The 121,976-nt window shown below is 46.0% G+C and overlaps 2 protein-coding genes across 2 annotated transcripts; both read right to left on the bottom strand.

The window, feature by feature from the left end:
- Positions 1-7,805: 7,805 nt before the first annotated feature.
- Positions 7,806-52,377, bottom strand: LOC143825137 (serine protease 27-like). The gene is made up of 7 exons (XM_077313161.1): positions 52,330-52,377; positions 51,493-51,541; positions 13,209-13,235; positions 12,392-12,557; positions 12,007-12,278; positions 10,468-10,637; positions 7,806-8,505 (listed from the first exon to the last, which is right to left on the bottom strand). The coding sequence occupies exons 1-7, from the start codon at positions 52,375-52,377 to the stop codon at positions 8,194-8,196; spliced, it is 1,044 nt and encodes a 347-aa protein (XP_077169276.1). The 3' UTR covers positions 7,806-8,193.
- A 6,946-nt stretch (positions 52,378-59,323) lies between these two features.
- LOC143826206 (serine protease 27-like) lies at positions 59,324-113,995 on the bottom strand. The gene is made up of 6 exons (XM_077314878.1): positions 113,752-113,995; positions 65,816-65,845; positions 64,692-64,854; positions 63,005-63,276; positions 61,144-61,313; positions 59,324-60,244 (listed from the first exon to the last, which is right to left on the bottom strand). The coding sequence occupies exons 1-6, from the start codon at positions 113,891-113,893 to the stop codon at positions 59,948-59,950; spliced, it is 1,074 nt and encodes a 357-aa protein (XP_077170993.1). The 5' UTR covers positions 113,894-113,995; the 3' UTR covers positions 59,324-59,947.
- Positions 113,996-121,976: the final 7,981 nt, after the last annotated feature.

The raw sequence follows: 121,976 nt of genomic DNA, 5'->3' as shown, positions 1-121,976 counted from the left end.
ACACAAGCTATTTATGTACATTTAAAAAATTACAATGCCATCAACTATTCTCATCCCATTAGCCCTTCGCCTGCCCCCACAAACATTCTCTCCTGCCATATCCCATCTATCCTTCCCAATTTCCCTAAACAGATTGCCTTCTCTAAGTATAACCCACTTGTCAAGATGTTTTTTTTTAAAGACCCTGTAATTAAATGACACTGAATGTGTTGGTTCTAATTGATGTACTTTGAATGAACTCATTAGCTATAACATTAAGATCAATTGCCCAAGAGATCTGTTGATGCCCTTCAAGAAGAGTCATGTGATTGAGCCTTACGGGTCTCATGCTTGACCTTAGAATGACATTTCTGAGGTACAGGAGGAAACAGGTATGGTCAGGCCTATTCTGACAAGTTTAGCTAATTCTGGTATTAGCTTCCGCAGATACTTTCCTTCCCCGCTGAATAGATCAATCACATCACAAAGAATTCAAGGTTTTAACTTTCTGCTGCCTTGCTGGAGGGGGAGACAATAGAGGTGGGGAAGATGTCGATTTCTGAACTGGAGACTTTGTGCCAGACAGGAGGCTGGCGTTTGAGCCGGGAGCCGGGACAGGTTGCTCTGCCTCTTCCTGGTTCTGCAGGAGAGCATTTGACCCAGTGTACTTTGTCTGCCCCAGATTTTTGCTCTTGCACAGGAGCCAGGGCAGCAAAATTCCCAGTGCGGAAACGGACCTCATTTTCCGCTTATTATCTGCTATTATCTGCTATCTGCTATTATTACTGCAAATTCATGTAACATGATCATGATTGCAAAAACAATTTATGGGGAGGGAGGAGAGGCAGATTATTTGTCAGAGTTGATACATCAACACTTGAGCTGGGAGTGAAAAAGGAAGCCAATTTGAATCCCAAGCTTCCTCATTGGAAAGTCATGAATTCCTTCCCAGGGGAGGGGGGGAATCATGTTTTCCAAGGAATCACGTGAATCTGCTCCTTAGAAGCCAAATTTTTGTGTGAAAGGTTTGTCATTCTGCAGAACATGAAGGAGGCCACTGCAACATTTTTCACAGCTGTGGAAACCCTCTCTGTAATTTGATTCCACAAGCCACTGACCGTAATGAAGCTGCTCTAACAGTCCACCTAGAGGGACAAAATTGTCTCAGATTTATATGCTCTGCTGCGGGAAGTATTTAAATATCAGGGTTCTGGAGGAGGAGGGATGTCCCCTTTGAAACTGTACCACACCATTTTAGGTAACTGCTAAATGAAGAGCATGAAGATGCACATTCCTTGCCCGTGTTCTCTCTGGGCTACACACAGGGCAAAAGGAAATGCTTTAAAAGTCTCTGAACTGCACTCTCCCAACTTGTTCATGCAGATGTGTGTTCTCGTTGCTGTAGAAAGATGGCACCCACGGTTTTCCTTTTAAACGTTTATTTAATTTTGGATTTTTCGTCTGCCCTTCCCCGTAGGCCCAGGGCAGGTAATATCCGAATAAAATCAATACAGGCTTAAAACCTGTTTACCTCGACACCTCAATTAATATCTAACAGAAAGGAGGGTGGGCAGAACAGTCATCTAAGAAATGAAATCCAAATATGTTGCAACATTTAGGGAGGCCAGCTAAATTCAGAGGTCATCTAGGCCTCAGCTATAGGCCTGGCGGAAGAGCTCCATCTTGCAGGCACTGCGGAAACGTTTAAGATCTGCCAGGTTTCTTCAACAGAAGAATGTTTAGTTTTTAAGATGAAATGGAAATTGCTGGAAAGCCCTGCAGCTAGCCCCATATTGAACAGAACTTTCCCGGCCCCAGGGAAGCGCGCCTAGCCTCAACCAGGGCCAGGGCTTTTTCGGTCCTGGCCCCTACCTGGTGGAACGAGCTCCCGGGTGAGCTGCGGGCTCTGCGGGATCTTTCAACATTCTGCAGGCCCTGCAAGACGGACCTCTTCCACCAGGTCTATGGTTGAGGCTGGGGACGGCGAGGTAGACCGACGCCCTCCTTCTCCATCTCACTAGTAGTGGGGGTTTGGGAGCGGGTTTTCCGCCATGTGGGGTTTCTATGTTTTAATGGGTGTTTTAATGGGGATTTTGTAAGATGTTGTAACCTGTCAAGAGCCTGCTAGGAAGTGGCGGGGAATAAATCGAAATAATAATTATTATTATTATTAATGATGATGATGATGATGATAAAAGTTTGGGGCTGGATATTAGTGATTTTTAAGCTTTGATTTTATTGCGCTTCTGTTAGTTTCATACTTAATGGATTTGATAGGCTGTTGTTAGCCACCCTGAGCCTGGCTGAGGTTGAAACAGCTCCCCACCACCATGAAAACAAAATACTGTCCTCAATCAAGACATCCCATAGCAAAAACAACAACAGCAGCAAGCAAGCAAGCAAGCAAAGCTATTTAAACAAGAAAACAGAGACACTGCCCTTCCCCAATGTTCCGTTTCAAAAATGTAGCGTAATGACGACATAACCGAAAAGTAAAATAAAATAGGCTCTCGCTTTCTCCCTAAATCAGCCAGATTCAAATTGGAGCCAAGCAAGTCAGTCGAGCCCAAGAGAGGCCTTACGGTCTCTTGCTACATGGAAAATGGGTGGGGCTATTTCCTGGAGTATGGATTTTGCTGCACAGGGTAAGTCAAGGGTGGCCAAACTTGCTTTGTGTAAGAGCCAGCCACATAGAATGAACTTCAGATGTTTGAGAGCCACAAGACGTGAACAAGTATGCACATGTTTTTTTAATCGCAGTTTGCACATTTTGTTACAGTCCCTGTGTTCCTTCTCGATCACCCAAGATTCCCTTGCTTCAGCCTGGTCAGATGTTTTCTTCTCTCTCCATGGACAAACCAACCAGTGATGCCATGTAGTCCAAAATAGATGCCTTTTCCTGGTTTCCTCTGGGGTGAAGCTATGGCAAACATGGAAGGCTTTATTTCCTGCGGAATGGGTCTTTTGCCTATGGTTACTGCAGGAGGGTAGGGCAGTCCTGTGCCCCATCTATCATTGTAACTGAGTCCCTCTGGTGATTTCGTTAATATAACTTGGCACCGGTTTGTCCAGGGGAGCGGCTGAGCCCTCCTGGCAAAACCAGAGGGGGGGGAGCCCCTCAGCCCCCCAAAACCTTTATGCCCTTGAAGTGGGGTATAAAAACCAACACTTCTTCTTCAGTTTGGCTCCAGAGTTGGAATGGAGAGCAGGGGGGGTTCAGCTTTCCTTCTAGCGCCATTTTCCGCAAGCCGTAATGGCTGTGGGTGGACCTGTTTGCCTTACCATTAGAGTTGCCAGCTCCGTATTGGGAAATATCTGCTGATTTTGGGGGTGGAGCCTGAGGAGGGAGGGGACGGGCCTCAGCAGGCTGTAAGGCCATAGAGGCCACCCTCCAAAGAAGCCACTGTCTCCAGGTGAACGTATATTGGTCATCTAGAGATCAATTGTTTAGGGAGAGACATCAAGGCCCCCTCTTGAGGCTGGCAACTCTACTCACCATTGGCTCCACATTCTGCAGTTGATGTGCAGCTCTGGTGTCAGGAAAGCTTTGAGTCGAGACTTGGGAGAGTAGAATCTGGGAGGAGGAAGATGTTCAGGGGAGATGTGGTGTCAGCGCCTGCCCTAGACAATTGCCATTTCCTCTAGAGGAACCGTGTCTAGATGTCAGTTATAATGCTGCCACAACTCCAGGTCCCACCTTGAAGCTGGTAAGCTTGACACCACTGCCGACTCTCAAGCCCCTCTGCTATATGTCTACTTGGGTCCCATGACCCAGAAATAACCTTGACTCAGATCAGTAAGGACTACGGGAGAGAAATGAACAGAGGGGAAATCTGCACACAGGAGCCCAGGGGGAAACTGCAACCATCAGCATGTTCTGCTGACACCTCACCCCTCCTGTGGATTTATGGCATGTTTTTACTCTGTGAGCTGCCTTGAGCAGATCACAGAGGAGGCAGCACACACATCTTGCCAGACAATAAATCTCCTGCATAAATAATATCATGTCAGTGCTACCTCCATCCACGACACACACCAGTCCTAAAGCCAGGCGTCAAAACTGACCACCAGCTTCAGGATGGGCATGGAAGTTGCCGTGCCAAACATAAGGCAGGCTGTCTCAACCAGGGTTCTGTAAAAAGACGCACATGAGATAGACTCTCAGCACAGAATTAAACAATAGCAAAGAGTGGTGACCCTCGGCACATATCCTAGGAGGTGGGCTCCAAAAAGGATCAAACTTATATATATTGGTTGGAGCCATAATTTGCCGATCCCATTCAACCACTCAGCTACATAATTTAATATAGATATTTTATATAGAGTGTATCATCACAGTTCTGACCACGCGTTTGGTCTGATGTGCTGTTAGTTCTGTATAGTTTTTTATGACGTTTGTATTCTGTTTTTAATTGGGCACTATAATAAATAGTCAACAAGTTTTACATTATTTTATTGTACAGCCTGAATAGCTAACTGCATCATTATTTTTGCTCCAGTGCAGCAAACAATCTGAGTCAAGCTTCCAGACTGAGCAAGGAAACTACCTCTCCTTCTATGTATCTCAAATGAGAAGGGTATAATTCCACTCCGGGACTGGTAGAAGCCCCTCTGGAACGCACTGGTCCTTCTCCCCTTTCGCACTCACTCGATGGCCTTTGCTAAAAGGGAAGTCAATAATGCTAAAGCATTTGAACTGACCTTTTCCTGCATCCAGGTAGCAGGAATGTTTCAATGAGCTTTAATAGATTGATATTAATATTAACTGCATTACTGTTTGATTTTATGTCACTATTATTTTGTTGTTAAGCACCCGGAGCTGGCTTGCCAGGAGGGGCAGCATATAAATCTTCTAATCTAAATGATAGATAAAATCAATAGATTTGTATTGCTTTCAAAAGGACCTGGCCGGATATTGTCAGCTGCAAAGCTTCAATGTTCCTCCATCTGTTACTAAGCTAGTTCTGTCAAGATCACTGATAAGGCCCGGGATCAGAGGTCACAGAAGACCTCCAGCCATTTCTTCTGTGTCTCGGCGACAAGCAAGCCCTTTGGGTATGGAAAGTTCTCCAGCGATTGACGCCACATCATTTTTGCAAGCCCGCTTATCTGGGATTGGAAATTTGCGCTCCAGGCTTTGATCAAGCACACTTCCCTCTTGCAAATGTCTCCTCTTATCTTAATTGGCAATAACTTTGTTTAGGAAATTTCCTTGCCAAAGCGAAGCTGAAATGAAAGCCAAGAAAAGGAGGCGGTAGACAAGGTGCTGAAGAGCTTGGGAGGCTGATCTGCCTTAATACCTGCGGAGAATCATAGGCCTAGGCAGGGGTTTATTCATCTGTGAGTGAATGGAGATCCCTACCCCTTTGAGAGCTGTGTGTGCACCATGGTGGAGCATAGCCCATGAGCACAGCCAGAGGCCAAGTGGTTCTTCTCCTTTTACAAAGAAAATGTGGATGGTTTTTAAGAACAAATCTGACCCTAAAGCAGGGGTGGCCAAACTCAAGCTCTCCAGATGACCATGGACTACAATTCCCATGAGTGCAGAATGGGAACTGTAGCTCATGGACATCTGGAGAGCCACAGTTTGTCCACCCCTGCACTAAAGTGTGGCAAGCTACCATTAAGAGCAGGCTTCTCTGCCTAGTGATCTGCAGAAGGGAAATACAGCCTACCATCTATAGTTGCCTGCTCCAGGTTGGAAAATTCCTGGAGAATTGTGGGTGGAGCATGGAGGAGGTGAGGTTCAAGATGAGGAGGAGCCTCAGCAGAGAACCATGACAGTCCACCTTCCAGAACAGCAGTTTACTGATCTCTACAACCTGAAGATCAGTCAGATTGTTGGAAGAGCCAAGGTCTGCAGTATGCATGATTGAGCAGACTAGGAACAGTGTCCTGCAGGAGGCATCAGAGGAGATGTCCAATTCAGCTACACTAGGGACTTCCTGGTATTTTTCAATATGTGTCCTGATTGGCTCATTTGGAGACTTCCTGCTCCTTTAAGCACTTTTCCTCCCTGCTTGCCTGCAGAACAGAATGAACTACAGAAGAGGGCAGACAGTTAGGAATTTCTCTCTCTCTCTCTTTTGGTACAAAGTTGTTTCTCTGCACCATAAAATCATTTTATTGTCTTCAGCTCCATGGTGCTGCTCCATGGTGCCTTGCAGGTTTGAACTCTGCCCAGAAGAATTCTGTGAGACCTCCCGCCAGTGTGGTGTAGTGGCTCACAGCGATGACTTCTAATCTGGCGAGACAGGTTTGATTCCCCGCTTCTCATCGCATTGGTGGGCTCATCGCAGTTGTGATAGTGCTGTTCTCACAGAGCAGTTTCTGTCAGAGCTCTCTCAGCCCCACCAACATCACAGGGTATCTGTTGTGGGATGAGGAAGGGAAGGTGATTGGAAGCCGCTTGGAGATTTCTTCAGGCAGTGAAAAGCTGGGTATAATAACCAACTCTACTTCTTCTACCTGGGAGTGGGCAATCCTAGTGTATTGCTATTGAGTCCACCCTGCAAAACAGCCATTTTCTCGAAGGAAACTGATCTCTGTACTCTACAGCCCTACAAAACAACAAATGTATGATGTCTCCATCAAGGTTTTTTTTATATATCTCTTTTTCTGTTCAGGGCCTGTTGACTCACATCACCCACTTCCGCAGAGAAATGTGTAGTTTTTTTTGCAAATAAATGTCCTTTTCCCCATCTTCCCAAGCAATCGAAAGATAATGCACATCTCTCAACCAGAACAACAAAACTTTATTTCCTAATCCCCTCCTTAAAACGTGCAAGATATGTTCAGCAAAAACAGAGGTTCAGATCGAAAAGGAAACCTATTTTAAATTCCCAAACAAAGAAGGACTGTGGTTCAGTGGCAAAGCATCTGCTTTGTGTGCCAAAAGTCCCAGGTTCAGTCCCTGGCATCTCCAGTTAAAAGGTTCAAGTAGCAAGTCATGTGAAAAAATCTCAGCCTGAGACCCTGGAAAAGCCTTTCTCAACTTTTTTACCCTTAAGAAACCCCTGAAATATTCTTCAGGCTTTGAGAAGCCCCAAAAGTGGTGCAATCATGCAGAATATGGTAGGGAAGCATAGCTGCGTCCAAGCCCACCAAAGGCCCCTCCCCTTCCCAACCCCCTACAGGCTCATCATTGGCCATTTTGGAAGAGTGGGGCCAGCCATATATGGTCATATCACCTGATAAAAGTTTAACAAATTTTTAAAAAATATAAAAAAATAACACCCACCTATTCAGGAAACCCTTCCAGGTCTGTCATGAAACCCTGGTTGAGAAACCCTGCCCTGGAGAGCAGCCGCTACTCAGAGTAGACAATACTGGCCTTGCTAGGCCAAAGTCTGACTTGGAATTAGGCGTCTGCATGTATTCAAATGGTTAACTGATTCTTCAAGCAGCTGCATTGTGAAAATGTCAGATCATCATAATATGCATTTCTAATATCTTACGTATTATGTTTGTAGTCCCTCTAACCCCCAGGACCGAATAAGGACGCAAGAGTCTTATCTCACTACAATTGCTAAGTTTCTGTCTCTCGGCATTCCTTCACTTCTTTGAACAAATCAATTCCATTTTGCATTGTACATTTGCTTCCTGCCTCACCCCTTCAGACTGGGATACAGGAAACAATGGATGTCCATTCTTACTTGCGTCTGACTAAGGGAGCTTTGGTTTTTGAAAGTTCATCCCACCACAAATGTTGGTCAACAGGTTTCTGCTGGATATGAATTGGTGTTGGTGAGGATTCTGACAACGTTCGAATACCAGCATTCATTTTGCAGTGGGAAGGCTTGCCTGCTAGTTAAGCAGTAGTGTTGTGGGGTTTTTTTTAATTAATACGGAGAAATTTGAAAAAGAACTTGCAAAAATCCTCACCTCTCCCACCATTTCTACCCAATTTAAGATCCTCCTCCGAGGCAGAAGGATATTCATCATTTGAATTAGTTGGCTTGTACTGCGGCTAAGTTCTTGAAATGTCTCCTGAAACAAATAGCAACTATTTTAAAAGGAATTTCCACCAACACATAGAAAGAAAAATCTTTTTTTTTTCTTGTAAAGAGACAACGAAAACCCAGGTTGTTTGCTACTGTTGTGGCTTATGCTTCACTAGGACAAATTCAGTCCAGCAGAGGGTCAACAATGACTTAAACAGCGTTCTATAAGTGGATGGTTATGAAAACAAGGAAACTTTCCCTTGTCTTTTGGTTACATAAGAATCAGTAGACACACCAATAAGATCAAAATGTTGGCAATGAGGGAGGAAGCATGGCCGGTTAAGTGAACTCTGGCACCCTTTTGGCCTCTGGAAATGGCTTGCCAATCCCGTAATTCATGGCCATTCGGGTCTTTGACAAACTTGATGTCCGGGATGTGGCTGTGGATCCAGTTTTGATAGTACGTAAGTCGACTGTACACACCAGGGCGGTTCTTGATAGCACATCCTTCTCCCCAGCTGACAATGCCGGCCAAGACCCAGGAATGACCAACAAAACACACCATGGGACCTCCGGAATCACCCTGGGAACCAAGACAATTAAAATCAGTAAAAACAAAACACTGTTGGAATAGACAATGTCTGGTGTACAGATGAGAAGAGATGAGAAGATGAGAAGAGAAGGAGACCCTGAAGGGGGCAGCAAGAAGGCTGTTAGATAGGTCAGAGAGTTCAGGACCTTTCCTATTAAGTGTGCTTTTTTGTCTGTCCTTAGATTGCTCCTCTTAGGGCAATATCCTGCTTCATCTCAAAAGATTTAGTCTCTCTCTTTTTAGGTAGCTATGTAGAGCAGATGCCTGTCCCTATATCTCCCTGCACTATCACAGTATGTAGTTCCATAAATAAATTTTCTTCTTTATCCTAAAATACAGCGTATGATTTATGATTCTATGATTCTATGATGTATAAAGAGAGGACTCTTAAACCTTCCCCCAGCGTGGCCGAACTGTGGCTCTCCAGATGTCCATGGACTACAGTTCCCATGAGCCCCTGCTAGCATAGTGTTGGCAAGGGCTCGTGGTAATTGTAGTCCATGGACATCTGGAGAGCCACAGTTCAGCCATCCCTGGCCCTACACAGTTTCCCTGAAACCGTCCCAGGTTTCCAAATTAATATGGAGCACATAAGCATATTTCCCCAGCTGAGGAAAAAGTGACCCATAGGTTCTTCTCGCACACTGCGGTTCTGATCCTAATTGGGCCTGCATATGTTTGGGAATTACGTAAGTTCTGAGCATGGAACTCTCAGGTTGGATGACCAATGTTGGAAGCCAGGCTCTCCATGACTAAACTGTTAAATTTTTAAAACAGAGTTATCCTATTGGCCATGAGTCAACAGGTGTGCTAGAAACATTTTGGAGTAACATTCAAGGAATGATTGGGTGTGAAGATGAGAAGGTTGAATCCAGCCAGCTTTTCCATTGGTGAGGAGGGGTCTCCTTTGACCACAAAATTGCCTCTACTGATGTTCGTGAGATCTGTATAGACAAATTGAGTCTATAATAAGGGGAGGAAATGGGTGAGATTGAGTGAAAGAGAACAAGCTGGATGCAAACCTTAACCTAATATATTTCTGTTGTACCTAACTTCTGGGAACTTCTGGGTTGCTAAATTCTGTAAAGATCAAACAATACCAGATGCTAAGATTTGGTGTTCAAATTACAGGATCTGACTGTAATGGAGAAAAAGAACAAGGTATTAGTGGAACGAAGAAAATCCAACAGAAAGAATATGGATAGTTAAATGGGTCTGAAAATGAAGCGAGCTTGACAGCCAAAACCTTTGATCCATTAAAATAACAACTTATCCTTGAAAATGAACGGGCAGCAATTTCCTGTGAGCTATTATATGACTGCAATTTTTCCAAAAACCTATTTGACATGGTGGCTTCTAGACAAAATTTCATCCAATAACAAATGTAAAGAACAAACGCTTAAAACAATGCCATCTATTCATACTTGTTTCATTTAAAATCCACAGATTTCCCCCTTTCCGCAAAGTGGTGACCACACATACCAGTGCATTATGAGCAGAGCACCCTCGTACTATATGTGGCTTCAGGCTTCTAGTGATCACAGATCCAATGTCAGAAAAGATCTTTTCTCTATCACCCATCCTAGCAGAACAGAGGTGGGTTCAGGAGTTCAGGAGAGCCAAACTAAAGTTATTTTTTCACATATGGCACTTTATGGACTTCAGTGCCCTCCTACTGGGGTGGTGGGTAGTGGTCATTGGTTTAGGGGGCTCTAAAAAGAAACACGGTGCTAATAGAGTCATGATAACCAAACTGAACTGATTCAGAAATGGAATCCTGAAAGCTATTGCTTTTGTGCTCTGCTTGTGAGCTTCCAGGAAACAGCCAGCTAGTCACTCGGGGGAAATGGATGCTGGACTAATGTGATTTCAGTTTTAGATCCATCAAGATTCTCCAGTTTTACGCTATACTTTTGCCTGCCCCTTAATTAGCAAAAGCTGTGACCCTCTCACCTTGCAGGCATCTCTCCGGCCCTCAGCAAACCCAGCACAGATCATGTCGTCTTTGATCATCCGTGGGGTCAGGCCATCGCCCATGTTGGTTTGGTAGAGTTTGCTGCACGTCTTGGAGTCAATGATGGGCACCTGCAACTTCTGGAGGGTTCGTGGGGAGGGAAGGTCAACTGCAATGACAACACCACATATCATTGAGCTGGAGAGTCCTGAAGCTCTCCCTGTGGATTGGTGAATCCTAAAGCTCTCCCTGTGAATTAGTGCATTGGTGCTGTTTTTAATAACATTTAATTTAATCTGTAATTGTTTTGATGCATTTTAATCCACGTCTTGAAATGCCCGGAGCCCTAGGGGAGTAGGGCAGTATAAACATCGACTAATAAATAAAAATGAATTGCAGGAGACTGGGCGAACAAGCTGGTTGGATCCTGCCCAGACCTTTGGTCTGTTCCCACAGGGCTCTTCTGATGTACTTACAATATCCCCGTTCTGCCACGTATTTGTCCCCGTCTCTCCGCTTCACTTCCCTTTCCCCATGACTTCAGAGACCCTGGAGAGCCATGGCCTGTCAGAGCAGATGGTTCTAATACTGACAAAATACTTAAGCTATTCCAGATTGCAGAGTGCCCAGTGGCTGGCAGGGAACCCAGCTGATGGCTAAAGCCCTTGATCTCTCTTCCTTCTACTGAGCCATTAAAAAAAAAAGCTACTTATTTTTAACGCAAGTCATAAATCTAGGAGTTTTAATAGGTTGTAGGCCACAGGCATTTCCTTTTACAGGGGAGTGGTTTTATTAGCGGTTTATTCCATTTGGGGACTTCTAATCCTCCCTCAGCCACAGGGAAAGATGGAATAGCGCAGTTTTAGGAAAGAAATTCTGTAAAGAAATGGCTGGCAGGCATCTTTGGGGACAACTACAACACGGGGAGCGGTCTCTTGACAAAGCTCTCCCCTACCTGCGAGCTGAAGGCCGGTGTTATATGAATAGAGTTTAACTTTGAGTTGGATGAATATTGAAATATTGGAAACTCGCTAGGATAATTGTCACAATCATAGGAGGAAACAACCACTGATGAAAATTCAACATTGAAAACGGCAAAAAACTAGAGTCCACCTCGGTGGCTCCATTAATCATTAAAATAGAGACAAGAGACATTTTGATGTTGGATTCAATATCTTATTGATATTGATGAATATTATACTGTATACAGATTTTGATAGCCTGGGACAGGCTCTCTGTCTCTGTCTCTCTCTCTGTCTCTCTCTGTCTCTGTCTCTGTCTCTGTCTCTGTCTCTCTGTCTCTCTCTCTCTCTCTTAGACCTTTCCTAGTTCAGCAGTGGAATAGGCTGCCTAAGGAGGTGGTGAGCTCCCCCTCACTGGCAGTCTTCAAGCAAAGGTTGGATACACACTTTTCTTGGATGCTTGAGGATGCTTTGGGCTGATCCTGTGTTGAGCAGGGGGTTGGACTAGATGGCCTGTATGGCCCCTTCCAACTCTATGATTCTATGATTCTATGATTCTATGATTCTATGTCCTACCTGAATTGCGCAAGTTGCCCCAGCCAGTGACCCAGCACAGTTTGCCTGGCGGGAATATCACAGAGGCATCCGGTAGGCAGATGGGCAAGATCAAATCTGAATAGCGGACCCTCTTTGACAGCTTCACGAGGGCAATGTCGCCGCTGGTCGTCTGGCCGGCATACGTTGGGTTGACGATGACCTGCTTCACCTCCAAGCAACATGCCTGGGGACCAGGATTGGACAGCTGGTTCACTCCCAGGAGGACGCGATACTTGGACAGATCCCTAAACCTAGAAACAGGACGGCAAGCATGGGGCAGGGTTCAGAGACGTTCTTAGGGTGGGAGACGGCAGGGTTGGGAAGGAGGTCCTCCGCCCAGATTTTCCAGCCCCCATCTACTCACTGATAGAAGCAGTGTGCTGCAGTTACAACCCACTGTTCCGAGATGAGGGACCCCCCACACACGTGCCTTTTGTTCAGCTGCAAGCTGATCTGCCAGGGGAACTCGCCCGGCACTGTGTCCTGTCCCTTCACAATCCGGTTGAGACTGATGGGGGGCTGTCCACAGGCTGCAAGGGAGAGAAGAGTCTCATTGGAGGGCTCTGACTTGAGGGTTCTGAGTAGTGCACTGAGTCAGGTCAAACACGTTCAGGCCATCTTTTTGCCTGGAATTTATGCTTCACTCAGACGAAGCCATTATTCACATGCCCATTGTCCTTAGAATGGTAGGATAGAAGGCAACTCCATGGCAAGTATTCATGCAGAGATGGGATGAGCAGCCTCCTCTGAAAGCAGGTCGTTCATCTGGGTTTCTGGACCAGGAGCAAGTGGATGTGCTGATTGCACCTGATGCAAAAATGACCCCCCCACACACTCACACATAGAGAGAGACATGGCCAGAGCAGCAAATCATGCAGAGATGAAAGATAACCACCCAAGGGCTACATTAATTAGAGGAGGTAAGGCTAGAGCAGAGATTTAACCAGAGATGCGGTGGACAGCCTCTTCTGTAAGGGTTTTAGAAGCTTAAATTAATATATTTCTTGCAGCAGATGCTTTGGGAATTGCCAGATGAAGATAACAGGAACAGTATGTCCAAATGGAATGAAATTAATGCAGAAAGGCAGAAGATGTCCTCCTTAGAAACTCAGCCACCAGCCCGCAATCTTAGATAGTTGTAGACAGAATATATGCTAGATTTCCAACAAATATGCACTCACATCTGGATGCCTGATTCTCGTGCACACCTGCAACACAAGAAGACACAAATAAGAGATGATCCAGGAAACCAATAAAAGTTACAGGAACAAAGAGACGCAGATTTATATTCCTAACCATATGGCATTCCCAGTGGGGACCTAGTCATTACAGGCAGGTGCTCTTGTTCCCAGAACTTCATCTAGAGAAAGTCAAAGGTGTCCCTCCCAAAAACTCAGCACTAAAAGCCAACCACATGCCCAAATCGCTGGACCATTGGAAGGCTGTTTTTAACTTCCAAGACTCATCGATAACATATAGGGAGCTGGAAAAATTTCAGTGAAAGCAGTACAAAGGGCTTCATCATTCAAAGGAAAATGTAATTGTTTTTTTCTTCATGAACAAGTGGGCTGTCCATGCATAAAAGGGGAAGTTGAAGCGAAATGGGGAAGAAGTTCAACCATTCTAATAGATGAGCTTCACCAATCTCAGTATGTTTGAAAACTGGGCAGAAGGCAAGAAAAGAAGAGTAGGTAAGTATCCAAACAAGGAGCTTGTCTAGAGGAAATTAATATTTTCTTCTACCTTTTTCCCATGCTTGAATCCTGGGTTGAACCAGAAGCCTTTTGAACTTCTTTTCGGAGTGGCCAGCCCAGACCCATATCTTACTTGGCTTTCCATCAGGGGCCGCAATTATCCAAGATTAAGGAACAGGAAGGCAGGGTGCCTGGCTCTGGGAAAATGCAACCGTGCCTGAGGTGGGGCAGCTAAGCTGGCTCCCAGCCCAACCCGTCGCTTCATCCCAACCCACATAGATCCATGCCTTCCTGTCATCAGTCCCCAGTAGGAGACAATAAACTGGTATGGCCCAGAATTCGCCACCGTCTGGCACATCGATCTCGCCTCATCTCTCTTGATCACATCAGCTCAGTTGGCCTCTCTGCCATGGCATCACACTTTCCGTTCCAGACCAAGGCCCAGAGTTCTGAAGACAGTCTCCCTCTTCAGACCTCATTGAGCGAAGCCGTCATTTACTTTCCCCCACCCACCTGCCAACGCCCTGAAACCCAATTATAACATCATCAGAATCAACTCAAGAAACTATTACGGCGCCTCTTTTATCGACATTAATGACCTTTCCATGCCGGCACTCGTCTGGCACAGGCTCTTCAAGATGATATCGCTACCCTGGTTAGTACAGTGAGAAAAAGAGGAGGTGAAATGGCACAACCCCGGAGCAACACATTTCCCCTGAGGTGCCGTGTTCCACAGCAGTCAGAGGCCCTGTTACCGCTCACAAGCAAGTCGGAGGGAGAGAGGGAGGGAGGATTTGATCTAAGTGGATGGACACAGAACTAGCTTAGTGTGGTGGTTAAAAGCAGTGGTTTCTAATCCGGTGAGCCGGATTTGATTCCCCGCTATTTCACATGCACCCTGATCATATATTTGGTTTATCATGGTTTTCCGCAACAAATCCCAAGGTTTTATGATAGGGCTGAATTCTCAGTCAGAATCCTTAGCCTTTCTGTTTCTGCTAAAAAAAATTACTTCAAAAAAATCCCCAGGATTCCACAAAGACAGGTCATTTTAGTCTGTGATGTAGACTTGGCTTTATGTTCCTTTGAAATGTTGTGTGCTTCTCTGTCCCTTGGCTGTTTTTAAAATGTTGAGTGGGTCACCTACCATAAGGTTACATGGGATGGGGCCTGTCCTGAAGAGATAGGGTGGTGTCTGCCACTTCAGAGTGGATGTTTGGGATGCCATTTTGAATACTTCCCCATGAAATAAACTCCTGGAAACAGTAAGCTGGCCCATCAAGGAGAACGATTCCAGGTCATCCTTGGTTGGCTGTCAAGAAAAGCCAGGGTTTCAAAAAACCCTGGTTGAGAAAGCCTGAGCTAAAATCTTGCATTTAGAAAGGGGCACAAATAAACTCTGGGTTGAATCTGGCTAGATTTTTGGCTGGCAAAAAAGGAAGGAAGGGGACCATAACCATGTGGGATGGGGAGCGGAGGAGGAGGAGAACTGAGTAATATTGACCTAAAATGATGGCTGGATAAATCCCTCTGGTTCAAGAACATAAGCAAAGGATCACCTATTCCTCCAAGTTTCAATGGAAGAGTCTAAGAGCATCTAATAACAATCCGCTGCAATTAGGATCCACAGGAGCATCAAAGCTCCTTCAAGTGCTACTGATTTAAATCACTACAAAACCACAACCACACAGAAATAATCTACTGAGATCAAAGGCAAAGCAGGAAAACGAGAACTTGAAGGCAGTTGGTTAAAAAAAAAAAAAAGCGCACAGAGAGAGGCAGAGTGATTTAATGTCTGGAGGAACGTCTCTGAAAAATGTATCCTGCAGGAGTGTTAGAAACAAGCTAGCAAGAATATTGGCTGAGCCCGACTTCAACGCGGAGGCCAAGAACTTGTAAAATGAATCGACCTTCAAGGAAAAGTTAAAAGGAAGGAAGGTGGGCCGGGAAATATCCTGGCAGAAGCACAATGGAAAGTTATCTGCAGGTGAAGAGAGAGGTCGGCAGGGTTCGTGGGACCGCTCGCGCAGAGAGTCTGCCAGAAAACGGGGAAACTTAGCAAACTCACAAGAACTTGGCCCGACTCTTTGCTGGAGCCGAAAGACAAACATTCTCTGCTGTGATTTCAAAATTGGAACCATCTGGTGGAGATCTGGGAGGATGAGGTAATGAGGGTTTCAAGGCACAGCTGGTTGAAATTTGTCCACCATGTTCGCGGAAACGTTCAGCTGGTGTGGAGAAGGGAGCGCAGACAGGAATTCGTCCCGAGGTTGGCTAAGGTTTGTCGAAAACAATCAACATGTCTCCTCGTGGGTTCCTAGGCTTATTCGAGTCCCCCTGACTCTGATAGGGACCATAGATTGTAAAATAAAACACTAACCATTGAAACAATTCTCTTCTGGAGTCCCAAACTTGAGCAGACAAATTCTGAAGAAATGGATCTAGCTGGTAACTTGACGTCTGGCAGATACTGGTTGTACGTCAGTTTGTTGTTTGTCATCACTTGCTAGCTTTACAGAAATGCCACATATGTTTTGGTGCCCCTGTGTTCTACTTGTAGTCACACTGCATGATGGATTTGGAGTTTTAAGGCTACCTAAAACACTCGATTTATGTCTGTGTGTTCCCCGCACCAAAGGATTAAAGGCATGTAAAAATGTGATGCTTATGGATTCCAGCATAATCCTTAATTATTTAGTAACTGCTATTGAATTAAGTTATTCAATTAAGCAAGTTATGTTTCTTCATTCCAGTGTAATTCTTAATTAATTAAGGACAAAATAATTAGGAATAAATTAAGAATTATGCTGGAATTAATTACAGTATTTGCTGGCGTATAAGACTACTTTCCCCCCCTGAAAAACATGCCTCCAAGTGGGGGGGTCGTCCTATACGCCGGGTGCACTTTAGTTGGGATAGACATAGCTGCCCATAGTGGCCCATAGTATTGTAATGTATATAGATTTTGAGTGGAAATGTTGGGGGGTCGTCTTATACGCCCAGTCGTCTTATACGCAAATACGATAACATAAGTTGTTCTAGTAAATCCTGTGTCACACCATTAATTAATTAATTCAAATAGTTATGCCCTTTCTATTAATAAATTGCAAGTTAACTCTAAAATAACATAGCAAGTCACAAATTTCCCCCCATCCCAGATGTGTACCATTCATAGCCCACCAAAAGGAGATTAATCAACAGCAGGACATATTGCAGAATGTCCACTAAAACTGATAAGGATCTGAAACAAAAGAACCATTATATTTAACCCAACTTCTTTACCCTCCAGCATCTTTACAGATGAATTAGAAATATGCTGGTAACACCCCTCAGTTCTCACACAATGTATCACTGCGTGACTTAAATATCAATAAGGGCTCCACTCCACTTTCTCTATTCTGTAGTCATTTTCTTTACAATATCCTGTTGTCCACCAGGTTAAAACCTTAGGACGGTGTCTGCTTTTTGCAGTAAAGATCAAACTAGAAAAGCATAGATGCGTTCATGAGGTGATCAGTGATGCGTGAAACAACACTGAACAGTACTTTAGTATTCACACGCATGCATTGATGTTAGAGGCAACATTTTTTGTTCTCAGCTCTGAAATCGAACTGGCATTCCCAATGGCACCTTTAAGGCCAACCAAGTTTTATTCAAGGAGTTAGCTTTTGTTTGCATGCATACTTCCTCAGACAGAGGAATTAAACAGAAACCCTCAGAGTACCTATATAAGGAAAGAGTAAATTAACAGTAAATTAGTAGACAGCATCATGAAGATATCCAACAAATACGCAGCATCATGAAGATGTTTAGCACAATCAAGTGCCTTGCTAGAATAATTAACTGAATTGACTAATTTGCTGCTAATTTACTCTCTCCTTATATATGCCCTGTGATGATTTCTATTTCATTGTCTGAGGAACTGTGCATGCAGACATAAGCTCACACCTTGAATAAAACCTCATTGCTCTTAACAATGCCAATGGACTCAAATTTTAGTTCTGCTACTTCAAATCAACATGGCTCCCCACCTGAATCTGGGATTCACACTAGCATTTCGACTGAATCCCTGAAGAATGAGAAGCATACCAACTCACACGAAAGAAGAAACCCAGACATAAAAATCAGGATGCAATTTCACAAAAACAAGGAATCGGAAAATGGGATGCATCCCCAGTCAATTGGGACCCTTGGAACGGATGAAATTCTATTTATTTGTAAATCCTGGCAATATCACCTTAAAAGAAGGCTACTTGCAATTGTTTTCAGACCTAGCGTACGTATCTCCTTCTGGCGGTAATACCGGATTCCCTCCTAGCTTATTTCCATAGCGTGGATGCCACTCCAACAGCCGCCGGCTCCTAATTAGAGGGAAGCAATGTAGCAATCCTACGGAAAAAGATTCCCAGTGATAACAAAGATCCTGCCATTTGATTAGGAACACTGATCCAACTTACTTCTCCCAAGCGGTTCCCACAGATTTTCCCTATCAGCGGCACCAAAGTTCTTATCGCTAGGTATTTGTATAAATAGTGAGCAAGCACAAAGCCTTCATTTAGAATCCCATAACGCAATCTTTCCCGGGAAAATGATCTGACCCAGTTTTTATAGCACGTATTGACGTATAATTTGGCCAGAATGTTAATAGAGTTAGCAAGTCTATAGTTAGTCAAATAGCAAAGTCCCGTACCCTTTTTTTTCAAAAGGTATCACAACACTTGCATTCCACTCCAAGGGTGCTGAGCTTGTAGAATTAATAATGTCAAAGAATGTAGTAGTAACAGGTATTTACCAGTCTAGATGATTCTTAAAAACTTCACCAGGGGTGTCATTATCTCTGGGAGCTTTTTTTTTTTTTTTGAAAGCTTTACAATTAGTCCTTCTCTTTCCACTGGTGCCTACTGGATAGGGCATGTTACATCACTGATAATTAAACAAAGACTCTCTCCCAATGCCCACCCCAAATTACAAATTATTTATGAAAAGCATATGAGAGAGAAGAAGAAATAAAATTCAGTAAATAACACTTGTTCACAGTACTATACGAGTACTTGTATAGTTCTGTTATTATAAATAAGTGTAAATACACAAATCCTTTAAAGAATATAATTCAATGATGAATGTAGAATACAAATTCTTCACCACAAGAATGGCAGAAAGTTTAAGAAAATGCATCCCAAATTTAATACATGATAATCAAACAGGTTTTGAGCCAAAAAGGTACATGAAAGAAAATGTACGATTTATGATAGATGCAATTAAATTCACGAATAATACAAAAAGAAAGCAGCATTTTTCTTTTTGGATGCATAGAAAGCATTTGATAATATAACATGGCATTTTATACTTCAGTCCATACTTCAGAATATGGACTGAGACCCAGAATTCTGGAAGTAGATGCAAAATATATACTTGAACCAGCAAGCCAAGTTAAAGGGGAAGCTAACAGAAGCAATTTGAATTTTAAAAAGGAATATACCAGAGCTGTTCCTTGTCACTTCTATTATTTATCCTAGTGGCAGAGACTTTAACTCCATAGATTAGACAAGACACAAGATTCAAAGCATAACAAAAACTGGATGACAAAATTTAAAATGAAAAATTATGCAGACTACATGGTTTTAACAGTTTTGGATCCATAACAATTGTTACAGTATGTAATAGAGCATACTGAAGAATTTGGATTCCTTTCAGGACATAAAATTAATAGGAAGAAGACATAAATGATAATAAAATTCCTACTGAAACCAGAAAAAGAAAATATTATAAAGAGAACAGAATGCGCAGTAGCCACCAATATCTGGAACTGGACAAAGCTGTTATCTTTTTAAAAACAATGATCAGAAGACCTGGGAACTGATACAAACAGACAAAAGTAATAATATTATGGCTGTGTAGAATTCAAGCAATAAAAATAAATGTAATGCCAAAATTAATTTTCTGTTCCAAATGCTACCTATACATATAGAAGAAAGAATATTGGCAGAGTGGCAAAGAGATTAAAAATGTATCTGGAATGGCAAGAAACCAAGAATAAGTTTTAAAACACTCCAGGTTGAGAAAAAGAGAAGGTTAGCAGTTCCAAATATAAAATTATACGATTAAGCAAATCCAAGAAAAAAATAGTAGAATCAGTAGATCTAGATGGTTTACACAATTATTTATGCATAAACAAATCAACCAAAACAATTATAACACAAAGACTCATTCAATTACAGATGAACTTTTGAGGATATGGTTCACACATCAGAACATATTAAGTCCTCCGAAGTCTCAACTCATGTTCCTAACAGAAGCTTGTCATAAGGATATAAGAAATAAAAGTGTTTTTTAACATATGGTCATATGTTAAATGGTCAGGGAAAACTCAAGTTATAGAAAGATATTACAGAGGAAGGAATCAACATTCAACATCTACTATATTATCAATCAGTTTCAAGATTAAAAAATCATCAACTTGGAAAATGAAGCTTTAAGAGAGTTGACTGAGTTCATACAGCTTTGTTGTCCTCTTATTTTGCATCCATTTTTATCTTGTGTGTGTGTGTGTGTGTATATATATATATATATATATATATACATACACACATACACATACACATACACATATATATGAATATGTTCCAAATCCCAGCACAAAGTTCAAAGTCAGAAGGAAGGAAGGAAGGTTAGCACCAGCATAGCTCTAAAGGAGTAAGGTCCCTCCCTCTACCCCTCCTTTCCCCCAAAAAAATCCGTATATGAAACAAAATGTTGGGAATTTCAACAGAGCAGAGCCAGTGCTGATGGATGTTTATAGATCACTGTGAGACTGCTTGGCTGGAGTCAAACTAATAGAGTCATTAGGAACAGGATGAACAATAAAACTGCCAGTATGATAACGTCTTTATATAAGGTTATGTTGCAACTCTGTTGGAAATGCTGTCTGCAGTTATTATCAACCCCATGGGAAAGGCTGTCAAAGAAAAGGTGCATATCAAGGTCAGGCTAAAGGCCTAACTAGCCACTGCATATCTAGTAAGAGCCGTTCAGAAAAAAACTCCGGGTTTTCTTGACACACAACTACTACGGTATCGTCGAGATATGTCTTGACTGATCCAAAAGTTGGAGCACCTTTCCTTCCTGAAAAAAATATTACTAAGTGGGAGATGTGATAGAGTTTCTGAAATGTTGCGTGGCAGGAGGTCCCTAGCCTTTTTAAGCCTCTGAGCACCTTTGGAATTATGAGACAATCAAGTGGGTGCAGGCACAAAATGGCTCTTGAAGAAGGAGGAGCCAACCACAAAATGGCTGCTGCAGCTCACATGGTGAAGATCTTAGTGCTGTGGAGGCAGCTTCCGCCAAAGCAACATTTTATAAAAATCTACACAGCCCGTCAGAACCCTTGCTGGAGGAAAGTCCCAGCTGGCCTCACTAACTTTCTGAAAACACTTGTTGGGTACCAGGTAAGGTGTCAGTGGGTGCTATGGTGCCCCTATGCACTACATTGCAAAACCCTGTTGTATGGTCTCCCTGTTCCCTAAATTATATCACCCAATGAAATAGACTATATAGTCAGGACAAGCAAAAGCCAGTATTTCTTCATGACACAAATGGGGTTAGATCTAACCAAATTTCTGTTACAGAAAAAGGACAGAATGATCTTTTCTGACTACCAAAAAAAAAACTTTGCTGAGCCTGTACAAAATCTATGTATGTTAGGAGTTATTCTAAGATGGAAATTGTGTCAGATTGATTGAAAAAAATGGACTGGATCCAGCCCATGACATTTTATTGCAATAAGATTCAGAAAGGGCCACCATCTTCCATAGTTTTAAAATCTACATGTGAATTTTAATGGAACTTCCTTGTTCAGAAGCAGTGTACCTCTGAAGAGATGGGAGAGGGCTGACACCTTCATGCCCTGCTTGTTGGGCTTGCTGTAGGCATCTGTGTGAGATGGGATACTGGACTAGATGGACCCTTGGTCTGATTCAGCAGAACTTTTCTTATGGTCTACTAAGCTGAACAATCAGCACATGATGATAGGCCAGGGAGGTGTAGTAAATGAAGAAGGCCAGAGCCCAAAAGATGAAATAGCAGACTACCCCTGGTTGAAGCAGCACCCGCCCATAAGCAGAGAAAAACAGGAGTATAGCCTGTTGGAATATGCAAGATCTGTAGTTTGCATGACTGAAAAACATATGAAGAATACCCTGCAGGAGGCATCAGAGGAAATGTATATTTAGCATAATTATATTATGTATTCGGTATTTTTCAAATAGCCTCCTCCTATGTCCTGATCGGCTCCTAAACAGACACAGCAAACAGAATGAAGAGGAGAACAAGAAGAGTTGGTTTTTATATGCCACTTTTGTCTATCAGGAGTCTCAAAGTGGCTTACAATTGCCTTCCCTTTCCTCTCCCCACAACAGACACTGAGAGAGGTGGGACTGAGAGAACCCAGAACAGCTTTATCAGGGCTGTGGCGAGCCCAAGGTCACCCAGCTGTCTGCATGTGGGGGAGCATGGAATCAAACCCGGCTCGCCAGATGAGAAGTCACCATTTTCAAACACAATCACAGTTTCCATTGCCCATGGAACAAAACGAATAATGATAATCTTATAGGCAGAAAAACCAATGTGGGCATATGGTACTATGGGAAGGAACACCGTTCAATTGGGCTCACTACACACCTGTGAAAACTACTTTGGTGAGAATGCTCGTTGACCTTACAAATGCCTCCAACGGCTCTCTTCCTGCTTAAACCACAAGTTGAAATTAGTTTCTATACATCAAATGAGTGACTTTGCGGCTTGTTCTCTGCACACATCTTCATCCAGCACCTTTCCTGAAGTTGAGCTGGATAATGTCTGGCCACTGGGAGTCTGGCTGGCAGCCTTCCCGGGAACTTGCTCTTCTCCATCTTTTCCATAGTAGAAGAAAGGCAGAAAAGGAATGTACTAATAAATCAGAATAGAGTGCAAGAGAAGATCGGTTGAAGTCTTAATTCCAGCTGTCAAAATGCCTAAATTGAAACCTCCTCCGGGATATTTGGAAGAAAAATCTGGCAACCTTGGAGCTGTATGAAGTGAGTTTTTAAAGACACAAAAGTCACTTGTGATACATCTCAGCTCCATTTTACTTAAAATGAAATGTGAGGGGAAACTGAGGGGAAATCTGAGGGGAAGGCGGTCAGCCCTTCAGGCAGCAGGAGTAAAAAAAATTAAACTGCGAGACTTGCATGTTGCATGGTGACATTTCTGTGGGGGGCGGGATGGAAGTGACATCATGTCACTCAAGGAATCACCAGAAACTCTATGGTTTTACCACGGAATTTTCAGCCTTAATCGACATGACATCACTTCCAGTTTCCCTCTCCTCAAGCACCAATCCCAAATCTCAAGGAATTTCTCAAGCTAGAGTTGGCCTCCGTACTTCAAGTTGCCACCACATTTCTTCTGAAGTGAAATGCAATTCAAATTTGGAGGATAGTCACAGGTGTGCCATATCAAACATTGCATGGATGAGAGAGAGATTTCAGCGTTGGTTGTGGGGGAACCTTCCCAGTAAGGTTCAAAGGCTCATTCTTGAATATATTCGAGATGGGAAATTAGAACAACAAAAGCAGAGGCTGGGATTCAGATAACTTTCTCATTTAACTTCCACCAACTCTTCATCTAAATGCAGCCTGACCCCTCCTGGTTTCTCAGGACACATGATGCCCAAAATATTCTTATAGAGGCACTTCCCCTTTTCAGCAGTGGGGGAAACTACTTAGACCTCACCCAGGGTATTTTATGAACATTTTATGGTGGTTACTTTGTTTTACTTCTTTTTAAAAAAAGATCCTATAGAACAATTGCCCGTAGGCTACAATGCTAGAGATGGGACACTGTCTCCAGAGCACTCCTTTCATGACATCCCTGAAACTTGTTAAAATTAACAAGATTAAGAAATAAGAATGCCACTTCATTTTACTTTCATAAAATTTGAGGGGAAACTGGAAGGTCGCCAGCTTCCCTACGAGCAAAATTTCTCTAGGGGGGAGAGTCTCGCCTCTATTAAAAATAGAATCGAGAAGTATACATTACCTCAGCCTTTCTCATCTTTTGTACCGTTGAGAAGCCCCTGAAGCGTTCTTCAGGCTTCAAGATACCCTACAAGTGGTGCCATCATTCAGAATATGGTTGGGAAACATAGCTGTGTCTACGTCCACCCAGGAACCTTCCCCTTCCCACTCCCTCCAGGCCCATCAATGGCCATTTTGAGGGGAGGCGGGTCGACATAATCATATATGGTCGTATCATCTGTTAAAGGTTGAACAATATTTTAAAATATTTTCAATTAATTAACTCCCACCCATTCGGGAAACTTTTCCAGGGCTGCCAAGAAACCCCAGGGGTTTCAGGTAAGCCTGGTTGAGAAAGCCTGCTTACTCAGAATTAACTCCAAGGAAGTGCTATTTCAAGCCTTGCTGGTTCCCATTAAAGCAACAATGTGGTACTTTCTCATCTTTCCACAGAACCTGAAGGCAGCAAGGACTTAAGAGGAAACACAGCTGAGTCTCCTATGTAGAAACAGACAGAGGTACCCCATTGGAAAACTTAATTCTGCTGCTAGGCCATAGGAAGCTTGTATTATAGGGCTTTTAAAAAATTGTTCTTCTGGGCTTGTTGGATTTTTATTCTTTCATTTGTGAGCCATCTAAAGCAGGTTCTGAAGAGCAGGCATACAGAGTCCCTAAATGAATAAATAACGAAGAAGAAACAACTGCAAAGGAAGGCGATAAAAATATATGTAAAATAAGTGTGCGGCATATTGTCCCTGAGGCAACAAGGTTTTCACGAGGAAAATATAAACCTGAGCACAGGTTTATCACATGCCCTCCAAGCTTTCACAGATGAAAACAGGAATGTGAAGGTTAGGCGTTACTCTATCACTTGTGAAGGTCGTGTTCACTTTCCTTGTCATTTCCCCTGTCATACCTCCTCTGATTTAAAACTTATTGCTCTTTGGAGTTTAAGATCTATCAGAAGCAAAGATAATTGATAGTCTGACAAACTAGGATCACTGTTCAAAAATTACCTCAGCGTCTACAGGTGTGTGCATGAGATGGAGGAAGAGATGGGAAGCCAAATATTGGAACCTTAGTTTCCTGCGCACGTGCATGTACACAAGCAATCATGCCCTTGAGAGAAATCTAACTTATAGAGATAATGTACAAAACAATTCTACACAGGTTGAATTTGTGACCTATGTAGAATTTGACATGTGTAGAGCCACTGAGTTGTGGTTGCTACCTCCAGACTGGGAAATACCTGAAGATATGCAGGTGGATCCTGGTAAGGGCAGGGATTGGAGAGAGAAGGGATCTCAAGGGGGTATAGCGCCATAGAGGCTACCCTCAAAGGCAGCCATTTGCTCCAGAGGAACGGATCTTTGTAGCCTAGGCATCGGTTGTAATTGGAAGAGATCTCCGGATCCTCCCGGAAATTGACAACCCTAACTGAGATCAATGGAATGTGCCCTTAGAGGTCTACAAGGTCTCCCACCACCATTTTTGCTTATTCCTTGACTGGGATTGAATGTGAGAGCTTTCTCTTGGAAAGTAGGTGCTCTGCCACTGAGCCAGGGAATCTCCCAGATTCATTTTTACCATGCCCGGAATGCCTCTCTAGATAGGCTCTTCTACCTTCTTGGAGGAGAAATTTGGAGATCTAAGTTTAGAAAGTAGGGATACCAGCTTCTGGGTAGGACTTGGGGATCCCCTGGGATGACCACTCATCTTCAAACAACAGAAATCAGTTCTCCTAGAAAAAATATCCACTTAGAAGGTAGACCGTATGGTATCATTCCCCAATGAAGTCCCTCCCCTCCCCAAACTCCAACCTCTGCAGGCTTCACCTTCAAAGTGTCCAGATATCTCCTAACCCGGAGCTGGCATCCCTACTAGAAAGTCCACCTTCACATAATTCATAAATAATTAAGGAATCTCAGTACCACTAGAAACAATTATGGCCATTCAGTTATATCACTTCAAATTGCTGGAGGACATAGCCAGCAATGATTATTGATCATGATGGCTCCATGTTCAGAGACAATATATTGCTGTGTATACCAGTTGTCAGGGAATGAACTCAGGGCCTCTGTGGCCCTTTTGTGAGCCTTCCAGGGCATCTGATTGACTACTTTGTGAAGCAGGATGCTTAATAGGTAGATCTTTGATCAGATCCAGCACAGCTCTTATCTACTGAAAAATTTTTCTAAAGTACATCAAGTATGAAAAAGGATTCTTAGGAAGAATGCATGAAGCTAAGGTAGAAATAGCTTTGCAGAATCCTATACCATTGTCTACCCATACTTGTAAATATGATTTGTAGCTTCTGACCATGGCAAATACCCCAACCAGCTTCATAACCCTTCTCTCCCTGATCTAAAACTTGTTTAGTTTGCACTCCGAAAGAATTACCAACCCCAAAAGGACAAAAGGACATAATTCCTTACCCATCAATACCAGCAGAAGCATCAACAGATGGGCTTGTCTGGTGGCCACAAAGCCTTGCTGTTGGACCACTTGCTGCTCCACCATGGTGGGTCTTGCTGACACCAGAAGAAGCCAAATAACCAAAAGAAGCCAGTAGCTTTCCAGAAATAGGATGCAAACGTGATTGGGAGCCGTTGACAGATAACCGGTGACGAGGGAGTCAACTTGCTTATATACCTGCCTGCAGAAGGTGGGATGGGTATTAAACTAGAATGTTGACCAACAAGTTCAGCAGATCTTGGCACACGTCTTCACCTTCCTGTATCACCTATCTGGCAGTGGCCAATTGCCCAGGTTGCCAGGCAGATGTGAACAGAACCGGGAAGCCACACCTGGATCTACTGTGCCCAACCATCTTTCTTAGTGTCTTCTCCACCCTCAACTCCTTACCAGCCTACATCCTTTGTCTAGCATTTTGGGAGTGGTGACACCCCAGGTGACCTAAGCTGAAATCTGATCTCTTGGAGGAGACTCGAGAACCAACACACTGCAATCAGTAATATCCTGGCAATTTTGACACTGTCGTCACATTCCTCATGGAGCTGCATAAGGGCTCTGCTCCAGCAAATTCACAAGGGCGAAAACAGTTGTGACAATACACAAAGGATTCCAGCACTGGACACTACACTTCTGATTGGGCAGTAGAGAAACAAACAAGGCAGTGTGACAGATTCTGGTGTCTCTAGTTTCCTTGTGAAGTTGAGGGGCAGGTTCTGGTTGGGTAGTGGTTAGGAGACATATCCTTGTTATGGCCTTGCTTTGGGTTTTGCTTTGAATGTTGCAAGCTGACTCTAGCCTTTTTGCATTAGGGCTTTCTTCCCCTCATTTCCCAGGCTGAAATTTGTGATATGCTTCCCGCATTTGAGTTTGATGGAGGCAGCCACCCATCATGCTTTGCTCCCTTCCCCTTTTCAAAATATGTTGGATTTTTTTTTTGCAAAATGGTGCCTGCTTGCACCTTTGTTTTCATTGAACACCTTAATTCCACCATTCTGTGCCCTTGATCACCTCCCCCTTCCCCATGTTTTTTTTAAGCCCATGCATTATAGCGTTATAATGCTACTGTGCCAGACAACTTTTTAAACTTGGAAACCGCGTTATAACGCGATCACCACTTTTCTTCAAGAAGGGCAGATTTTTCAGAATTGAGGGAGGAAGGGGGGAGGGAGGACAGTGACAATGAAAGGTTCTTGCCCAAAGTTGCAGTGAAAAACCCAAATGCACGCATTTCCGCACTGAACAGCCCCAAATTAGACCCCATTAGACCCCACTTGAAAAGGTGGGTTTTCTGGGGATTCCTTTGCTGCAGGGCAAGTGAAGGGGCAATTTGGGTCTGCACCTGAAGAAGTGCATTTCAGTGCTGAAACAGATGAAAAGTCGACCCTTTAAAAATGCAAATCCAAACAATATCACTAGTGTGGAAACAGTCACTGTCAAGGGACCAATGCAAGGATGTCTGTAGGAAATGGGGATTTCTGTAGTGAATTACAAGTGTGTGTCTGGCAGCCCTATTGAAAGATAGGTTTCATGCTCAAGAGAACCATAGAGCATATTGATGGCTCCCCTGCAACCAGGGGTTCCATTCCCCCTGTGGTTGTGTGGCGTCTCCACCCCACACCTTTTATCCACCACTGCTCTGAGTGACAGTAGGAAACAAATTAAACCCCCACAAATATTTATAATTATATTTACTTCCTGCCCTATCTGCTGAGACTCACGGCAGATCACATGACATTCAAAGCACATATGAAGATAAAATATAAACAATTGCTAACTTCAATACCATTAAAATCTAAAAGCAGAAATTCAGTCATCAATTGTCTAGTCCTTCTACCTTCTGGAGAGGAAAAGCAGAGGAGGTGGGAGGGTCCTACCAGTCCTAGTTGAGCTATAAACTAAGGACTTTGACAAGGAAGCCAGCATAACTCAGATGTTGTTTTGGGCCTCAGCCGTAGGCCTGGTGGAACAGCTCCATTTTACCTTTCAAGGTCCTGCAGGGCTCTGATCTCATTTGGAAGAGCGTTCCACTGGGCTGGGGCCAGGGCTGCAAATGTCATGGCCCTGATGGAGGCCAAAGTTTACTGTCCCTAAGTGATTGCAGACTGGGTAGGGGGCAAATTTGATTGACAGAAGGCTCCCCCAATTAAAAACAGCCTGTTCATGAAGAGGCTTGCCTTCTCCCTTGAGAAGTTAGTTTTCCATACACCATCATAGAACAGAATCATAGAATCATAGAGTTGGAAGGGACCTCCTAGGTCATCTAGTCCTATGACCCCCTGCACTATGCAGGACACTCACAAAACTGTCACTCATCAACTGTAACCTACAACCCCCCTTGAACCTTCACAGAATCAGCCTCTCCATCAGATGGCTATCCAGTCTCTGTTTTGAAATTTCCAAAGACGGAGAACCCACCACCTCCCGAGGAAGCCTGTTCCACTGAGAAACCGCTCTAACTGTCAGTAACATCTTCCATCATCTGCCTCTGGATCCAAAGGGGTTCAAAGAGCTGTGTAGCATGGTTCTTAAGGCCAAGGATTAAACAGGAGTCTTGTAGCACCCTTGAGATTCACACTATTAACTCCGGCATCAGCTTTTGTGCATCTGATAAAAAGAGCTCTGACTCACAAAAGCTCACACTGGAATGAATCTGGTTTGTCTTGAAGGCGCCAGTGGACTCCGGTTTAATTTTGCTGTGACAGATGAACCCAGTGACTTCTTTAGAATACTGACAGCTGGCCTGTTTGGGGGCCAGGAAAGGATTTCATCCCAGGCCACTGAGGCTTCATGGCTTGGGACTGAGTGTTATTTTGCTCTGTTGCCTCCTGTGGATTCTCTCCGCTGATCAACTCCTTCACAGTCACTTGTCCTGCTCTCATAATCCACTTCCAGAAGCTCTGAGCAGTAGACAGATGGTTCCTTGGGCAGAGCTCTCATCCAGATGCTACTTGGCGCCAGATTGGCTTTGCTTGAGCCAAAGGAACTTCAGATTATCCCCTGGATCCTCCTCCTCTGCTACGGGAAGAGAACGCGGAAGAGCGCGATAAATCAGAGGACGGGACGGGTTGGCTGTGCAAAGCCCAGCTGAAACAAGGAAGAGGGCAATTTACTTTTTTGCAAAGAACTGGAGCGGGCAATTAGGGCTCCCCTCGCCTCCACCCTTTTCGGAATGCCGTAACAGGTACTTAATAGGCAGAAATGTAATGGGTGCAGCTCTTCTGGGTATGGAATTACAGTGATGGGAGAAGGAAGTTTGCATGCCCTCATGCTGTGAAAGACATGAATTCCCTGGCTCAATTCTGTCTTAGGGCTGGACCTCCAGACTACAAAGCTCAGTTTCTCTGGGGGACGTGGCAGCTTTGGAAGGAGGATATGACATCACATCTCCACTGACATCCCTCCTCTCCCCAAACTCTAAATTCTTCAGACATTTCTCCAAAATCTGCAAGAATTTCCTGAACTAAGGTTGGCAACTCCAGCTGCCCCTATTCTCTGGTACCTCTAAATTTCTGGCTCAGTTGTGAAGAGTTTGTTTTTATGCCCTGATTTTCACTACCTGAAGGAGTCTCACAGCAGCTTACCATCACCTTCCCTTCCTCTCCTCACAACAGCTGCCCTGTGAGGTAGGTGGGACTGAGAGAGCTCTGAGAGAACCCCAAGGACTCCCAGCTGGCTGCATGTGGAGGAGGAGCGGAGAATCAACCTCGGCTCTCAAGATTAGAGCTACTCTCTCCAGATTTTAACCACGACATCAAGCTGGCTCTCAAAATGTCTTTTGTCTGTCCTTCTGCTTTTGAGGGACGGCTTGTTAAAATTTGGCCAGGGCATGTTGCTGAAGTAGTCAGTCTCCTGGAGCCAAGAAGAACAGCAGAGTAGATTTAAATAAAATAATAAATTGTACTCTCCTTTGCATCTGGAAGTTACGTGGGTTCCAAATCCTGATTGGCCGGTTTTACGTTTTAATCCCACATTTCCTCCAGGGAGCTCGAAACGGCCTACCACAGATCTCCCCTCATCCGCTCTAACCCCACAAACAACGCTGTGAGGTAAGTGAGGCTGAGAGAAAGTGACTCTTTCAAGGTAACCCAGTGAGTTTCACGGCTGTGTGGGGTTTGGATTCAGATACCCCTGGCCCAATCTTCTCCACTAAGCCACCCGCCACTAACCTACCCCACAATGAGATATGATGGAGGAGGACAGAACCAGGGCTAGTGCCCTGAGCTCCTCCAAGAATCGGCCAGCTAAAACGGCAACAGACTCTTTCTAAAGCACCAGAGAGGGCACAGCCAGACGCTTCCCATGTTGCAGCTGCCGAAGTACATTTCGAGCTCTCGATAACATCTTCCAGACAATTACAGGGTTTGTTTTGTCCAAGTCTGTCTTCAGGCCAAGCGACTAACTCCCTCTTTTGGCTTTTAAAGCAGTGGTGCATGGAAGGGAGAGTAAATCAATGCCACACAGAGCAGACACCGCAGTCTCCGCAGGAAGGTGGGAGAGGGGGACCAGAACTCATCCGGTGATCTTGGGCCGGCATCCGGAGCTGGCAGGAAGAGATGCTTGCCGGGGCCCCCATGGTTACAACACGAAATAAGGACGGTTCAATAGCGTATACCAACAGACAAACCAACCCATCCAAGGCTATGTTGTAAAATCAGTGTTACAAGATTTATTTTTGTACAAAAAGACCAACCAAAACGGTTTCTAGATATTTTGCCGTTTTCAAGTCCCTTTCCTCAGTGGTTGTGTCCTAAATCTTGAGGCCCCCATGGTGGCAGAAGGTCCCCCTCTCCCAAAAAAACTGGAAATGCTAGCTCAGTCTCTTGTTTCTCAACGGGAGAAGAACTTTGAGGCAGTGGCAAAAGCAAATTGCAAAGGAGTCACTCTCGGCTGCCTCTTCTAGGCATCCCTCCCAATCAGCCAGGAGGCCCCTGCAACCTCGAGATGACGCTTTCTGGCTCCTGTTAGTTTTGCTGGCAGGGATGGGGCTGGAAAGATTGCTTTGGGCCCTGCAAGAGAGCTGCAACCAGGGATGGGAAGGAAGGAAGGAAGGAAGGAAGGAAGGAAGGAAGGAAGGAAGGAAGGAAGGAAGGAAGGAAGGAAGGAAGGAAGGAAGGAAGGAAGGAAGGAAGGAAGGAAGGAAGGAAGGGGAGAAGTGGGGAATCATGCCTGGTTCTCCAGATTGGGAAACTTCTGGAGACTTGGGGATGGAGCTTGGGGACGACAGGGACCACAATGTTGGACAATATCATTAAGTCCAGCCTCCAAAGCATCCATTTTCTCCAGGGGAGGTGATCTTTCCAGGGGTAGAGATGAGCTGTAATTCCAGGGGATCCTCGGGTCCCACCTGGAGGCTAGCTTCCCTACACAGAAACCTGCCACTGGACCGTGTGATCCATAGCATAAGAAATAGAATACTACAAGCTTGTCTCCATCTGCAAAATTATCGGATCTGGAAATTTCCCAAGCCATGGAGCATCTTTCCATAAGGGAGGTGTTGGAATATGGGCTTGGACCTCCAGCAACCTGCCCACAGATGTGTATTCACAGAGAGCACATCCTGCTCCAGACTCGAAAAAGATCGGGGAGAGGGTGGTTCCAACACCGCCCGTTCTCTTCCCGCAAATTGGCTTGCACGATCCCGCTGTGAATTGCTTCCAAGGGGAAAGGCCTGCAGGCAGCCTGTGGCCCAGCCACAACCCGCCAAGGATACCTCTCAGCGAGGTGCAATAAAAATGGAGCGTTGCTCATTCATCTACATGAACTTCGTTTTCATGTCAATATGACATCTCTTTGGATAGGGCTGCCAGCTCTTGAAAGGCACAGATCCGGCAAGGGGCAGGGCACACCCAGGGGAGAGGCCCACCCACCATGTTCTTGCTGCATTGCTGAGAAGGTTGGGAGCAGAAGGGAGCAGGAAAGAGGAGAGAGGAATAAAGAAGACCTTTATAAATCCACTCTCCCCCCCCCCTCTCCATTCTTTTCCATCACCAACAGAAGCCACTCAGGGGATTTGGGGTGAGTTTGAAGGAGACCCTTTGACCTCACCCCAAGTAGGGATGCCAGTCCCCAGCTGGGACCTGAGGATCCCCCAGAATTACAGGTCATCTCCAGACTAAAGAGATCTGTTCCCCCCGGGCAAAATGGCTGCTTCCAAGGATGGAATCTGTGGCATTGTATCCTGCTCAGATCCTCCCTTGCTTCGGATCAATATTGAAGCTTTGGGGTTTGGTGGATCCTCTCAGGCTATTTGGGTCCACCTGGCTGGAAGCCAAAGCCAAGTCGGGCATCCTGGTGCACCCCAATGTGTCCTCTCTGTTGCAGAGGGCAGGGATTTTGGAGGCAGGCACCAGGTGCAACAACTGACTCTACAGAGTTGCACTGCTCACTTGGGAGAGGGACAGAGCCCACTGGGGCTTGCTCCAGAAACAGTGCTGGAGTTGGCCCAGCTTGGCTCCAGGGCTTGGTCACTAGGTGGGCTCTCCTGAAGCCTTTTGGGGTGCTCCTCAACCTCCTCTCCTCCAACGGGGCTCGTGGCACCTTTCAGCTTCCTCTTCCAGCACTGGTAGTTATCTTCTCTATTTCCTGTGTCCCTGGACAACCACTCTAACTAAGCATTCTTCCCTGTCTTGTATGAATATCCATGGGGCCAAAGGAGGTCTACGAAAGAAAGCTGAGAAGTCTATGAAATAAAGGTGATGGGACTTGCCTCCAACAGGCCCATGCCAGTGAAATCATGTTATAATGCAATTGTGGTTTGATTGTGGAGGATTTATAAACACTTCAGAACCAAGGCCCCATCATTTTAAAAACTGAAGGGGAAATCAAATTTCACAGGCTTCATCCATTTATGATAGGAGCTTGGTCATTCATAAAACCTCTAAGTTTTCTAGTCTAGGGAAGTCCCCTGCACGATCATGCAGAATATGGTTGGGAAGCAGAGCTGTGTACAGGTCCACCTGAGGCCCCTCCCCTTTCCACCCCCTCCAAGGCCTTCCACCCCCCTTCCACCTCCTTGTCCACCCCTGATTAGCAACCCTAATGGGATTTAGGGTTTCTAGGGGAAGGGAAATCAAGTGGAAACTATTGCACTGAGTTAAGCAGAGATTTTCGTATTTCAAAATTCACCATTGTAAGCTCAGCATTTGGAACTAGATTCTGGAAATCCATTGGAATTTTGGAATGGGCGCCTATGTTCGCCTCTGTTCAGCACACCTTGCCAAGCTGTGTCGGGACAAAGCTGCACCAAACTGGAATAAAACTGCCCCCTTTGCCTCAGCAACAAACTAAGTTGGCTCCAGTCTGTTGTTCTTCTTCCAGCGCTTATTCTGCTGGGGACGGAGCGTTATTGCTGATAAACAGAGATATTAAAAGGAGTTATGAAATCCTTCAGGGAAAGACTTCTCGGTCTTTTTGCCCGTGTACACCATCTGTTCGGTTGTTTATCACTACGTTACTCATCAGAGGAGGTTACCTCACATCAGTCACTTTACCATCAACATCTAACAAGCACCTAAGGCATAAGACTAATGCTTGCTGATGTATGTATCACTCCTTGTTCTCATGTACTGAAATTATCATGGGAGGTAAAAATATGAAGGCACTACAGGGGTCGGTTGGCACAATTATCTGTCACTACCACCAGGCTGGCAAACAGAGCAGGATTTCACCATATCTGAATAGGGTTGCCAGCCTTCAGGTGGGACCTGGAAGAGTTACCACTCATCTCCAGACTACGGAGATCAGTTCCCCTGCAGAAAATGGATGCTTTGGAAGGTAGATTCTATGGCAGCCTTTCTCAGCTTTTTCACCATTGAGTAACCCATGAAACATTCTTCAGGCTTCAAGAAACCCAAGAAGTCTCACGATCATGCAGAATATGGTTGGGAAGCAGAGCTGTGTTCAGGACCACCTGAGGCCCCTCCCCTTTCCACCCCCTCCAAGGCCCATCATTGGCCATTTGGAGGGGGGGGGTTCAACATGACCATATATGGTCCTAACACCTGATAAATGTTTAACTCAGTGTGGCTCATAGTCTCATTCCTCCTCCTTCCCAAATTTGGTTGCCAACTTGAGTTGGGAAATTCCAGGAGATTTGGGAGTGGAGCTTTGGACATGGTGGGGGTTGGTGAGCTCTCAGCAAGGTATAAGGTCCTCTAAAGTAGCCATTTTCTTCAGGAGAACTGCTTTCTGTGGTTTGTAGATCAATGGCAGAATCAGGAGATCTCCAAGGTTGGCAACTCCCAGGGAACCCAAGGGATATCATTTTGAGTAGCAAGGGAGAAAGGCAAGCAGATGAAAATAAACGACTAGCAGTAAACTGGGGTAGGGGGAATTTTGTCAAATGAGGAAAATGGTACCCCACAGTTTAATTTCCATAGTTTACAAGAGATCTAAATTACCTTTTGCAGATCTGAATGAACATTGATGTTTAATTATTTAATTTACATCCTGCTTTAATGCTCATCACACCAATCCACACCAAGCATCAAAATATCCCCTAATCTTTATTGATGTATCTACAGAAGGGTGGCAGCAATCGTAAGCAGAAATTTAAGAATTTGTGGGGGGGGGGGTCTAGGGACGTTCAAACAAACAAGGGCTGGTGTCTTCATTTTGCCAGGGTTGAGGCACTCAGGGTTAAATGAACTCACTTGAGCAACACTAATGACTTCATCGCAATTATACCAATACAGCATTCGGCTCTGTTTGTTCCCTCCATGATTCACTGAGGGCTTGGCTTCTGCTTTAGCTCCATCATGAAGGGGGGAAGCCACTGGAAGTCTTGTTAAATAGTCTGTCCCTCCCAACCTTCTTTGGCCTCCATTGAGCCCTCCTCATCATTCTTGTCAACTCATTGATTTCTTTGTCCAGAATCCAACACAATGGATGCCTTCCTTCCATGTCTGTAGGTGCAACTGTCTAATTCCCCAAAACTGTAAGGCAGATATTAAGATAGTGACTTTTTTTTCCTCCTCACTATCCCATTTTCGCACAAGGATAAACCATTAGTTGTTCCTGAAGAACTGGAAGGGGCCAAAACAAGAATTTCTCAATACAAAACAAGAAGTTTAACTAGATATTTGCTTAGTTAATAGGCAGATAATAGATCTCATTTCTACCAATGGAACCAATACCCCCTCTGTTTGAATCATATTTTAACTTCAAGTTGCAAGCATACAAACCTCCAGTATTCAGGAGGGATTCTTTTTTTCCCCCAAACTCTTGAAATGGCAACTTGGATGGGAAGATGTTCGTAATCATATCACATTCAGAAAAAAATTCAAGTGCCTGAAAAATAGTTCACTTTTTCCAAAGCTCAAAAAGCATTCTAAATTGCATTGTATTCACAATAAATAAATACATGTCTTACCCCCACTCACATCTGCCCAACCCAACTGGCGGAGGAAAATCAACTTGCAAAAATTTTATTTGTTCGTGTCAAACCTGCTACCTTTTTTGCAGGAAGGGGGGAGGACATTGTCTTCTTCCATCCTCCTTGATTCCTAAAACTGAGCATGTTCATGTTTACCCAGTGTTCTAGACTGAATTGCTACTTCATGTATTCTCACCCTGCCACCTAGGAATCCATAGTTTGGTCTAGCTTTCACCATGAACTGGTGAATCCTGCTGACTGATCAATCCTGCTGACAGTGTAGGAGCAAATACAGGACCCACACTCAAAATGTAGCTGCTTTCAAAATCATTTGCGACCCACCTGTGATGATTCTGGAGCATATATCATCTGAGCAATTTGCCACCATGCTGAGTATTGCAGAACACATATGTAACATTACTCAAAACACAGTTCGCGGTGAACGGCGAACATATCCTTAGTGCAAATTGGAAATGCGCAACCAGCATTGGGAAAAGGGAACCCAGAAGAATTCACCCTTCCCTTCCTTGCACAAAATGGAAGGGAAAATTAGGATCTGTCCTTTATTGTTCTAAAATCTGGTATCTGTTGTTCTAAGCAAATAAGCAGTCTGGATAATTATGTACGCAGTGCATGCCTACATGCCTACTTGGTATCCCATTGCTTCACAATTATTTATTGCCTTGCTGTTGACCTGTGTTGATAGCACTGCCGTAATTTTGAGTCCTCAACAGTGCTGATGGGCACCGTGGCATCCTCCAATACTTTTATGGGCACCCACCAATTATTTTGGAAAGTTGATGGTGCCATGTATTGTCTACTCACACTGACAAGGGCTCTCCAGGTTCTTACTCATATGTCACATCACCTCTTACTTGGTCCTTCTGACTAGAGATACTAGGGATTGAACCTGGGACCTTTTGCATTGCCCCGTTCCCATTAGTGGACCATCAGTACTGCCCAAATTAACAAAATGTCAAAAAGCCTCCTTAATTACTAATCTCAGCAGCCCAACCCATCACTTCACATACTGGGACCAGTGAAGTCTACCTTGGTTATCACCATCTCATGTGACCGTTACATTTCTCCAGTATGTCTTTTAAAAGGTTAAATTCCATCTTTGCACTGACTGTTGCCAAACTAACAAATATAGCCCTTAAAGAAGAATATTCATCCATTTGTACTATTTGGGAAGGAGGAATCAGGTGACAATTCTTGTTATGAGGAGCATGTGTGTTCTTTTGTGAAATCTTGTTCTTTTGTGAAATCTTGTAGGGTGTGTATATACCAAATAGGGTTGATAATGGGGTGCAGATTAATAAGTCAAGGTGATATTATCTGATCTATTGGCACATATATGGGTTGCATTCTATGCCCCGATGGGAAAGAAATGCCAGCTTCAGAATTGATGGACACCAAGAGGAGGAAGAGGTGGAAAATCTGTAGCTTGGATATCTCCTTGTTTTGCATGTGGAAGGTCCCCAGTTCAATTCTAAGAAGCTGCAGATCTTAGATATCAGGTTCCTGGAATGACCCCCATCTGATTGGGAGCCTGGAAAGCCAATGGCAGAGCTCAATGGACCAATGGTTTGACCTAGTATAACAACTTAATGTGCTCATAAATATTCTGGGCAAGTCTCCTTAGATCCAGGCCTTGAAAGCAATGGTAATGCAAGTGGACTTATTCATGTTGAAGCACCAGCCCAACCCACGAGGGAACTAGCCTGAGCAGACAAGGTTAGACCTCTTCTGTTCCACAAATCAATATACCCGTTCAAATTGATGTCATAACAGTTGCAATTTATAATTGCAACAAAAATCACAGAAAGCAACATCATGAATCCAAACAACTTTTCTGCTGGTAAGAAAGAGAATGGTGAGCCTTCTTTTGGATAGCTGTGATTCGGAGATTGGGTTAACGATTCGGTGATTTGGCACCATTATAGCCTACGGAGCCATTAAAGTCAATAGGAATTTTTGCTTTTTCATCTATTTTCATCTATTCTGGGGTAGGGTGTGTGTAGAGGCAACAAATTTTCAGAGCACTTGTGGCAGCCTCTCCTCAAAATAGCCCCCAAATTTCAAAAAGATTGGACCAAGGAGTCCAATTCTACAGGCACCCAAAGAGGGTGCCCCATCCAACCTCCACTGTTTCCTATGGTGGGAAAAATGAGATTCTATGTTCTTGTAATTTTTTTTCAACATTTAACATAATGAGAGTTGGATGAAGCACCCTCTCTGGGTACCCATAGAACTGGACCCCTTCTCCAATCTTTTTGAAACATGTGGGTTCTTTTGAAGGCAGGCTCCTGCAGCTATGCTGCAAATTCAATGCCTGTACCTCAAATTCCCACCTCCCCAGACCATATAGAATAGAATAAAAGGCAAAATTTCCCATTGACTTAAATGGTGACATAGGTTATGACGGCACCGAATTAACGAATCGTTATCCGAATATCTGAATTGTTATCTGAATTACCGAATTACAATTCGGAAAAGGCTGGTTTGGACTTTTTAAAGCACAGGGAAGGTGCTATTCAACTCAGATTTGGCCAAAAAGTACCCAAATCAGCATTGGACTACTTTTCAGCTTATCTGAACCAAATCACTCATGCCTAGTAAGCAGTGGGATACATCAGAGCTTGGTATTAGATCTGGTGCTTTTTTAACTTCTTCATTAATGATTTGGTGTTGGGAGTAAGCAGTGAAGTGGCTAAGTCTGCAGATGACATTAAGTTGTTCAGGGCAGTGATAACCAGGGGGAACTGTGAAATACTCTAGAGGGATCTGTCAAAGCCAGGCAAGTATATGTCAACATAAGAAATGAGAGTTGACTCAGATAAGTGCACTATACATAAATATATGTTGATGGGGTCAAAACTGGCAGCAACTGACCATTAGACATAAATAGTAGTCAATTTATTTGCATATGGCCATAGACCTTTATAGAATAGCAACAAGAACGCAAGCATCAGGCATTACACCATCTAAGTACCCACTTTGGTGTGACCATATCTTCACTTAATTTAATTCAAGGAGAGTCTCTTTGCAACTTGAATCAAACAAAGAATTTTGCTGTCATTTGATAGTCCCAGGATTCCTACATGACTGTTCTGTAAGCAGTCACTTCTCTGCACCAAAGGGATATTCCTTTTGAAAATTTCGTTTTAAGTCCGTTATTGATAAAACAGCATAGTAAGCCATTGAAAGATGCAGATAAACCTTCTATAGAATAATCATGATCCTCAGCAGTAATTGACCAAGAGAGAGATCTTGGAATCATGGTAGATGGTAGATCATGGTAGATGGTAGATCACTGAAGATGATGAATCAGTGAGCAACTACAAGAACAAAGACAAATGCCAGGCTGGAGATTATGAGTAAGGGGATCGAAAAACAATCAGCCCTTATCATAATGCCCCTGTACAAATCTGTTGCTTGACCTCATTTGGTATACTGTGTATAGTTCTGGTCACTGCACCTCAAAAAAATATTATAGAATTGGGAAAAGCTCAGAAAAGGATAACAAAAATGATTAAGGGTGTGGAACAATTTCCCTATGAAGAAAAGTTAGAGGTTCCACTTTTTACCTTGGAGAAACAACAAGTGAGGAGTGACATGACAGAGTTGTACAAAATTCGACATGGGATAGAGAAGGTAGAGAAAGACGTGCTTTGCTCCCTTCCTCACAATACAAGAACTCATGGGCACCCCATGAAATGAATGAGCAGTAGGCTTTGAATGGATAAAAGGAAGTACTACTTCATCCAAAGAAGGATTAACATGTAGAAGTGGTCTCGGCTACAATCACAGACAGCTTCAAGAGGGGACTAAATAAACATATGGAGCAGAGGTCCTTCAGTGGCTATTAGCCACAAGATATAGATGGAACAATATTTGAGGGGCGGTGCTTGGGGGTCAATAGGAAGGCTTCTGGAGTTCTAGCCCCACTTGTGGACTTCCTGATGGCACCTGGGATTTAGTCACTGTGGGATACAATGTTGAATTGGATGGACCATTGGCCTGTTCCAACATAATTTCTCTTATGTTCTTAAGGTAAAGCTGCAGCAAGATGGTAGCTACTGAAAGGTTATTCAGACCATAGGGGCAATATATTGCATTCATCTGATGTCAGGGCTAGTTCCTATCTTTCCAAGGAGCTTTCCCTTAATGACATATATAATGTGCATTTACATACATGGGTTCACTAGATGACTTTGCTCCCTACAGAGTTCAGAACAGGACTGCTTAGCTACTGGGCAGGGCAGGGGATCTCCTCCACCCAAGTTTCCAATGCCCATCATTGTGGAATGGCAGCAGGGATAAGTGAAAAGTGAAAGTTTAATTTTAAAAATTCAGCATTATTATGAAGATGCTACTTCAAAGTACAACCTAGAAGTGATAACAGTTTCTCTAGGAATCTTCAAAAACTCCATGGTAAAACCATAGACTTTCCAGTTATTCCTAGAGTAACTTATTGATGCTACTGGGTACAACGTCACTGCACTTTTGCTGCCACTATCTTCCATACTAAATCCCCACTCCCCACCCTCCTGCCAGTTGCCTGGCCAACCTTGTTCATAATTCTTGTATAAAAATGCGGCCATGTTGTTTTCTTTCTCTGTGACAGCAACACATCAGAATCAAAGAAGCATCCCGACGTGAACGAACATGTCATTTAAATTTCAGCCTCACTCAATACAATTTACCTTTCCAGATTAAAATTGGCCCCACAGGTTAAAACACACAACACCCAAAGAACTCCCATCCCTAGAGGCATATCCATTGGGGGGAGGGAGAGAATCCTAAATGCAGCTCTGTTGTCAGGACTGAATGACCTGTCAAGATCCCCTGCCTCAGTAATGAGTTTGGCTGACTGGTGTGGTTGTTGGATCCCCGACATAATCACCCACCCTGCCGCTCAATTGCACATTGGGGTTATAAAGACGGCCAAGATTCAGGCGACGGCAGAGCGAAGGGTGTCCACGAGACGCTTGCATGGAAATTAATGTCTGTTTTGGTGCAGCTATGTCAGCAATCGAGCTGATTGTCACCCACAGGTGAGGTGGATAAAGAGACACAACTGGGAGGATAGCAAACCCTTTCAAAGGGAAAGCAAATTTTGTTTTTCATCTCCCCACCCCCCCCAAAAAAAATGATGTTACAGGGGTGTTACTACTGATGGTAGTCCCATGTGATAACACCTCCTACCTAACCTCTTATTTATTATATTGCATGTCTATAATAAATCCAGGAGATTCTACGATTGCCTGGATGCCAGGAACAAGGCCAACAGAGGTGGTTTGTCCTTGCCCGTACCTCTTCATGAGTCCAACCCTGGTATTCTTTGGTAGTCATCCCTCCAATTGATAGCCAGGGCCAATCCTGCTTAGCGTCCAAGATCTGATGAGATTGGGCTTGCCTGAGCTATCCAAGATGGGTCTACTTAAGGTTTTGCAATGAGATGCCAGTGACTGACCCTGGGAACCTCTGCGTGCAAAGCATGGGCTCTGAGCCATGGCCTCTCCCTTTTTCAAATTTCATATCATAGGACAGACGACGCTGTCTGTTCTACCAGGGTAGACGCCTGGTCTAATCAGCGCCAGACTGGCTCCTTTCTTAGAATCTTTTGATTGCATGGCCTTGAGTTCTGGTTGCCATCATCAAGTTTACTGGGAACCAAACACGAACTCAGCGTTTTCACGCAATGCTTTACGAATCCAGCATCATTTTCGCTGTTTGATTTAAACTGGTATTGTTCAGATGCAAAGGTTTAGTGTGCTCTGTATTAGTGTGTGAGGTTATTGTTTTTGCTGTTATTTATTCAGTTTGTATATCACCCTTCTCTGTCATTATACCAATAAAGTTATCTTAAGTCCTTGAGTCCCCACTCTGTGAACAGACTCAGAGTGGTTCACAATAGTATGGTAAAACAATAAAAAAATTAAAACAGTATAAAATTACTAAAATTAACACTTAACTATCAGCAACTAAAGCCCCCCACCCACCCATCTGTCATCTGGCCTGCAGGGTTGGTAGTACATCCTGGCAGTGGAAGGAAAGAAGGGAAACTGAAAGGAGATGAGTGAGACCCGTATGCTGTTAAATTGCCTTGGCCTCAACCATTAACCTGGTGGAAGAGTGCCATCTTACAAGTGCTACACAACCGCAACAGCTGTGCAAGGTTAAGATTATTGTTAATGTTTTGTTTGTATCCCGAAAGTTCAACAGCAACAGCACCAACGGCAAGCCACCGAGATTTTATTCAGTCAAGTGAAATACTGTAGAGGCTAGTGTTGGTTTACTTGGTTTTAAATGAGAGCTGGATATATTCGACACCATCTTTGTTCAGCTCTCGGGATCTTTTCCATTGCTCCTGTAAAAATATCAGTTGTATACTATGGAGAGTAAAAATAATTTTCATCTAGGGGAGAAATGCTTTACATGATTGCATGGCACATTTGGTGGCAATTTTAGAAATAAATGACTAACATCTTACTATAGTATACGTTTGTTGAGTACTTAATAGGGGAGGGTGCGGTAATCCTTCTCTCCAGTACCTCCATCTTAGGGCTAAATTATTTTTTTAACCCTATTAAGATGAACAGTGCATCCAAAGTGTACAATAACCCAATTGAAGTCACAACAAAATCTCTTGTTTGGGGACTTGTGGATCCCGACTGATGTATGTCAGCTCACTAAGGGTTGTCATTTATGGTCTCATACCTTGAGTTCTAATCCAACCTTTCCCCAGGCATCGCTTACTGGGCTAAAGTTGTCTCAGCAAAGTCCTATTTCCATGCCATTCAGATTCATGGGCCTAGATTCCCATGGGTGTGTAGACTGTTCTCACTGGATCAGAATCCATGGATCTCATCCCACGCGAGCAACCCCCATGTGATTTGTACAAGCCAAACCACAAAGATCTCTGTTATGACTTGCCACAACGAAATGCGCTTTGTAGGCATGCATCATAGCCTCGCGTTACCGTGAGACTGCAACCCCCTCCCTTTCCGCCGCCGGCGATTCCTACCCCATGAATAAGCAAAGTAGGGGCATCATGAAAGATGGCCTTCCTCAATAGCATTGGCGCCAACGTCCCAAGACGACAGATAAACGAGAATATGGGGACAATGATCTTTGCTTGGAAATGACCACATTGGAATTCCCCTCGCTCCATTGTCTGCTGATTAAGCTATTCTCCCAGGACTTGATAAGAAAGACACTCCTTGGTTGATACGCCCACAACGGGAGAGGAAAGATTTAAGAGCGGAACCTGATAACATGTCTCCCACCCAACCGGTACTCCCAGCCCTGGGAGCCTAGAGCGTCAAGGTCTGCTGGTGTCAGCAAGTTATCGCTGGGGCCCCTAATTGACGTGGGTGGACCGCAAGAACCGACAGTGATAGAAGCGAAGACGCAATCGAGATGTCTTCAGACGCATGACAGTGGACGAGGGTGGGTTGGAAGCTTCCGCGTCTTCAGACCGTTTTACGAGGCTTCCGAGAGCCCGCGGGGTGTGTGTGTTTCATCACACCGGGTGATTTGTCACCAACAACATAGGGCATGCCATGACATCCAGGATTCTGTACATTGTGATGTACATGCTTTCGTTGGGAAGGGTTAACCACTGGCGCCAAACAGAGACGGGAAGAGAAGGTTGCCAGCGAGAAGTCTCCCACCATAGTTGGAGACCTCGCCATGCTGCCCTAGATCAGGGGTAGTCAACCTGTGGTCCTCCAGATGTCCATAGACTACAATTCCCATGAGCCCCTGCCAGCAAACGCTGGCAGGGGCTCATGGGAATTGTAGTCCATGAACATCTGGAGGACCACAGGTTGACTACCCCTGCCCTAGATCCAAGCAGATATGAACAAGCATTCAAGGCAAAGTCTAGTTGGATGCCTATCAACCAGAGTGCTTCATGACTTTCTTATATGAATCGGGCAGCCTAAACCCTAATATTTTGTCGGCATAACAGATCAGAATAGTGGTAGAGGATGGAAAGTAGAGATGAACTTGGCATTTCTACTTCTCTCCTAAGACAGAATTATAAAGAGTTGCAGAAAAATCTGAGGTTTTATTACCAGAAAAAAGTGGAAAAGAAACCTCAAGATCTCATCTGAAATGTCTATAAAAGTAAAAGAGTTGGTTTTCATACCTTTGAGGAGTCTCAAAGAGGTTTCCAATTGCCTTCCCTTCCTCTCCCCACAGGTAAAAGAAACAGGTACAGGTGAGCAAACTCTACATGAAAACCTTCCAAAAGCAGATGTGTGGATACTCAATGAAAGCAGGGATATAAATTTATGGGGTTGAATTCTGAGTTGCCATAGTAACCCAAAGAGCCTCTTGTGACACAGAGTGGTAAGGCAGCAGACATGCAGTCTGAAGCTCTGCCCATGAGGTTGGGAGTTCAATCCCAGCAGCCGGCTCAGGGTTGACTCAGCCTTCCATCCTTCCGAGGTCGGTAAAATGAGTACCCAGCTTGCTGGGGGGTAAACGGTAATGACTGGGGAAGGCACTGGCAAACCACCCCGTATTGAGTCTACCATGAAAACTAGAGGGCGTCACCCCAAGGGTCAGACATGACTCGGTGCTTGCACATGGAATACCTTTACCTTTACCTTTAGTAACCCAGAATGGAATCTGAACTCTAGTTATTTTAGCCAGGATCAGGAAGGTGAAGAACACACAGTAGCGGTGAAAGCCAGCGAAGAACAAGCAGTACCAGTGAAAGCCAGCCAGAAAATAAGTCAAGGACAGGGAGGAGACCAACTGGGATGACAGTGAGGGAAGGGAGTAAGCAAAGTCAAGGTGGGAAGAAGATAATTGGCAGTCTCTTTCCCCATGAGTCTCCACAGCACCCCCTCTTATGCAATCTGTTGACATTATTTCAGAAATTTAAAAAGAACTTTTTTCCCATGAAGTGTGAGACCGGAGTTTTGGAATGAGATGGTGTATGCTAGGGCCTATCTTTACAGGTTTGGACCAGCCCAGAGGAACGATGTTTGGGCCCAGAACAGAAGGCAAGAATTTGATAGATGATGTGGCACCTGGGGAGTCCATCATCCAGGACTGGCATGAAAGGGTCACATCTGGGGTGAGAGCTGTCAAAATAATGTCTCGGGTGGAGCAAGAGTTGGCAAGGGAGAGAAATTTCAGGAGGAGGAACATCAAGAAGGAAAAGAGAGGGGGAGATTGACAAAAGGACTATATGTGATATTAGTGGGATATGATTGGTCGTAAGTAAATTGTCTAGCTATTGGGCATTCCAAAAGCACATTGAAACATCTTAAATACAGCAGGGCAAGGAGAAGGGTGAGAACAGTATCTCCTCCTGATTCTAGCTGTGCCAACCTCTAAAATATAGGACCTTGGGGTTCTCTCAGAATTACAACAGGTCTCCAGAACAAAGTTTGTGATGGCACCTTTAAGACCAATAAAGTCTTATTCTGAGTATAAGCTTTTGCATGCATGTAGCGGAAGAAGCGTGCATGCACATGAAACCTTATACCCAGAATAAAAATGTGTTGTACTTAAAGGTGCCACTGTTGTGCAGCTTCAGACCAACACGGCTTCGCCCCTGAACAGAATTCCAGATTACCGAAACCAGCTCCCATGGAGAAAACAGCAGAGGCAGGATTACCAGGCCTCAGATACTGCCATAAATCTGGATTTGTTCCTCCCATAGTCAATGTATCAAACTCTCCTCAGTATGACAGATACAAGCAACAAATTACAGTCCACAAATAAACCTTGCTTGGCCTGCCTTTCGCCTTCTCCTAGGATTTATTCAATTTTTTAAAATTATGTATTCGCAGCACTCAGGCTTGTACTGTGAGTTTTGAGATCTAGCTGTTCACCACTGGCATCATGGAAGTTCTGCCTGAGGGCTGCACACCCAACATGCTGGATTCCATGCAGGGGTGGATGACATTTTGGGCTCTGCAAAGATTTCCTATCTGACTTGCCTGACAAATGTTTTGCTTGGGGAAAGCAGAACCACAGAAATCGGATGCTCAAGGTTCCCTTGAACATCTGGGGATACAACCCATGACTCCCAGCAACCAGCCTCTCCCTAAACTTTGTACCCATTGAATTAACTGCTCCCACATCGGAGGTGAAAAGGTCAGGAAGTCATTTCAGATTATGTTCATGGCAGATTATTTGCGTGACTCGGCGTTGATTATTTCTTTGATTATTGCCTCCTTCCTGTTACGCCCTAGAAAAAAAAACAGCATACGGCTGGGAGCATGACCATCTAATCAAGTTGCTTTGGGTGGAGGAGGGGGAAACCATCAATTGCTTCACTCTCTTGCCATCTTAAAATAAATGCAGCCTTTCTTTCAGTCAGGGACACACATACGGGGGGAAATTGCAGCCACAACCAAATCTGGTTTATTGGACATCTGCATTCACACGTCACTTCGGGCCAAAGGCTGATCAAACCACAATTTAAACAGCATAGCATAACTCCAGGCTTGTGAGAAAGCCATTTAATATTGGGAAGTGGCAGGCATACCAGTGATGAAGTTTACATGGGAGAAGGATGGAACCCAACAGAGCAGTTTACTCCATCGTTCTGTCCTCTCTTCTCCATTTTATCCAACATTTTATCCTCACTCTTTATCCCTGTGAGGAAGCTAAACCGAGAGAAGGAGCCTGGCCCAAGGTCACTCAGCAAACTTCCACGGCAGAGTGGGGATCCCAACCAAGGTCCCCCAACACATCTTCCAGACCCTGCACCTTGAATTTCTAGTGTTGAGTTAAAGCTCCAAACACGGCCGGGAGCATCCTGCATGGGCATGCCTCCAACGTGGGCTTGTCTCTTTGATGGATCTCAAAGAGGTGTTCCGATCATGTCACCCTTAAGAGATATCAAATAACCCTCTTCTCCAAAAACAATAGAACCATTGAAAACCTCCTGACCCAACCCGTTTTTTTTTCCATGTAGGTGGCAATCTTTAACCCCTTTTTGTGTAGGCATGAAATCGGGGGGGAAATTAGTCAGTGTGTAATTTGGTTTGATGTGAGATGATTTACGGGTAGCAGAAGGCGGGGAGCACTGTTGTGAGTCAGCACTGTGGGGTTGTTGTTTAAGAAAAAGGATACAATTCTATCTGGCTTGCCTTGAAGGGTGTAACCAGTAGCAATTTCCCTTCAGGCATGTCCCACGTTTGACTCTGACATGCTAGTCTGGAAGCATGAAACACTCTATGAATTTGTGCGTTTTTATGCTTTCGGAAATGCTGGTGCTTTCTTCAGGCATGACTTGAAAGCCCTTGTTTATTTGATCAGTGTTTCATCTGTGAGACCAAGATTCAACTCATGGACGATGGTTCAAATACCGATTTTTCTGGTTTTGTTGCTTTTAGTCTGGCCAGGCATCCCTGCTGACCGTCTGGAAGAGCCTCCATGCATTAATCCAAACCATAGTTATTTACCGCAGGCTATGACCCACTCAGAAACAAATCCTGGTTTGATGAACCCTGTCCATTGCTACAGTTAGTAGAGCAGCCTGCATTCAGTCATGCTCACCACAGTCCATTTAATGAAACCATGCTTTCTCACAATCTCTGAACTGAACAGTGAAGTCACAAAGCAAAGAACCAAAAAAATCCATTTTCAAATTTAAAGATCCATGAACCTGTAAAGTTTTTGCTTCTTTGCAGATTCTTTCATTTTAGGGAGACCCTGCTTCATCCCTGCCCTGGGTTATTTCTAAATCTGAATTGTTCTTTTTTTGCTAATAGAATGTTCATTTTGTGTTTATTTTTAATGTATTGTTTTTAATCAATCAAGAGGTGTTCCTTTGTGTGAAGTGTTAAAAACACATCTCTTTGTTGAGCTGTGTCGAACTGAATACTTTCCCCGCTTTCTGGCAAATGGGAACGGGCTAATATTATTTCCTGTTATTTAGGTTCCCCTTGTGGCGGCAAGTGATATTTTTTCTTTCTTCTGGTCAGGACGTTTCTATCTATTCTTTGTGCCAATGGATATAATTTCAGTTATGCAAAGCAAATCTGACCTTCCAACCCATTCTGAATGTTGCCATGCCCTTCTTTCTCTTTTACTTTTCTTTATTTTTTTCCTAATAATTAGCTCTTCATCAACCTGGCAATCTGCAGCAACATTTCATGCTTTCTGGCCCACTATTACCCATCAGGCCTACAAGGTTAATAACTGATCAGCAGGACTTGATTAACCAACTTCTAATCAGCAGTTCCCATTGAATTGCCTGTAACCTGCTCTGGGCTTTGTGGATAATCGATGGACAGGAGACATTTCTTTGGTGTAGTGGTTAGGAGTGCGGACTGCTAATCTGGCATGCTGGGTTCAATTCTGCACTCTCCCACATGCAGCCAGCTGGGTGACCTTGGGCTCTCCAGGGCGCTGTTAAAACTGTTCTGACCAAGCAGGAATATCAGGGCTCTCTCAGCCTCACCCACCTGTCTGTTGTGGGGAGAGGAAAGGGAAGGCGACTGTAAGCCACTTACAGCCTCCTTCGGGTAGAGAAAAGCGGCATATAAGAACTAACTCTTCTTTTTCCCCAAGAAACCTGAATTGTAGGACAACATCTCAATCAACAAAGCAGGGTTTTAAAGCAGGGATTCTTTGTGGAATAATAATGTCGTCCCTTGAGAAGTATATAAAATAAATGTCCGTGGTCATTGATCTAAAGCATCAAATGTAATAATTTTTAAAAAGCCTGGCCACATGTCTAAAACTGCATGCTTGTTGTCAATGTGAAACTGATTAGGAAAAATAAAATTATTTGCCTGTAAGCTTGTAGTATGCATTATTCATGACAAAGTACCAAGTGTAATTGTTTTAGAATACTGCTATAGCTCAGTAGCACTTGGTCTCTGGACCTTTCGAGGAAGGAAAACAAAAATAACGTTTTAAACACTTTTGAACTTTTTACAATAAAGTCTCTGCAAAAAACAACAACAAAGGGACAGGAGTGGTTTTAAGGGGGTATTTGTGGGGCCTGTAGCATCAGAGCCAGTTTAAGGATTTGCAAGGCCCTAACAAAGCCTCTTGTGGTGCAGAGTGGTAAGGCAGCAGACATGCAGTCTGAAGCTCTGCCCATGAGGCTGGGAGTTCGATCCCAGCAGCCGGCTCAAGCTTGACTCAGCCTTCCATCCTTCCGAGGTCGGTAAAATGAGTACCCAGCTTGCTGGGGGGTAAAACGGTAATGACTGGGGAAGGCACTGGCAAACCACCCCCTATTGAGTGACATGAAAACGCTAGAGGGCGTCACCCCAAGGGTAAGACATGACCCGGTGCTTACACAGGGGATACCTTTACCTTTACCTTTGAACAGAGTACAATTGTGGTGGGAGCAGCCAGACTGGGGATGGAGAGGACCCCCCACAGTGGAAAGTGGTGTCACGCCAAATGTCATTAAAGAAGGAAAAGGGGAGAAGGGAGAGGCTATAGCCCTAATTCATGGAGGAGAGACACTGAGGCCCTGAAAGTACCTGCTACTTGTACTACATGGCTAAACCAGCCCTGCAGAGGAAAATTTGTTCTTCTCAGTTATAATTAGTCATTACAAACAAAAAGAATTCTACCTATAAGGAGAACTACCCAGCTCACAAAAGAAGCAAACACAGTGAAGGAGTATTAAAAATAACAAGCTCATCTCAATATGAAAGAACAAATGGCCCATTTTAAACATCATTGCTTTCCTGTTAAATGTCAGTCTCTCTCAAACTTGGATTCAAAACCTTTTATTTTGAATGAGTACATTTAAATAAGCCCATTTAACATAATACATTTTTAATCCATGCTATGAACATGAGAAATTCTAATTTTTTATGTAGAGAGGCTTAGGATATTCTCATCTGAATTTTGCCCTGAATTTTGTAGCTCGAAATTGACTGGTCTAGTTTTGGGGGAAGAACCAAATTGTTAGTAATCTTCCATAGTTCCATTTTATTTTTAATTTCCCAGTATTGTATGTAATACTGTGCATGTTCTATGGGCCACTGATTCTTTTTTGCTTCTTCTTGCCCCGCTGATTTCATTGTGCACATAAACACAACCAAAGAGCAATTTTGCTGGAAAGGTTGCAATGAGACTCTTTTTGTTTCACAAGTTTTACAAATGTACATGCGTGGAGCAGTAAAGCACCACACAAAATAATGTTGATGCAATCATACCTGTGATTACACCAAGACTGCTCTTTTGCTGTGTTTTATCAATGTGCACTTAGAATCATAGAATCATAGAATAAAATTTTTGGGACCTCCTGGGTCATCTAGTCCAACCTCCTGCACATGCAGGACACTCACAACCCTCTTGCTCATCCACTGTAACCTGCCACCCCCATGAACCTTCACAGAATCAGCCTCTTCATCAGATGGCTATCCAGCCACTGTTTAAAAATTTCCAAAGATGGAGAACCCACCACCTCCTGAGGAAGCCTGCATTTGTACCATAGAAGGGGGAAGAATATATACACTTATTAAAAGATCTTTTTATCTAAAAAGGAAGATTAAAAGATACAGCAAATGAACCAGGGATGGTTCTCTATACAAAGCTTCTATTATGCCACTGAAAGCACTTCATCAAATGTCAGGAAGACGTGATAATCCCAAAACAAGAATATTAACTGGAGTCAATAGCTCTGGGTGCTCCCCCAAAATTAGTCACAACCCTGCATTTAAACTGCTATAAACTGATTACCTGGGAAATCTTTGAAGGATCTTGTCACCTGTAAACATAATTAGGATTCTAGGCACGTAGAACTTCTTACTATTACATGGTTGGAAGGGAGTGCTAAGGTTATTGAGTTCAGCCACTGTTCTTGGGTTGCATTATCTCCTCTACCCGCGATTAAACCCTACAGTCAAGGTGTGACAGGAAGATGTGTTCCAATTGGTCCTCGCATGACATTAAGGTCATCAAAAGGTCAGATTTATTTATTTAGGACCGGATCTGCATGATCAGACTTCCCCAAGTGACTGATGAGGCTATTTAAAAATAAAACCGTCACTTGGAAAGACCCTTCCTTTCTCAGGGCTGCCATCTGCTCCCTCATAGAATCATAGAGTTGGAAGGTACCTCATGGGTCATCTAGTCCAACCCACTGCAGTATGCAGGACACTCACAATCCTATCACTCATCCACTGTAACCTGCCACCTCCTTGAGCCTTCACAGAATCAGCCTCTCCGTCAGATGGCTATCCAGCCTCTGTTTAAAAATCTCCAGAGAACCTACCACCGCCCAAGGAAGCCTGTTCTACTGAGAAACCGCTCTAACTGTGAGGAACTTCTTCCAGATGTTTAAACGGAATTTTGTTTGCATTAATTTCATCCCATTGGTTCTGATCCGTCCTTCTGGGGCAAGATGCTAATACTGTCCAGGATCCTCATCTAACAGTACAGCTCAGCAAGGAGACATAACTGCTCTGAAGAAAAAATATTACACCTGAAGCCCCCCTGTACATACTAGAGTCCAGATTGACAAAAAATAACATATCCTTGATAGCAGGATCCACATGCATATATTCAGGTTACATTGATTTATTTCCATGTTCTGTTCACCAGGTCTCTTCTTCGCAAAAGTTCAGTAGTCTCTATTTCCTCTTAAACGTTGATCCTTTTTATTGCCAATCTCTGGGGTGGACTAGGAAGTCAAAATGGCCCTGAAATAGGCCGACCTCTGAGGGTTCTGCAGAGACTGATCATCAGGAAAGGTGCACCGACCCACCAGGAGATTTCCCTACCTGTTAAATGGTCAGCCTAAACTACCCCACAGAGGCTAGAGAACCATGTGTGCCATCCAAGATTCTGTAGAGGGTGTGATAAAAATTAAGAGAAATACATTTTGGAAAGAAAAGATATATAATCTTTGACTTACCTCTCTCTTCCTTCAAAATGTTATTTCTGCCCTGCTGGTCCTCAAAGCTCTGTTACTACCTCCATTGCTGGGACAGTTGAAGTGCGATAGCATCTGATTAACGTTGCCTTGCTCAAGAATTCCTTTGTCCCGGAGCGACAGGACATGACAGGACATCTCAGAATCTCGCCCGGCTTTTACCTCTAGGCTGTCTTGAGAGGCAGCTCTGCAGCTTCCTAATCAGAAATGCAACCTCTGAGTGGAAGAGGCAAGGGGAAGGGAAGTAATGTGTCAGTCCCCCTGTGCAGAACCAATCTTATTGCAAGATGGGCTTGAGTGAATGATCCAAATTTCATTTCTTATGTTTTGTTTGTTTCTATTGCTATCAACAATTTCTGTTCTCAACTTTTGACTGTCGGCTTTGTAGATCTGTTTATCCTGGGGATGCCTATTCTACAAAGATGTCTGTTGTGCAGGGACTATATACACACAACTGCATGTCTCTTATACATGCGACACATTTTAAGATGCTACTTGAGTGACCACGGATAACATTGGAGAATGTGTGTGGGGAGTGGGACAGTGAGAACATGGTTGCCCATTGCAGAAGATCAAGGCTGAGCATTGGTCTCCCTTCCTATTCCTGAAGTTACAAGTTGGACCCACAAATGTTTGGGTGTAAACAAAGGAACAAAAATTAAAGGGCTTTTGGATTTTGGCTTGTAGCCTGTGGTTTCCAGCCTACGGATCTGAATGAACCTACCCAGCCTATTTCAGCTTTTTGACTGTGAAGGAGCCCCTGAAATAATTTTGGCTTCATGGAGCCTCGAAAGTGGTCAGCTGGCCACGCCTCCTTGCCATGCCCCCCGGAAATGATGTGTCACCAGAAGTGACATCATCACCCATGTTAACATGGAGGCTCAAGGAGGTCTTTGGGGAAGGGAGAGGCAGGAGGTGGTTTCAGATGGATGAACCATTTGCCAAAGGGTAAGCAGGAGGTCTCCAGGAGAGGAGGAAACCAAACTGATGATGCCCATCAAGGGTCTGGATCCCTACTTACAACCTGTGGGCAGGGTAGAAGCTTAGCCAACGGGTGAGTGAGCATTCCTTCTTCTCCTCACACTGTTTTCATAGTCACAAATCTCCCTAGGTTGCTTGTAGTCTTGGTGGACAAAAAAGACAGGCTGAATACAAGTGCCTGTCTTTGTCTCCCACCCACCCAGGCTAAAAGCCCAGAAGTGCTGTTTTCCATCAGAGAACCAGCAAATGGGGAAGAATTTAATCCCCTTTCTCCAGTGTCAAAGCTTCCTTTCAATATTGAGGCTCCCCCAGCAAAATCCTGAACTGGGTTTGTCTTACATTATTTGTGTTCGGGGGTTCTAAATCTGAATGAGTTCAGTATTTTTTAAACTAAAATAATTCCATACAGTGTCGCTATATTTGCAGAGGAGGGAACTACCCAAAGGACATTGCGGTAGATAACTTGCCTATGATGGTTATATGAGAAAGGGCTGATCAAAGTCGACCCCTCCTTGCTTCTCATCTACCCAAAAACTCATCTACCCAACCCTATGGGAGAGGAACCATTTCATTTGGACTCATTGGTTCAAATTAGGATGAATCTGGTCCCCAAATGACTTAGCAGAGTTCTTTTCCAGGAGGATGGTCCATTATTACAGCATTCAGCATCCAGTGATACTGATTTTGCCGTTATCTTAATCCGGACTGAAAGCTTAGCCTGGACAATGGCAACGGAAAAGCCAGAAAACTGATCATTTCCACCTGCCCAGACCACGGCAGCATTGTTGTGTCTGCATGGTTTTCCTGGAAACAATTGCATTTCTTCTTTTGTACAAGAAAGGAAAACAGTGGGGGGATTAGTTTACAGAAACAAATTTAAGGCATGGCAAGACTTGCTCGTGGGATTAGTTTATTTTGGGAGGTGGAAGTTGTTTACGAAGTCCTGGGAAGACTTCTCTGCCCAGGCAATGTACCGAAAAGGACTGTAAAATGTTCCTATCGCCTGAATAAAAAAGGGGGCGGGGCAGGTTTGCAAGCCGGCAAAGGAATAATGAAATTATCTACCTGAACACAATGTTGCTATGGATTGGAGAAGGGAGAAAGGGCTATGGCTTAGTAGCAGTAAATATGTTTTTCATTCAGAAGGTCCTGAATGCAGTCCCTGGGGTTGGATCCAAGCACACTTTCTACTTGGAAAATATAGAGTAGGAGCCACTTTTGAACTCTGTACAGGCCATTCTGGATCTTATTAGGATCTAAAACAAAAGCCATGTGAGTTGGGCGGGAGGGTTGTAGAGAACAAGGAAGCTGGACAAAATGAAAGTTTGCGGAATATGCCAACCCAACTTACATTCAGCCTCCATGTTTAGATCTTGCCTCAAACCAAAGCAGCGTATCAAATAACAGCAGGCAGTAAGCAGCAATATGTTTTGCAGCATCTGAGCGGTGTGTTCCAACGTGTCTTGGAGAGGATGCTTAGGGATAACTGTAGCTGGTGCAAATAGATGTCTATCAGTATCCTCCATGACATTGCTGCCTTAAGTTACAGAGGAAGTGGGACAACATCTATTATGGGTGTCCCTCTTACAAGCCATAGTGAGACACTAATTAGAAAGAGCTACTTGGGAGGAGCAAACTGGACCAAGTTTACTGAAGGTTGGTTGTACAGACAGTGGGCAAGGTGAAGAAGTAATGTGATGATAGTTGTGTCAATGACCTCACAAAGAACAAGGCACATCAATGTCCATGTGTTCTTTCTCTCTGAACTTTTGGGTTTTTTGAAGGTAGATTCTTTCCAGTGCAGGATAGAGGTCAAGAGCAGTGGACTCTAATCTGGAGAACTGGTTTTGATTCCCCACGCATGAAGCCAGCTGGGTGATCTTGGGTCAGTCGCAGTTCTCGTAGAATTCTCTCAGCCCCAACTCCCACGTTAACATTTCTGCAAAGGTGGCTGAGGTGTGGTTGAAAAGCAGCTGAACTGACTTTCCCCCTCCTGCTTGTTCTCTGTCCAGAGAGAAAATTTAAAAATCAGTGTGAATATTTTGTTCAGTTCAAACCTCCCAATGAACTAAAACGAAAATTCGCATTTCGGTTTAGTTCTGCCTTGTGCAAATTGTATCTGACACGTTCTCGGTTTCCTCACTCTACATTCTGGCTATAAAATGCACACAATTTTCAACATAATTTGATATCAATAGATCATCACTATACATATAAAGGTAAAGGTATCCCCTGTGCAAGCACCGGGTCATTTCTGACCCTTGGGGTGACGCCCTCCAGCGTTTTCATGGCAGACTCAATACGGGGTGGTTTGCCAGTGCCTTCCCCAGTCATCACCGTTTTACCCCCCAGCAAGCTGGGTACTCAATTTACCGACCTCGGAAGGATGGAAGGCTGAGTCAACCTTGAGCCGGCTGCTGGGATTGAACTCCCAACCTCATGGGCAAAGCTTTCAGACAGCTGCCTTACCACTCTGCGCCACAAGATGCTCTTACTATACATATACACTGCATGTATAAATACCCTGTAAAACTGTGCAACATGCATGCATAACAGTTAAATCTACAATCCAAAGCTATTGATGAGTGAATCAATACAGACAAAATAAGGAATATTCACAAGCTGTTTACTATGATGGAGATCTGAGGAGGAAGCAGGAATTCAAAGATGAGTTACAATGATTGTCAACTAGGCAAGCATACACATAGCCAATCAGTAGTTTTTTTAAAAATCCAGAGCTGAAATCAATAGGACAAGAGTACTTAATTCATGAATATTGCAAGCTGATTTCCAGTGAATCAAACTACAGTTCCAGTATCACAGATAGAAATGGGGACCTTTTGTGTACAAGGCAAATGAACGCACATGAACCCATGAAATTGCCTTATACTAATTTAGGCCGCTGACTCATCAAGTATTGGCTATCCGGCAGTGGCTTTCTGAGTTCTCAGGGTAGAGGTCCCTTCAAATCAGTTGTGGCCAGATCCTTTTAACTGGAAATGCCGGGGACTAAACCTTTAACTTTCTGCAGGCAAATCAGATGTCCTGCTATTGTGCCTTGGTCACGCCCCATGGGTCTTTGCGTCTGTCCCTCCCATAGGCAAACCTCTATTCTAATAGTAGATTCAGGTGTGTAGCCGTGTTGGTCTGCAATAGCAGAACAAAATTTGAGTCCAATGGCACCTTGAAGACCAACAAAGTTTTATACTAGGAGTGAGCTAGACCCTCCAGCTTCGGTGGAGACAGATGGGGCTAGCAACAGGTCTCTTTCAATTACTTCTGTTCAATAACCTTAACGTTCTTATGTTTCTGTGAATGGCAATTGAATTTGAAGGACTGATAACTGTTATTCTGGCTAGATATTACGCCACATAGTTGTAGGATATCTACATTATGCTGTTTACTGATTTCCTGCTAATTTACTCTGTTCTTATATCTGCATTATGTTGATCCCTGTTTCGTTGTCTGAGAAACTGTGCATGTACAGGAAAGCTCACACCTTGAATGCAACTTCATTGGTCTTAAAAGATGCCACTGGATTCTATTCTGATTGGCAGCCACTTTCCAAGGACTCAGACTGTGGCCTTTTCCTAACACTACTGCCTAAGCTCTTTTTGTTTTGAACAATCATGGATTGGGACAACCAGCCTGCAGCCCAGGTGTTCAACTAACAGCTCCACTGTGTCCACTGAATTGAAATTCAGCTGCGTTAATGAGAAACACTGTATTAAAATGATATTAAATGTGAGGGACAGAGCAACTATTATAAAAGTAGCAAAGTTTTTACTGGCAATTTTAAATGAAAATCTTTTCCGATTGATTTTACATCTGAAACTGTTTGAAAATTTCATTTTATGCTTTGCAATTTTATGCCAATAAAGGTATTCTGATTCTGACAGCTCCACTGTGTCTAGCCTTGGCTAGGGAAATAAGCAACAACAACAAAATTGAGTTAAGAGCATTTGCTCGAGAATTCCCTCTAGCCCCTCGTATTGCTTTTTTCTTCTTTCCTCAAGTTCGGCTTTCAAAATCAACAAAGCCAGAAGACGTTTCAGGACCGAAGGTGGTCTTTGCCCGAATGCAGCTTCAGCAAATATTTTGAGCTGTCAGTTTTCAGACAGATGATAAAGAGAGCACTTTGCTGAGGCAGACCCATTCGACTTGTCTCCCCGTTTAGCTTTCTTATCTCCTGTGTTGATCGGACACTTAAACTGTCAGTTGCGACCGAGTCTCAAGGCAACATGTCACCCATCTTAGGGGTACCTCTGCCTGAGGGCTGCAAACTTTCCGCAGCTGAATGAGGTTTACGTCAGCTGTTTTGCACCATTGTGGAAAGGTGTGAGGGGTACAGCTCCCTAATATTATGGAAATCATAGTTTAGAAAGACTGGGCCTCCGGCGTCAAAAAGTGCAACGTGTTCTTGTTTTGCCTGGTGATTGTGTTACATAGGAGCTACAGTATGTGTTGTTTTTGGGGGAGGCATTGGAGTAATGAAGGGAATACTGGGATAGATTAAGGCAGTGGTTCTCAACCTTCGTAATGCCGCGACCCTTTAATCCAGTTCCTCATGTTGTGATGACCCCCAACCATAAAATTATGCAAGTATTCTTTCACAGAAATTAAACCGAGACTGAACAATGGTGTGAAGATCCATTGTTCATGATGGTATATAAATTGGTTTCTTTTTGGGATTTCTCAGTTCAGTTCTGCCTCTTGTCCCATCATGCCAATCTCACTCTTTTCCACTGCTCCAGACAGACGAATGCTCTATCTCAATCTACCCCGTAAGCCCGTTGTGTGGATGGCACCCCCAAGCCAAGCTGCTTGCCCTGCCGTGACCCCTGTGAAAGGGTCATCTGACCCCCCAAAGGGGTCCTGACCTCCAGGTTGAGAACCACTGGATTAAGGTATCTCTCAAGTTCTGCTCAGAGGGTGAGAGGGGGCATTGCTCATTGGGGCGAGGCCAAAGACAGAAGAGAAGTTAAAAAGAAATTATCCCAGTTTCACCAGAAGTCCAAAATAGGAACGAAATAGGAAGCATTGTTTTCCAGGGACACTGACAAGAAGACAGGGACCAGCCTTGGTAAATAAGGGTCTGTTTGAGTGTAGACCAACATCATGGAGGGACCTCATGAGGGGAGTATAATGCTCTGGAATCCACCCTCCAATGCAGCCATTTTCCTTAGGGGAGCTCATCTCTGTCATCTGGAGATGAGCTGTAAAACTGGGGGATCCACCTGGCGACTGGCATCCCGTGTTTAACCTTGAGCAAATGAAGCTGCTTTCTACTGAGTCAGACCATCCCAGCGCTGTCTTAAACAGAGTTACCCCTAGGGTTGCCAACCTGTCACTCACAACCCTCAGGAGGAGCTTCTGGGCATAGCCTTAGGTGGGACTTCATCATGAATGCTGAAGAGGTAGAAGTGACATCACAGCATCAGCAATACACTGCCCTGAGCCCGCTCTCTGGGAGGGCCGTATAAAAGTCTGACCAATTAATAAATGCAACAAAATTAGCGTCCAATAGCACCTTCAAATTGCACAAAGATTTATTCAAGGTTTCAGACAGAGGTCTTTCACATGGCCTACAACCAGATCCTTTCACAGGAGAGGCCAGGAATTGAAACCAGGACTTTCTGCATGTCAAGATGTTCTGTCCTCAAGCTAAAGCAGCACCTTCAGTGACAGGACTGTGAAGCATGCAGCTGTTTGCATTTCATATGCTGATGTCACTGAACATGCTGATAAACTCCCCTGTTATTTTGATCTTCTTTCCTTATGGCTTAAAGACTGGAAGCCCAGGAGGGGTGAGGATTTTCAAAGCTGGAGGAGCCTCATTGAATTTTCAAGACCTGGCAGATCAGTCTGCAACCTCTTGCACAAAAGCCATGTGTACAGTTTGCCGAATTACAGGAAAAGGAGAATGTTCTGAAAAGCTGGAACAGGCGAGCCCTGGAGCATGTTTTGAACTTTCGCTTGCTGTGTCTTTCCAGCTCAGTGGAACACAATGTCCAAGCATTTAGCAAAAGGATGCTTTTTTTTTTTTAATGAAAGAAACAAATGAGTACAGATAAGGTCAAAACATAGTAGAAAGGGGGTGAGTTATGAGTTACAAAAGAATACTCAGCCAACACTCCTTCTTCAGGGTATTTTTGAGGACCACTTTTAAGATCAAATTTTTAGATATTAAAATATCAATGGCTGATAGCAATAGTGAAACGATACTAAAACCATTGTACTGATCAATATTAGTAAAGGATAGGTTGACTATTCAGATAATCCTTATCCATTGTTCCTCTTAATATTTGTGAAACAGCCCTGGGGGTGGAGAGTGTCCTGGCTGTCCGAGTTGGAATAGGGCCAATCAGGGTGCCGCCAGCAAAGCTAGCCGCACCCTGATTGGCCCTGCACCTACAGCTCCCGCCTTCCCTCCCTGGACGCTAGCCACTTTGCTCTCAAACGCTGCAGGAGCCAGCATGTATGAGAGAGACACAGAGAGCCATGCCAAGCTGCAACCCAGCCCTGATTACCTGCTATGGTTCCTGCTGAGAGAGAGAGAGAGAGAGAGAGAGAGAGAGAGAGAGAGAGAGAGAGAGAGAGAGAGAGAGAGAGAGAGAGATCTGCGCCCGCCGGTGTCCCCTGGGTCCTAGCACCCATTGCATGCCTGGTTGCAATGGGCTTTCTTGCTAGTTTTGTATAAGTGGTATCTTGCTGGTTTGGGGAGAAGGTTCTTGGCCATTAGTGTCCCATGTGCATTTTTCTCCTTCTGTAATCTTCAAACACTGTGTTTCTTTCAGCCACCATTGTGTGCCATTAAAGATTCACAAACACAAATATGCAAGAGTTTTATTCATATCTGACATTTTGCAAGACGTACATACACCACACACTCAACTGGATGCTAACTGGATCCCATTTTAAATACGCTGGACGGAAGAGTCCTGAGAATAGCAGCCTAGACAGACATAGACTGATGCTTAAAAGGAGAAAAAGTGCTGACCTCACCATGCTATCTAATTGTCTTCTTGCTGCCCCTTGCAGGGTCTTCTCTTCTTTGTACACCAGACATTGCCTTTTTCAACAGTAACAATGTAGGAGAACCTTGGTCTCTAGGCCCTGTTTGTTGGTCCTCTAGGGCAACTTGATGGCCGTGTGTGAAAGGATGCTGGGCTAGATGGAGAACTAGATGAAAGAGGTAGAAAATTAGTAGGCTAGGTGAGAGAAGATGCTGCCTGGGTCACCTGACAAGGAGCAGGGCACCAAATCATCATGGCCAAGACATTCACATCCACTGCATTTGTATCAACTTCTGCAAACATACACTAAGGATGAGTGGAGGCCAGACATGAGAATACTGGGTTGATGAACTAAGGAATGACTGGGAAATAGGAAGGTGGTGAGAAGAGGGACAACCCCACACCATATGTCCACCTGTAGCTTCTTCCTTCCCCAGATCCTATGCCAAGACCTGATTAAGGATCCATGCTAAGACCAGCAACAGAGTAGTGATGAAGAAAGGTAGTCCCATCCCATTGGTTCTGCCAGCACCGAGATTCTTGACCTTGATGTTACCCGGGCTAGGCTGAGTAAATTCCATATCAGGGATATGCCAACGAATCCAGCCCTGGTAGGCAGTCAGGCGGATGTACACACCAGGACGGTTCCTCTCGGCACAGCCTTCTCCCCAACTCACAATACCAGCCAAGAGCCACTCCTTGTTGATCTTGCACATCAGTGGTCCACCAGAGTCACCCTATGGAGACACAAGATCGTGAGATGTCTGGACCCCTTACTGAAGAAAACCAGATCTGTGTGCACTTTAAATTGTCAAGGAAGGAGGATCTTCTGCGTTTTGTTTTGACTCTGGGTAGAGGTTTCTATCACATCTACATGATCCTTGGTGGAGGCGAGGGACGATGATGATGTTAGCCATTCAGTCGTGTCCAACTCTTGGTGATCTATGGGTCAACTGTCACTACGTTTTTCAATCTTCAATCTTTTAGTTGTAGAATGCTCTGGCCAGTGTCCATTGTGATTGTGTCTAACCACCCTGTTCTTTGTTGGCCTGGTTTCCTTTTACCAATGGCCAGTGCTATCAAAAATTGATCTCTCCATTGAGAGAGACCAATACTCATTAGAGAAGCAGTAAATCTAGATGGTTTGGGGAGTGGTGTGAGCACTGACTCAGTTTCTCCTGCCTACAACTGTAGTTCAATTTTTTAAAATTTGATTTCAAATATATTTTAAATGGCCAATCGTCTTTTGAATGTATGGCCATATTTCTGTTAGTAATCTAATTATCATGCAGTTTAACGCCAATGGTCTGAAAAATTAACATGTGTATTTGTTTAAGTGCAATTTAATACCCAGAGAGGGAACTGCTCTCTTCAGAATGCATACATATTTCCTAAATGGCACCCCTAACTCACTATGATATTTTAACAGCTGGAAAGGACCCCGAAGAAAAAATATGTGGAGCTCATAGGCCTCAGTGTAGCCATAGCAACCAGAATACCCAGTTGGTGGCTGTAATTCTAGACCAAGAATCTGAGAGGGCTATGGATAGGATGAGGGAAAGACCTCTTCCATGTGATCTGGGAGGGGAAGGTAGATTACAAGGAAAGATGGGCCTTGAAGATGGCAATCTTCTACCTTGCACGTGTCCTTCATGCCCTCAGCATACCCGGCACACATCATGTCATCCTGGATGTTTTTTGGGGGTAAATTCTGGCCCATGTCAATGCTGTAGAGTCTCCTGCAGGTCTGGGTGTCTATTATGGGCACCAGGAGTTTCTGGAGCTTCTTTGGAGCTGGTAGATCCTCTGCAATGGAGAACACAAAGCAATGGGCAGGGAACATAGGAAGAGGTGTTCAAGAAAGATGCTGGTCTTTCGGCCAGTAAGAGTAGTGGTTGGTGGGAATGTGGGGGGTCTCAAACTGGGGCTCCCAGCACTAACTCCATGCCTTGAAGGTGCCACACAGACTAGCCCTGCCATCTAACACCACCAGGCCAGGTGACCGCCCTGCTTCCTAGGTCCAATAAATGCTTGAGAGACCATTCTTCAGTCTGAGCAAAGCCTCTATGGAGAAGACTTTGCTGCTTTTCCATGTGTTTGTTATTTAATAGCTGACCACATGCCTGCAATCCTCGCTTTCAGATCACCAGCTCATGACTTTCAGCTATCCAGCCAGTGGCATATCTTGGATTATATCACCCTATACTTTGCCTTATTGCTAATTATACAACTTGGCCCATGTCTACCCTGGACAATGCTACTCACCTAAAGTTGCCAGGTCCTCCTTGGCCATTGGAAGTGGATGTGGGAATAGGGTTACCAGATCCAGGTTGGGAAGCACCTGGAGATCTGGGGATGGAGCCTGGGGGAGACAGGGACCTCAGTGGGGTACAATGCCATAGAATCCACCTGCCAAATCATCCATTTTCTCCAGGGGAAATGCCCTATTTAGTCTGGAGATGAGCTATAAATTTAGGGGATCCCCAGGTTCCACCTGGAGGCTGGTACACTATGCAGGGTCCCCTGGACCGTAAGCAGGCCATTCCCAAGATCCCAAACCTGACTGCGTGCAGCCAGGCCCCAGCATGAACCTGACACTCTAAGTTATAGGCACGAGGTGAAAAACAAGAAAGCAGGATTCTAAGTTAGCAGAAGGGAATTCAGGGCTCTATAGTTTGTATCAAGCTCTATAGGGGGTAGGATTTGTCAAGTTCCTAAGCAAATTGCATGTCCTTGCATTCACACCACGGTTGACTGGAATCTTTTCATTTCAGCGTAAGAAAACAGTGTTGTTTTTTTCTTCAATCTTACAACTGTCCAGTAAATGTTATGGAGAAGATGCATTTGATTCATGATAGGAATGCAGCAACATGTTTTGTTTTTTTGCTGTGCATAGGAACATCAGTCGACTGTGCTCCCTTGGGACCCACTGAGTTATACATGTCCTTCTCTTCACAAAAGCTTATCCTGCGAGAAGAGTTTCAAGGTTTTGTACAAGACTCCAGTGGTTTCGCTGCCACAGAATAACATGGCTGTCCTTCCCTAAGAGTTCCATATTTTTAATGGACATGTGACTGCTTACCTGCACCCATGAAACACCAAAATTGGCTCTGTGTCTTGAGAAGCTCAGGGCAAAAGGGACCTTCTCAAGAGCTTCTCAAGACCCAGAGCCAATTTTGGTGTTTCCCAGCTAAGCAACCTTCCCTCTTGCCCCCAGAGAAGCGAACACAGAACTACTCGTTCAGTCTCCTTTAAGCCCCATCCAGAAGGAATAAAAGAAATACAACAAAGCGGCACACTTCCCTCCCTCCAAAGTGGGAGATTGCACCAGTGTTATCTCTGACACTGCAGAGACTCTGCAGCTATCTCACCATCCTCATGTGACAGACATCCATGACTGGCTCTGCCAGGTTGTGAGCTTCAGCCACAGAAAGAGCTGAAACATCTGGGCAGGATGAAAGTTCTCTACCAGCTTTAGTCCATCCCCCCATACTTACGTCCCTCACTGATATCTCCCCAGCCTGTGACCCAGCACTTCATGCCTGGGGGAAAGTGTACGCTGGCTGCAGGCAGACAGATTGGTATGATGTAGTTGGTGAACCCAACTGGTCGAGCCAATCGCACCAAGGCGATGTCTCCGCTCGTGGCTTCTCCTGCATATCGGGGGTTTCGGATGATTTCTCCAACCCCGATAGATAGCTTGTGGGGCCAGGAGTTCTCCAGTGTGTTGGCTCCCAAGAGCACGTTGAATTGAGATGGATGGCTGTTCCTGTGGGTGGGTGGATGAGGAACAGGGCTAAGTTCATATACAGTCTGTTAGGGGGAATTAAGAGGGGGTTGGATGTTATCAGGAGCAAGGACTGAGAGGCAAGCAAGAAGACAGGTCAAATTTGACAACGGAGAGAACAATGTTGTGTTGCAAACCCCTGAAAGCACTGCGAGGGGTAGAGACTGACATCGTTGTCACGTGATGCCACTACATCACTTCAGGCCACATGACCACAAGTGACCTCACAATATCATGGAACACTCTAGGCATTTTCCAGACCGCTACAGAGATTGAGGGGTAGGGTTTGTAGATAATCACCCATGGTCGTGACATTGATAATGTCACAGAATTGACATTGTGGCATCACAGAAGGCCAATTCTTTTCCCCTCCCTTTTGTTCCCACAGCTCTACTGAATAGCAGCAGGAGACCAGAGCTAGGATTACCATTTTCCCATTCCAATTGGGGATCTCCTGCTTTGAGCCCCAAACCGCTGCCAGGTCTGGTAGTGTGGCAAAGGAAAATACGACCAAACGAAATCACTGTCACAGTGGCAGTATGATCGCATTTCCAGAACAAATTCCCAAATCAATGTCATGCCACTCTAGGATTCAGCAGCAACTCTTTGGTAAGGCCATAGAGTTTCCAGTGAATTTTAGAACAGCATGACGTCACTTTCAGGTTTGCCCCAGAAATGACATCATGCCATTGGTGCAAGTGCCACAGCACTGATAAAGCTGTTCTGACCGAGCAGTAAATTCCGGGCTCTCACCTACCTCACAGGGCATCTTTTGTGAGGAAAGGGAAGGGAAGGTAATTGTAGGCTGCTTTGAGACTCCTGTTAGAGAAAAGCGGCATATAAGTACCAACTCTTCTTCTTCTCCTAGTCTTCTAGACTACCCAACGCACTGTGCTCTTGAGATGTGACTGACTTCAATGGCAGGCTAGTGTCTGAAAGGAGCATAATATGTGAAGAAGAATCTATGTGCTACAAAGCTACAAATATCAATAGTGCTGGTATGCAGGATTCTGCCTTATAGCACTGTTGCGGAAAAATCCAGTAATATACAACAGGTTGTAGAACTAAATGAAGAGAGGACATATCATAGAATCATAGAATCATAGAGTTGGAAGGGGCCATACAGGCCATCTAGTCCAACCCCCTGCTCAATGCAGGGTCAGCCCAAAGCATCCTAAAGCACCCAAGAAAAGTGTGTATCCAACCTTTGCTTGAAGACTGCCAGTGAGGGGGAGCTCACCACCTCCTTAGGCAGCCTATTCCACTGCTGAACTACTCTGACTATGAAAAAGTTTTTCCTAATATCGAACCCTTTGGCACCTAGAGCAGGAAATGGGACCTTTGTAAGGCCTTTCAGCTTTTCAGTCCCAGTTCTTTTTTGGTTCCGGCATACTCACGGTTGAAAGCAGTGTGCTGCCGTCACAACCCAGTCGTTGGAGATGAGGGCCCCTCCGCACACGTGCTTGCCCATCTTCCTCAAGCTGACCTGCCATGGCCATTCACCTTCCACAGAGTCTTCTCCCCCCACATTCCTGTTGAGGATCATGGGTCGCCCGCATACTACGGAAAGCAAGAAACCGAGAGGGGGTTACATTACATACACTGTGCTCTCGGAATGTTGGTTTTCGGTGCCCACTTGTCTGTGAGGGACAGGGAATGCTTAAGGCAGGGACACCAAGTTGGGTGAGTTTATGGTGCTCTGGGAATTTTGAGAAAGAATAGTGGGTGCCATCACTCTACCGTGGTGAGGACAATTACAAAACTTCCTTCTGAGGACCAAGCTAACTGTGGAAGCCAACTCGTGACAGTCACACGTTCACCTTAGCATTTTAAATTTATTTTAAGTTGCCACAAGGCAAGGGTCTGATCCTGATTGAGCCCTTGGCGTGGAGTTCTTCTGGCCCACGCACACATATGGCTGTTTGACTCTGGGAAAGATGTGGGGGGTGGAGATAGCTCCGGACCACAGATCCAATCAGGATTGGTCCCTCGTGGCATTTCAAAACTGCTTTGAAATGGTGAAGGGACATTCATGATAAGCACAGGTTTGCTGGCATGTTATGATAGGGGCAGCTATTTCCAAATGGACACTCACTACAGACCCAAAGGTGATACCTCAGTGGGGCAGGGGGTCTTTTGAATCACTCCCACCTCCAATATCCTAGCTGCAAGCCAGGACTGACTCTTTGCTTGTCAGGGGGTACTTTAGCTAAGAAAGTAGTAGGGCACAGGAAACATATTAGTGAGCCCACATTAAAGAGACCAGTCCCTGGGTGGGGGATCCCCCAGTTTTACAGCTTATATTCAGATGACAGAGATCAGGTCCTTGGAGGAAATGGCTGCTTTGGAAGGTGGAATCCATAGCATTTTGTTCCATTGAGGTCCTTCCCCACTCCAAATTCCACCTACTCCTGCCTCCACCTCAAAAGTCTCCAGATATTTTCCAACCCGGAGCTGGCAACCCATGCCCACAATGGAGACAATTGATTTAAGGACCTGTTTGGGTTCCGGAAAAACTCACCTCTCTGGGAACGAATTATTTGGTGATTACCTGTAATGGAAAAGGAATAATCAGCGTGTGACCCACTACAATCCAGGAAAAAGTATGCAATCAGTTGTTATCATGAATTATTATTCATTTGGGCTACACTAGATGTTTATTTTGAAAGAGGCATATGCTCTCCAGAGACCTGTTTGAGGAGTCTTACAACTGAAACCCTTAGAACACAAACACTAAAAGGAACGCCACTAAAAGAAGCGGATAACGTCAAAACAAGTCACTACAAACCAAGCTGACACCATTAAAACAAAGTTGGGGTGACAATGGTGTGAAATACACATCTGAATCTGCACAGAGCTTTTATTCCAATCCCAGGCTTTTTCAATCCCTGCCATCTACACTGAATGCAATTTCCATTTTGATTTTGGGTGTAAAATTTTCCCTCTGCAACAAACAGGATTGATCCAGAGTGAACCTACCGTTCCCCCGCGATGTCCTGGAGTGGATATAGCCCTTAATATTTGAAAAATCTGCATGAATGAGTGAGCAGCTGTCTGCTTCCCCTGAAATAACTTACTGCTGAGCCTCCAATGCTGTAGAAAAGTTCTGATTGGCCAGGGCATCAGGTCAAAGGCTTCCTCATTCCCAGGTTGCAAGGCTTCCAGCCGTAACTTCTCTAGGCAGAAGCTCCAGAAGCCCTAACTTCTCTCAGCAGATATTTGCTCTTGGATTTATTCCCCCTCCTCTGCTGTCTCCAAATCTCTCCTCCCCCCATTCAAGAAAAGAAAGAGGCTCCTGCTGTGCTTGGCTCCCCCTCCCCCTCCTTCTGAGCTTCCCTAATCACATGCAGAACACTTTTCTGTTTCAATGGGGAGGGGTGGGATAGAGGAAGACCTGAGTTCAAAACCATCTGAATTCTTCAGGATTCACAATGGAATAAACAAAGTAAGGGCAGAATCAGTCCTTGCTGAGTCACATGGGCAAGCCCAAGCAAGTACGTTGCATGTAGTTAATAGGATAATGCTGCAACACTGAAGTAGCCAATCTTCTTGGATTATATTCTGACATCATAAGGCATTTTGTAGCTGATTCCTCCCCTTCTATGGCAGCCATTTTGTACCTGACTCCTCCCCTCCCCTAGGCAGCCATTTTGTAGCTGACACCTCCCCTTCCCTAGGCAGCCATTTTGAAGCTGATTCCTCCCCTCCCCTAGGCAGCCATTTTGTAGCTGACTCCTCCCCTTCCAATGCAGCCATTTTGTAGCTGATTCCTCCCTTTCCCTAGGCAGCCATTTGTTAGCTGACTCATCCCCTTCCCTAGGTATTCATTTATGCTGCCTCCTCCCTTCTTATAGCAGCCATTTAGTTGCTGACTCATGGCAGCCATTTAGTAGCTGACACCTCCCCATTCCTAGGCAGCCATTTTGTAGCTGATTCCTCCCCTCCACTAGGCAGCCCTTTTGTAGCAGACCCCTCCCCTTCCCTACGTAGCAATTTATGCTGACTCCTCCCTTCTCATGGCAGCCATTTTGTAGCTGACTCGTACCCCCTTTTCATTGCAGGCATTCTGAAGCTGACACAATCCCTTCCCTAGGTAGCAATTTATGCTGACTCCTCCCCTTCTATGGCAGCCATTCTGTAGCTGACACTTCCCCTTCTATGGCAGCCATTTTGTAGCCGACCCCTCCCCTTCTATGGCAGCCATTTTGTAGCTGACTCCTCCCCTTCTATGGCAGACATTTTGTAGCTGACTCCTCCCCACTCCTAGGCAGTCATTTTGTAGCTGACTCCTACCCTTCTATGGCAGCTATTTTTAGCTGACTCCTCCCCTTCCCTAGCCAGCCATTTTGTAGCTGATTCCTCCCCTTCCCTAGGAAGCCATTTTGTAGCTGACTCCTCCCCTCCCCTGGGCAGCCATTTTGAAGCTGATTCCTCCCCTTCTATGGCAGCCAATTTGTAGCTGACTCCTCCCCTTCTCTTTCCAGCCATTTCAAAGCTGACTCATGGCAGCCATTTTGTAGCTGACTCCTCCCGTTTCCCTAGGCAGCCATTTGGTAGCTGACTCCTCCCTTCCCCTAGGCAGACATTTTGAAGCTGATTCCACCCCTTCTATGGCAGCCATTTGTAGCTGACTCCTCCCCTTCTCTTTCCAGCCATTTCAAAGCTGACTCATGGCAGCCATTTTGTAGCTGACTCCTCCCCTCTCCTAGGCAGCCATTTTGTAGCTGACTCCTCCCCTTCTATGGCAGCCATTTTGTAGCTGACTCCTCCCTTCCCCTAGGCAGCCATTTTGTAGCGGACTCCTCCCTTCCCCTAGGTAGCCATTTTGTAGCTGACTCCTCCCCTCTCCTAGGCAGCCATTTTATAGCTGACTCCTCCCCTTCTATTGCAGCCATTTTGTAGCTGACTCCTCCCCTTCTATGGCAGACATATTGTAGCTAACTCCTACCCTCTCCTAGGCAGCCATTTTGTAGCTGACTCCTCCCCTTATATGGCAGCCATTTTGTAGCTGACTCAACCCTTCCCCTAGGCAGCTATTTTGTACCTGACTCCTCCCCTTCTATGGCAGACATTTTGTAGCTGACTCCTCCCCTCTCCTAGGCAGCCATTTTGGAGCTGACTCCTCCCCTCCCTAGGCAGGCATTTTGTAGCTGACTCCTCCCTTTTCCTAGGCAGCCATTTTGTAGCTTACCCCTCCTCTTCTATGGCAGCTATTTTAGCTGACTCCTCCCCTTCTATGGCAGCCATTTTGCACTTGACTCTTCCCCTTCTCATTGCAGCCATTTTGTAGCTGACTCCTCCCCTTCTATGGCAGCCGTTTTGTAGCTGACTCCTCCCCTTCTATGGCAGACATTTTGTAGCTAACTCCTACCCTCTCCTAGGCAGCCATTTTGTAGCTGACTCCTCCCCTTATATGGCAGCCATTTTGTAGCTAACTCCTACCCTCTCCTAGGCAGCCATTTTGTAGCTGACTCCTCCCTTCTATGGCAGCCATTTTGTAGCTGACTGAACCCTTCCCCTAGGCAGCCATTTTGTAGCTGACTCCTCCCCTTCTATGGCAGACATTTTGTAGCTGACTCCTCCCCTCTCCTAGGCAGCCATTTTGGAGCTGACTCCTCACCTCCCTAGGCAGCCATTTTGTAGCTGACTCGTCCCCTCCCCTAGGCAGCCATTTTGTAGCTCACTACTCCCTTCCCCTAGGCAGCCATTTTGTAGCTTACCCCTCCCCTTCTATGGCAGCTATTTTAGCTGACTCCTCCCCTTCTATGGCAGCCATTTTGTAGCTGACTCCTCCCCTTCTATGGCAGCCATTTTGTAGCTGACTCCTCCCCTTCTATGGCAGACATTTTGTAGCTAACTCCTACCCTCTCCTTGGCAGCCATTTTGTAGCTGACTCCTCCCCTTATATGGCAGCCATTTTGTAGCTAACTCCTACCCTCTCCTAGGCAGCCATTTTGTAGCTGACTCCTCCCTTATATGGCAGCCATTTTGTAGCTGACTGAACCCTTCCCCTAGGCAGCCATTTTGTAGCTGACTCCTCCCCTTCTATGGCAGACATTTTGTAGCTGACTCCTCCCCTCTCCTAGGCAGGCATTTTGGAGCTGACTCCTCACCTCCCTAGGCAGCCATTTTGTAGCTGACTCCTCCCCTCCCCTAGGCAGCCATTTTGTAGCTTACCCCTCCCCTTCTATGGCAACTATTTTAGCTGACTCCTCCCCTTCTATGGCAGCCATTTTGCATTTGACTCATCCCCTTCTCATTGCAGCCATTTTGTAGCTAACTCATGGCAGCCATTTTGTACCTGATTCCTCCCCTTCCCTAGGCAGCCATTTTGAATTTGATTCCTCCCCTACCCTAGGCAGCCATTTTGTAGCTGACTCCTCCCTTCCCCTAGGTAGCCATTTTGTAGCTGACTCCTCCCCTTCTCATTGCAGCCATTTTGTAGCTGACTCCTCCCCTTCTCATTGCAGCCATTTTGAACCTGACTCATGGCAGCCATTTTGTAGCTGACTCCTCCCCTTCCCTAGGCAGCCATTTTGAAGCTGATTACTCCCCTCCCCTAGTCAGCCATTTTGTAGCTGACTCCTCCCTTCCCCTAGGCAGCCATTTTGTAAATGACTCCTGCCCTTCTCATTGCAGCCATTTTGTAGTTGACTCATGGAAGCCATTTTGTAGCTGACTCCTCCCCTTCCTTAGGCAGCCATTTTGTAGCTGACTCCTCCCTTCCCCTAGGCAGCCATTTTGTAGCTGACTCCTCCCCTTCTATGGCAGCCATTTTGTAGCTGACAACTCCCCTTCTATGGCAGACATTTTGTAGCTAACTCCTACCCTCTCCTAGGCAGCCATTTTGTAGCTGACTCCTCCCCTTATATGGCAGCCATTTTGTAGCTAACTCCTACCCTCTCCTAGGCAGCCATTTTCTAGCTGACTCCTCCCCTCCCCTAGGCAGCCATTTTGTAGCTGACTCCTCCCCTTCTATGGCAGCTATTTTTTGCTGACTCCTCCCCTTCCCTAGCCAGCCATTTTGTAGCTGATTACTCCCCTCCCCTAGTCAGCCATTTTGTAGCTGACTCCTCCCTTCCCCTAGGCAGCCATTTTGTAAATGACTCCTGCCCTTCTCATTGCAGCCATTTTGTAGTTTACTCATGGCAGCCTTTTTGTAGCTGACTCCTCCCCTTCCTTAGGCAGCCATTTTGTAGCTGACTTCTCCCTTCCCCTAGGCAGCCATTTTATAGCTGACTCCTCCCTACTCCTAGGCAGCCATTTTGTAGCTGACTCCTCCCTTCCCCAAGGCAGCCATTTTGTAGCTGACTCCTCCCCTTCTATGGCAGCCATTTTGCACTTGACTCCTCCCCTTCTCATTAGAGCCATTTTGTAGCTAACTCATGGCAGCCATTTTGTACCTGATTCCTCCCCTTCCCTAGGCAGCCATTTTGAATCTGATTCCTCCCCTACCCTAGGCAGCCATTTTGTAGCTGACTCCTCCCCTTCTATGGCAGCCATTTTTAGCTGACTCCTCCCCTTCTATGGCAGACATTTTGTAGCTGACTCCTCCCCTTCCCTAGGCAGCCGTTTTGAAGCTGATTACTCCCCTCCCCTAGTCAGCCATTTTGTAGCTGACTCCTCCCCTTCTCATTGCAGCCATTTTGTAGTTGACATGGGAGCCATTTTGTAGCTGACTCCTCCCCTTCTATGGCAGCCATTTTGTAGCTGACTCCTCCCCTTCTATGGCAGACATTTTGTAGCTAACTCCTACCCTTCTATGGCAGCCATTTTGTAGCTGACTCCTCCCCTTCTTTGGCAGCCATTTTGTAGCTGACTCCTCCCCTTCTATGGCAGACATTTTGTAGCTAACTCCTCCCATTCCCTAGGCAGCCATTTTGAATCTGATTCCTCTCCTACCCTAGGCAGCCATTTTGTAGCTGACTCCTCCCTTCCCCTAGGTAGCCATTTTGTAGCTGACTCCTCCCCTTCTTTGGCAGCCATTTTGTAGCTGACTCCTCCCCTTCCCTAGGCAGCCATTTTGAAGCTGATTACTCCCCTCCCCTAGTCAGCCATTTTGTAGCTGACTCCTCCCTTCCCCTAGGTAGCCATTTTGTAGCTGACTCCTCCCCTTCTTTGGCAGCCATTTTGTAGCTGACTCCTCTCCTACCCTAGGCAGCCATTTTGTAGCTGACTCCTCCCTTCCCCTAGGTAGCCATTTTGTAGCAGACTCCTCCCCTTCTCATTGCAGCCATTTTATAGTTGACTCATGGCAGCCATGTTGTAGCTGACTCCTCCCCTCCCTTAGGCAGCCATTTTGTAGCTGACTCCTCCCTTCCCCTAGGCAGCCATTTTATAGCTGACTCCTCCCTACACCTAGGCAGCCATTTTGTAGCTGACTCCTCCCTTCCCCAAGGCAGCCATTTTGTAGCTGACTCCTCCCCTTCTATGGCAGCCATTTTGTAGCTGACTCCTCCCTTCCCCTTGGCAGCCATTTTGTAGCTGACTCCTCCCCTTCTATGGCAGCCATTTTGTAGCTGACTCCTCCCCTTCTATGGCAGACATTTTGTACCTAACTCCTACCCTCTCCTAGGCAGGCATTATGTATCTGACTCCTCCCCTTCTATGGCAGCCATTTTGTAGCTGACTGAACCCTACCCCTAGGCAGCCATTTTGTAGCTGACTCCTCCCCTTCTTTGGCAGACATTTTGTAGCTGACTCCTCCCCTTCTATGGCAGCTATTTTTTGCTGACTCCTCCCCTTCCCTAGCCAGCCATTTTGTAGCTGATTCCTCCCCTTCCCTAGGAAGCCATTTTCTAGCTGACTCCTCCCCTCCCCTAGGCAGCCATTTTGAAGCTGATTCCTCCCCTTCTATGGCAGCCATTTTGTAGCTGACTCCTCCCCTACTCTTTGCAGCCATTTCAAAGTTGAATCATGGCAGCCATTTTGTACCTGACTACTCCACTCTCCTAGGCAGCCATTTTGTAGCTGACTCCTCCCCTTCTATGACAGCCATTTGCACCTGACACCTCCACTTCCATTGCAGCTATTTTGTAGCTGTCCCCTCCCCTTCTATGGCAGCCATTTTGTAGCTGACTCATCCCCTTCTCATTGCAGCCATTTTGAAGCTGATTACTCCCCTCCCCTAGTCAGCCATTTTGTACCTGACTCCTCCCCTTCTCATTGCAGCCATTTTGTAGCTGACTCATGGCAGCCATTTTGTAGCTGACTCCTCCCCTTCCCCTAGGCAGCCATTTTATAGCTGACTCCTCCCTACACCAAGGCAGCCATTTTGTAGCTGACTCCTCCCTTCCCCAAGGCAGCCATTTTGTAGCTGACTCCTCCCCTTCTATGGCAGCCATTTTGTAGGTGACTCCTCCCTTCCCCTAGGCAGCCATTTTGTAGCTGACTCCTCCCCTTCTATGGCAGCCATTTTGTAGCTGACTCCTCCCCTTCTATGGCAGACATTTTGTAGCTAACTCCTACCCTCTCCTAGGCAGCCATTATGTATCTGACTCCTCCCCTTCTATGGCAGCCATTTTGTAGCTGACTCAACCCTTCCCCTTGGCAGCCATTTTGTAGCTGACTCCTCCCCTTCTTTGGCAGACATTTTGTAGCTGACTCCTCCCCTTCTATGGCAGCTATTTTTTGCTGACTCCTCCCCTTCCCTAGCCAGCCATTTTGTAGCTGATTCCTCCCCTTCCCTAGGAAGCCATTTTGTACCTGACTCCTCCCCTCCCCTAGGCAGCCATTTTGAATCTGATTCCTCCCCTACCCTAGGCAGCCATTTTGTAGCTGACTCCTCCCTTCCCCTAGGCAGCCATTTTATAGCTGACTCCTCCCTACACCTAGGCAGCCATTTTGTAGCTGACTCCTCCTTTCCCCAAGGCAGCCATTTTGTAGCTGACTCCTCCCCTTCTATGGCAGCCATTTTGTAGCTGACTCCTCCCTTCCCCTAGGCAGCCATTTTGTAGCTGACTCCTCCCCTTCTATGGTAGCCATTTTGTAGCTGACTCCTCCCCTTCCCTAGGCAGCCATTTTGAAGCTGATTACTCCCCTCCCCTAGTCAGCCATTTTGTAGCTGACTCCTCCCTTCCCCTAGGTAGCCATTTTGTAGCTGACTCCTCCCCTTCTTTGGCAGCCATTTTGTAGCTGACTCCTCTCCTACCCTAGGCAGCCATTTTGTAGCTGACTCCTCCCTTCCCCTAGGTAGCCATTTTGTAGGAGACTCCTCCCCTTCTCATTGCAGCCATTTTATAGTTGACTCATGGCAGCCATGTTGTAGCTGACTCCTCCCCTCCCTTAGGCAGCCATTTTGTAGCTGACTCCTCCCTTCCCCTAGGCAGCCATTTTATAGCTGACTCCTCCCTACACCTAGGCAGCCATTTTGTAGCTGACTCCTCCCTTCCCCAAGGCAGCCATTTTGTAGCTGACTCCTCCCCTTCTATGGCAGCCATTTTGTAGCTGACTCCTCCCTTCCCCTTGGCAGCCATTTTGTAGCTGACTCCTCCCCTTCTATGGCAGCCATTTTGTAGCTGACTCCTCCCCTTCTATGGCAGACATTTTGTACCTAACTCCTACCCTCTCCTAGGCAGGCATTATGTATCTGACTCCTCCCCTTCTATGGCAGCCATTTTGTAGCTGACTGAACCCTACCCCTAGGCAGCCATTTTGTAGCTGACTCCTCCCCTTCTTTGGCAGACATTTTGTAGCTGACTCCTCCCCTTCTATGGCAGCTATTTTTTGCTGACTCCTCCCCTTCCCTAGCCAGCCATTTTTTAGCTGATTCCTCCCCTTCCCTAGGAAGCCATTTTCTAGCTGACTCCTCCCCTCCCCTAGGCAGCCATTTTGAAGCTGATTCCTCCCCTTCTATGGCAGCCATTTTGTAGCTGACTCCTCCCCTACTCTTTGCAGCCATTTCAAAGTTGAATCATGGCAGCCATTTTGTACCTGACTACTCCAATCTCCTAGGCAGCCATTTTGTAGCTGACTCCTCCCCTTCTATGACAGCCATTTGCACCTGACACCTCCACTTCCATTGCAGCTATTTTGTAGCTGTCCCCTCCCCTTCTATGGCAGCCATTTTGTAGCTGACTCATCCCCTTCTCATTGCAGCCATTTTGAAGCTGATTACTCCCCTCCCCTAGTCAGCCATTTTGTACCTGACTCCTCCCCTTCTCATTGCAGCCATTTTGTAGCTGACTCATGGCAGCCATTTTGTAGCTGACTCCTCCCCTTCCCCTAGGCAGCCATTTTATAGCTGACTCCTCCCTACACCAAGGCAGCCATTTTGTAGCTGACTCCTCCCTTCCCCAAGGCAGCCATTTTGTAGCTGACTCCTCCCCTTCTATGGCAGCCATTTTGTAGGTGACTCCTCCCTTCCCCTAGGCAGCCATTTTGTAGCTGACTCCTCCCCTTCTATGGCAGCCATTTTGTAGCTGACTCCTCCCCTTCTATGGCAGACATTTTGTAGCTAACTCCTACCCTCTCCTAGGCAGCCATTATGTATCTGACTCCTCCCCTTCTATGGCAGCCATTTTGTAGCTGACTCAACCCTTCCCATTGGCAGCCATTTTGTAGCTGACTCCTCCCCTTCTTTGGCAGACATTTTGTAGCTGACTCCTCCCCTTCTATGGCAGCTATTTTTTGCTGACTCCTCCCCTTCCCTAGCCAGCCATTTTGTAGCTGATTCCTCCCCTTCCCTAGGAAGCCATTTTGTACCTGACTCCTCCCCTCCCCTAGGCAGCCATTTTGAATCTGATTCCTCCCCTACCCTAGGCAGCCATTCTGTAGCTGACTCCTCCCTTCCCCTAGGCAGCCATTTTATAGCTGACTCCTCCCTACACCTAGGAAGCCATTTTGTAGCTGACTCCTCCTTTCCCCAAGGCAGCCATTTTGTAGCTGACTCCTCCCCTTCTATGGCAGCCATTTTGTAGCTGACTCCTCCCTTCCCCTAGGCAGCCATTTTGTAGCTGACTCCTCCCCTTCTATGGCAGCCATTTTGTAGCTGACAACTCCCCTTCTATAGCAGACATTTTGTAGCTAACTCCTACCCTCTCCTAGGCAGCCATTTTGTAGCTGACTCCTCCCCATATATGGCAGCCATTTTGTAGCTAACTCCTACCCTCTACTAGGCAGCCATTTTGTAGTTGACTCCTCCCCTTCTATGGCAGCCATTTTGTAGCTGACTCAACCCTTCCCCTAGGCAGCCATTTTGTAGCTGACTCCTCTCCTTCTATGGTAGCCATTTTGTCGCTGACTCCTCCCCTTCTATGGCAGCTATTTTTTGCTGACTCCTCCCCTTCCCTAGCCAACCATTTTGTAACTGATTCCTCCCCTTCCCTAGGAAGCCATTTTCTAGCTGACTCCTCCCCTCCCCTAGGCAGCCATTTTGTAGCTGACTCCTCCCCTTCTATGGCAGCTATTTTTTGCTGACTCCTCCCCTCCCTAGCCAGCCATTTTGTAGCTGATTACTCCCCTCCCCTAGTCAGCCATTTTGTAGCTGACTCCTCCCTTCCCCTAGGCAGCCATTTTGTAAATGACTCCTGCCCTTCTCATTGCAGCCATTTTGTAGTTTACTCATGGCAGCCATTTTGTAGCTGACTCCTCCCCTTCCTTAGGCAGCCATTTTGTAGCTGACTTCTCCCTTCCCCTAGGCAGCCATTTTATAGCTGACTCCTCCCTACTCCTAGGCAGCCATTTTGTAGCTGACTCCTCCCTTCCCCAAGGCAGCCATTTTGTAGCTGACTCCTCCCCTTCTATGGCAGCCATTTTGCACTTGACTCCTCCCCTTCTCATTAGAGCCATTTTGTAGCTAACTCATGGCAGCCATTTTGTACCTGATTCCTCCCCTTCCCTAGGCAGCCATTTTGAATCTGATTCCTCCCCTACCCTAGGCAGCCATTATGTAGTTGACTCCTTCCCTTCTATGGCAGCCATTTTTTAGCTGACTCCTCCCCTTCTATGGCAGACATTTTGTAGCTGACTCCTCCCCTTCCCTAGGCAGCCGTTTTGAAGCTGATTACTCCCCTCCCCTAGTCAGCCATTTTGTAGCTGACTCCTCCCCTTCTCATTGCAGCCATTTTGTAGTTGACATGGGAGCCATTTTGTAGCTGACTCCTCCCCTTCTATGGCAGCCATTTTGTAGCTGACTCATCCCCTTCTCATTGCAGCCATTTTGTAGTTTACTCATGGCAGCCATTTTGTAGCTGACTCCTCCCCTTCCTTAGGCAGCCATTTTGTAGCTGACTTCTCCCTTCCCCTAGGCAGCCATTTTATAGCTGACTCCTCCCTACTCCTAGGCAGCCATTTTGTAGCTGACTCCTCCCTTCCCCAAGGCAGCCATTTTGTAGCTGACTCCTCCCCTTCTATGGCAGCCATTTTGCATTTGACTCCTCCCCTTCTCATTAGAGCCATTTTGTAGCTAACTCATGGCAGCCATTTTGTAGCTGACTCCTCCCCTTCCCTAGGCAGCCATTTTGAAGCTGATTACTCCCCTCCCCTAGTCAGCCATTTTGGAGCTGACTCCTCCCTTCCCCTAGGCAGCCATTTTGTAAATAACTCCTGCCCTTCTCATTGCAGCCATTTTGTAGTTGACTCATGGCAGCCATTTTGTAGCTGACTCCTCCCCTTCCTTAGGCAGCCATTTTGTAGCTGACTTCTCCCTTCCCCTAGGCAGCCATTTTATAGCTGACTCCTCCCTACACCTAGGCAGCCATTTTGTAGCTGACTCCTCCCTTCCCCAAGGCAGCCATTTTGTAGCTGACTCCTCCCCTTCTATGGCAGCCATTTTGCACTTGACTCCTCCCCTTCTCATTGCAGCCATTTTGTAGCTTACTCATGGCAGCCATTTTGTACCTGATTCCTCCCCTTCCCTAGGCAGCCATTTTGAATCTGATTCCTCCCCTACCCTAGGCAGCCATTTTGTAGCTGACTCCTCCCTTCCCTTAGGCAGCCATTTTATAGCTGACTCCTCCCTACACCTAGGCAGCCATTTTGTAGCTGACTCCTCCTTTCCCCAAGGCAGCCATTTTGTAGCTGACTCCTCCCCTTCTATGGCAGCCATTTTGTAGCTGACAACTCCCCTTCTATGGCAGACATTTTGTAGCTAACTCCTACCCTCTCCTAGGCAGCCATTTTGTAGCTGACTCCTCCCCTTATATGGCAGCCATATTGTAGCTAACTCCTACCCTCTCCTAGGCAGCCATTTTGTAGTTGACTCCTCCCCTTCTATGGCAGCCATTTTGTAGCTGACTCAACCCTTCCCCTAGGCAGCCATTTTGTAGCTGACTCCTCCCCTTCTATGGCAGATATTTTGTAGCTGACTCCTCCCTTCTCCTAGGCAGCCATTTTGTCGCTGACTCCTCCCCTTCTATGGCAGCTATTTTTTGCTGACTCCTCCCCTTCCCTAGCCAGCCATTTTGTAACTGATTCCTCCCCTTCACTAGGAAGCCATTTTCTAGCTGACTCCTCCCCTCCCCTAGGCAGCCATTTTGTAGCTGACTCCTCCCCTTCTATGGCAGCTATTTTTTGCTGACTCCTCCCCTTCCCTAGCCAGCCATTTTGTAGCTGATTACTCCCCTCTCCTAGTCAGCCATTTTGTAGCTGACTCCTCCCTTCCCCTAGGCAGCCATTTTGTAAATGACTCCTGCCCTTCTCATTGCAGCCATTTTGTAGTTTACTCATGGCAGCCATTTTGTAGCTGACTCCTCCCCTTCCTTAGGCAGCCATTTTGTAGCTGACTTCTCCCTTCCCCTAGGCAGCCATTTTATAGCTGACTCCTCCCTACTCCTAGGCAGCCATTTTGTAGCTGACTCCTCCCTTCCCCAAGGCAGCCATTTTGTAGCTGACTCCTCCCCTTCTATGGCAGCCATTTTGCACTTGACTCCTCCCCTTCTCATTAGAGCCATTTTGTAGCTAACTCATGGCAGCCATTTTGTACCTGATACCTCCCCTTCCCTAGGCAGCCATTTTGAATCTGATTCCTCCCCTACCCTAGGCAGCCATTTTGTAGCTGACTCCTCCCCTTCTATGGCAGCCATTTTTAGCTGACTCCTCCCCTTCTATGGCAGACATTTTGTAGCTGACTCCTCCCCTTCTCATTGCAGCCATTTTGTAGTTGACATGGGAGCCATTTTGTAGCTGACTCCTCCCCTTCTATGGCAGCCATTTTGTAGCTGACTCCTCCCTTCCCCTAGGCATCCATTTTATAGCTGACTCCTCCCTACACCTAGGTAGCCATTTTGTAGCTGACTCCTCCCTTCCCCAAGGCAGCCATTTTGTAGCTGACTCCTCCCCTTCTATGGCAGCCATTTTGTAGCTGACTCCTCCCCTTCTATGTCAGACATTTTGTAGCTAACTCCTACCCTTCTATAGCAGCCATTTTGTAGCTGACTCCTCCCCTTCTATGGCAGCCATTTTGTAGCTGACTCCTCCCCTTCTATGGCTGACATTTTGTAGCTAACTCCTCCCCTTCCCTAGGCAGCCATTTTGAATCTGATTCCTCTCCTACCCTGGGCAGCCATTTTGTAGCTGACTCCTCCCTTCCCCTAGGTAGCCATTTTGTAGCTGACTCCTCCCCTTCTTTGGCAGCCATTTTGTAGCTGACTCCTCCCCTTCTTTGTCAGCCATTTTGTAGCTGACTCCTCCCCTTCCCTAGGCAGCCATTTTGAAGCTGATTATTCCCCTCCCCTAGTCAGCCATTTTGTAGCTGACTCCTCCCGTCCCCTAGGTAGCCATTTTGTAGCTGACTCCTCCCCTTCTTTGGCAGCCATTTTGTAGCTGACTCCTCTCCTACCCTAGGCAGTCATTTTGTAGCTGACTCCTCCCTTCCCCTAGGTAGCCATTTTGTAGCTGACTCCTCCCCTTCTCATTGCAGCCATTTTATAGTTGACTCATGGCAGCCATGTTGTAGCTGACTCCTCCCTTCCCTTAGGCAGCCATTTTGTAGCTGACTCCTCCCTTCCCCTAGGCAGCCATTTTATAGCTGACTCCTCCCTACACCTAGGCAGCCATTTTGTAGCTGACTCCTCCCATCCCCAAGGCAGCCATTTTGTAGCTGACTCCTCCCCTTCTATGGCAGCCATTTTGTAGCTGACTCCTCCCTTCCCCTAGGCAGCCATTTTGTAGCTGACTCTTCCCCTTCTATGGCAGACATTTTGTAGCTAACTCCTACCCTCTCCTAGGCAGCCATTATGTATCTGACTCCTCCCCTTCTATGGCAGCCATTTTGTAGCTGACTCAACCCTTCCCCTAGGCAGCCATTTTGTAGCTAACTCCTCCCCTTCTTTGGCAGACATTTTGTAGCTGACTCCTCCCCTTCTATGGCAGCTATTTTTTGCTGACTCCTCCCCTTCCCTAGCCAGCCATTTTGTAGCTGATTCCTCCCCTTCCCTAGGAAGCCATTTTCTAGCTGACTCCTCCCCTCCCCTAGGCAGCCATTTTGAAGCTGATTCCTCCCCTTCTATGGCAGCCATTTTGTAGCTGACTCCTCCCCTACTCTTTGCAGCCATTTCAAAGTTGAATCATGGCAGCCATTTTGTACCTGACTACTCCACTCTCCTAGGCAGCCATTTTGTAGCTGACTCCTCCCCTTCTATGACAGCCATTTGCACCTGACACCTCCCCTTCCATTGCAGCTATTTTGTAACTGTCCCCTCCCATTCTATGGCAGCCATTTTGAAGCTGACTCATCCCCTTCTCATTGCAGCCATTTTGAAGCTGATTACTCCCCTCCCCTAGTCAGCCATTTTGTAGCTGACTCCTCCCCTTCTATGGCAGCCATTTTGCACTTGACTCCTCCCCTTCTCATTAGAGCCATTTTGTAGCTAACTCATGGCAGCCATTTTGTACCTGATACCTCCCCTTCCCTAGGCAGCCATTTTGAATCTGATTCCTCCCCTACCCTAGGCAGCCATTTTGTAGCTGACTCCTCCCCTTCTATGGCAGCCATTTTTAGCTGACTCCTCCCCTTCTATGGCAGACATTTTGTAGCTGACTCCTCCCCTTCTCATTGCAGCCATTTTGTAGTTGACATGGGAGCCATTTTGTAGCTGACTCCTCCCCTTCTATGGCAGCCATTTTGTAGCTGACTCCTCCCTTCCCCTAGGCATCCATTTTATAGCTGACTCCTCCCTACACCTAGGTAGCCATTTTGTAGCTGACTCCTCCCTTCCCCAAGGCAGCCATTTTGTAGCTGACTCCTCCCCTTCTATGGCAGCCATTTTGTAGCTGACTCCTCCCCTTCTATGTCAGACATTTTGTAGCTAACTCCTACCCTTCTATAGCAGCCATTTTGTAGCTGACTCCTCCCCTTCTATGGCAGCCATTTTGTAGCTGACTCCTCCCCTTCTATGGCTGACATTTTGTAGCTAACTCCTCCCCTTCCCTAGGCAGCCATTTTGAATCTGATTCCTCTCCTACCCTGGGCAGCCATTTTGTAGCTGACTCCTCCCTTCCCCTAGGTAGCCATTTTGTAGCTGACTCCTCCCCTTCTCATTGCAGCCATTTTATAGTTGACTCATGGCAGCCATGTTGTAGCTGACTCCTCCCTTCCCTTAGGCAGCCATTTTGTAGCTGACTCCTCCCTTCCCCTAGGCAGCCATTTTATAGCTGACTCCTCCCTACACCTAGGCAGCCATTTTGTAGCTGACTCCTCCCATCCCCAAGGCAGCCATTTTGTAGCTGACTCCTCCCCTTCTATGGCAGCCATTTTGTAGCTGACTCCTCCCTTCCCCTAGGCAGCCATTTTGTAGCTGACTCTTCCCCTTCTATGGCAGACATTTTGTAGCTAACTCCTACCCTCTCCTAGGCAGCCATTATGTATCTGACTCCTCCCCTTCTATGGCAGCCATTTTGTAGCTGACTCAACCCTTCCCCTAGGCAGCCATTTTGTAGCTAACTCCTCCCCTTCTTTGGCAGACATTTTGTAGCTGACTCCTCCCCTTCTATGGCAGCTATTTTTTGCTGACTCCTCCCCTTCCCTAGCCAGCCATTTTGTAGCTGATTCCTCCCCTTCCCTAGGAAGCCATTTTCTAGCTGACTCCTCCCCTCCCCTAGGCAGCCATTTTGAAGCTGATTCCTCCCCTTCTATGGCAGCCATTTTGTAGCTGACTCCTCCCCTACTCTTTGCAGCCATTTCAAAGTTGAATCATGGCAGCCATTTTGTACCTGACTACTCCACTCTCCTAGGCAGCCATTTTGTAGCTGACTCCTCCCCTTCTATGACAGCCATTTGCACCTGACACCTCCCCTTCCATTGCAGCTATTTTGTAACTGTCCCCTCCCATTCTATGGCAGCCATTTTGAAGCTGACTCATCCCCTTCTCATTGCAGCCATTTTGAAGCTGATTACTCCCCTCCCCTAGTCAGCCATTTTGTAGCTGACTCCTCCCCTTCTATGGCAGCCATTTTGCACTTGACTCCTCCCCTTCTCATTAGAGCCATTTTGTAGCTAACTCATGGCAGCCATTTTGTACCTGATACCTCCCCTTCCCTAGGCAGCCATTTTGAATCTGATTCCTCCCCTACCCTAGGCAGCCATTTTGTAGCTGACTCCTCCCCTTCTATGGCAGCCATTTTTAGCTGACTCCTCCCCTTCTATGGCAGACATTTTGTAGCTGACTCCTCCCCTTCTCATTGCAGCCATTTTGTAGTTGACATGGGAGCCATTTTGTAGCTGACTCCTCCCCTTCTATGGCAGCCATTTTGTAGCTGACTCCTCCCTTCCCCTAGGCATCCATTTTATAGCTGACTCCTCCCTACACCTAGGTAGCCATTTTGTAGCTGACTCCTCCCTTCCCCAAGGCAGCCATTTTGTAGCTGACTCCTCCCCTTCTATGGCAGCCATTTTGTAGCTGACTCCTCCCCTTCTATGTCAGACATTTTGTAGCTAACTCCTACCCTTCTATAGCAGCCATTTTGTAGCTGACTCCTCCCCTTCTATGGCAGCCATTTTGTAGCTGACTCCTCCCCTTCTATGGCTGACATTTTGTAGCTAACTCCTCCCCTTCCCTAGGCAGCCATTTTGAATCTGATTCCTCTCCTACCCTGGGCAGCCATTTTGTAGCTGACTCCTCCCTTCCCCTAGGTAGCCATTTTGTAGCTGACTCCTCCCCTTCTTTGGCAGCCATTTTGTAGCTGACTCCTCCCCTTCTTTGTCAGCCATTTTGTAGCTGACTCCTCCCCTTCCCTAGGCAGCCATTTTGAAGCTGATTATTCCCCTCCCCTAGTCAGCCATTTTGTAGCTGACTCCTCCCGTCCCCTAGGTAGCCATTTTGTAGCTGACTCCTCCCCTTCTTTGGCAGCCATTTTGTAGCTGACTCCTCTCCTACCCTAGGCAGTCATTTTGTAGCTGACTCCTCCCTTCCCCTAGGTAGCCATTTTGTAGCTGACTCCTCCCCTTCTCATTGCAGCCATTTTATAGTTGACTCATGGCAGCCATGTTGTAGCTGACTCCTCCCTTCCCTTAGGCAGCCATTTTGTAGCTGACTCCTCCCTTCCCCTAGGCAGCCATTTTATAGCTGACTCCTCCCTACACCTAGGCAGCCATTTTGTAGCTGACTCCTCCCATCCCCAAGGCAGCCATTTTGTAGCTGACTCCTCCCCTTCTATGGCAGCCATTTTGTAGCTGACTCCTCCCTTCCCCTATGCAGCCATTTTGTAGCTGACTCTTCCCCTTCTATGGCAGACATTTTGTAGCTAACTCCTACCCTCTCCTAGGCAGCCATTATGTATCTGACTCCTCCCCTTCTATGGCAGCCATTTTGTAGCTGACTCAACCCTTCCCCTAGGCAGCCATTTTGTAGCTAACTCCTCCCCTTCTTTGGCAGACATTTTGTAGCTGACTCCTCCCCTTCTATGGCAGCTATTTTTTGCTGACTCCTCCCCTTCCCTAGCCAGCCATTTTGTAGCTGATTCCTCCCCTTCCCTAGGAAGCCATTTTCTAGCTGACTCCTCCCCTCCCCTAGTCAGCCATTTTGAAGCTGATTCCTCCCCTTCTATGGCAGCCATTTTGTAGCTGACTCCTCCCCTACTCTTTGCAGCCATTTCAAAGTTGAATCATGGCAGCCATTTTGTACCTGACTACTCCACTCTCCTAGGCAGCCATTTTGTAGCTGACTCCTCCCCTTCTATGACAGCCATTTGCACCTGACACCTCCCCTTCCATTGCAGCTATTTTGTAACTGTCCCCTCCCATTCTATGGCAGCCATTTTGAAGCTGACTCATCCCCTTCTCATTGCAGCCATTTTGAAGCTGATTACTCCCCTCCCCTAGTCAGCCATTTTGTACCTGACTCCTCCCCTTCTCATTGCAGCCATTTTGTAGCTGACTCATGACAGCCATTTTGTAGCTGACTCCTCCCCTTCCCTAGCCAGCCATTTTGTAACTGATTCCTCCCCTTCACTAGGAAGCCATTTTCTAGCTGACTTCTCCCCTCCACTAGGCAGCCATTTTGTAGCTGACTCCTCCCCTTCTATGGCAGCTATTTTTTGCTGACTCCTCCCCTTCCCTAGCCAGCCATTTTGTAGCTGATTACTCCCCTCCCCTAGTCAGCCATTTTGTAGCTGACTCCTCCCTTCCCCTAGGCAGCCATTTTGTAAATGACTCCTGCCCTTCTCAATGTAGCCATTTTGTAGTTTACTCATGGCAGCCATTTTGTAGCTGACTCCTCCCCTTCCTTAGGCAGCCATTTTGTAGCTGACTTCTCCCTTCCCCTAGGCAGCCATTTTATAGCTGACTCCTCCCTACTCCTAGGCAGCCATTTTGTAACTGACTCCTCCCTTCCCCAAGGCAGCCATTTTGTAGCTGACTCCTCCCCTTCTATGGCAGCCATTTTGCACTTGACTCCTCCCCTTCTCATTAGAGCCATTTTGTAGCTAACTCATGGCAGCCATTTTGTACCTGATTCCTCCCCTTCCCTAGGCAGCCATTTTGAATCTGATTCCTCCCCTACCCTAGGCAGCCATTTTGTAGCTGACTCCTCCCCTTCTATGGCAGCCATTTTTTAGCTGACTCCTCCCCTTCTATGGCAGACATTTTGTAGCTGACTCCTCCCTTCCCCTAGGCATCCATTTTATAGCTGACTCCTCCCTACACCTAGGTAGCCATTTTGTAGCTGACTCCTCCCTTCCCCAAGGCAGCCATTTTGTAGCTGACTCCTCCCCTTCTATGGCAGCCATTTTGTAGCTGACTCCTCCCCTTCTATGTCAGACATTTTGTAGCTAACTCCTACCCTTCTATGGCAGCCATTTTGTAGCTGACTCCTCCCCTTCTATGGCAGCCATTTTGTAGCTGACTCCTCCCCTTCTATGGCAGACATTTTGTAGCTAACTCCTCCCCTTCCCTAGGCAGCCATTTTGAATCTGATTCCTCTCCTACCCTGGGCAGCCATTTTGTAGCTGACTCCTCCCTTCCCCTAGGTAGCCATTTTGTAGCTGACTCCTCCCCTTCTTTGGCAGCCATTTTGTAGCTGACTCCTCCTTTTCTTTGTCAGCCATTTTGTAGCTCACTCCTCCCCTTCCCTAGGCAGCCATTTTGAAGCTGATTATTCCCCTCCCCTAGTCAGCCATTTTGTAGCTGACTCCTCCTGTCCCCTAGGTAGCTATTTTGTAGCTGACTCCTCCCCTTCTTTGGCAGCCATTTTGTAGCTGACTCCTCTCCTACCCTAGGCAGTCATTTTGTAGCTGACTCCTCCCTTCCCCTAGGTAGCCATTTTGTAGCTGACTCCTCCCCTTCTAATTGCAGCCATTTTATAGTTGACTCATGGCAGCCATGTTGTAGCTGACTCCTCCCTTCCCTTAGGCAGCCATTTTGTAGCTGACTCCTCCCTTCCCCTAGGCAGCCATTTTATAGCTGACTCCTCCCTACACCTAGGCAGCCATTTTGTAGCTGACTCCTCCCTTCCCCAAGGCAGCCATTTTGTAGCTGACTCCTCCCCTTCTATGGCAGCCATTTTGTAGCTGACTCCTCCCTTCCCCTAGGCAGCCATTTTGTAGCTGACTCTTCCCCTTCTATGGCAGACATTTTGTAGCTAACTCCTACCCTCTCCTAGGCAGCCATTATGTATCTGACTCCTCCCCTTCTATGGCAGCCATTTTGTAGCTGACTCAACCCTTCCCCTAGGCAGCCATTTTGTAGCTAACTCCTCCCCTTCTTTGGCAGACATTTTGTAGCTGACTCCTCCCCTTCTATGGCAGCTATTTTTTGCTGACTCCTCCCCTTCCCTAGCCAGCCATTTTGTAGCTGATTCCTCCCCTTCCCTAGGAAGCCATTTTCTAGCTGACTCCTCCCCTCCCCTAGGCAGCCATTTTGAAGCTGATTCCTCCCCTTCTATGGCAGCCATTTTGTAGCTGACTCCTCCCCTACTCTTTGCAGCCATTTCAAAGTTGAATCATGGCAGCCATTTTGTACCTGACTACTCCACTCTCCTAGGCAGCCATTTTGTAGCTGACTCCTCCCCTTCTATGACAGTCATTTGCACCTGACACCTCCCCTTCCATTACAGCTATTTTGTAACTCTCCCCTCCCATTCTATGGCAGCCATTTTGAAGCTGACTCATCCCCTTCTCATTGCAGCCATTTTGAAGCTGATTACTCCCCTCCCCTAGTCAGCCATTTTGTACCTGACTCCTCCCCTTCTCATTGCAGCCATTTTGTAGCTGACTCATGACAGCCATTTTGTAGCTGACTCCTCCCATTCCTTAGGCAGCCATTTTGTAGCTGACTCCTCCCTTCCCCTAGGCAGCCATTTTATAGCTGACTCCTCCCTACACCTAGGCAGCCATTTTGTAGCTGACTCCTCCCCTCCCCTAGTCAGCCATTTTGTACCTGACTCCTCCCCTTCTCATTGTAGCCATTTTGTAGCCGACTCATGGCAGCCATTTTGTAGCTGACTCCTCCCCTTCCCTAGGCAGCCATTTTGAAGCTGATTACTCCCCTCCCCTAGTCAGCCATTTTGTAGCTGACTCCTCCCTTCCCCTAGGCAGCCATTTTGTAGCTGACTCCTCCCCTTCTCATTGCAGCCATTTTATAGTTGACTCATGGCAGCCATGTTGTAGCTGACTCCTCCCCTCCCTTAGGCAGCCATTTTGTAGCTGACTCCACCCTTCCCCTAGGCAGCCATTTTATAGCTGACTCCTCCCTACACCTAGGCAGCCATTTTGTAGCTGACTCCTCCCTTCCCCAAGGCAGCCATTTTGTAGCTGACTCCTCCCCTTCTATGGCAGCCATTTTGTAGCTGACTCCTCCCTTCCCCTAGGCAGCCATTTTGTAGCTGACTCCTCTCCTTCTATGGCAGCCATTTTGTAGCTGACTCTTCCCCTTCTATGGCAGACATTTTGTAGCTAACTCCTACCCTCTCCTAGGCAGCCATTATGTATCTGACTCCTCCCCTTCTATGGCAGCCATTTTGTAGCTGACTCAACCCTTCCCCTAGGAAGCCATTTTGTAGCTAACTCCTCCCCTTCTTTGACAGACATTTTGTAGCTGACTCCTCCCCTTCTATGGCAGCTATTTTTTGCTGACTCCTCCCCTTCCCTAGCCAGCCATTTTGTAGCTGATTCCTCCCCTTCCCTAGGAAGCCATTTTCTAGCTGACTCCTCCCCTCCCCTAGGCAGCCATTTTGAAGCTGATTCCTCCCCTTCTATGGCAGCCATTTTGTAGCTGACTCCTCCCCTACTCTTTGCAGCCATTTCAAAGTTGAATCATGGCAGCCATTTTGTACCTGACTACTCCACTCTCCTAGGCAGCCATTTTGTAGCTGACTCCTCCCCTTCTATGACAGCCATTTGCACCTGACACCTCCCCTTCCATTGCAGCTATTTTGTAGCTGTCCCCTCCCCTTCTATGGCAGCCATTTTGTAGCTGACTCATCCCCTTCTCATTGCAGCCATTTTGAAGCTGATTACTCCCCTCCCCTAGTCAGCCATTTTGTACCTGACTCCTCCCCTTCTCATTGCAGCCATTTTGTAGCTGACTCGTGGCAGCCATTTTGTAGCTGACTCCTCCCCTTCCTTAGGCAGCCATTTTGTAGCTGACTCCTCCCTTCCCCTAGGCAGCCATTTTATAGCTGACTCCTCCCTACACCTAGGCAGCCATTTTGTAGCTGACTCCTCCCCTCCCCTAGTCAGCCATTTTGTTCCTGACTCCTCCCCTTCTCATTGTAGCCATTTTGTAGCCGACTCATGGCAGCCATTTTGTAGCTGACTCCTCCCCTTCCCTAGGCAGCCATTTTGAAGCTGATTACTCCCCTCCCCTAGTCAGCCATATTGTAGCTGACTCCTCCCTTCCCCTAGGCAGCCATTTTGTAGCTGACTCCTCCCCTTCTCATTGCAGCCATTTTGTAGTTTACTCATGGCAGCCATTTTGTAGCTGACTCCTCTCCTTCCTTAGGCAGCCCTTTTATAGCTGACTCCTCCCTACACCTAGGCAGCCATTTTGTAGCTGACTCCTCCCTTCCCCAAGGCAGCCATTTTGTAGCTGACTCCTCCCCTTCTATGGCAGCCATTTTGTAGCTGACTCCTCCCTTCCCCTAGGCAGCCATTTTGTAGCTGACTCCTCCCCTTCTATGGCAGCCATTTTGTAGCTGACTCCACCCCTTCTATGGCAGACATTTTGTAGCTAACTCCTACCCTCTCCTAGGCAGCCATTATGTATCTGACTCCTCCCCTTCTATGGCAGCCATTTTGTAGCTGACTCAACCCTTCCCCTAGGCAGCCATTTTGTAGCTGACTCCTCCCCTTCTTTGGCAGGGATTTTGTAGCTGACTCCTCCCCTTCTATGGCAGCTATTTTTTGCTGACTCCTCCCCTTCCCTAGCCAGCCATTTTGTAGCTTATTCCTCCACTTCCCTAGGAAGCCATTTTCTAGCTGACTCCTCCCCTCCCTTAGGCAGCCATTTTGAAGCTGATTCCTCCCCTTCTATGGCAGCCATTTGCACCTGACACCTCCCCTTCCATTGCAGCTATTTTGTAGCTGTCCCCTCCCCTTCTATGGCAGCCATTTTGTAGCTGACTCATCCCCTTCTCATTGCAGCCATTTTGAAGCTGATTACTCCCCTCCCCTAGTCAACCATTTTGTACCTGACTCCTCCCCTTCTCATTGCAGCCATTTTGTAGCTGACTCATGGAAGCCATTTTGTAGCTGACTCCTCCCTTCCCCTAGGCAGCCATTTTGTAGCCGACTCCTCCCCTTCTCATTGCAGCCATTTTGTAGCTGCCTCCTCTCCTTTCTTAGGCAGCCATTTTATAGCTGACTCCTCCCTACACCTAGGCAGCCATTTTGTAGCTGACTCCTCCCTTCCCCAAGGCAGCCATTTTGTAGCTGACTCCTCCCCTTCTATGGCAGCCATTTTGCACTTGACTCCTCCCCTTCTCATTGCAGCCATTTTGTAGCTAACTCATGGCAGCCATTTTGTACCTGATTCCTCCCCTTCCCTAGGCAGCCATTTTGAATCTTATTCCTCCCCTACCCTAGGCAGCCATTTTGTAGCTGACTCCTCCCCTTCTATGGCAGCCATTTTGTAGCTGACTCCTCCCTTCCCCTAGGCAGCCATTTTGTAGCTGACTCCTCCCTTCCCCTAGGCAGCCATTTTATAGCTGACTCCTCCCTACACCTAGGCAGCCATTTTGTAGCTGACTCCTCCCCTCCCCTAGTCAGCCATTTTGTACCTGACTCCTCCCCTTCTCATTGCAGCCATTTTGTAGTTGACATGGCAGCTATTTTGTAGCTGACTCCTCCCCTTCCTTAGGCAGCGATTTTGTAGATGACTCCTCCCTACACCTAGGTAGCCATTTTGTAGCTGACTCCTCCCTTCCCCAAGGCAGCCTTTTGTAGCTGACTCCTACCTTCCCCTAGGCAGCCATTTTGTAGCTGACTCCTCCCCTTCTATGGCAGCCATTTTGTAGCTAACTCCTCCCCTTCCCTAGGCAGCCATTTTGAATCTGATTCCTCCCCTACCCTAAGCAGCCATTTTGTAGCTGACTCCTCCCTTCCCCTAGGTAGCCATTTTGTAGCTGACTCCTCCCCTCCCCTAGTCAGCCATTTTGTAGCTAACTCCTACCCTCTCCTAGGCAGCCATTATGTATCTGACTCCTCCCCTTCTATGGCAGCCATTTTGTAGCTGACTCAACCCTTCCCCTAGGCAGCCATTTTGTAGCTGACTCCTCCCCTACTCTTTGCAGCCATTTCAAAGTTGAATCATGGCAGCCATTTTGTAGCTGACTCCTCCCCTCTCCTAGGCAGCCATTTTGTAGCTGACTCCTCCCCTTCTATGGCAGCCATTTGCACCTGACACCTCCCCTTCCATTGCAGCTATTTTGTAGCTGTCCCCTCCCCTTCTATGGCAGCCATTTTGTAGCTGACTCATCCCCTTCTCATTGCAGCCATTTTGAAGCTGATTACTCCCCTCCCCTAGTCAGCCATTTTGTACCTGACTCCTCCCCTTCTCATTGCAGCCATTTTGTAGCTGACTCATGGCAGCCATTTTGTAGCTGACTCCTCCCCTTCCCTAGGCAGCCATTTTGAAGCTGATTACTCCCCTCCCCTAGTCAGCCATTTTGTAGCTGACTCCTCCCTTCCCCTAGGCAGCCATTTTGTAGCTGACTCCTCCCTTCCCCTAGGCAGCCATTTTGTAGCTGACTCCTCCCCTTCTCATTGCAGCCATTTTGTAGTTTACTCATGGCAGCCAATTTGTAGCTGACTCCTCTCCTTCCTTAGGCAGCCATTTTATAGCTGACTCCTCCCTACACCTAGGCAGCCATTTTGTAGCTGACTCCTCCCTTCCCCAAGGCAGCCATTTTGTAGCTGACTCCTCCCCTTCTATGGCAGCCATTTTGTAGCTGACTCCTCCCTTCCCCTAGGCAGCCATTTTGTAGCTGACTCCTCCCCTTCTATGGCAGCCATTTTGTAGCTGACTCCTCCCCTTCTATGGCAGACATTTTGTAGCTAACTCCTACCCTCTCCTAGGCAGCCATTATGTATCTGACTCCTCCCCTTCTATGGCAGCCATTTTGTAGCTGACTCAACCCTTCCCCTAGGCAGCCATTTTGTAGCTGACTCCTCCCCTTCTTTGGCAGACATTTTGTAGCTGACTCCTCCCCTTCTTTGGCAGACATTTTGTAGCTGACTCCTCCCCTTCTATGGCAGCTATTTTTTGCTGACTCCTCCCCTTCCCTAGCCAGCCATTTTGTAGCTGATTCCTCCCCTTCCCTAGGAAGCCATTTTCTAGCTGACTCCTCCCCTCCCCTAGGCAGCCATTTTGAAGCTGATTCCTCCTCTTCTATGGCAGCCATTTTGTAGCTGACTCCTCCCCTACTCTTTGCAGCCATTTCAAAGGTGAATCATGGCAGCCATTTTGTACCTGACTCCTTCCCTCTCCTAGGCAGCCATTTTGTAGCTGACTCCTCCCCTTCTATTGCAGCCATTTGCACCTGACACCTCCCCTTCCATTGCAGCTATTTTGAAGCTGTCCCCTCCCCTTCTATGGCAGCCATTTTGTAGCTGACTCATCCCCTTCTCATTGCAGCCATTTTGAAGCTGATTACTCCCCTCCCCTAGTCAGCCATTTTGTACCTGACTCCTCCCCTTCTCATTGCAGCCATTTTGTAGCTGACTCATGGCAGCCATTTTGTAGCTGACTCCTCCCCTTCCCTAGGCAGCCATTTTGAAGCTGATTACTCCCCTCCCCTAGTCAGCCATTTTGTAGCTGACTCCTCCCTTCCCCTAGGCAGCCATTTTGTAGCTGACTCCTCCCCTTCTCATTGCAGCCATTTTATAGTTGACTCATGGCAGCCATTTTGTAGCTGACTCCTCCCCTCCCTTAGGCAGCCATTTTGTAGCTGACTCCACCCTTCCCCTAGGCAGCCATTTTATAGCTGACTCCTCCCTTCCCCAAGGCAGCCATTTTGTAGCTGACTCCTCCCCTTCTATGGCAGCCATTTTGTAGCTGACTCCTCCCTTTCCCTAGGCAGCCATTTTGTAGCTGACTCCTCCCCTTCTATGGCAGCCATTTTGTAGCTGACTCCTCCCCTTCTATGGCAGACATTTTGTAGCTGACTCCTCCCCTTCCCTAGGCAGCCATTTTGAAACTTATTACTCCCCTCCCCTAGTCAGCCATTTTGTAGCTGACTCCTCCCTTCCCCTAGGTAGCCATTTTGTAGCTGACTCCTCCCCTTCTCATTGCAGCCATTTTGTAGTTGACTCATGGTAGCCATTTTGTAGCTGACTCCTCCCCTTCCTTAGGCAGCCATTTTGTAGCTGACTCCTCCCTTCCCCTAGGCAGCCATTTTATAGCTGACTCCTCCCTACACCTAGGCAGCCATTTTGTAGCTGACTCTTCCCTTCCCCAAGGCAGCCATTTTGTAGCTGACTCCTCCCCTTCTATGGCAGCCATTTTGTAGCTGACTCCTCCCTTCCCCTAGGCAGCCATTTTGTAGCTGACTACACCCCTTCTATGGCAGCCATTTTGTATCTGACTCATGGCAGCCATTTTGTCGCTGACTCCTCCCCTTCCCTAGGCAGTCATTTTGAACCTGATGACTCCCCTCCGCTAGTCAGCCATTTTGTAGCTGACCCCTCCCTTCCCCTAGGCAGACATTTTGTAGCTGACTCCTCCCCTTCTATGGCAGCTATTTTTTGCTGACTCCTCCCCTTCCCTAGCCTGCCATTTTGTAGCTGATTCCTCCCCTTCCCTAGGAAGCCATTTTGTAGCTGACTCCTCCCTTCCCCTAGGCAGCCATTTTGTAGCTGACTCCTCCCCTTCTCATTGCAGCCATTTTGTAGTTTACTCATGGCAGACATTTTGTAGCTAACTCCTCTCCTTTCTTAGGCAGCCATTTTATAGCTGACTCCTCCCTACACCTAGGCAGCCATTTTGTAGCTGACTCCTCCCTTCCCCTAGGCAGCCATTTTGTAGCTGACTCCTCCCCTTCTCATTGCAGCCATTTTGTAGTTTACTCATGGCAGCCATTTTGTAGCTAACTCCTCTCCTTTCTTAGGCAGCCATTTTATAGCTGACTCCTCCCTACACCTAGGCAGCCATTTTGTAGCTGACTCCTCCCTTCCCCAAGGCAGCCATTTTGTAGCTGACTCCTCCCCTTCTATGGCAGCCATTTTGCACTTGACTCCTCCCCTTCTCATTGCAGCCATTTTGTAGCTAACTCATGGCAGCCATTTTGTACCTGATTCCTCCCCTTCCCTAGGCAGCCATTTTGACTCTGATTCCTCCCCTACCCTAGGCAGCCATTTTGTAGCTGACTCCTCCCTTCCCCTAGGTAGCCATTTTGTAGCTGACTCCTCCCTTTCTATGGCAGCCATTTTGTAGCTGACTCCTCCCCTTCCCTAGGCAGCCGTTTTGAAGCTGATTACTCCCCTCCCCTAGTCAGCCATTTTGTAGCTGACTCCTCCCTTTCCCCTAGGTAGCCATTTTGTAGCTGACTCCTCCCCTTCTCTTTGCAGCCATTTTGTAGTTGACATGGCAGCCATTTTGTAGCTGACTCCTCCCCTTCCTTAGGCAGCGATTTTGTAGCTGACTCCTCCCTTCCCCTAGGCATCCATTTTATAGCTGACTCCTCCCTACACCTAGGTAGCCATTTTGTAGCTGACTCCTCACTTCCCCAAGGCAGCCATTTTGTAGCTGACTCCACCCTTCCCCTAGGCAGCCATTTTGTGGCTGACTCCTCCCCTTCTATGGCAGCCATTTTGTAGCTGACTCCTCCCCTTCTATATCAGACATTTTGTAGCTAACTCCTACCCTTCTATGGCAGCCATTTTGTAGCTGACTCCTCCGCTTCTATGGCAGCCATTTTTAACTGACTCCACCCCTTCCCTAGGCAGCCATTTTGAATCTGATTCCTCCCCTACCCTAGGCAGACATTTTGTAAGTGACTCCTCCCTTCCCCTAGGCAGCCATTTTGTAGCTGACTCCTCCCTTCACCTAGGTAGCCATTTTGTAGCTGACTCCTCCCTTTCTATGGCAGCCATTTTGTAGCTGACTCCTCCCCTTCCCTAGGCAGCCGTTTTGAAGCTGATTACTCCCCTCCCCTAGTCAGCCATTTTGTAGCTGACTCCTCCCTTTCCCCTAGGTAGCCATTTTGTAGCTGACTCCTCCCCTTCTCTTTGCAGCCATTTTGTAGTTGACATGGCAGCCATTTTGTAGCTGACTCCTCCCCTTCCTTAGGCAGCGATTTTGTAGCTGACTCCTCCCTTCCCCTAGGCATCCATTTTATAGCTGACTCCTCCCTACACCTAGGTAGCCATTTTGTAGCTGACTCCTCACTTCCCCAAGGCAGCCATTTTGTAGCTGACTCCTCCCTTCCCCTAGGCAGCCATTTTGTAGCTGACTCCTCCCCTTCTATGGCAGCCATTTTGTAGCTGACTCCTCCCCTTCTATATCAGACATTTTGTAGCTAACTCCTACCCTTCTATGGCAGCCATTTTGTAGCTGACTCCTCCCCTTCTATGGCAGCCATTTTTAACTGACTCCTCCCCTTCCCTAGGCAGCCATTTTGAATCTGATTCCTCCCCTACCCTAGGCAGACATTTTGTAAGTGACTCCTCCCTTCCCCTAGGCAGCCATTTTGTAGCTGACTCCTCCCCTTCTATGGCAGCCATTTTGTAGCTGACTCCTCCCCTTCTATGGCAGACATTTTGTAGCTAACTCCTCCCCTTCCCTAGGCAGCCATTTTGAATCTGATTCCTCCCCTACCCTAGGCAGACATTTTGTAAGTGACTCCTCCCTTCCCCTAGGCAGCCATTTTGTAGCTGACTCCTCCCCTTCTATGGCAGCCATTTTGTAGTTGACTCCTCCCCTTCTATGGCAGACATTTTGTAGCTGACTCCTCCTCTTCCCTAGGCAGCCGTTTTGAAGCTGATTACTCCCCTCCCCTTGTCAGCCATTTTGTAGCTGACTCCTCCCTTCCCCTAGGTAGCCATTTTGTAGCTGACTCCTCCCCTTCTCATTGCAGCCATTTTGTAGTTGACATGGCAGCCATTTTGTAGCTGACTCCTCCCCTTCTATGGCAGCCATTTTGTATCTGACTCCTCGCTTCCCCTAGGCATCCATTTTATAGCTGACTCCTCCCTACACCTAGGTAGCCATTTTGTAGCTGACTCCTCCCTACCCCAAGGCAGCCATTTTGTAGCTGACACCTCCCCTTCTATGGCAGCCATTTTGTAGCTGACTCCTCCCTTCCCCTAGGCAGCCATTTTGTAGCTGACTCCTCCCCTTCTATGGCAGCCATTTTGTAGCTGACTCCTCCCCTTCTATGGCAGACATTTTGTAGCTAACTCCTATCCTTCTATGGCAGCCATCTTGCAGCTGACTCCTCCCCTTCTATGGCAGCCATTTTGTAGCTGACTCCTCCCCTTCTACGGCAGCCATTTTGTAGCTGACTCCTCCCCTTCCCTAGGCAGCCATTTTGAAGCTGATTACTCCCCTCCCCTAGTCAGCCATTTTGTAGCTGACTCCTCCCTTCCCCTAGGTAGCCATTTTGTAGCTGACTCCTCCCCTTCTCATTGCAGCCATTTTGTAGATGACTCATGGCAGCCATTTTGTAGCTGACTCCTCCCCTTCCTTAGGCAGCCATTTTGTAGCTGACTCCTCCCTTTCCCTAGGCAGCCATTTTATAGCTGACTCCTCCCTACACCTAGGCAGCCATTTTGTAGCTGACTCCTCCCTTCCCCAAGGCAGCCATTTTGTAGCTGACTCCTCCCCTTCTATGGCAGCCATTTTGTAGCTAACTCCTACTTTTCTATGGCAGCCATTTTGTAGCTGACTCCTCCCCTTCTATGGCAGACATTTTGTAGCTAACTCCTACCCTTCTATGGCAGCCATTTTGTAGCTGACTCTTCCCCTTCTATGGAAGCCATTTTGTAGCTGACTCCTCCCCTTCTATGGCAGACATTTTGTAGCTAACTCCTCCCCTTCCCTAGGCAGCCATTTTGAATCTGATTCCTCCCCTACCCTAGGCAGACATTTTGTAGCTGACTCCTCCCTTCCCCTAGGTAGCCATTTTGTAGCTGACTCCTCCCCTTCTTTGGCAGCCATTTTGTAGCTGACTCCTCCCCTTCCCTAGGCAGCCATTTTGAAGCTGATTACTCCCCTCCCCTAGTCAGCCATTTTGTAGCTGACTCCTCCCTTCCCCTAGGTAGCCATTTTGTAGCTTACTCCTCCCCTTCTCATTGCAGCCATTTTTTAGTTGACTCATGGTAGCCATTTTGTAGCTGACTCCTCCCCTTCCTTAGGCAGCCATTTTGTAGCTGACTCCTCCCTTCCCCTAGGCAGCCATTTTATAGTTGACTCCTCCCTACACCTAGGCAGCCATTTTGTAGCTGACTCCTCCCTTCCCCAAGGCAGCCATTTTGTAGCTGACTCCTCCCCTTCTATGGCAGCCATTTTGTAGCTGACTCCTCCCCTTCTATGGCAGACATTTTGTAGCTAACTCCTACCCTTCTATGGCAGCCATTTTGTAGCTGAATCCTCCCCTTCTATGGCAGATATTTTGTAGTTAACTCCTACCCTTCTATGGCAGCCATTCTGTAGCTGAATCCTCCCCTTCTATGGCAGACATTTTGTAGTTAACTCCTACCCTTCTATGGCAGCCATTTTGTAGCTGACTCCTCCCCTTCTATGGCAGCCATTTTGTAGCTGACTCCTCCCCTTCTATGGCAGACATTTTGTAGCTAACTCCTCCCCTTCCCTAGGCAGCCATTTTGAATCTGATTCCTCCCCTACCCTAGGCAGACATTTTGTAGCTGATTCCTCCACTTCTTTGGCAGCCATTTTGTAGCTGACTCCTCCCCTTCCCTAGGCAGCCATTTTGAAGCTGATTACTCCCCTCCCCTACTCAGCCATTTTGTAGCTGACTCCTCCCTTCCCCTAGGTAGCCATTTTGTAGCTGACTCCTCCCCTTCTCATTGCAGCCATTTTCTAGTTGACTCATGGCAGCCATTTTGTAGCTGACTCCTCCCCTTCCTTAGGCAGCCATTTTGTAGCTGACTCCTCCCTTCCCCTAGGCAGCCATTTTATAGCTGACTCCTCCCTACACCTAGGTAGCCATTTTGTAGCTGACTCCTCCCTTCCCCAAGGCAGCCATTTTGTAGCTGACTCCTCCCCTTCTATGGCAGCCATTTTGTAGCTGACTCCTCCCTTCCCCTAGGCAGCCATTTTGTAGCTGACTCCTCTCCTTCTATGGCAGCCATTTTGTAGCTGACTCCTCCCCTTCTATGGCAGACATTTTGTAGCAAACTCCTACCCTTCTATGGCAGCCATTTTGTAGCTGACTCCTCCCCTTCTATGGCAGCCATTTTGTAGCTGACTCCTCCCCTTCTATGGCAGACATTTTGTAGCTAAATCCTCCCCTTCCCTAGGCAGCCATTTTGAATCTGATTCCTCCCCTACCCTAGGCAGCCATTTTGTAGCTGACTCCTCCCTTCCACTAGGTAGCCATTTTGTAGCTGACTCCTCCCCTTCTACGGCAGCCATTTTGTAGCTGACTCCTCCCCTTCCCTAGGCAGCCATTTTGAAGCTGATTACTCCCCTCCCCTAGTCAGCCATTTTGTAGCTGACTCCTCCCTTCCCCTAGGTAGCCATTTTGTAGCTGACTCCTCCCCTTCTCATTGCAGCCATTTTGTAGTTGACTCATGGTAGCCATTTTGTAGCTGACTCCTCCCCTTCCTTAGGCAGCCATTTTGTAGCTGACTCCTCCCTTCCCCTAGGCAGCCATTTTATAGCTGACTCCTCCCTACACCTAGGCAGCCATTTTGTAGCTCACTCTTCCCTTCCCCAAGGCAGCCATTTTGTAGCTGACTCCTCCCCTTCTATGGCAGCCATTTTGTAGCTGACTCCTCCCTTCCCCTAGGCAGCCATTTTGTAGCTGACTACTCCCCTTCTATGGCAGCCATTTTGTAGCTGACTCCTCCCCTTCTATGGCAGACATTTTGTAGCTAACTCCTACCCTCTCCTAGGCAGCCATTTTGTAGCTGACTCCTCCCCTTCTATGGCAGCCATTTTGTAGCTGACTCAACCCTTCCCCTAGGTAGCCATTTTGTAGCTGACTCCTCCCCTTCTCATTGCAGCCATTTTGTAGTTGACTCATGGTAGCCATTTTGTAGCTGACTCCTCCCCTTCCTTAGGCAGCCATTTTGTAGCTGACTCCTCCCTTCCCCTAGGCAGCCATTTTATAGCTGACTCCTCCCTACACCTAGGCAGCCATTTTGTAGCTGACTCTTCCCTTCCCCAAGGTAGCCATTTTGTAGCTGACTCCTCCCCTTCTATGGCAGCCATTTTGTAGCTGACTCCTCCCTTCCCCTAGGCAGCCATTTTGTAGCTGACTACTCCCCTTCTATGGCAGCCATTTTGTAGCTGACTCCTCCCCTTCTATGGCAGACATTTTTTAGCTAACTCCTACCCTCTCCTAGGCAGCCATTTTGTAGCTGACTCCTCCCCTTCTATGGCAGCCATTTTGTAGCTGACTCAACCCTTCCCCTACGTAGCCATTTTGTAGCTGACTCCTCCCCTTCTCATTGCAGCCATTTTGTAGTTGACTCATGGCAGCCATTTTGTAGCTGACTCCTCCCCTTCCTTAGGCAGCCATTTTGTAGCTGACTCCTCCCTTCCCCTAGGCAGCCATTTTATAGCTGACTCCTCCCTACACCTAGGCAGCCATTTTGTAGCTGACTCCTCCCTACACCTAGGCAGCCATTTTGTAGCTGACTCCTCCCTTCCCCAAGACAGCCATTTTGTAGCTGACTCCTCCCCTTCTATGGCAGCCATTTTGTAGCTGACTCCTCCCTTCCCCTAGGCAGCCATTTTGTAGCTGACTCCTCCCCTTCTATGGCAGCCATTTTGTAGCTGACTCCTCCCCTTCTATATCAGACATTTTGTAGCTAACTCCTACCCTTCTATGGCAGCCATTTTGTAGCTGACTCCTCCCCTTCTATGGCAGCCATTTTTAACTGACTCCTCCCCTTCCCTAGGCAGCCATTTTGAATCTGATTCCTCCCCTACCCTAGGCAGACATTTTGTAAGTGACTCCTCCCTTCCCCTAGGCAGCCATTTTGTAGCTGACTCCTCCCCTTCTATGGCAGCCATTTTGTAGCTGACTCCTCCCCTTCTATGGCAGACATTTTGTAGCTAACTCCTCCCCTTCCCTAGGCAGCCATTTTGAATCTGATTCCTCCCCTACCCTAGGCAGACATTTTGTAAGTGACTCCTCCCTTCCCCTAGGCAGCCATTTTGTAGCTGACTCCTCCCCTTCTATGGCAGCCATTTTGTAGTTGACTCCTCCCCTTCTATGGCAGACATTTTGTAGCTGACTCCTCCTCTTCCCTAGGCAGCCGTTTTGAAGCTGATTACTCCCCTCCCCTTGTCAGCCATTTTGTAGCTGACTCCTCCCTTCCCCTAGGTAGCCATTTTGTAGCTGACTCCTCCCCTTCTCATTGCAGCCATTTTGTAGTTGACATGGCAGCCATTTTGTAGCTGACTCCTCCCCTTCTATGGCAGCCATTTTGTATCTGACTCCTCGCTTCCCCTAGGCATCCATTTTATAGCTGACTCCTCCCTACACCTAGGTAGCCATTTTGTAGCTGACTCCTCCCTACCCCAAGGCAGCCATTTTGTAGCTGACACCTCCCCTTCTATGGCAGCCATTTTGTAGCTGACTCCTCCCTTCCCCTAGGCAGCCATTTTGTAGCTGACTCCTCCCCTTCTATGGCAGCCATTTTGTAGCTGACTCCTCCCCTTCTATGGCAGACATTTTGTAGCTAACTCCTATCCTTCTATGGCAGCCATCTTGCAGCTGACTCCTCCCCTTCTATGGCAGCCATTTTGTAGCTGACTCCTCCCCTTCTACGGCAGCCATTTTGTAGCTGACTCCTCCCCTTCCCTAGGCAGCCATTTTGAAGCTGATTACTCCCCTCCCCTAGTCAGCCATTTTGTAGCTGACTCCTCCCTTCCCCTAGGTAGCCATTTTGTAGCTGACTCCTCCCCTTCTCATTGCAGCCATTTTGTAGATGACTCATGGCAGCCATTTTGTAGCTGACTCCTCCCCTTCCTTAGGCAGCCATTTTGTAGCTGACTCCTCCCTTTCCCTAGGCAGCCATTTTATAGCTGACTCCTCCCTACACCTAGGCAGCCATTTTGTAGCTGACTCCTCCCTTCCCCAAGGCAGCCATTTTGTAGCTGACTCCTCCCCTTCTATGGCAGCCATTTTGTAGCTAACTCCTACTTTTCTATGGCAGCCATTTTGTAGCTGACTCCTCCCCTTCTATGGCAGACATTTTGTAGCTAACTCCTACCCTTCTATGGCAGCCATTTTGTAGCTGACTCTTCCCCTTCTATGGAAGCCATTTTGTAGCTGACTCCTCCCCTTCTATGGCAGACATTTTGTAGCTAACTCCTCCCCTTCCCTAGGCAGCCATTTTGAATCTGATTCCTCCCCTACCCTAGGCAGACATTTTGTAGCTGACTCCTCCCTTCCCCTAGGTAGCCATTTTGTAGCTGACTCCTCCCCTTCTTTGGCAGCCATTTTGTAGCTGACTCCTCCCCTTCCCTAGGCAGCCATTTTGAAGCTGATTACTCCCCTCCCCTAGTCAGCCATTTTGTAGCTGACTCCTCCCTTCCCCTAGGTAGCCATTTTGTAGCTTACTCCTCCCCTTCTCATTGCAGCCATTTTTTAGTTGACTCATGGTAGCCATTTTGTAGCTGACTCCTCCCCTTCCTTAGGCAGCCATTTTGTAGCTGACTCCTCCCTTCCCCTAGGCAGCCATTTTATAGTTGACTCCTCCCTACACCTAGGCAGCCATTTTGTAGCTGACTCCTCCCTTCCCCAAGGCAGCCATTTTGTAGCTGACTCCTCCCCTTCTATGGCAGCCATTTTGTAGCTGACTCCTCCCCTTCTATGGCAGACATTTTGTAGCTAACTCCTACCCTTCTATGGCAGCCATTTTGTAGCTGAATCCTCCCCTTCTATGGCAGATATTTTGTAGTTAACTCCTACCCTTCTATGGCAGCCATTCTGTAGCTGAATCCTCCCCTTCTATGGCAGACATTTTGTAGTTAACTCCTACCCTTCTATGGCAGCCATTTTGTAGCTGACTCCTCCCCTTCTATGGCAGCCATTTTGTAGCTGACTCCTCCCCTTCTATGGCAGACATTTTGTAGCTAACTCCTCCCCTTCCCTAGGCAGCCATTTTGAATCTGATTCCTCCCCTACCCTAGGCAGACATTTTGTAGCTGATTCCTCCACTTCTTTGGCAGCCATTTTGTAGCTGACTCCTCCCCTTCCCTAGGCAGCCATTTTGAAGCTGATTACTCCCCTCCCCTACTCAGCCATTTTGTAGCTGACTCCTCCCTTCCCCTAGGTAGCCATTTTGTAGCTGACTCCTCCCCTTCTCATTGCAGCCATTTTCTAGTTGACTCATGGCAGCCATTTTGTAGCTGACTCCTCCCCTTCCTTAGGCAGCCATTTTGTAGCTGACTCCTCCCTTCCCCTAGGCAGCCATTTTATAGCTGACTCCTCCCTACACCTAGGTAGCCATTTTGTAGCTGACTCCTCCCTTCCCCAAGGCAGCCATTTTGTAGCTGACTCCTCCCCTTCTATGGCAGCCATTTTGTAGCTGACTCCTCCCTTCCCCTAGGCAGCCATTTTGTAGCTGACTCCTCTCCTTCTATGGCAGCCATTTTGTAGCTGACTCCTCCCCTTCTATGGCAGACATTTTGTAGCAAACTCCTACCCTTCTATGGCAGCCATTTTGTAGCTGACTCCTCCCCTTCTATGGCAGCCATTTTGTAGCTGACTCCTCCCCTTCTATGGCAGACATTTTGTAGCTAAATCCTCCCCTTCCCTAGGCAGCCATTTTGAATCTGATTCCTCCCCTACCCTAGGCAGCCATTTTGTAGCTGACTCCTCCCTTCCACTAGGTAGCCATTTTGTAGCTGACTCCTCCCCTTCTACGGCAGCCATTTTGTAGCTGACTCCTCCCCTTCCCTAGGCAGCCATTTTGAAGCTGATTACTCCCCTCCCCTAGTCAGCCATTTTGTAGCTGACTCCTCCCTTCCCCTAGGTAGCCATTTTGTAGCTGACTCCTCCCCTTCTCATTGCAGCCATTTTGTAGTTGACTCATGGTAGCCATTTTGTAGCTGACTCCTCCCCTTCCTTAGGCAGCCATTTTGTAGCTGACTCCTCCCTTCCCCTAGGCAGCCATTTTATAGCTGACTCCTCCCTACACCTAGGCAGCCATTTTGTAGCTCACTTTTCCCTTCCCCAAGGCAGCCATTTTGTAGCTGACTCCTCCCCTTCTATGGCAGCCATTTTGTAGCTGACTCCTCCCTTCCCCTAGGCAGCCATTTTGTAGCTGACTACTCCCCTTCTATGGCAGCCATTTTGTAGCTGACTCCTCCCCTTCTATGGCAGACATTTTGTAGCTAACTCCTACCCTCTCCTAGGCAGCCATTTTGTAGCTGACTCCTCCCCTTCTATGGCAGCCATTTTGTAGCTGACTCAACCCTTCCCCTAGGTAGCCATTTTGTAGCTGACTCCTCCCCTTCTCATTGCAGCCATTTTGTAGTTGACTCATGGTAGCCATTTTGTAGCTGACTCCTCCCCTTCCTTAGGCAGCCATTTTGTAGCTGACTCCTCCCTTCCCCTAGGCAGCCATTTTATAGCTGACTCCTCCCTACACCTAGGCAGCCATTTTGTAGCTGACTCTTCCCTTCCCCAAGGTAGCCATTTTGTAGCTGACTCCTCCCCTTCTATGGCAGCCATTTTGTAGCTGACTCCTCCCTTCCCCTAGGCAGCCATTTTGTAGCTGACTACTCCCCTTCTATGGCAGCCATTTTGTAGCTGACTCCTCCCCTTCTATGGCAGACATTTTTTAGCTAACTCCTACCCTCTCCTAGGCAGCCATTTTGTAGCTGACTCCTCCCCTTCTATGGCAGCCATTTTGTAGCTGACTCAACCCTTCCCCTACGTAGCCATTTTGTAGCTGACTCCTCCCCTTCTCATTGCAGCCATTTTGTAGTTGACTCATGGCAGCCATTTTGTAGCTGACTCCTCCCCTTCCTTAGGCAGCCATTTTGTAGCTGACTCCTCCCTTCCCCTAGGCAGCCATTTTATAGCTGACTCCTCCCTACACCTAGGCAGCCATTTTGTAGCTGACTCCTCCCTACACCTAGGCAGCCATTTTGTAGCTGACTCCTCCCTTCCCCAAGACAGCCATTTTGTAGCTGACTCCTCCCCTTCTATGGCAGCCATTTTGTAGCTGACTCCTCCCTTCCCCTAGGCAGCCATTTTGTAGCTGACTCCTCCCCTTCTATGGCAGCCATTTTGTAGCTGACTCCTCCCCTTCTATGGCAGACATTTTGTAGCTAACTCCTACCCTCTCCTAGGCAGCCATTATGTATCTGACTCCTCCCCTTCTATGGCAGCCATTTTGTAGCTGACTCAACCCTTCTCCTAGGCAGCCATTTTGTAGCTGACTCCTCCCCTTCTTTGGCAGACATTTTGTAGCTGACTCTTCCCCTTCTATGGCAGCTATTTTTTGCTGACTCCTCCCCTTCCCTATTTTTTGCTGACTCCTCCCCTTCCCAGCCATTTTGTAGCTGACTCCTCCCCTCTATGTGTGATTAAAACCCCGCTTCCAATTTCATTTATAATATGAATGTGCATTAGCTTCTTACAAACATGCGCTTGAAGGCTAGTAGAAACATCTCAATAGAAAATTAAAGAGAAAGACAGCGTTTTCAGGAGAGATGGAGTTCTGAATGTTGAAGCAGATTTGTTAATGAAGACTTTTCCATACTACTCCTATTGGACTCTCTGTTCATAGTGTGGTCAGTGAAAGTTTGGCCTAGAAATGGCATATTGTTCCAACCTTGGGTGTGCCTCTCTGTTTTAATGCCACTTTCTTGATTTGAGCTAATTTTTGTCTTCAACGAAATCCAGCCATTGCAATCTAATAATCTCTAATTAGGTGTAATGGATGCAAAGGAATCCATTCCAAACGGACTATAATTGCTACTTTTGATTTTATGTCGCCTGTAAATTAATCTCCGGCATAATCCATACTGTAATCCATCCCAATCCTGGCTCTGTAAAATTTAATCATGACTGTTGCTGGTAATAATAGGATGCTTCATGCTTAGTGCCCCAGTGAAATATCTACGGGCTTCGCATTGATTCACCAGCAAGTAAGAATCATTGCTTTTACTGCAGCACAATGGATTTTATTTCATGGAAACTATTTCCATGAGGGGAACATAGAAAACTGGGTGGTTCTACCGATGAAACTCTATCAACGATGCTTTAATGCAGGGGTAGTCAACCTGTGGTCTTCCAGATGTTCATGGACTACAATTGTCCATGGACATCTGGAGGACCACAGGTTGACTACCCCTGCTTTAATGCACATTTTAAGTCACTGTCCCCCAGCTATGAAACTGCTCCCTTGATTCAGAACTTCCAAAACCCAAAGTCAAACACCTTCCTGAATGCATGAGTAACAGGTTTACCAACTCGGTGGTGGGTCCTGGATACGGCTTCCAGAGATGTCACAGTGAAGTCCAGAAGTGTGCACCACATTAGGCTGCCGGACTTCCCTGGTTTCCTGCCAGGTGCCAACCACTAGCTAGCAATCATAGCCCTGGATTCATACAGAGTGACAGCTGATCTCCAGAGATCAGGTTCCCCCTGGAGGAAACAGCAGCTTTGGAGAGACGACTCAAAAGCACCACAACCCTGCTGAGATAACTCCACTTCCGAAATTTCACCCACCCCAGGCACTACCTCCAAACCTCCAGGAATTCCCCAGGCCAGAGTTGGCAACCTTAATTAGTAATGAGCAAGTGTCATATTAGGGATACCAGTCCCCAGGTGGGATTTGGGCATCCCCCCTGTTTTACAGTTCATCTCCAGGTGACAGAAATCAGTTCTCCTGGGAAAACATATCTGCTTTGAAGGGTGGACTCCCTAGCATTCTTCTCCTCTGAGGTCCCTCCCCACCTCAAATCCCGCCCGCTCACAGCTCCACCCCCAAAATCCCCAGGTATTTCCCAACTCAGAGCTGGCCACCCTACATTGACTGTAACTCACTGAAAATTTGGCTGCTGAAGATCATGTGAGATGGTTAGCCATGACAAGTATGCGTCTTCCTCTATAGACTGGTATAAAGACCAACAAGGTTTTCTAATGTAAATAAAGTTGAGAATGTGAATATGATTTTAAAGGGTATTTTAGTTTTGGGGAAAGTATAGCCAATGTCTCTTTCAGGGGAAAATAACATCTAAACGCAATACAAACATGGTTGGCACAGTGAAATTGTTGTGTTTTATTTTTTTAACATGCACACACTCCACAGGGTGACTCGGACCAAAGCGTTGGGTGGGATCGGATCCCACCAGCTTTCCTCTGAGCAAGAAGGACCACCCAAAAAGGGGATCGTGGGACCTGCCTGGGCAGAAGCCATGAACAATGGGGGAGCTGTGGAGAGGAACTGGGTGGCACTAAGTACAAATGATGGCTGGATTTGACCCCCTGGCTTTAAAGTGCACACAAAGACATCCGGAAAGTTGATCTCACATATCAGATAGCTCACCGCCAAGGCCTTCCTAGCCAACCTGTTAAATGGAAACCTGTTTTCATTTAAAATAGGTTGGCGACATGGTTATGTGAGAAGGCTGCGTATGTTTTCAAATTGACGAGCTGACTTATGATGGACAGATTTCTGAAAAACATTTTGTAGCTAACTTGTTTTTCTTTGTGACTGTAATGAGGGGTTATTCATCATACACGTTTTTCACCAGTTTTGTTATAGTGTGCCATTCGCCGCCCTGAAGGCACAGGAGAACCACAGTTGTCGAGCAATTTGAGACGGCGGCAAAAGCCATAAATAAACCAAGTTTCAACAAGATCCCTAAAAGTACGAAGAAACTTGACAAATGCATCGCGGAGTGGATGCCTGAAGCGACAAGGGACTATATTTTTTTTTTCTGGCAAAAGTTCAAGGCCGGGAACTGACAGAAACCTGTTATCCAAATCGCAAATTTCTCCTGAAAATGTCCAGATGTGTTTCCAAAGTCATCTGGTGGAAACAGCTTGACAGTATGCTGTGAAATGATCTCAGCTTATTATTTCTCTATTTTCTATATGTACTAGGTAGAAAGCCCATTTTCAAAACTGTAGAAAGGTGGAGGAAGGGTGAAAGTGCTCCTGGAGACCAAGGTGGGCCAACCAGAGAGGTGGGCCACCAGGGCCCTGTCTCCAGGTGGCCAGGAGGCCTGGAAGAGCAGTGTGGCCATGTCAGAGGAGGCCTGGAAGACCTCCCTGGTCTCCCTCTCTTCTCATTCCAGCTTTACCCTGATCTTGGTGGGTGTTGTTTTTCTCTACTGTTTTGTGAGAACAGCACAGAAAAAAAAATAGCACCTCTTGTTCAAAACTGAGAGACACTCGTTTGCAAAATGACCGGCAATTTCCAGGGAAGTCTGATTCCGTGAGCTAATCACATTAACACTTCTCTGGTGCTTTGGTGGAGACAGGGTTGGGTGGTTTTCTCATTGCTGATGCACCTAATGATAGGGATTCCATGGGGTTAATTTACCTGCATTTTCCCTGTCCTCCAGTTCCCCTGCCAGTCGTGCCTCCTATTGTCCATGGGGGAAGTTAAAAATCAGCAACCATCATCTAATGCTATAAACCAGGGGTGAACAAACGATGGCTCTCCAGATGTCCATGGACTATAATTACCATGAGGAGGAGGAGGAGGAGGAGGAGGAGGAGGAGGAGGAGGAGGAGGAGAAGAAGAAGAAGAAGAAGAGTTGGTTCTTATATGCCGCTTTTCTCTACCCAAAGAAGTCTCAAAGTGGCTTATAGTCGCCTTCCCTTTCCTCTCCCCACAACAGACACCATGTGAGGTGGGTGAGGCTGAGAGAGCCCTGATATCACCCACGTCACAGGGTGTCTGTTGTGGGGAGAGGAAAGGGAAGGCGACTGTAAGCTGCACGATGCTGGCAGGGACTCAAGGTAATTGCAGTCCATAGACATCTGGAGAGCCACAGTTCGGGGCCCCCTTCAGCAGTCTACCAGATTCTCTGAACTTTGCCTTTCTTTCTTTTGTGCATAATTCTCTAGACTTTTGTTGTAAAGATCTAAACTGTTGTCGGCTTTCTCAATCCATGTGCAACCCTGTTTATGTGCACTTGTGTTTCTAATTGTTCTTGCTGTGTGGGACAGTAGGAGGAAGAGAGGTGTATCCTTCTGTCAGATTAGCTGTTTCTCAACCCACGACAAATCCACAGCATAAAGGCTGTCCTTGAAAAGGGTTAGGCATGTGGCCACATCCAGAGCCAGAATGACTGATGGTGAGTCACAAACTACTGGATGATAGAAAGCTTGAAAGGTGATGGACTTGTAGACTGCTAAGAGACAAACTGGGGGGAAGGAGGAGGAGGAGGAGGAGGAGGAGAAGAAGAAGTGTATATAATTGCTTGTGTATATATAATTTGGGGTTTTTCAGGGCAGTGGGTTGGTTCAGTTCAGTTCTTCATTGTCCTATGCTGGGGTTACAATAAAGAGCTCCAATCATGTCCAGCGTCCGTGTTTACCTCTGAACCCATGGATTTAACACTCCTTTTTCTCAGAAGAGCTGCATTTCCAGGTGGGAATCTAATTAGATTAATTGGAGCTTTCCTCATGGCTGACAAAATCTTCTACAAGCTGCATTTGGCAGCCAAAAAAAGGCAATTTCCACAGTGAGGATTTTCATCTTGACTGGTGTCACAAGACTCTTGATATTCTGCATTGCACCATTCACATCAGATATATAAATCGAAACCCAAACAATCTGGGTGTAATGAACGTTTGTGTGGTTTCACGGAGTTGTTTTGCTCTTTTTCAGCTGTCAAGTTGCAGCTGACCTATTTGTGTCCAGTTTTTGAGGCAAGAAACATTCTGATGTGGTTTATCATTTCCTGCTGACCTAGCTTTCTGTTTGATTTTTCTTTTCTCTTTTAGCATGAAGGAATATTCTGAGCCAAAATCCACCACCTTCAGTCTGAAGCGGTACTGTCTATTCACTCTATCCTCTAGACTGTGAATTTTCTTTTGTGCACACGTTGGATAACACCCTTTCAATGCACTTTCAAAGTGGATTATCCTGTTCCGCACAGGAAAATCCAGCTGCAAAAGCACTTTGAAAGTGCATTATCCAATGTGTGAGGAATGGGCCCAGGTCTCAACACTTAATTCTCCAACTGGAACATGCGGTGGGATGTACCTTTCAATCTCTTCCTCCCACCCCTACCTCTTTTCCAGGTGCACTTTGATCGAACATTGCCAAAAAAAGCAATTCTGACCTAATTGAACATTGATTCATTGCAAGATGATTTGTGTGTAGTGTTTTCCTTATGTACCTAGGTATACCTGCATACTAGGGAGAAGAAGAAAAAACTATTACCTGCATGGCTTCCTCAGCAGTATAAACCGACACAAGATAAGGCAGATCAAATCACGAAAATGGTACGGGGGCAAGTGTTATAAAGTCTCCAGTGACCATGAGCAAAACTGTGTTAACGAATTGCAAGTCAAGAGGAATCTTCCCGCACTCCGACACGGTTATGTCAGGTAGCTTGAGCCTAACAACCAATTTGTCTAGCGCAATCATCTTCCCATTCCATATTCATTAGTTCAATTAGTGTCAGGACTCTGTCTTCATTATAGCCGTGCTTTGGGATCCATTAAAAACCACTCGCCCAAATCACATGATGACAAAAGCTGCCTGCCAATCAAGCCGTACCGAGCTGTTGAGCTGTCTGCTGCAGAGTAACAAGGCAATGAATGCAAAAGCAGTCACCAAAGGATCGTTCACTGAATCAGAACCCCATTTATCAGCCCAAAAGTCTGCATCAGACTTGGCTTGCAGGTTTCATGACAGACTTGCCGCAAGTCGTATCAATTAGTTAGACGTCGGCCTAATAGCTATAACAGTCCTATTTGTGTTCAGTAATTATTTCTGCCTAACTAATTGTCTTCTTTACTGTGGATACAACTATCCTGCCTTGTAGTTCTGTCAAGGAGGCTAGGGATTTCTCCCAGTAGCCTCACGGAACTACACCTCCCAGAATCCATTGAGAGACGTCACAAAAGTGAACTTTATTGCATAGGTATGCATTGAACAAATATAGGACTCCTGTGGTACATCTTTTAATTAGGGAAGAGCCGGGAGTGGAATAAATTTCACAAATGGAGGAGAAGAGAATGGGAGAGGAATAAGTTTCCTGACAGTTTGGGTACCCCTGCACTATTTATTGATTTAGATTTAGATTTAGATTTAGATTTAGATTTAGATTTAGATTTAGATTTAGATTTAGATTTAGATTTAGATTTAGATTTAGATTTAGATTTAGATTTAGATTTAGATTTAGATTTAGATTTAGATACCACTGCTCACAAATGTCTCGCGGTGGGTTACAAAAATCCGTAAATACAATAAAATCCCGTAAAAACCCATCAAAACATAGTTAAAACATAATACAATATCAAGATGGTGGATAATAAATATATAACTCCCCCCCATTCAGCAAGGGTCAATCACTCTCTATCTGGCAGCGAGGGACTTGGTACTTTGCTATGTACTCCGCTGGTCACTTATTTGAACCCTCTATGACAGGGGTGGCTACAAATACAATCTGCCCAGCATGCTGACAGGGGTTCATGGTAATTGTAGTCCATGGACATCTGGAGAGCTACACTTTGGCCACCCCTGGATTACAGGGAGACATTTCTTGGGGTTTGGGTTCCCCGGGTGATCCAAGGAAATAAACAAGTCATGTGATTAGCTTTCTTGTAATGTTTGGGGTTGGTTCTAGGTGGCTTAATTGGAGCCCTGATGGAATCTTTGCTTGAGGAATCTCACAAATCCAAACATGATTCATATGAAGTTCAACCCAATGACTTTTGGCCCGGAGAACAGAGATGCTGCTTCCCTCTGACCACCCCAGTTGGTGCAGGTTTGGGGGATCATGCAAAATAATCAGCAAAAAGACTGGAAGGCAGGAGTATCTTGTGAATATTTCCCTCATTTCTACAATGGCAATTCTTCTGCACAAATTCACACAAATGTGACACACCACAATCCCAAAGCTCTCTTCCATACCCATTCAGTCCGCAGACATTTCACTGGAAAATCATTTCGGTTCTGTGGCTCTCGCCCCCTCAAACATTCACACAGAGAGACCTGCCCTCCCCACCCCAGGTTGGACACGCCCCAAACAATGCACTCCCATAGATCATTTATCCTATCCGTCACGCCGCCCAGATTGCTATTCAGCGTAAATCAAGCAGCCCTGAACTCTCTTATCCTATAATCATTTGGATGGCATAAAACATTCCCCTACAGCTCACACGCCCTTCTTCCCACAAAATGTCTCCGGCCCACAGCCACAGCAATTCACCCGTCGAGGCGGAAGGCCCCTGGGGATTGCCGGGCGGAGAGCAGTTATGAATACTGTACTACAGAGCCAGATGGGTGTAGTAGTTAGGAGTGCAGACGTCTAATCTGGCGAACCAGGTTTGATTCCCCACTCTCCCACATGCAGCCAGCTGAGTGGCCTTGGGCTCGCCACGGCACTGATAAAACTGTTCTGACGGAGCAGGAATATCAGGGCTCTCTCAGCCTCACCCACCTCACAGGGTGTCTGTTGTGGGGAGAGGAATGGGAAGGCGACTGTAAACCGCTTTGAGCCTCCTTCAGATAGAGAAAGTGGCATATAAGAAGCAACTCTTCTTCTTCTCTTCAGATAAAATAGAAATCAAGCAAAAGAAAAAAAGAATGATATTAAGACAAAGGGTTTTTATACGCCACTTTTCACTGCTCAAAGGAGTCTCCAAGCGACTTACAACTGCCTTCCTTTGCTATGCCCATTAAGAAGATTGCCACTTGAACAGGAAGTAAATGCCTGTCCCCTGCCCAGATGTTTAATGAGTAGAAATGAGTCTTGGAAGGTTTAAATAACATCACCAGATGGTTGCTTGCAGATAGACTTGCCAGCTCTGGGTTGGGGAAAGCCTAGAGATTTTGAGGGGTGGAGCTGAGAATGGGTGGGATCTGAGATGGGGAGGGACCTCAGTGGACCATAAAGCTATGGAGTCCACCCTCCAAAGCATCCATTCTCTCCCGAAGAACTGATCCCTTTAGTCTGGAGATGAGCTATAATTGCAGGAGATCCCTGGGACCCACCTGGAAACTAGGTTCCCACTTGTAGATCAAACCAAAGGGGACTGGTTTAGAATCCGTGAACACCATCTATAATTTTAAAAGCTGTCAACCCCGGCTGGGTTTGCATCCAGCACCAAAAATAGGCTTTTAACTAATTTTCGGTCCTTTAAAAAAATCTACCTGTTCAAATCTCATGGAAATTTCTGATTTGTCTTTTATAATTTCTGCTTTTTGACTGTAATCCTCTGCTAGGCTGTATCTGTGTTTTGGTAAAATTGTCTCAATATTGGGACTCTTGCACTCTTTTGTAGACAGTACTGAACAGATGACTGTGGGCAAATTTAATAATCTTCAGCACCTTGGTCAAATAGACAATGTGGTCACAGCTTGTGGTTCTTTAACATTTTGGGCATTTCTCTGGTTCAGGGAAACACTGGCCTGCATCTTACCATTCCACTAAGTGAAGTGCCTCCCTATCATCTTAGGAGACTTCCTTCAACTTGGATGTGATTGGGTCACACACACCACATCCCATTTTGACTGAGAAGGATGTACCATAAAAGATTAAAACACAAACATGGATCCTCGCAAACTCATCTCCTTTCAACAACTGCCTCTCTTTCTTAATTTCATTTTCTCTCACTATCTATGTAAATTTAAGCTATGTGTGCCTATTATCTCAGCAGTAAGCCCTCTGTGGTTGGAAAAACACACTTGGTTCCATTTGGACAGCCTTCTTCCAATACTGGGTTCAGGAGGACCAGTTCTTCCGGTCGTGTAGCAGAAATTTGCCTTGTCTGGTGCTGACTGGACAGTTCTTGTGGGACGAATCCAAATCTAAAACCTTCAGCCAACAGGATACTATTTTTCGACTGTGCTGTTATTTCAGTTTTCAAGAAGAAAGTGGATGATCCCAAAAACACAACAAAGGGGAGGGGGGAATGAATCTGTCCAATGGCCTAATCAAAATTTAAGAGTCTCTGTTATCTCTTTTCCAGGTGGAAATTATAATATGAAAGAGATAACAGAGACTCTTAAATTTTGATTAAGCAATTGGATAGATTTTTTTTCCTTTGTTATTCCAGTTTTCCTCAGATGATCTCATGTGGGCTAGGTAAGGCTGAGAGAAGGCAGAACTCAGTTTCCTGTGCAAAACGATGTGATCTTAACTTCATCACGCTCAAATATGGAGCCTATAACTGGGCCATTCTGGGAGGAATTGGTCTGGATTAAGAATGAAGACGGAACAGTTAACTTCATGGTGGAGTAATGCATTGAAGGACCTGTGACTCTCTAGGAGTCCTACTCCGTTACTATCACTACCACTTAGATACATTTACAACCTCACCCCAATTGGGCTCAGGGGGAGCTGATTCTTCTAGTTTACGGAAGAACTGGATTTTGAGGAGCACTGATTGAACAGCCCTTGAGTCAGTCATGGACCTATCTGTCCCTGTTGCAGAATACACTGTGTGTGGTGCTGATTGACAGCCAGTTTAACCAATTGCAAAGCCAGTCCTCTAAAAACAGGTTTCGTACAGTGTGGGAAAAAAAATTCTAAAATGGCAATCAAATGTTGGATCAGATAAATGACAGCTCTCTGCCCTTACTCCCTTCCCTATGCAACGTAATACCAATATGTAAAGGTCTTCCTACTAACTGGAGCAGTTCAGTTTGGCCTTTTATGATTTGCCTATAGATATTTGTAGCTTTTGGTAATATGGCAAAAAAAATTTAGGCAGAAACCTTTTGAAATTTAACTACAGAAATAAATGCCCTTCCGGATCTGCCTGGCATGGTTATTGACAAATGTCTGATTTTATCTGCCGAAAGATATTTTGACTTATTTGATTTATTTGTGTTTTAATATAAAATATTCTATTTCAGGATTTGATTTTTGCAAGTCTGTTTTAAGAATATCGTTGTGCTTGCAGACAACCTCATTTTGCACCTCATTTACAATAATTAAAGGGTAGACAAATCAAGATTTTAACAATCCCCTAAGTTTAACTAGATTTTCAGATGGGCTGCGTGCCATTTTCAAACTGCCTTTGTATTCCATTTTAGTAGCTGGTGGCTAATGGCTTTTTTCTGTCATTTCAGACAGACCCATTTTAGTAGCGAAATGTATTTACCTGTTCACACACACCTTCTATTTCTACCTCTTTGTTGCACTTCTGAATAGCTGTGGGGTGCTGCTTAAAAAGGCCCATACCACTTCCTACCATGCCACTTCTTCCCCTGCCCCTTTTCACCACACACTCTTTCATTGACTTTTCTTGAACATTCTACGTTGAGCACTATAGCACTAAACCAAAGCAGCCAAGGCATCTCAATGGTGTTGCTATAGCACCAATATGGCATTTTTGTTTAGTGCTATAGCACTCAACTTAGAACATTAAAAAAAACTCAGATAAAGACCATGCAGGGGGACAGTCACTGTTTTAAATTACCATAGTGCTTCAGAGACAGGTCATTAATGGATGGGAATTCACTGTATGAAACCCCCATTCCTGTATTATTTTACTCAGTCAGGCCAAAAACAGGTAATGTGAAAACAAATACTGGTATAGTGTTTCTTTTTGGAGCCCCACCTTCTAAGATATGTAATATCTAGGAACACCACTCTCGGTTATTGTTTTATTCTGCATAAAGAGTGCATCTCAGGTGTGTCAGAAAAAAACATGAGATGCACTCTCTATGCAGAGTAAAACAATAGTTCCAAAAAGAAACACTATACCAATATTTGTTGGGGCTACACCTAACAGATTTCCCTTGACTACCCAGCTATACTTCATAATTGGTTTTAGATAAGAGTACATTATTTAATATTATTGACCAGTCACAAACACCAATGACAAACAACAAGCTGTATTCCTACTTTCCTCACTGGAAGGGTCAAATATCCCTTTTGCCATCCTTTAATTGCTCAGATTGGCCCATAAAAATGGGCAGCATGAAAATAGATAACTAATCCACCTTCAGTTACCATGAGTATCTTGTCCCTGTAAACCTCAGGAATCCTTGGCTGTCAGTTCCACTAAGCTTAGGACTGGTTACAATTCAGAAACCCCATCCATCACTCTTGGTTTAGATCTCCCATCCTCCAAGGAGCTCTGTGTGACATATGTAGCTCTCTCTTATCTCAATGATTATCTTCCCATGGAGATAGGTTAGGTTGAGTAACTGACCAACCATCACTCACATAGTGTCATAACAGATCTCACTCACCTGCAAACATCAAGGGATCATCTCCCTCCAAACCCTTACCTCTGTTGGGTGCTTCTCCCTCATCACAAGGATTGTATCCATAGTAATGTTTACACATTCCTCTTCCGATCAACAAGGTAGCCAGCACCAGCCGAAGGACTCCTGCCATTCTGCATTGGGTCGCCCCTTGCTTCTGTTCCATGATTCACTTTTCGGAACCCACTGAGATCTTCTGTTATCAAATAATCCTTCCCAGGAAAGCAAATAGCAGCAAGAGGGATGCCCTCTGGATGACAGGGCTCGCTCCTCTGTGAGACTGTGATGCTTTAATACCCAGCCGTGAGAAGGGCGGACAAAATGTCACCCAACCGGTTTAGCAGATGTTCTAGGTTGTGAGTTTAGCATCTGACAGCCAGGTGGGAAGCCTGCTTTTGGAACCTATGACATTTAGAATCAGTCAAATGTGATCCTGCATCCCCTGGGAATGTGGTAGTCCCTGATGGAGAAATGGTCCCCATGCAAAGCATGGTAGATATCAGGCAGAACAGATGACTCACCTGAAGCACAGGTCTTGGGAGAAGTGGGCTCTTTTTTATTATTATTGACATTTTATTCATGTGGAAGAAGTAAGTGGGAAAACTGGTCGGGATTACATATTGTAGGTAAGCTGGTCAGGATTCTTCTCGTGATTGGAGAGGATCACGGAATTGCATTCATCCCATTGGAACTCGAAAGTGTTTTCAATGAAAAAATTTGAACTGCACTGAAGTTGATTTAGGACAGACAAAAGACAGTACTGATTACTCAACACATAATGAACGTGTGGAATTCACCGGCATGAGATGTAACAATGGCTGCTATAGTAGTTGGCTCTGAAAGCAGATTATACACATTCATGAAAGATAAGTACATCCAAGGCTATATTCATGCAAGCCAACTGAAACCACCATGTCCAAAGGCACTGGAGGTTTTTTAGTACCTGTTAGAATTATAGAATCATAGAGTTGGAAGGTACCTCATGGGTCATCTAGTCCAAACCCCTGCACTATGGGCTCTGGTGAAGGAGATTTGCAGAGGAGCTACATGGTCAGCACTTTCGACCTTTGTTAGACATTATAAGATGGACCAGGCCACCTCGGAGGAGGCAGGTTTTGGCCGTAGAGTTGATGGGAAGCAACAACAGAGAGGCCTTGTCCTCCTTGATAGGTATCCCTGCTGATATGTATCTTCACTTGGTCAAAATCTGTATTTTGTACTCCAAGAAGTCTCCAGTATCAACCAGGTCTTTAGCAGACCCACTGTCCACCATCCTTTTAAATGGAAAATTCAGGGATTGAGATCTTCTTGAAGCAAATAATGTGTGCAATTCAAGGGTGATCATACCTCCTCCCCCCCCCCCACCAGACACACAAATGGATAATAGAGCTATCAATACATACTAGCTGTGATGACTAAAGCAGCACTAAACCTCTGCTGGGAGACCTTAGGCAAATCACTGAGAAGTCTCCTACCAAGTCTCTCAACCCCACCTACCTCACAGTATTCCTCTTTGTAATAGCTGGCCAGGTACCAGTATCGGGTTGCAGCATCCTTCACTAGTCTTCAATGCAAACAAAGCTGAGGGAGAATACAGGATGTAAGATCATTCCAATCCAAGGTTCAAGAGTCCAGAAATAAATCAAGCATGGTGGCATGTCAGTCTCTAACTACAATGCATCCACGCCCCCATAACATCCCACAATATGCTTTATAGGTAAATACCAGCAGCTCTGACCACATCCTGCAACACTTCATCTCACTTTCAGCAAGTAGCTGACATCTAGCCATAAGGCAAGCGCTTCTCCTTTTAGCCTGCATCTCTTCTCATCTCTCTAATGGTGCAGGTGATCCTGGAGGTCTGGAGACAAGTATCTGGCTTTCATCTGTTGGATCAGAGCTAGAGGGTGGAGATGAATCTATGCAAGCTGTCAGATGTAAGTCTTGGTAAGCTTGAACCATCTTCTCTTGTTTGTTGGCTTCTGCTGCCTATGATCTGGCTATGCTCACCCTTTCCTCCTCTGAGGAATCCTCACTATCTCTGAGTCCTGGCTGACCCCCAACACAGCTGTGGGGAACAGAGGAGAAGGCTATCGTCAACCACTTTGAGAGACTCCTTAGGGTAGAGTAAAGCAGGATATAAACAATTCTTCTTTTTAAAGAAGGAAGGTGTCCACATGTGCTGGGGACCAGCATGGACAAAAGCCATGTGGATGGAGGGCTATAGTGAAGAGGGAAATTGGGTGAGATGGAATGGACAAGCTGGGTCAAGCCAACCTTAACTCTACTTCTGCCAAGCCCTCTCTTGAGAGGAAGGGAATTGTAAGCTGTTTTTAGACTGCTTCAGGTAGTAAAAAGCAAGGTATAAAATTTACCTCTTCTTCTTTAGTCAGCCTTAATATCTATGAATAAACACACAGCTTACACCAAGCAAAATCTTTCAAGTCAATAGACAAATTCCAAATAACCAGATGCAATCATTGCAAATTAAATTTCAGTTTACCTTAGGAATTGAAGGTAGGACTTGCCAGATGTATACAAGCACACAGGAAGTTGCGAAACACAAAGACAGACCATTTGTCTATGAAGTTCAGGCCTGTCTGGGCTGGTGGCATATGCTCTCCTGGGCCTTAATAGTCTTTTGCATCACGTGTAACCTGGTCCTTGTTGAAACTATATGCTAAGAACTGCCTTGAGCTGACCAGGGCAAATAAAAATTTTATTTATTATCATCATCATCATGATCATGTGTGTTTTCCTATTGTCTCCTCCACGCCATTATTCATGGACGGCTCTTCAGCCCACTTTTATATATTTAGATTTCTATACCGCCCTTTCCTATGGCTCTGGGCGGTTTACATTAAACGCTGTGATAAATGGATAGAACAGCTTCACAAGTCTGTGACACTGCATGTAAACCCAAATCTGAATACCTCCCCCTCTACTAGTGGTAAATTTCCAATGGGGAAATGGGGGGTTGGCTTCCAGTGTTCCTTCGGCAAACAGCCAGGATGATTGAAGTCCAACAGAATGGGCGTTGCATAATTTCCCCAGAATTGCAATATAAATTTACAAGTTGTTTGGTGTCATTATTTCCAGTTGCATCATTCTATATCTGTGAAAAGTTGAGAAACCAGTGATGGTGGGTTCCCTTGACAGTTTCCAAAGAGGTATTATACAATAACAAAGGAACATGTGTTTTATTAGAGATTAATTGAAGTCTATAGAAAACACAAGCTTGATTTAGGTCAGAGTTGGGCAGCTGTGGACGACCCAAACTGTGGACGACCCACAGCTGATTGGCCCTCCGTCTTCACCACTGACCCGAACACTCTGCAAAAATGAAAGAAAGGTTTTACAAAGTAGCAGACATCTGCTTGGACTCCTGGAGCACTGAGCAAATGTTACAAAGGCCAATTGTTTCATTCATGCTGGGAAAACAGGGAAGATAAGTAGGGATCATATCGATTTGTGCAGAAGTTTGTGGAAGAGATTAAATTTTTTTATTTATTTAGATTTTTATTTTATTTATTTATTTATTTATTTAATACTTATATTTATATACTGCCGCTCTCAAATGTCTCATGGCAGTTTACAAAATCCATAGATACAATAAAATCCAATTAATACAAAAAATATACAATTAAAAATGCAAGATTTTGATTTGTTACCGTGACTCTCAGCCAAGGCTGGCTCACGGCAGCTTACCGTTCAACAAGGACATATCAAAATACTATAAAATACTAAAACCCCAATTTAAAAAAATACCAACTATACAATACAGCAGCGGAGAAGTCTCCCTTGATCAATTTCTTCCCCGGCTGCCAGACTCTGGCTCTGCGAATCGTATGCTAAGTCTTCTACTTCCAAGAAACCCTCCAATTTTAGATCTCATTCCAGATTCTTCTAAAGAATCCAGAAACAGGGTGTTAGATTTTAAACTGGCTGCCAACGTACTGTTAGCTCAGCGTCAGAAAATGGTGGTAAAATGTGAAAATCAAACGTTGGATTGGCAAATAGCAAACATTCTGCAATTAAGTGGAATTATTTGTTTGAAAGACAGAAGGCAAGGCATTCATATGTGACAACTTGGAAAACCCTTTCTTGTGTTTTGGCAGCTAAGGCAGAAACTGGGTGGCGGGTCAAATGTTACAGTCTCTTTGAAAATGAGATCTGGTTTAAATGTTCTCCTTAACAGCTGCCTTTTTATTTTTGCATTTTGGAACCGTTTCATGGGTTCCCTTTTCTTTTATATTGCGGTTTACGGTTGTATAAATGTTTTTATAAATTTTTTTTAAAGAAAGCCTGCGGGCTGCTTCAACCGCAGGCCCCAATCCAAGAAAAGGGAGTCTTCTGTCATTAAAAAGCCGAACTACAGCAACATTTTAGTGCAAGACATCCAAAAACAGGGAATAGAAGAAAGCCCATAATAAAGATCTGAAAGTGAACATATCTCAATAATTGGCATGTCGTTAAATAAGCCATAAAGATTCTCCAGCCCAGATACTCATTGCTGCTAGCAATTTATTAGGCATTAGCACACGTACGGTCTTGCAATAGGTCATAAATACACCTGGCAGCACCCTGCACAATTGATTTGGTGCGCTGGCATAAATCGGTGCATGGTTCACACTCCGGTTCCTGATGACTGTTCATCTCTGTCATTTCTCTTTCTGCACAACATCTCTAAAAAGCCATTCAGTTATGTTTTTCTTTTCTTTTTTTTTAATTACCTAACGTTCCTTATACATGCTGGTTATTCTGGAGTCCAAACTTGGAAAATAGTTTAAATTCAAATTTTTGTTGTTGTTGTTGTTGCTGTTGTCAGCCATTCAGTCATGTCCAACTCTTGGCGATCCAATGGCACAGCCACTGGAATGATCCTTGACCCTGCACTGCTGCCTCCAGTTCTGGCCAGTGTCCATTCCAATCACAGCCCACCATCCGCATTCTTGGTCAGCCTGGTTTCCTTCTTCCGCTGACAAATCCTGGCATAATTTTATCTTAGTTTAACCTGTTCCTGTGCCAATAATGGAAGGGTGGGTGTGTATGTGTGAGTGTATGTGTGTGTGTGTGTTTGTGTGTGTGTGAGAGAGAGAGGGAGACCATTAGGGTCTAGAATCCATTATCTTATGGAGATCGCAAACGACAGAATCCAGTTCTAGAAGTCATTCTCTTATATGGAGCTCACTGTCTGAAGCTATAGAATCCAGTTCTAGAAACCATTCTGTCCTGGCCCAAGATCCAGTATCCCAGCAAGTAACCTTGAGAAACGAAGAAAGTACACAATTAAAAATAGAAACCATTACTATTGCCAGGCAGAGATGAATGGGCATGTAAAATCTGGCATGTTGTTTTAATGAAAGAAATAACAGTGTAGAAGGTCTGTGAAGGAATAAATGGCTCTCAGGAAATGTTGGTTCAGATTTGGTCCCCATTTATTAAATACTAAACACAGACCAAAGGGGCAAGCAAAAATAATTCTGAGGTATATCTGACTCAGTGGTAATAAATGGAAGGCTTTGTGGCAGAGCAGGCAAAGTTGAGTATGTAGCTTAAATGGATAGCTGTGATTTTATTGTCGTTAGTGTTTTTACATTTTCAATGTGACTTTTTCCATTAGATTAATAATCAGAATCAAGTTGTGCCTGCAGAGGGGGCCTTACAAAAACCAGGAACACAGCAAATGGAAAATGAACTGAGTCCTGAAGGGAGTTAAATACATGAAGAAAGAAAACAATAGCCCGACCCACCTGAGATACGAGAGTTGGTATGCAGAAGAGAAAAATGCACCCAACAGGAATGCACAGTAAAAGTGATGAGAAACACCAGTGCATAAAAGACCAAAATCAGGAATCTACGTTCAGGGGAGGGAAGAATGGGAGAATCGCCAAACTCACCAAACTCATGGAAGATCCAAAAGTACCAATCAAGTTGAGGTGAGGAGGGTGTCTTACGTTTGGCATGGCAAGACCAAGAAGTCTCCAACTTTTAAGCCTGCCTCTCCTTGGTCAAAGAAGGCAGGCAGAGCATTGTCTCAGATGGTCAGAAACATAAAGAACAAACCACCCTTTAGGTCTGTAGTGTCCAAACATTCAGGGCTCTATGCCATTCTCTGCTATTATTCACATTAAAAATTGCTGATACCTGGCGTGCTACACTGCCATAGGTGCATTGATAGATTTCAACAGAGCACTGGCTGATCCTTATTCGAAACCAGTTCCCTTGCTGAGCACACTGGAGTTTTCTCCCAAATAAGTGTGCCCAGGACTGAAGCATTTTGAGTAGCTTGGGAAAGTGCCTTTGAGAGCCAGAAGTCTTTCTCTAGCACGTAATTTAATTCTAGGCAAGCCCAATGCCTTTAAATGCCTCATTTTTCCATCGGCAACGTGAAGATAACGATCGCTTCTTTTGCTAATGAGCCACGCCACACCCTCGCTTATCTCCGTAAAACACTTCGAAGGCACTTAAGCAAACACGGGTTACTGCTGTTACACATCTCCGAGAATTAGCAGCTTTTAAAAACATGCAGAACAATATTGTTATCTCTGCTAGGACATGTGGGGTCTAGTACGGAGAAGAGACAAGTCAGGACCTCCTGAGTTGTCACCAATTGTGAGGGAAAAGAAGAAAAAGAAGAGTTGTTTTTTGTGCTCCGCTTTTCACTGCCCAAAGGAGTCTCGAAATAGTTTACAATCGCCTTCCCTTCCTCTCCCCACAACAGATACCCTGTGAGGGAGGTGAGGCTGAGAGAGCCCTGAGATTCCTGAAGAAGAAGAAGAAGAAGAAGAAGAAGAAGAAGAAGAAGAAGAAGAAGTAGTAGTAGTGAGGGAAGTGAGGCTGAGAGAGCCCTGATATTCCTGCTCAGTCAGAACAGCTTTATCAGTACCACACCCCATTCAGCTCCGCAGCTCCGCAAATCCGACCAAAGTGTTTGGTGTCCTTGCAGGGACACTGGAGGTTGGGGAAGGACCCGGGGCTTGAAGACACGGCTCTTCTCTTGTGCACAGGGCTGCCACAGCAGAAGTATCCATGTTCCCTTACCGTGGGCCATTCGAGGCCCTGATTTGGAACAGGGCTGGGTGGCAGCTGGTATGGCGGTGATATCGTGCACAAGCAGGGATTAGCCCTGCTGCCGCCAGCCCGGTTTCCTGCCCCGTGCATAATCGGTCAATAAGCACATAATCATGTGAGAGCCCCCTTTAAACACAGGGACATGCCAATTTCAGTTTGGAAAAATGGTGGGGGAACATGTGTATCTCTAATCCAGCACTGTTGTCTGAGATCATTTTAGCTGGAGATGCTGGCAATCACATTTGGGGCTACAAAATAACATATCTTCCACCGCCGAGCTACTGTGTTTTCCCACTTGACTATAGGTCCCCCGTTTAACCTCAGCGGCCACAGTGCCTTTCCAGTCCAAGGCCAATTTCAGATTTCTTGGAGCACCGTTGACAATCCGGCGTCACCAGACCTCGTGGTGAAAGACGAACGGCTTCAGCAGGCCATGAGCATCCACATGGATTCAGAAGCCGGGAGGAGCCGAGCATCAAGCAATTAACGGCTTAACTGAGCTTATATAAAGCCGCCAAATTTTGTCAGGTAGGTGTAGCTTGTGGGATATAGGTAAAGTAAGGTGAGCTGATGACACTGCCAGATGTTGTGGAAATCTCAAAGCGGAGAGCGTGCAGAAATGGCTGGTTTTCCAGACTTCCTGGGAACTGTTGGGTTTTCAGAATCCTCCATATCCCAAGTCTACTAGGCACAATACGGTCACTCTGTGCATGGTTCCAAATGCTGCGTCCATGCGAAGTGCTGTCAATCAACAGCTGACTGATGGCGGCCCTAGCAAGGGGCCATTGAGGCGAGTGGTTTAGCTGTGGTCATAAGCCATGGCCTTCTTTCAGGAAGTCTGCCTTTATTTATTTACAATTTATTTATTACTAGATTTCTATGACCACCTCTATTGGCACAGACTTCTCAGGGCGATATGCAACAAAAATGATATGCAAACAGAACAAAACCACATCACATGAAAACATAGACAATCACTGTAGCTGCCTGATGTCAACTGAGCTGCTCCCTTCTGGTCCAGGATGGGAGAGGTTGTTGGAGGAGGGATGCGGAGGTGGTGTTCCATCAGGTCATTGGCCCCAGTCAAACACCTGGCAGAAAAGCTCCATTTTGCAGGCCCTACAGAAGTGAGAGAATTGCCGTAAGGCCCTCTTATGGCAGCTCATTCCACCAAG

The sequence above is a fragment of the Paroedura picta genome, chromosome 16 (assembly GCF_049243985.1).
Source record: "Paroedura picta isolate Pp20150507F chromosome 16, Ppicta_v3.0, whole genome shotgun sequence".
NCBI classification, from domain to species: Eukaryota; Metazoa; Chordata; class Lepidosauria; order Squamata; family Gekkonidae; genus Paroedura; species Paroedura picta.
The sequence above is the reverse complement of the archived record's forward strand: the minus strand, read 5'-3'. Positions and strand labels throughout refer to the sequence as shown.

What these genes read in the sequence shown, in the direction of transcription:
- LOC143825137 (XM_077313161.1), bottom strand. Translation starts at nt 52,377, where the DNA reads ATGGGTGATGATGTCACTTCTGGTGACACATCATTTCCGGGGGGCATG. An exon ending in CATTTTGAAGGAAGAGAGAG is followed by an intron (nt 13,236 to 51,492) that starts GTAAGTCAAAGA and finishes CTTGTGTTGCAG; the next exon opens with GTGTGCACGAGAATCAGGCA. An exon ending in GGGCAACTTGCGCAATTCAG is followed by an intron (nt 10,638 to 12,006) that starts GTAGGACATAGA and finishes TTGTCATTGCAG; the next exon opens with TTGACCTTCCCTCCCCACGA.
- LOC143826206 (XM_077314878.1), bottom strand. Translation starts at nt 113,893, where the DNA reads ATGGAACAGAAGCAAGGGGCGACCCAATGCAGAATGGCAGGAGTCCTT. An exon ending in GCAGCACACTGCTTTCAACC is followed by an intron (nt 63,277 to 64,691) that starts GTGAGTATGCCG and finishes ACCCACCCACAG; the next exon opens with GAACAGCCATCCATCTCAAT. An exon ending in GCATGAAGGACACGTGCAAG is followed by an intron (nt 60,245 to 61,143) that starts GTAGAAGATTGC and finishes GTGTCTCCATAG; the next exon opens with GGTGACTCTGGTGGACCACT.